The sequence below is a fragment of the Phascolarctos cinereus genome, unplaced genomic scaffold, assembly GCF_003287225.1.
Source record: "Phascolarctos cinereus isolate Bilbo 61053 unplaced genomic scaffold, phaCin_HiC Scaffold_1;HRSCAF=81, whole genome shotgun sequence".
Classification (NCBI taxonomy): domain Eukaryota; kingdom Metazoa; phylum Chordata; class Mammalia; order Diprotodontia; family Phascolarctidae; genus Phascolarctos; species Phascolarctos cinereus.
In genome coordinates this window covers 270,538,943-270,683,121 of record NW_027555514.1, presented here as the reverse complement: position 1 = coordinate 270,683,121, position 144,179 = coordinate 270,538,943, and the positions used below count along the sequence as shown (strand labels likewise).

Here is a 144,179-nt window from a genome sequence, read left to right as displayed (position 1 = left end):
ACAGGAGTTTGATTCGTCGTGCCTTGATTAATCACCCTTAACATGACGTGAAAGGGCAAAGGGAATAATACCCAGAGCCAGGCAGTTTGTCTGCTTAGCAAAGGGCTAATCTCATGGGGATTTTGCATCTTCTTGTAGGAACTGGGAGAGGAAGAATGGGCAATATTTATCAGCTGTTTCATGGGCACCACCTCCAAGGGGGCTATAAAAAGCAGTGGGCCCCAGGGCCATCTCCAGTGGTCCTGATCTATATCTTGTTGGTGCTAGTGACTTTGCACAGCCCTCCCTCACTTAAGTCTAATTCACTTGCAAATCATGACATCATCTTTCTGAGGTCATGGTCCCCTTCCAGAATGAAGCCCAGACAACAACAGCAAAAGCATTGCCACCAGCTGAGGCCTTCATTTTTTCCCCCATGGATATCCCATTCATCAAACTGAATACTCACGCCATTTATGTTTGACTCCTGCAGGGGGGCCCAACTCAAGTCCACTCAGGCATTATTTGTTGAATGAATCCCTCCTAGATTATCTTTTTTTAAAAAATTTATTTATTTTTAGTTTTCAACATTCACTTCCATAAGATTTGGAGTTTTAAATTTTCTCCCCCCTCCCAAGATGGCATACAATCCAATATAGGCTCTACCTATACATTCATGTTAAGCATATTTCCCCATTAGTCATGATGTAAAGAACAATTAGAACCAATGGGAGGAACCACGAGAATGAAGCAATAAAACAAAATAGCAAAGTAAAAGCAGAATAAATAGTATGCTTCCATCTGCATTCAGACTCCCTAGTTCTTTCTCTAGGTATGGATAGCAATTTCCATCGTGAGATTTTTGGAATTGTCTTTGCTGAGATTCTTGCATTGCCGAGAAGAGCCAAATGTATCAAAGTCAGTCATCGCACCATGTGGCTATTACCCTGTACAACGTTCTCCTGGTTCTGCTCACTTCACTCAGCATCAGACCATACAAGTCTTTCCAGGTTTTTCTGAAGTCAGCCTCTTCATCATTTCTTCTAGCACAAAAGTATTCCATTACATTCTTATACCACAACTTATTCAGCCATTCCCCAATGGATGGGCATCCCCTTAATTTCCAATTGTTTGTCACCACAAAAAGAGCTGCCATAAATAATTTTTGTACATGTGGGTCCTTTTCCCATTTGTATGATCTCTTTGGGATACAGCCCTGGAAGTGGTATTGCTGGGTCAAAGGGTATGCACATTTTTATAGCCCTTTGGGCACAGGCCCAAATTGCTCTCCAAGATGGTTGGACCAGTTCACAACTCCACCAACAATGTATTATTGTTCCAATTTTCCCACATCTTCTCCAACATTTATCATTGTCTTGTTTTGTCATGTTGGCCAATCTGATAGGTGTGATGTGGTACCTGAGAGTTGTTTGGATTTGCATTTCTCTAATTGATAGTGATTTGGAACATTTTTTCATATGACTATAGATAGCTTTAGTTTCTTCCTCTGAGAACTGCCTGTTCATATCCTTTGACCATTTATCAGTTGGGGAATGACTTGTATTTTTTTTTTTTGGCTAGTCAATGGGGTTTAGTGACTTGCCCAGGGTCACACAGCTAGTAAGTGCTGTGTGTCTGAGGCCAGATTTGAACTCAGGTCCTCCTGAATCCACGGCTGGTGCTCTATCCACTGTCCCACCTAGCTGCTCCTGGAATGACTTATATTCTTATGGATTTGACTCAGTTCTCTCTATATTTTAGAAATGAGGCCTTTATCAGAGGCACTGGTTGTAAAAATTCCCAGTTTTTTTCTTCCCTCCTAATCTTGGATGCATTGGCTTTATTTGTGCAAACACTTTTCAATTTGATGTAATCAAAATTGTTCGTTTTGCATTTCATAGTGTTCTCTGTTTCTTGTTTGGTCATAAATTCTTCCCTTCTCCACATTAAATACTTATTTAACTATTCCTTGCTCTCCTAGTTTGCTTATAGTATCCATCTTTATATCTAAATTGTGTAGCCATTTTGACTTTACCTTGGTATAGGGTGTAAGATATTGGTCTACGCCCAGTTTCTGCCATGCATTTTGCCAGTTTTCCCAGCAGCTTTTGCTAGTGATTTTTTTATCCCAGAAGCTGGAGTCTTTGGATTTGTCAAATAGTAGATTAGTACAGGCATTGACTGTTGTGTCTGGCATACCTAACCTATGCCATTGATCCACCACTCCATTTCTTAGCCAGTACCAAATAGTTTTGATGACTGTTGCTTTATAATACAATTTAAGATCTGGTACAGCTAGGCTACCTTCCCTTAGCATTTCTTTTCATTAGTTCCTTTGATATTCTGGACTTTTTGTTCTTCCAGATGAATTTTGTCATTGTTTTTTTTTAGCTCTATAAAATTATTTTTTGGTAGTTTGATTGGTATGGCACTGAATAAGTAAATTAATTTAGGTGGAATGGTCATTTTTATTGTATTAGCTCGGCCTACCTATGAGCAACTGATATTTTTCCAGTTATTTAGATCTGACTTTATTTGTGTGAAAAGTGTTTTGTAATTGTGTTCATTTAGTTCCTGGTTTTGTTTCCACAGGTAGACTCCCAAATATTTTATAGTGTCTGCAGTAATTTTAAACGGAATTTCTCTTTCTATCTCTTGCTGCTGGACTTTGTTAGTAATATATAGAAATGCCAATGATTTGTGTGGGTTTATTTTACACCCTGAAACTTTGCTAAATTTGTTTATTATTTCAAGTAATTTTTTACTTGATTCTCTAGGACTCTCTAGATATATCATCGTATCATCTGCAAAGAGCTTTGTTTCTTCTTTGCCTATTCTAATTCCTTCAATTTCTTTTTCTTCTCTAATTATTACAGCTAACATTTCTATCACAATATTGAATAACAGTGGTGATAATGGACATCCTTGTTTCACCCTCAATCTTATTGGAAATGCTTCTAGTTTATTCCCATTGCAAATAATGCTTGCTGATGGTTTTTGATAGATGATATCTGTCATTTTAAGGAAGACTCCCCTTTATTCCTATGCTCTCTAGTGTTTTTAATATGAACGGATGTTGTATTTTGCCAAATGCTTTTTCTGCATCTATTGAGATAATCATAATGATTTCTGTTAGTTTTGTTGTTGATATGGTCAACTATCCTGATAGTTTTCCTAATATTGAACCAGCCTTGCATTCCTGGTATAAATCCTCTCTGGTCATGCTGCATTATCCTCGAGATAAGTTGTAATCTCTTTGCTAATATTTTATTTACAATTTATGCATCAATATTCATTAGGGAAATTGTTCTATAATTTTCTTTCTCTATTTTTGCTCTTCCTGGTTTAGGTATCAGCACCATATTTGTATCATAAAAAGAATTTGGTAGGACCCCTTCTTCAATCATTTTCCCAAATGGTTTATATAGTATTGGAATTAGTTGTTCTTTAAATGTTTGATAGAATTCACTTGTAAATCCATCTGGCACTGGAGATTTTTTCTTAGGGAGTTCATTGATGGGCTTGTTCAATTTCTTTTTCTGAGGTGGGGTTGTTTAAGTATTTTATTTCCTCTGCTGTTAATCTGGGCAATTTATATCTTTGTAAATATTCATCCATTTCATTGATTGTCAAATTTATTGGCATACAGTTGGGCCAAATAGCTCCTAATTATTGTTTTAATTTCCTCTTCATTAGTGGTGAATTCATTCTTTTCATTTTTGATGCTGGTAATTTGATTTTCTTCTTTCTTTTTTTTAAATCAAATTAACCAAAGGTTTATCTATTTTATTGTTTTTTTTCCATAAAACTAGCTCTTAGTTTTATTTATTACTTCAATAGTTTTCTTAATTTCAATTTTATTAATCTCTTCTTTGGTTTTCAGAATTTCTAATTGGGTATTTAATTGGGAATTTTCAATTTGTTTTTTTTCTAGCCTTTTCAGTTGCATGCCCAATTCATTGATCTCTTCTTTCTCTATTTTATTCATATAAGCTTTTAAAGATATAAAACTTCCCCTAAGGACTGCTTTTGCTGTATCCCAAAATTTTAGTATGTTGTCTCATTATTGTCATTCTCTTAGATGAAGTTATTGATTGTTTCTATGATTTGTTCTTTGACCCACTCATTCTTTAGGATTAGATTATTTAGTTTTCAATTAATTTTTAGTCTATCTCTCCATGGCCCTTGATTACATGTAATTTTTGTTGCATCATGATCTGAAAAGGCTGCATTTAATATCTCTGCCTTTCTGTATTGGATTGTGAGGTTTTTTATGCCCTAGTACATAGTCAATTTTTGTGTAGATGCCATGTACCACTGAGAAAAAGGCATATTCCTTTCTATCCCCATTCAGTTTTCTCCAGAGGTCAACCATATGTAACTTTTCTAAGATTCTATTGATCTCCCTAACTTCTTTCTTGTCTGTTTTGTGGTTAGATTTATCTAGTTCATAGAGGGGGATGTTGAGGTCTCCCACTAGTATAGTTTTGCTTTCTATTTCTTTCTGTATCTCCCTTAACTTCTCCTTTAAGAATCTGGCCGCTATACCACTTGATGCATATATGTTTAGCAATGATATTACTTCATTATCTATGGTACCTTTTAGCAGGATGTAGTTTCCTTCCTTACCTCTTTTAATTAGATCTGTTTTTGTGATATCAGGATTGCTACCGCTGCTTTTTTTTTTTTACTTCAGCTGAAGCATAATATATTCTGTTCCACCCTTTTACCTTTACTCTGTGTATATCCCTCTGTATCAAATGTGTTTCCTATACACAATATATTGTAGGTTTATGGTTCTTAATCTACTGTTATCTGTTTCCACTTTATGAGAGAGTTCATCCCATTCATATTCATAGTTATGATTACTATCTGTGTCTTCCTCTCCATCCTATTCCCTTCCCTTTTCATTTATGTTTTTTTTCTCTCCTTTTTCCCTTTCCCTCCTCAGTAGAGTTTTGGTTTCAACTACTGTCTCCTTCAGTCTACCCTCCCTTCACTTAGCCCCCTCCCTTTTATTTTCCCTTTACCCTTTCTACTTCCTATAGGGTAAGTTAGATTTCTATACCTAACTGATTATGTTATTCCCTCTTTGAACCAAATGAGATGAGAGTAAGGTTCAAACAATGATCATCTCCCTCCCTTCTTTCTCTACTGTATTTGGTTTTTGTGCCTTTTCATATGATATAATTTATCCTTGTCTGCCTCCTTTCTTCTTCTCCCAGTACAATCCTTTTTCTCCACTTAAGTAGATTTTTTTTACCATCACATCAAAGTCAACTTAAACCCATGCCTTCTGTCTAACTATACCCTCTTTTAAATGTCATAATGACATTACAGTTCTTAAGAGTTACAAATGTCATCTTCCCTTGTAGGGATGTAAACAGTTTGCCCTTATTGACAATATGATATTGTTTTTTTTTTCCTTCCTGTTTACCTTTTTATACTTCTCTTGAGTCTTGTACTTGAAGGTCAAATTTTCTGTTGAGCTCTGGTCTTTTCATCAGGAAGGTTTGGAAGTCCCCTATTTTGTTGAATGTCCATCTCCTCCCTTGAAAGATTGTGCTCAGTTTTGTAGGGTAGTTGATCCTTGGTTGTAATCCACGTTCCTTTGCCTTACTGAATATTGTATTCCACACCCTCATATCTTTTAATGTAGAAGTTGCAAGGTCCTGCATAATCTTGACTGTGGTTCCATGATATGTAAGTTGTTTCTTTCTGGTTGCTTGCAGTATTTTCTCTTTGATCCGGTAGTTTTGGAATTTGGCTACTATATTCCTTGGTGTTTTCCATTTGGGATCTATTTCAGTAGGTGATAGGTGGATTCTTTCCATGACTAATTTGCACTCAGGTCCTAGGACCTCAGGATAGTTTTCTTAGATGATTTCCTGAAAGATGTTGTCCAGGCTCTTTTTTTCATCATGATTTTCAGATAGGCAATAATTTTTAAGTTGTTTCTCCTGGATCTATTTTCTAGGTCAGTTGTCTTACTAATGAAGTATTTTATGTTTTCTTGTATTTTTTTTATTCTTTTGTTTCTATTTGACTGATTCTTTCTCTCTTGTAGAGTCATTAGCTTTCATTTGCCCCATTCTAATTTTTAAGGAGTTGTTTTCTTCTATTAGATTTTGTACCTCTTTTTCCATTTGGCCCATTTTACTTTTTAAGGAGTTCTTTTCACTGAGTTTTTGTGCTTCCTTTTCCATTTGGCCAATTCTACTTTTTAAGGACTTGTTTTCTACAGTTAATTTTGTCCTTCCTTTCCAAGCTACTGACTCCCTCTTGCATACCTCTCATTTCTTTTCCTAATTTTTCTTCTACTTCTCTTATTTGACTTTTAAGATCCTTCTTGGGCTCTTCCAAGAAGGCTTTTTGGGTTTGAGACCAGTTCATATTCCCCTTTGAGATTTTGTATGTGGGTATATTAACAATATTGTCCTCTTCTAAATTTGTGCCTTGGTCTTCCCTTTCCTCAAAATAAGAATCTATGGTCATTTTCCATTTCTGCTTTTTGTTCATGGTGTTTGCCTATTTTCTGACCAACAAACTATTGAGTTCTCCTGCTGAAGTGAAGGGAGTACTTACTCGAGCTTCTTTTCCTGCTCACTGGGGCCTTGCACAGGGATGTTTTGCTGCTGGTGGGTTTTTGTCAGTCTGGAGCTTTCCTTCTGGAGTTGTGCTTCCCAGAGTTGTATTGAGGCATCGAGTGATTTCGCTGCTGAAGAACACCACCACCTGTGTTTGTTTTCCAAGATGGTGTCTACTAGTTTTCCTTCCTGTATTGAGGCTCTCAGGGGTCCTGGTGTTGGCACTTGACTGTTCCACCAACCTGGGTGTCAGGCTCTCCCCGTGGTATGCTGAGGTGGGGCTTGCCGCTGGCTTGCTAGGACGCCTCCAATCCTGTACTGCTCCCTCTCCCCCAGAAAGAGAGGGGCCTTTCCTGTTAATTCCCCAAGCTTCCTGGGGCTCAAGATTACTGTGCCATCTTTTTGCTGGCTCAGGGTTTTTCCTGGGTCGATATTTTCTGGGCTTTCAGAGTTCAATGAGGGAGAGTGAGAGCCACTTTCTTCTTATTCCACCATCTTGGCTTTCAGAAGCAGAAGTCCCTCTAGGTTGTCTTAATAGAATTTGTCTTCACTTGATGTTAGGTGTGTGTAGACTGATACTTTGTCATTCAGATCTTAGGAGCTGAGATGGATATAGGATGATAAAGGAATAGCTGGAAGGAATCTTAGAGACCATCTAGCCTAGCCTCTTCACTTTACAGATGAGGAAACTGAGGCCCAGGGAGGTTAATTACTTGCCCAAGGTCACACGATTTCAGCAGATCAAAGAATCAGAGATGTAGAGCTGGGACAAAACCTCAGAGGCCAAGTGATCCCAACCCCCTCCTTTTATAGATAAGGAAACTGAGCTTCCAGGCCAGTGGGGCCAGTCATAATTAGGGTGGGTCTGAGCTTTGCTCCAGACATGGAAATATAGGGACAGCTAGGTGGTGTAGTAGATAGAACACTGGTCAGGAAGACCTGAGTTCAAATTCAGCCTCAGACACTTGACACTTAGTAGCTGTGTGACTCTGGGCAAGTCACTTAACTCCACCTAGCAAAAAACAAACAAACAAAAACAGACATGAAACATATGGGGTATAGACAGCAATAGTAGTCTTTTTTAGAAACAACTGAATTTAGTACCTTCAAGAATAATTAAAATAGGAAGCCACTGAATGGTGAGCTTCCTCTTCCTTGCCTAAGCATCCTGGGATTTATCCATGGAGTCTTGCGTCCAGATGTTTGAGGTCTCCCCCTGAAATCTCTCCTCTATCTTCCCTTCATTTGCCCTAGACCCCAATCACCAAAGCTGCTGGTTAAAGTATGGTTGGAGGGGCAGCTAGATGGCGCAGTGAATAGAGAACCAGCCCTGGAGTCAGGAGGACCTGAGTTCAAATCTGGCCTCAGACAGTTGACACACTCACTAGCTGTGTGACCCTGGGCAAGTCACTTAACCCCAATTGCCTCACAAAAAAAAAGTTAAGAAATAAAGTATGGTTGGGAACACTTGACCCTAGTCTCTATGCCTCTCCAACTGTACAACTTCCTCACAGAACCACTCTCTCTCCCATCTTTTCTGGTTTTCCCCACCTGACTCTGCTTTTCTGTGGAGAACATGAAGGTGCACTCTTGCTCCCATCTATAGGTGAGGGAAAGTTAGTTTGGGCAAAAGGAGGAGGAAGAGGAGGAGAAGGAGAAAGAGCAGAAGGAAGAGAAGAAGGAGAAGAAAGACAAGAAAGAGGGGGAAGAATGAAGAGGAGAAAGAAGAAGGAGGAAGAAGAGAAAGGAGGAGAAGGAGGAGGACAAGGAGAAGAAGAAGAAGGATGAGGAGGAGGAGGAAGAAGAGGAGGGGAGGAGGAGGAGGAGGAGGAAGAAGAGAAGGAGGAGAAAAAGGAGGAGGAGGAGGAGGAGGAGGAGGAGAAGAAGAAGAAGAAGAAGAAGAAGAAGAAGAAGAAGAAGAAGAAAGAGGAGGAGGAAAGGAGGAGAAGATGAAGAGGAAGAGGAGGAGGGGGAAAAGGCATCATTAACATTCATGGGTGTGAGTTAGCAGGGCTAACCTGTGCTGTAAACCTGAGCTCCTCTATCTAGCCCTGGTACTAAGGAGCTCTAGAAAAATCATTAATTCTTGGGGAGAAGCATGCCAGTCAGTCAAAAAAAATAATATATGATTGATGAAGTTTGTGAATAAGAATAGAAGGATAGCAGGGGGAAATGGATAAGAAAAAATGAGACAATAACAACATTTAGGAGAAGAAAGTGACTTTAGTCATAGATTCACAGGACCTTCTAGGCCAGCTAGTCCAGTCCCCCTAATCTTATAGCTCAGGAATCTCAGGCCCAGGGAAGTTAAATAATTTGTCAAGTTCACAAAGCCAGTAAGTAGCAGAGCTGGAATTTGAACACAGGTCCTTTGAGTTTAAAGTCAGCTCTCTTTCCATTGCACTGCTATAGCACAAGGCTATATAGACTGATGTCTAGTTCTTAATAATAATAATAGCTGACATTTTTATAGCCAGGAAGGCCTGGGTTCAGATCCCTCCCCTGTCACTGGCTATGTGACCCTGGACAAGTCATACAACCTCTAAGTTCTCTAAGAGCATAAATAGAAAAGAAGATGCCACCTTGCATTGGTAGAGAGAGTTTTTCTCATCTAGAATTTCCTTATACCAAATGAAATCACAGGTTCAGTCCCTAGCCTTCGTTTATATAGCACTTTAAGGTCTACAAAGAGCTTTACATACATTATATCATTGGATCCTCACAACATCCCTATGGAGGTAAATGCTACAGGAAGAGTGGAAGGCACCTGTGTACCAGACAGAGTGCTAAGAGCTTTACAATTATTATCTCATTTGATCTTTCCAACAACCTTGTGAGGTAGGTGTATTTATTATCCCTGTTTTACTGTTGAGGAAACTGAGGCATACAGAGTTAAGCCACTTGCCCAGGGTCACAAGCTAGTAAGTGTCTGAGGCCAGATTTGAGCTCAGTCCTTCTTGAGGAGAATGAGAAACTTTCAAGGAGTGATAAGCCTCCACTAACACTCAGAGATTTCTCATTATTAGAAGCAGGATGAGCAATCCTGTAGGATGGAAAGCAGCTGGAGGAGAGCCTAGAGGGATGTTTTGTACCTTCATGATCTGAGGTTCTCTTCTAAAGTGTAGGAATCAATGGGAAGGTATTCATTTGTTCAACAGCATTTCCCTATTTTGTTAAACCCTGAAGGATTAGTAACTTCAAAGGGACATTCTGAGAAGGGGACTTGATTCCCATGGTAAGCAAGGAAACAGCCTGCACTGAACTCACCGGACTAGTTCTTACAAATGAGCCAAGTGTGAGACATAATTACAAATCATGTATTTGTTTAAATGATTGAATTACTTGGATTTAATTTTCCTCCAGAAGACTATTATTCTTGCATAAAAAGATGTACAGAGAATTCTCAGTTACAAAAAGTGTATATGTGTATGTGTATGTGCGTGTGTGTGTTTCTGTGTAGTCAATGTATTCTATATAACATAACTAGATGTGTAATATTATATATAACTGTATATAATCTGGGTATTTGTATACCCTGAACTATGTAACTACATGCATGATGGCAATGGTAGTCTTTTTAAAGAAACAACTGGGCTGGGGCAACCAGGTGGTACAGTGGATAGAGCTCTGGCCTTGGAGTCAAGAGGACTTGAGTTCAAATCCAGCCTCTGACACTTACTAGCTGTGTGACCCTGGGCAAGTCACTTAACCTTGATTACCTCACCAAACAAACAAACAACTGAGCTTAGTACCTTCAAAAACAAATAGTTAAAATAGGAAACTGTGTTATATATGCCAAATAAAGAAGGTGAAAGACAGTCAAAAAAAGATCTGAGGGATAATAATAGCCAGAATTTATATAGTGCTATATATATATAGTAATATATATATAGTAATATATTTTACAAATTATTTTACAAATATTTTCTCACTTTATCCACCAAAAAACCCTTTTACAGATGAGAAATCTGAGGCAGACAGAGGTGAAGTGACCTCTGCAGTGTCAAACAGCTGGTGAGTGTCTAAAGTGGGATTTGGACTCGGTCGGTTTTCCTCTCCATCCAGTGCTCTATCCTCTGAATCACCTAGCTGCTGGTGCCTGGTCTACCCTTGCCCCCTTATTTTCCACAATAGGAGACTGAGGCCCAGAGAGGTTATGAAAAATACTAACCTCAAAGAAGTGCCTATTTCAGAAGGTGAGAGCAAGTCTCTTAGAAGAAAACTGTGGCATTCGAGAGACATAATTTTTGTGTAGTCATTTTAGTAATAATGCCAGCATTTTAATAAAAGAGGTCAGTGGCACTCTGGAATGCCAAAGACAATCATGGCAGTTGGCTCACAGGCTTATATGCCCTTGGTAGAGGGGTGTTCCCGAGGGGGCAATTAACTCTGATTGGTTAACAATTAATGAGAGGTAAACTTTACAAAGAGAAGCAAGCTCACTCCAATGAGGGTCTGAGAGTGACATCATGTCACCCTTGGACAAACAGACTATCCCTGTACCCAGAACATCCCCAGACTTGGGCAATCTATACAAAAGGATCTATTGCCACCCAAGCTTGATTGAGTTGAATTCACCTTAGATTAGAGATTGCTGGTCAGGTTGGGTGGGGTCTGACCAAGATTGTGGAGAGTTAATTTAATGTCCAAAAGAGTGAACTTTGAAATGAGGACTATAGAAAAAAATGGGGGAACCCTGGAGCTCTCCAAATCATTGGTTACTAATAATCACTTCTTTCAAAACCTACTACCTGGCAATCATATTAAATGAGGCGTGTGGCTGTGTCATTAGTCATACCATAGAAATACTTGTCGCCTAAATCATTACAACACTGAATCTTGAATGTTACAGAGTGTGCTTTATCTCCTATCTGATTAGCAGTTGTCTTCATGTGCCAATATATACACATAAGGATGTGTCACAGTCTCTGTCACTAAGATCACACACTTATCTGTAGCCCCCATAGCAGATAAATAAATCTTTTCCTTCTATCGTTTAGAAATCTGGAGAAGGTAAGATCTACCATCTACTATTTTTTTCTCCACACCAACAACTAATTAAAGAAATTGTCGGTTAAAAGAAAAATCCCTCCTCCTATCTTCCCGTAACGCCAGGAGTTGAAGAGATAGACCCACACCCTCCTCCAGCTTCTCCCTCTCATTTAAATTTGCATCTGCCCTTCCCAATGGGTGGCCAAAGCTGCCACTTCCTGCTAGTTCGCTGGCCAAGGCTCGAAGACACAGGACTCCTGCCGTCACCAGCAATCCCAGTCAGGTACCGGGCATTCAAATCTCCAGGATCCAGCCCACTGTGGCAAGCAGAGAGTCTCTGGCAGCGTAGTGGCCTGCACCTGCCGAATCTTTTCCCACCTTACCGCACTTCCAGTGACGGGTTCAGCGTGGACAGCTCCAGGAGCGTCTCACTGGTCTCTGCCCGCCCCCGCAAAAGTTCCCCCTGGGGGCCAAGGTGGGGATACTCCCAGGAACACTTCTGGAAAGGCTCCAGTGGCCGGGCTGATTGACAGCCAGCCGCTCCCGGACTCCCGGCTCGCTCCGGTACTCTGGAAAGAAGCTTGTGCGGAGCAGTCATGAGCGCGCCGCGGGAAATCGGCACCTTCGTGGTGTGGGACTACTTGGTGTTCGCCGGGATGCTGCTCATCTCTGCTGCCATCGGTGTTTACTATGCCTTCGCCGGAGGCGGCCAGCAGACCTCCAATGATTTCCTAATGGGCGGGCGGAGGATGACCGCGGTGCCCGTTGCGCTGTCCCTCACCGCCAGCTTCATGTCCGCGGTCACAGTCCTGGGGACCCCCTCTGAGGTCTATCGCTTTGGGGCCATATACAGCATCTTTGCCATCACCTACGCCTTAGTGGTCATCCTCAGCTCCGAGGTCTTCCTCCCAGTCTTTTACAAGCTGGGCATTACCAGCACCTACGAGGTAAGGAGACACTTCCCCTGGCCACTGATGTCCCCGGTGGGTGTTTGATTTGGGTAGATTTTACTATATTGAATTTGGAGTCGTCGGGTTAAAGATTTAGAGTTGGAAGAGACCATAGGGTCATCTCGTCCAACCCTTCCCTCCCAATGGGTCCCAAAAGAGGTTAAATGACTTGTCTAGGGTCACACAAGCATTAAGTAGTAAGTCCTCTGATTCCAAATCCGGAGCTCTTTCCACGATGACATACTTCCTCCCCCTTTATGAAATCCTATCTTCTTTCCCCAAACAGTTCTTGCGAGCAGTACAAAGACACAGGGACCTGATTATTTAATCAGCCTTCTCTCAACCTTGTTGGCTCATTGGAAAGTAGAGGGGTGGAAGGCTTTCCGGTGCATTTTTGTTCATTTAGAGAGCTTTGTAAGTCTCCCTTCCTCCTGAAATTTGAACTTTTGCTAGGGAAACTATACCCCAAATCAAGGTTGGAGTGTGGGCTACAAAAATGTCCCTGGGCCAAATTAGTGAGAGGGGACAAAAAATCTGAGCTGGGAGCCAAAAGAACTGAGCTTTGGCTTAAGAATATGTTCCTGACTCGGTTTCCAGGTAAGATGGTAAAGCACTGATGCCAAACCCAATTGGCAATCAACTTTCTGTCCTTTTGTTGTCTGAGAAAAGTAAGATTAACCGCACCCTGTTTTTCTCTCCTACCTGGCTCTAAAGGCATGCTCTATAGAGATAGAAGACTGACCTTGGGGTCAGAAAAACCTGGGTTCAAGTTTCACCTCCCTGACCTTGGTCAAGTAACCTAACCTGTCAATGAAGGGCAACTCATTAACACTTACAAATGAGGGCAGCTAGGTAGCACAGTGGCCCTAGAGTCAGGAGGACCTGAGTTCAAATCCAGCCTCAGACCAGACACTTGACACTTACTAGCTTTGTGACCCTGGGCAAGTCACTTAACCCCAATTGCCTAAAAAAAAAAGACATAAATGACAGCTGACTGATCTGCATTGGTGAAGGGTGTGTTCACACTGGGAGTTCCATGTTCCATATGCTGATGAAATCATGTCTGGACACACACATACATGCATGTATGTGTGTAATAGAGATTGGGACTGAAGATATACACATGTAAACATATGGTATATATACATATATATCCACACATGTGTGTGTTCATATAAATGATAGAGACAGAAATAACCATAATATTAACATGTTCAAAATCCCGGCATTTTTCTCTCACATACTTTTTAGAATCATAGCATACACACACATACACACACATATATAAAGCAGAATGGTTTAGTAGATAGATAAATGACCTCAGGGTCACAAATATAATACAATATAACGTATGATATATAAATATAATAAACATATTTTATTTATATTTTACTTATTTATGACTTAATTGATATATATTTATATATAGATAGATCTCAATACATCTGTATATATATATATATATAGCGAGAGACTCGTGTGTGTATGTGTGTGTGTGTGTGTGTGTGTGTGTGTGTATAAACATATGAATAGAGAGAGGTAGGAGAAAGGCAGAAAGAGAGACAGATACAGACAGGGACAGGCAGAGACAGGGAGAGAGAGAGTGAGAGAGAGGAGAGGATAGAGAGTGAAAGAAAGAGAGGGGTGGGGAAGAGACAGAGAGAGATGAGTAAGGACTGGATTTGTGATTTCACTGCAATAAGAAACTGCTTCCCTCAATGCAGGTCAGTGCCTTCTCTGCATCATGTAGACTTAGATAGTCCTCTAAGGCCCCACAGCCATTCAGCCATTCCTGTATGTGTCAGAAATGAGACTTGCAGGTTTTTTTTTTACTGGCTATAGTTCTGTATCCACTACACCAGGATGTGTGTGTGTGTGTGTGTGTGTGTGTGTGTGTGTATGATCTTTGGAGCTTGAGCCTGACAATCATAGCAACAGGTGCACACAATATACAATTATAATGTACAATATATAGGGGCAGCTGGATTTACACAGTGGATAGAGCACCGGCCCTGAAGTACTTGACACTAGCTGTGTGACTCTGGGCAAGTCACTTAACCCCAATTGCCTCACCAAAAAAAAAAGAGTATAATGTACAATATACAAATATATGCTGTGATTCTGTACTGCTTTAAAGCAGCCAGAGTCCTGGAAATCCTTTATTCTGATTATTTCTGTCTGTGCCATATGCTTGCATTGGACAGTGAGTTCTGGGAGAACCAGATTGTCTCTTTTCTAAGTTTTGTCCTTCTCCCAAGGCCTGGCTCAGGGGTGCTCTGCACACTGTAGGCACTGAAGAATCTGTTGACATTGCACAGGGTTGATGCTTAATCAAGAGGGATTGAAGTTAAAAAAGGTGGGGTGGGGTGGGGGGAGATAAGAAGGTGAAGGGTTTTTGAAACAAGAGTCCAGAAAATTCAGTCTTGACTCTGTGGTAGGACAGAGATGCCTTCAGCGTTCTTCTTCACCTCCACCCTTCAGTATCTGTTAATTAATACTTTGAAACTCAACAGACAGTGTTCTATTTCATAGAGCATAACAACCAGAGATCAGCCTAGTTAGTCTAAGTGTTTGTTTCAGTTGATAGAACTGATGGGCAATTTCATAGTGAGGTTGGTTCAGTTTAAATGAGGTAAGTGAAAAGGGCTGGATTTTGAGTCAAAGGATTCGAGTTTGAATCCTGATCCTGCCATTTGTTGCTTATGTGACCTACTCACCCTTTCTGGGACTGTTTGCCTCTCTGTAAAATGGTTGGACTCTCTCGATGGTCTCTCTGAACCTTCCCTTAGTTTCCTTCATGGCTTAGCTTAGGTGCAAGTATTTTCCTGGAAACCTTTTCTGATCTTCCCAGTTGAAATGGTTTTTCTCTCCCCTGACCTTAACCCCCACCAAAATATCTCATTATTATCTTTTTATAGATTCAGAGCTGGAAGAGATCCTAGAAACCAACTTGTCCAACTCCCACATTTTACAGATGAGGAAACTGACACCAAGAAAGGTGAAATTACTTGCCCAGATAGTAAGCAATAGTGCTCAGATTCAAACTCAGGACCTCATATTCCAAATCCAGGGCTCTTTTTACTGTACCAATTATCTCATTTATATTTCAACATATTTGGTTCTATTGCCATATAGAATGTAAGCCCCTTAAAACAGGGACTATTTTTTTTTGATCTGTGTATCTCTAATACTCAGGGCAGTGCCATGAACAATTGTTTGTTCTGTGGGGAGGGGTGGGGTGAACTCTCTGATTTTATTGGTATGGGAACTGGTTTAAAAAAATAAAAAACAATTCCCTCTGTACACATCACTGTCTTACACTGTTAGACCTCTTCCTCTCCCTCTCCTCCTCTTCTCTCTCTCTTTGTCTCTCTGTCTGTCTCTCTATCTCTGTCTTTTTGTCTTTCTCTCTCTCTCTCTCTCTCTCTCTCTCTCTCTCTCTCTCTCTCTCTCTCCTCTCCTCTTCCCTCTCCCTCTTTCTTTCTCCCTTTCTCTCTTTCTATCTCTCCTTCTCCCTCCCTCCTTCTCCTCTCCTTCTCTCTCTGTCCTTCTCCCTTTCTGTGTCCATCTCTCTGTCTGTCCCTCTCTCTCCTTTTCTCTGTATCTCTCCCTCTTTCCTTTTTTTTCCCTACCCTCTCCTCCTCTCTCATGCTCCCCTTTTGCCGTCTGATGACCTTGATGGATCCTTCTCAGGACAATGCTTTTAAACGCATTAAAGAAAATACACAAGGTTAAGGAAACCAATTGTAATGCAATGTAGTTATCAAAATACTGAAGAAAACCAAACCCTACCAAGTTCATGGTCCTTGGGTTGAGAACCTTTGTCAGGGAAGCAGTTCTCAGGTGTTTTGGTCTTAGGACTCCCTTAGTCTCTTAAAAATTATTAAGGAACCCCTCTCCCTGCCATAGCTTTTGTTGTGGTGGGTTATATCTATCCATATTTGCCATATTGGAAATTTAAAATCTTAGTATTATTAGGAAAATAATTTAAATAATTTTAAAATAATTTTATTTTAATTAATAATTAATTGCTATATTAATATTGCATAATATCTTAATAATGATTAATAAATAATAAATAAATTAAACTTTTTATTAATTAAAATAATTTTAAGCCCATAGGCTCCCTGAAGGGAGCCCCGAGTTGGGGACCCCCAGGGATCTCTAACTATACTTTGAGAACCACTGTTTTAGATGGTTGTCTAGGGGAATAAGGTTAGGTGAATTGCTCAGGGTTACACTGTTTCAGAAGTAGGAACTGATCCCAAGTCTTTCTACATGAGCCTGCTCTCTATCACTGTTGCCTCCCATATTCTAAGTGCTTAATGAATGCTTGTTGGAATGAATTGAATTGAAGAGCATCATGTAAAAAAAAATCAGCTGTAGAATATGGTCAAGTATCCTAGACATAGCTGTGTGTTGGATCTTGGCTGTTTCCCCATGTACTGACAGGACTGGGGATCTTTTTGTTGTTTTATTATTTAGTTGTTTCAGTCATGTCCAATTCTTTGTGACTCCCTTTGGGATTTTTCTTGGCAAGGATACTGTAGGAGTTTGCCATTTCCTTCTTCAGCTCACTTTATAGATGAGCAAACTGAGGCAAGCAGGATTAAGTGACTCATCCAGGGTTACACAACTAGTAAGTGTCTGAGGCCAGATTTGAACTCAGAAAGAAGGGTTGTCCTGATTCCAAGCCCAGTGCTCTATCTACTAGGCCACCTAGCTGCCCGTGATACTCCAGAGTGAGGGGGTGTGATCCATTTGGTAGACAGAGCTGAGCCTAGGAAAATATAGGCAAAATGCCTGTATAGAGTGTAGCCATTCAAAGAAAGAGAAATTGGTCAAAGGCAGAGGAGAAAAGGAAATTTTAGGAGCATGTCGGTAAATAGAGACTGTGGAGGAAGCCACTAAAAACAGCCACTTAATCTCTTTTGTGTCATCAACTCCTTTGGACAGCTGATGAAGCCTATGAACAATGTTTGTTAATGAATACGATATATAAGATTACAAAAGCAAACAATTATGTTGAAATAAAGTTATCAGTTTTTAAAAGTTCACAGATCCCAGGTTAAGAACTTGTAGACTAAAGTGTTCATCTGTGACTTTCTTTTCATATAAGGTAAAAAAAATTGGGGCAGCTTGGTGGTACAGTGGATAAAGTACTGGGGTCTGGAGTCAGGGGACCTGAGTCCAAATCTGGCCTCACTCCCCAGCCACACAGAACTTCCTGTGTGACTCCGGGTAAGTCACTTAACTCTGTTTGCTTCGGTATCCTCATCTGTCAAATGACCTGGAGAAGAAAATGGCAAACCACTCCAGTATCTCTGCCAAGAAAACCCTAAGTGGGGTTGGACATGCTTGAACAACAACAAAAACTGATTGCTTAATAGGCAGTGTAAATATTCCAGGCTCAACTTTCTTGCCTTCCTTTACCTAACACTAGCTGCTAAAAATCATTTTGGTAAACATACTTAATTAGTGTTGACTAGTAGAGAAAATAGTGCAGACATCACAACCAGGGTTCAAATCCTGACTGTGATACTTAACTGGCTGTGAGACTGTGGGCAGATCACTTAACTTGTCTAAACCTCAGTTTCTTCATCTGAAAAATGGGGAAGAATAATACAGTTAGCACCAATGTCACAGGGTTGTGGGGAGGTGAAAATAATTTTTGTTTTTGTCTATATCTCTGTTTTTTCTTCTACCCAGACATCTATTATGGGCGTGGCTGTCAGGAGATGAGTCTGTTCTTTATAGGGGCACTTGGTTGTAGAGAAAGGGTCCTTCAAAGAGAATGCTTTAACAAAAGTGCTATAACAAATCCCCCAAATGGAGAGAAATCTAGAGGTAGAGGCACTTTAGGGGCATCTTTTGGGGTCTCCGCTTCTGGGAAAGAGGTCTTCTTTAACACTCTATTAGAATAATATTAGCTCATCCTCTATCTTCCTGAGGATGGGGGAATAACATAGGTGAGATAAAGGTATTTGGTCAAGCAGTATTCTAGGTAAGTCTTGCCAGTTTCATATAGACAAAAAAAAAAGCAGAAGTAACAGCTTCCCATTTAACTAAGTTTCTCTAACTTTGAGCCTTGTCCTGTTTCCATGGTCCCATACTGCAAGGTTGGACTCTGTGAGGTTAACCTGAGCCATCTATGGGAATTTCTTCCTTTATCAGTGGTCTCAGGTTACCCAGATAGTTCTGAGTCTTCCAAGGTCTTGAGGACCCTGAGAAGGGCTTATTCATTTGGTGGTGGTAATGGTGATAGTAAGTGTCCTACAAAGCCTCTGGGCTCTCCTAAAGGGTTTTGGATGATATAACCTTCTCATGTTCTTGCAGCTCTGAATCTATGATAGCTACTCTTCTAGGACAAAAAATATTGGTCGTGCCTCCTAAACTATTTTACCTTCTTTTTTATTTTTTAATAGTACTTAGAGCTTCGTTTTAATAAACACGTTCGCCTCTGTGGAACCATTCTGTTCATCATTCAAACAGTAAGTAGCTCTCCAGTGTACTTTTTATACTTTTGCAATCTGAAGTGTTTTGGCAAAATATCAATGGAAATTGAGTGTCTTGTTCATTAAGGGGCTTCTAAATGGATGTACAAGACTGAAAATGGAAAAGGAAAAAGAGTGAGTGAACTGGAAGTAGGAGAAAATGCAGAACTACATAGCAACTCTACTGATAGGCTCATATCAACATAGATTTGGAACTGGAGACCTTAGAGGCTATGGAGTTATACCCCCTCATTTTGACAGATGAGGAAACTGAGGCCTAGCGAGGAATAATAACTTCCCCAAAGCCACACAGCTGATAAATGAGAAAGGCAGGATTTGAACCTTCATTCTGCTGACCCCTGGTCCAGAACCCAGTGCCTGACACTATATGATCATAGTATTCTGGCTTTACAGTTGGAAAGGTACCTTATGGGTCTTCTTGTTCACCTCCCTTATTTTACACTTGAGGAAAGGAAACAGTTTGGGAAAGTTAAATGAACTTGAAACGAAAATGAAATGGTAAAAATGAAAAATAAAGTTGTAGAACCAGGATTTGAATCCAGATCCTCTGACCCCCAAACTCAAAATCCTTTCTTTTTTTCCTTTTTAAATAGTATTTACTTTTTTCCAATTACATGTAGACAATTTTTAACATTCATTTAAAAATTTTTTTGTATTCCAGATTTTCTCCCTCCCTTCCTTACATTCTCCCCTCCCTAAGATGGTAAGCAATTTGATATAGGTTATATATGTATAATCATGTAAAATATATTTCCATATTAGTCACCCAACATCCTTTCTGCTAAACTTTCACTTCAAAAATATTATTTTAGGTACCATAAATTTATGCTTATTATTTCCATTTTAGAGATGAGGACACTGGATTTTAGAGCAGGGATATGACTTGATGAAGGTCATGCAGATACTATGAAGCTGAGGTGGGCTTCAGACTCAGCTTTTGACTCTCAGTGCACTTCTGTGTTCATTGGGATGATCAGGTAAGAATCAAGTGTCAGGAAGATGAATTCAAAAAAGAACAACAACAGATCATTGTACAGAGGTTCATCTTTTTTGCCTGACATCTTGAGGAAAGGAGATTGAGAAAGTCATGTATGCATCAAACGTGCCTTTCCAAAAAAAATTATTAGGTCTTTAATAATAATAAGAAATACCAAATGCTTACTCAACTGAAAACTAGCCTTTAAATTGGGAGGCCATAAAAATCACACATTGGTGAGCTAGTCTTCAAAGACATGTGTTTCCTAAAAAGAACTATCCGGGTACACATGAATGTACCAGGGAAGTTGGCTCAATCTGGAGTTGGAAGCTTGGGAAAGTAGGTCACTGTGAAGCCAGGCTGCTAATTGTTGCCTCAGGTGTTTGGGGTTACTGATGTGGCAAAGGGCTGACACAGAGAGCCTCCCTGACTCATCAGGTTCAGCACTTCATCGTGGATGAGGATTTTGGCAAAGCTTAGTCAGTCTTTGAGGAGTGAACCAATCGGGAAAGGTAGAAGGCTTTTCTTCTTCATTTTGACCATTGAAACCCATGTAGACCTTTGCCATGGTGATTTGAATGATGTCTTGGCCAAACTTATATCTCAATTCTCCAGGAGGTAAAAGAGGAATATAGAGGGAGAAAAAGGGAGCTTGGTCATGCGACCTGGCTTGAACTGCTGAGTGAGGTCTGCAGCTAATATATACAGTTAATGATCCCCACTTGCTCTGCCAATTCAGTCCTTCCTTAGAGAATGCTCAGAGAAGTAATTGATTAGGAATGAAGGGCTCTCATTTCCTCCAAAGAAAATTCCTGGACATGCTTATAACTTTTTCCGTCATACACACACACACACACACACACACACACACACGGTAGCAGACATGGAGATGCAATCTTGTTTTAAAGAATGGTGCAAAGAAATGATGAGCAGGTGGATTTCAGAAAAACCAGGAAAGACTTCCATGAACTGATACTGAGTAAAGCGAGTAGAACCAGGAGAACATTGTACGCAGCAACAGCAATGTTACACCATGATCAACTATCATATACTTAGCTCTTCTCAGCAATACAATGATCCAAGACAATTCCAAAAATTCATGATGGAAAATGCTGACCACATCCAGAGAAAGAACTTTGGAGTCTGAATGCAGATTGAAGCATACTATTTTGCTTTTTTTTGCTTTTTTCTTTCATGTGGTTTTTCTTTTTTTTTTCTGATTCTTCTTTCACAACATGACTAATGTGGAAATATGTTTAACATGATTGTGCATGCATAACCTATATCAGATTGCTTGCTGTCTTGGGGAGGGGAGAGGGAAGGGTAGGGAGGGAGAAAAATTTGGAACTCAAAATTTTACAAAAATGAATGTTGAAAACTATTTTACATGTAATTGGAAAAAAAATACTATTGGGGAAAAAAAAAGAATGGTGCAAGGGCAGCTAGGTGGCACAGTGGATAGAGCACTGGCTCTGGAGTCAGGAGGACCTGAGTTCAAATGCAGCCTCAGACACTCACTAGCTGTGTGACTCTGGGCAAGTCACTTAACCCCCATTGCCTCAAAAAAACCCAAAAAACAAAAAAACAAATGCTTGAATTTAGCTCTCCTGGCCTCTATGTGCCCCGAATGTTCTCTTCTCTAAGCTGGCCCTTTGATCATCCATGAATGGCATCTCCAGTACCCTCCCAATTCTCATTGTCTCCCTGGGGCTAGACTCTAGTTTTTCAATATCTTTGCTGAAATGTGATGCCCAGGATTCAAAACAGAGTGAGTGTGAGTGTGGTCCCTCCCCAGAGATTCCTGAACTGTTCAACAAACATTTATTGAATCCCTAATTGTGTGTAACACACTGTGTTAAATGCAAGGAACAATACAAGCTGGTCCCTCCCCTAGTAAAGCTTATAGTCTAGTAAGAGTTGAAAGATACATACATAAATGTGTACATAAATAGCAAAAGGTGTAGTGTTAAGAGTTGACAGCAGTTCACTAGAACTAATCGAAATATATACCCATGTATGGGGTCCATTATCTACTGTAAACATAAATATGAGTTAACATGTAAAAAGTGCTTTGTAAACTTTAAAGCATTATGTAGATGCTAGGCATTATTATTATTATTAACTACAAGTTCTAAACACAATAGAAGGGAATGTCCAGAGAATAGGAAAGTAACTGATAACCAGTGATATATAAGATTGAGGGTGCAGCAAGGTCCCTCCCAATGGGTCCTGACCCAGTTGGAGGGACCAGGTAAGGGAAATTCAGAAGGAAATTCTCATGGAACTGATGGGGGAAGATGAGACCACCCAGGAGGAGCTGGTAAAAAAAATTTGGGTAAAAAAGAGTTTGTAGTGCTCATTCATTTATCAGTTATTGATGGCCATACATAGAATTTTATTTGTAGAGTTGATTAAACATATAGTCACCAAAGCATGAAAATTAATTATTTGGTCCATACAGTGAACCCATTTGTTCTGGAGATGAAACCAGGTGTGCTAGAGGACACAATAGAGAGTGGACAGCTTCCCTCCATGCATAAAATAGAGTTAAATAATAGAGAGTTACCAGTGAACTTGAACAATACCTGGACTTTAATAATAAAATTCATATGCTATTAAACTGTATTATTTCAGTTTTCATACTCTGTCTTTCCTTTTCTAGATTCTGTATACTGGAATTGTTATTTATGCTCCGGCTCTTGCTTTGAATCAAGGTAAATTTTTGAATAGTCACCAGTGCTACTTGTGCTTGCATTTGGAGGAGAACACTTATCTCTTGGGGGATGAGTAGGAGGATCAGTTGATGTAGCACTGTGATGGAGATGAGTTTCTGGTGACCTTCATGGCATCGTAGGATCCTAGCATAAGATCAAAGGCTCTTAGATCCCATAGGTACTAAAATACACCTTAGAAGTCAGATAAATCAACCTCTTATTTTACAGTTAAGGAAACTGAGGCCCAGAGAAGTTAAGTAAATTACCCAAGGTCTCAGAGATAGTAAGTGGCTCAGTTAAGATTTGAACTCAATTCCTTTGACACCCTTCCCCCCAATTCAGTGCTTTCTTTCCAGTTCAGAGTTACCTCCTATTAATTTCATGAGAGAGGTGTGGGAAATGTTCCTTCTCTTACAGAGGAATAAAGTAACTCTCTTTATGTGGGAACAAAACTTCACAGAATCTGAGAATCTTTGAGCTCAAAGAGACATAAATTCCATAGGAAATTACAGATCTCCATTTCATAACACTTTAAAAAAAAGTATATGTTTGCTTTTTTTTTTAAGCAAAAAGACTAAGAAGAGTGTTGTACACATTACTTTTAAAACTCTCCTGGCTGTCTATATGTCCTGCTCAATTCCCTTCTGTTTTCTTCTATGTACTTTATTTATTCATTTATATTTATTTTTTCAATTAACAAGCTTTTTCTTTTTTGCTTTAAAAATATTACAGTGACCCAACTTTAGATTATCTATCTATCTATCTACCATGGACTCAATCCACTTTGGCACAGGAGTGTCATTTTGACCTGCTTCATTTCTAACCTGGGCTCACTGAAACCTCCTTAGGCCACCTGGTATTCTCTCCCATTTCATCATATTGTTGCTGAACTAGTTTCAACACCTTATTGGCTTAGCCCACTAAAATTTAGAATTCTCAAACTCAAGAGATCTGCTAGTCTCAGTCTCCCTGGTAACAGGGTACCTTGGGATTACAGTTGAGTGTGTGCCATCACACTCAGCCTAGGGTAATTTCTTTGGGAAAGAAAAGAATCATGGCAGTGTCAAACCTTTGACAGAACTGAGACTGGAAGAGATGACATCTTTTGTAATCTCATCAAAGATCTTAGTCTGAAGGAAAATGAGATAGTGGACTTTGTTTGGAAGACCAGCATGGAATTCAGCATTGTACTCCTAGCTCCTTAATGGGACAGTCTATGATCTCTGTGCTTATCTTAATGATAGATATTTATAACCTGGTGCTGATAACAAATGTTTGGAATCATGATACCCATGGAACTTGAACTTTCCTGATTTTTACAATAGATATAATAAAACTAATCATCAGATACTTGGGATGTACTTTGGAATCACCATAAGAATGTGTCTCTGGGGGCAGCTAGGTGACACAGTGGATACAGCACCGTTCCTGAAGTCAGGAGGACCTGAGTTCAAATCCAACTTCAGACCAAACACTTGACACTTACTAGCTGTGTGACACTGGGCAAGTCACTTAACCCTGTTTGCCTCAGTTTCCTCATCTGTCAAATGAGTGAAGAAGGAAATGGCAAACTACTCCAATATCTTTGCCAAGAAAACCCAGATGGGTCACAGAGAGTCAAACATGATTGAAACAACAACAAAATGGGGATAATAATTCTTATAGTACTTATCTCACTGGGGTTTTATGGATTAAACAAGATGTTGTATGCGAAGTGCTTTATAGCCCTTGTAATGATGTTACAATGTCAGTTATTGTTATTATTATTACTCTTCCTCTCACCATATTTCTCCGTGATACATTTGTCTAATTATTTAACTTTGACCTTTTAGCAGCTAGGTGGGTAGAGGGCTAGCTCTCTAGACTCTGGAAGACCAGATTCTACCTTATCTACTTTCTAGCCCTATCCTTTCTAAACATCCAGCAGTAAAGACCCTTCTTTTACCTGACACTCCACCATTGGCACTGACCTCTTTGCTTATGGGAAATAGCAATATGTGTTTCATTCATTCAATTCTTTCAGGCTTATTCCTATATATCCTTGAGATTCAATGTGGTGTAAGAGATAGAATGCTTGAACTGGAGTTGGGAAGAACTGGGTTCAGATGTCACCTGAGATGCTCTGTAGCTGCCTGACCATGGGCAGATCCATTCATCTCTTGGGCCATGTCACTTGACCTCAGTTTCCTTCTCTGAGTCTAAAGCCCCATTGCACTCTAAAGCTCAACTTGGGGTTTATGTCTCCTTACTGTCCATCCATTGGAATCATAAAACTATAGGATAGCAGAACAAGAAGGAACTTTGGAGCACCTCTTCCACAAGATAAAGTAATAAAACAATATTGTTTTGGACCAGAAGGTATCAGAGAAGTAATTAGAAGATGATATCTGTTTAACCCAATCTGTCTCACAGGTAGAATCAGAGAATTTGGTGTTATGTGAGACCTTAGAAGTATGGTATATTAGAAAGATCATGGGATTTGGTGTGGGAGGATCTGAGTTTAAATTCTGGCTATTCTGCTACCTACCTGTGTGACCCTGAGTAAATCACATAGAGCTTCATTTTCCTTCTCTATAGAATGTGGGGCATGGACCCAGGTGATCTCTCAGGTTCAGTCCAGTTCTAAATTCTTTGATCTGGGAGATCATCTATTCCAAACCTCTCATCTTTCAAGAAAGGAAACTGAGGCTCAGAGAAATGTACTCATCTGCTCAAGATCATATAGCATTTGGACTTAGGTCCCCAGACTCCAAATCTAGTACTCACTACCCTGTGGCTATATTTGTTTCACGACACTTTCTGAAGTTTGAAATGTAACTTTCAAGTGGCTGTGGCACCATACCATTTCATGAAGATGCTTTTGTTTTTTCTGTTTTTACAGTCACTGGATTCGATCTGTGGGGCGCGGTCATTGCCACTGGGGTGGTCTGCACTTTCTACTGTACTATGGTATGCTCACTCATCCCCTATTTCTACAGGGACACCTCTTGTTGGCTTTGCACAATTTAAATTTCCAGTAGCCAGGCACTGTTCCTTTTACAACAGAAAATTGATTGCCCAAATTTCTTTAATTATACCGGAAGGATGGTCAAGTTGGAATTATTTAGGGGAAAAAAAACCAAAATGTTTATTATTTGTTCCTCAGCTTCACTTGATTCTTTGGCAGCAGTAGAGGGGGCAGGGTGGAGGGGAGTAGGGCTAGGAGGTGGAATAGGGAAGAATACTTTGAGGAAGAAATCTTGATATGGTGCTATGCTCTGACCTGGTGGGGCAGTGTGGTGGGAATAATGCTGGATTTCAAGTCAGGAAATCTGGGTTCAAATCCTAGCTTTGTCATTTGCTTGCTATATAACCTTGAGCAAACCACTTATAATAATATAAGTGTGTCTCAGTTTCCTCACTTGTAAAACAAGAGGATGGACTGAATGACTTCTAAAAGCTTTTTCAGGTCTAAATCTAGAATCTTGTCGTCAGAATGGTGATAGTCCAAATGAACTTACCCCCTATCTATGATCTTGTCATCAGAATGATAATACTCCAAATGTACTTTTTCCCAATGAAGGGTGGTCTCAAAGCTGTTGTCTGGACAGATGTTTTCCAAGTTGGCATCATGGTGGCAGGATTTGTGTCTGTGATCATACAGGCTACTGTGGTTCAAGGTGGGATCAACAATATTCTAAATGATTCCTATTATGGAGGAAGATTGAACTTCTGGGAGTAAGTTTCTATTTCTCCTTTGTGCTATATGTTATTTGTCAATTAGTCAATAAGCAGAATAAATTTTCAGTAGAAACACAGTAGCCTTTAAAATAGTAGTACAGATGGCATGCAAGTAGAAGATGGTAAATAAGCATTTCAGGTTGATACAGCACACTTTGGGGTTGATCTTTCATCATTGTACTAAAAAGATTCCTGCTCTTAGAATCAGGAGAGACCAGAGTTCAAATCCCACTTCTGTCATTCATTAGCTGTGAGACTATGGGCAAGTCACTTAACCTCTCTGATACCCAGTTTCCTTATTCTGTAATAAGAGCATGATATCAATAGTTGGTGACTAAAAGATGCAGCTTGGCATAATGGTTAGAAGACTGACCTTGGCGGCAGGAAGACATGGGGTCAAGTCTTTCTTCTGACCTATACATACTAGCTGTGTGATTCCTGTCAGGTCATTCAGACTTGATGTTTCCCACATGACTCTTAGAAAATGACAAATGCTGGAGATGGTTTGGTTGGTTTTTTTTTGGGGGGGGAATGAGAAATAGAGAAGGGAATAAGCATTTATATAGCACCTACTATTTGCCAGTCATGGTGTAAGGACTTTACAATTATTATCTCATTAGATCCTTACAATAGCCTTATGTGGTAGGTGCCTATTATTATCCCCATTTTGTTGTTCTTGAGTCATTTCAGTACTGTCCAACTTTCTGTGACCCCCAAGCCAGTGCTCTATTTATTGTATAGGTTCCCAAAGTGGGCAATATGGTCCCCTGGGGGCACTGAAATGATCTAGGGGATTGGTAGTGGCCTCAGGTGCAACTGGGGCTTGTTGAATAAAAATAAGGAGGTGGTAGAAGCATAAGGCAAGAAGAGGAGAAAACTTGAAAAACCATTCATACATTTCATCTGTTGTGTAACAAGAGTTAAGGCCATAGTGATTACAAATAAACACACAAAATGGAAGTTATAATCCATCAGTGGTCTTAACAAGCTGACAGGTCTTAACAAGCAAGTGTTGGCAGGTGAGCCAGTCACACATCCTCTGCAAGTCCAGCATGCATTGGCAGGAATATGTATGTGTAATGACTTGTTTACAGTACAATACCGTGTGGTTACATGATACAATATTGCATCATCAGAATTTCAATGTAAGAAGAAAACCACAAATTTACAATAAATTATTCAATTTAAGATGCATCATTCTTAAAAAGAATTTTAGATTTTTTTGAAATGACACAAATTAAAAAAACAAAACATTAAAGGGTTAAAGAAAGTTGATTTCCAGGGGGCTGCTGAGTAAATTTTTTTTTAAGAGGGCAGTAGATCAAATAAGTTTGGGAACCTCTGAATTCTGTTGTATCACCTAGCTGCCCCGGGGGGCCAAACCTCATAGAGAGTAAATGAGTTGTCCACGTTCACAGACCTGATATGTGTCAGACGTAAGATCCGAACCCAGACCTCTCCTGATTTCAGTTCCATTACTCTTTCAACTGTCACAGAAGAAACACTATTAATACAGTATTCTGTGTTTTAGGCACAAATCTGCCAGAAAGAATTTTATTTAATTTAACATTATTATTCAAACATTTCAGGGGAGGGGTGGGGAGAGAAAGACTGAGACAAAGAGACAGACACAGAAAGACGATGTCCAAACTGGGGTGCTTTACCATCACCCCCTTTCCCATGACTTGGACATGTCCTTTTACCCCAATGTAACTTGAGGTAACATTTATAACAGTCTTGAAAAGGGGGAAAATAATAATATATTAAAATATAATTTGAGACAACATTCCAGAACAATAGTCAGTACTAGATTCTTTTCATGACTATTTTCCTTAAGGATTACAAGCGTGTCTTCCTAGAAATCAATATCCCAGTCCTTTCTGAATGGAGAGAGGTATCATAGCCCACTTGTTTTAGGGTGTGGGGAGCAAAAGGCTCTTAACCAGACAAGAGGTGCTCTTTGTTCAAAATTTATTTTCTATCTGTAATCTGTTTCCTTAGGAAGGCCTTTTGCCTTCAATTTCGAATACATCTTTCTTGGGATGGGGGAAGGGGGGAAGAAAGTCTGGAAAGGGCTGTTAGGCCAAAGAAATATTTTTTCTTAATAATTTCATATGAACCAAAAAAGGGGCTTTTAAAGGTATTTCCATGCTTCCACTATTTTTTTTTCTCAGTGAGGCAATCAGGGTTAAGTGACTTGCTCAGGGTCACACAGCTAATTAAGTGTCGTGTGTCTGAGGCCCAATTTGAACTCAGGTTCTCCTGACTTCAGAGCCGCTGCACCATCCGCTGCACCACCTAGCTGCCCCTATTTGTTCATTTTAGATCTCAGTTTTGTATGTGCTAAGCAGTAGCAAAATATATGGCTCTAGTTGGTTCAAAAGGTGGTATTACTTGTGCTTTCAATTAATATAGCTAATTTAGAAAAAGAGCCAGGCAATCAGAGCTATTATACATGTTAGAACAGTGTGCCTTGGGGTACAGAAAGGAATGCATATTGGAGTCTCCAGCCAGCCTTTTACTCTCTAACAGTAGCCAGAAGGATATGCTAATTAGCAATCCTAAATGGGATCCAGGTGGTCCAATATGAAAGCCATTGCAACTTTATCCTGCTGGTCAATTGGCCTGGTAGTTAGAACAGATATTCTGAAATCTATATACTGATTCTTTCATTATAACTGTAACTCCCATCTGGAGAACATCCTTATTATTTATACAATTCAACAAATCGTATCGAGTATTGTGACTATAACTCATCTCAACTTTTGGAGCACCCTGCAACTGGATGGTTGGAAAGGCTGCAAAGTTCACTAATACCTTGTTTTATACCAGACATTTAACGTTATTCCAGAAGCACATACTTTGACTAGGCTTTCGTGAGGGGTTGCACGCCCATTTGTCAGGATGGACTACTCAGTCCTACATTAATGCTTCCATGCATCCTTGAGTCACGACCTAGATTTACTTCTTGGAGTCATTGGTGTGGAAGGAGCATCATGAAAGAGTACATTCTCAATCTGGGAACCTCCAGTAATAATTCCATGGCCAAGATCAGAAGGAATTCCTGCTTCTTTGAACTCAGAAGCCAACATTGATGGATGAGTTCATCAGGTATGGCCCACTGCTTATCATTCAAGAATGCTGAACCTCAGATCATTGCTTTGTCTACATTGGAGTGTACTCTATAGAGCCTGCTAGACAATTCCATTCGCGGATGAGGAGAATAGCATGCTCATGGAGTTCTCCAGTTTAGTAATGATGTGGAGCCCTCCCAAACCCATCAGGAGCTGATTTAACAGGTTTCTACGATAAGCAAGGCACTGGGCTTTTATAATTGCACTAGCTAGCATACGCTCCAGTTGAAATGGCATTGTTTTTATCACGGAAATATCCAATTAAATATGGCTCACCTCCCCTAGACAATTAGGACACTCAGGTGGTAGACAGGTCTAGTTAAGCATCTTAGAGCAACAAGAATATTGGGAAACTATAGGGTGTTAAGGAGAGAGTAATTTTAAAATCTCTAGCACAACATTTACAACATTTACCTAATAGCCTACTTTCAGATTCTGTGATAAGAGAGCAATACCATCCTATCTCAGATCGGCAGTACCGGGAACTATGGCTGTAATCCATTACTTTATAAAATGTAGTGACAGTAGAAAGAACAGTATGACCCTCAATGATAACAATTTATACGTCATTCATTACAGACATTGTATATGCCAGGATACACAATTAATACCTCATATAAGTGAACAGATTTCTGGCCATTTAGATTTGTTGTTGTCTTTGTGACCCCATTTGGGCATTTCTTGGCAAAGATATTGGAGGGGTTTGCCATTTCCTTCTCCGATCATTTTTCAGATAAGGAAACTGAGGCAAACAGGGTTGAGTGACTTGTTTATGGTCATGCAGCTAGTAAGTGTCTGAGGTCAGATTTGGACTCCGGTCTTCCTGACTCCAGGCCCAATGTTCTATCCATTGAACCACCTACTTGCCCAACAGAAGAGTTCATTGTCCAATTTAATTTAATTTAATTAATTTATTTATTTTTGGTGAGGCAAACAGGGTTGAGTGACTTGCTTAGGGTCATGCAGCTAGTAAGCATCTGAGGTCAGATTTTAACTCAGGTCTTCCTGATTCCAGGCCCAATGCTCTATCCATTGGGCCACCTACTTGCCCAATAGGAGAGTTCATTGTCCAATTTTATTTTATTCGTTTATTTTTTTGGTGAGGCAGTTGGGGTTGAGTGACTTGCCTAGTGTCATGTGTCAGAGGCTGGGTTTGAACTCAGGTCCTCCCGACTCCAGGGCCAGTGCTCTATCCACTGAACCACCTAGCTGCCCCTCGTTGCACAATTTTAGTTAAACATGAAGTAACAACAACACTACGAATAGCTAACATTTATAGAGAGCTTACTCTGTGCTGGGCTCTGTGCTCAGTGCTTGACAATTATTACTCATTTGATCCTCATGATGATGGGAGACAGGTTATAATCAGTGCTATTATGACCCCCCCTTTTACACAGGAGGAAAATGAGGTAAGCAGAGGTGAAGTGACTTGCCCAGGGTCACACAGCTAGTAAATGTCTGAGGTTGCATTTGAACTCACAGTCTCCATACTTACGTCTCCACTACCTAACTGCCTAAGGGACTAGAAGGCTTTCTTTTAGATAAGATTCAACCATTTCTTGAGGGTGGGGGTGAGGGAATCCTTGTGATCACACACCTTTTTATTGTGAAGGTTTACAGATTTTAAGAACAGTCCCTTCCCAGGCCTTTATATCTCTAAAAAAACTTCACAGATGCCAAACAAGCCAGCAGACAAGCAGTGAAGAAAATACAAAACATTACTTTCAGTGAACAGAGAGCTGTGGGGTTGTGGAATTCCCAGAACTGATGGGAGTGAATTCAGCTCCAGCTCGTGGACTTGGCCACCAGAGCCATGAGGCTCTGATCCTTGTGAGGGATACAAGGCTTAGTTCCAGAGCCGGTAAGTGAATTATAATAGTTTACACCAGCATAGTTAAAGGCTTTACCTTCAACAACATGCAAGGTGACTACAGACAACGATGGTAACAAATCCTTTTTTTCCCCCCCGTAAATGACATATTTGGCCTGTCTCTTAAATGATCAGATTCTGCAAGCCTAAGGGGGGGGCAACTCTGCTCCAAAAAAACCCTTCCTATAAGGATTTAAATGGTGTTTTACCTCTCTTTAGTTTCTGTTTAATTTAGTTTGGTTTAGATCATGGAAGTCTTTTGAGGAAATGTTGCCCTGGGACCATGCTGGCTTCTACTAGACATTGGGGTCTGAGTCACAGCATCATTTCGCCATCAAAGAAAAACATACTAATATTGCACTCTGTGTTTTAGGCAGAAATCCACCAGAAATGATTTTTTAACATTAATCTAGGATCCAAGCATTTCTATTTCAGAAAGATGTCTAAACCTGTATTGCACAGCTCCTTTCTATCCCTTGTTGTTGTCCAGTGGAGTTTGACTCTTTGTGACCCCATTTGGGGTTTTCTTGGCACTGATACTGGTTTACTATTTCCTTCTCCAGCACACTTGACAGATGAGGAAACTGAGGCAAACAAGGTTAAGTGACTTGCCCGGAGTCACACAGCTAGTAAGGGTCTGAGACTGGATTTGAAGTCAGGAAGATGAGTCTTCCTGACTCCAGGCCCTGTGCTCTATCCATATGTCGCCAACTAATTGCCCCTAGATATATACCTCTACCACAAGAAATCTTGAACAAAGAAAAAGTTAAAAAGAAAAAACTGTGTTAAAAGTAGTTTGAGGTTAATATTCTAGAATGACAATCAGTCATTGGAAGCATTGGAAGAATTTTCAGGCTCCTGCCAGCTATTGCACCTAGCACTGGTTATAGACAGATATATCCACTGGAGTGTTACACACATTTGTAGGGGATGGACATGTGTGTCCAATAATCCCATGGAGTGCATGTGTGTGTGTGTGTGTGTGTGTGTGTGTGCCTTTCCTCTGGCACTACATGAATCAGAGTTTGGGTAAAATCACGTTGGTCACATATGCCTACAAAGCAGTCTTGGGTAAGACCAGGTATGGCAGGTAAAAAGAAGATACATTTTTAGAAAAAGAAAGGGGATGCTAAAACCCTTACAAAGACCTTTAGCATAGCTATTTACATCAGAGCCAAGAAAACCGTATCTTCTCTATCAGTCAGTCAGTTAGTTAATTAACATTTGCTAAACTCCTACTGCATACTTTTTAGATGGGAAAAGAAAAGGCAGTAAGTTCTTGGAACTACTCAAAGGCCTTTAAGGTTTTTTGTTGTTTTGGGGTTTTTTTTTTTGTAATTGTAAAGTGATTGGGGAAAGGAGAGTGTGGAAGTAGTCATTCAATACATTGTGTTACAAAGGAAAAGAAAGAAATGTAATTAATAACAAATAGAGCGCAAAATGGAGTCAGTTATGTTCTCCTAAAAATACTTTTGACACTATCCTTTCCTTGATTCCTCCCCGGGCAAAGGGCTCCACCCAAAAACCAGTATTTCAGTTCTTTCTGAATGAAAAAGGGTAGGTCACTGCTCATTTGCTTTGTGGTTTGAGGGAAGGAAAAGGATCTTAACAAGATAAGAGGTATTCTTCGTTCAAATTTTAATTTCCATACTTAATCCTTTTCCTTAAGGAAGGCCTTTTGTCCCTGACTAATTGGTCATCTTTCCAAGATGAGAAAGCAGGAATCTTTTAGACCATATTATTTCTTCATATTTTCAGTTGAACTAAAAAGATTTTTTATGATCTGTTTCTATAATACTGTACCGCACTGTCTTTTAAAAAGCCAAATAGCAAATATATGAATGATCAGAATCACAATATGCTTGACTTGGAGGGAACTTTAAAGATAATTTGGTACCCACGGCATCAAGTGTGGACTGACCCAGATTAAAATGTAATTGGGAAATATTTAACAAAATAAATTTTTAAAAAATTCACATATATTTAAAAGGAATAGCAAGTTGTACATAATAGGTTTCCAGTTTCATGTGTAATTATTCTTTTTATTAAACTATGTAATGGAAATGCTTGTTTTGTTCCTTAAATTAAAAATAAAATAATTAAAACATTAAAAAGAGGGATTAAAAAAACCATGAACATGATATTTTAAAAATAAAGTCAATTTGTACTCTGAAGGGATGCTCACATACAAAATAATGGCGCCACATTTGTATTGGAGTTTGACACCATTGCTTTAGCCAACACCATCATTTCATGGGGAGGAAAACTGAGGAACATTGACATTCATGAGTATCTACATAAAAACCAGGCATCCTTCCTCCCCTTATGTCTTGAATGTCAAAGAAATAACTTTTTACTTCATTGACCTCAAATGTGAAATATTTCAGCAGTGTTGTTTTGTGCGTGTGACAGGTTGACATTCTCTCTTCCTTACTCTTTTCCATTTAGCTTCAACCCAAACCCTTTGCAAAGACATACCTTTTGGACAATCATCATCGGTGGAACCTTCACGTGGACTTCCATCTATGGTATTAACCAATCCCAAGTCCAGCGGTATATTTCCTGCAAAAATAGATTCCATGCAAAAATGTAAGAAAAATTCCAGTATATTTATCAATACTCTTTAAGTGTCCTTGAGTCTTTATAAAAGACTACTTCTTTTTATATAATTATATAACAACAATGATGACAAGAGGCAGCTTGGTGTAGGGCAGTGGTTCCACATATATATATATATAAATAAATATATGCATGTATGTATGCATGCATGTATGTATATGTATGTGTATATATGTACATATACATGCACATCTGTATACACGCACATATATTACGTTCTGAGAATCCATTTGAACAACAACAAAAAAAATGTTGTGAACCTCTGGGTTAACTTAATATTCTACTCATATTCTTTTAGATTTATTTATTAAGTGCTTACAATAATTACACTGGTAAATTTTGTACCCAAATCTCCCAATTAAAATTCAGTTTATATGATTATAATTATAAAATATTTTATTCCACGTCTAAATATGAAAACTGATGTAATGGCTACATGACCCCCAAAATTATTGTTAGCATGAGCATGATCAATCACTGCAGAAATAAATCTATAATGTCCCAAACATGTGCATGCTTATTGTCACAGAGGAGAAACATATTTGTAAAATAATTGAGCAACTTCTGACTGCTTAAGGCACTATTAAGTAATTTTTAGGGCAGCTAGGTGGCACAGTGATTAGAGTACCAGGCCTGGAGTCAGGAAGGCATCTTCCTGACTTCAAGTTTGGCCTTTGACACTAGCTGTGTGACCCTGGGTAAGTCACTTAACCCTGTTTGCCTTAGTTTCCTCATTTATAAAATGGACTGGAGAAAGAAATGGCATACCATTCTAGTATCTCTGCTGAGAAAACCCCAAATGGTGTTATAAAGATTGGAACATGACTGAAACGACCAAACAATAAAAATAATGTTTAGCTCAAACCCATTGGGCCTTAGTGTGAATTAATGTACAATACTCCCCCACGATTTTATCAATTGATTTTATAATGTTTATAATTTATATGTAAGTAAATATTTATATTTTATAATGTTTATAAAACTTAACTGTTCTAAATTGAGCCAGCCTTACAGTGAAAGTAGGGGGTTCTTTACATGGGGTGATTTGAAGAAATGGCACACTAAGACAAAAAAGTCTTCCTTGCTAGCCTGTCCCAGTGCCTAAAGTTCCCATCATTAGAAATATAGTCTTCAGGTTTGAAGAAGTATTTCATGAGTTCTTCATTAAAAGGCAGATATCCCTAGGAGAGGCAACAGATTAAAGCACTGTTATCCATTAACAGTTTAGTATGAATGAGTTTGAGAGGTAGTCCAGCTTAGTGGTTAGAGAGCTGCCCTAGGGGTCAACACCTGCTTCCAGTCCTGCCTCTGATCCACACTAGCTGTGTGACCCTTCGATGCCTCAGACAAGTCTGTAAGACTATAAATTGAAGAATCAGTGCCTATCAGCTTTAGATTGGGGGGGAATATCCTCAATGGGAAATCCCTGCATCAAAAACATCTTAGTTCTAGACCCCCAACTTATCAAAGTAGGGCTGACCAGTCATCTAGCAAAGCCACGAGGAAATGGGATGAATGGTCTGAAAAGGGAAAGGTCTGGAACTGGGGGCCCTGTTATACTAATCACTAAACCCAGCCCAGTCATCCTTGTAGCCTAAGCCCTATGGAGTAAGGTATGGCCATGGTTTCTACCCACCTTGTCCTCCATTTTGGATGGTGGGAGGCTCCTAGAAGGACTTCCTTCTGGAATTGCATACATCCTGTAGCAAACACATTCTCCGGCTATCCTGTCAGTATAGTCCCCTTTCTTCCTACTTCTTAGTGGAGAGACTTCACCATCAGGATAAGCCCTCTACCCCATCACAGATTTTGCCATTTAGCATTTTGTTTTGCATCTGGCTCTTTGTGACCCAATTTGAGGTTTTCTTGGCAAAGATACTGGAATGGTTTGCCATTTCCTTCTCCAGCTCATTTTACAGATGAGGAAACTGAGGCAGATAGGGTCACACAGCTAGGAAGTGTCTAAGGCCAGATTTGAATTCAGGAAGATGTCTTTCTGACGCCAGGCCCAGCACTTTAGCCACTGTGCCACCTAGCTGTCCCCACCATTGAGCATACTTCCCCGTATTCTCTAGGATGTCAGTGGCAGTATTTTGTTTCTTGCCCACTCAATGAGTCTGCTAATATCATAAAAGTATCAGAAACACTCCCTACTTACATCATCATCTTTCCCCTACTCCAAGTCAATGAAATCTTTGATTTTATTTCAATTAGCATGCATTTATTTTCTCTCCCACCTAACTCTCCCCTCCCCCTTTAAAACAAACAAACAAACAAACAAAAAGCCTTCTAACAGGTTTGCATAGCCAAACAAGAGAAATTCCCATGCTGGCCATGTCCAAAAATGCAGGTTTCATTCTACGCTGAGTCCACCTTTCTGTCAGGAGGCGAATAGCATTCTGTATCATTGGTAAGAGTGTTAAGTGTCTTTTCCAAAGTCACACAAGTAGTAACAATAATAATGATGATAACAATAAAAGCTAACATTTATATAACGTTAAGGTTTGCAAAGTGTTTTACAAATATTCTCACTTGTTCTTCATAACAATTCTGGGACATAGGTGCTATCATCACCCTCATTTTACAGATGAGGAAATTAAGTCAGACAGAGTTTAAATGATTTACCCAGGGTTAAGTTTCTGAGTCTGAATTTGAATTCAGGTCTTCTTGACTCCAGGCTTAGGGCTCCATCCTCTGCACCATCTAGCTGTAATTTTAGTTTCTAAAATCCTTTGAGTATAAATGATTGATTTATTAATCGTTTGTTCATTCCACTTAGGTCCCTTTATGTAAATCTCATAGGACTCTGGGCAATTCTTACCTGCGCAGTGTTATGTGGGCTCTCCCTTTATTCGAGGTACCGTGACTGTGATCCTTGGACAGCAAAGAAGGTGTCAGCCCCAGACCAGGTTCAGTACTATAGTTTTCCTATGACTGCCTTAGAAGAAAAACTAACCAAGAGAATTATAAAACGATCTCATTGTATTTTATTTTTACAAATGAACAAAACAAATACCAAATAAAACGAGCATTTCTGTATGTGCAGTAGAACAGAAAAAAAAGGAGTGTGTGAGCCTGCCAATCTTTCTTATGTTCAGCCTACTTTTTCTGATCTGCTAGTCGGATGAAAAGAACCCCAGATCCAAAATTAAGATGTAGAAATGTGAAGAAAAAATTTAAGAGCACAGGATCCTCAGTAGAAGTAGTTTTGTTTGGGTAACAACTAAAATAGAACTCAGAAATGAGTTCGAAAGGTCAGATTGAGTGAGTATTAAAACTGGCGAAAGAATTCTCATTTCTGTTTAGTTGCTCATGGACGTCTTTTGAAAAGAAGTGGTCCTGGAACCATGCATCAGAAACTGAATTACCATTTAAAGAAATCACAAAGCCCCAGGAGAGTATTTGTGGCTTTTTCTGAGAACAAATTCCTGAACACTGTCTATCTTCTGACCAGTTTCATAATGATAATAAAACAGGTTCAGCCCAGCAACATTTGCTGAATTCTAATTTTAAATATACTAGTAAATGGGGCAGCTAGGTGGCGCAGTGGATAGAGCACTGGCCCTGAAGTCAGGAGGACCTGAGTTCAAATCTGGCCTCAGACCAAACACTTGACACTAAATAGCTGTGTGACCCTGGGCAAGTCACTTAACCCCAATTGCCTAAAAGCAAATAAAATAAATAAATAAATACATAAAATAAATATACTAGTAAATATAGTGTGTTAGTTCTACATATTGTCATAAAATGCACTCTTTGGAAAATTTCATTTATGACATCTTTGAAATCCTTTGGCAATTAAATTTTCCAGTAGAAAAGGACATCTGCTTTAATTAATGAACATTTAGCAAAATATCCCTTGTTTTAAAACTAAGCTCTAATGAAAATAGAAAAACTTTCATTTCATTGATGCTAGTAGAGTTTATGTCAAGGAACCAGGTTAGTGTGTGTGTGTGTCCGCATACGTACATGCATACATATATGCATTATAGATATGCATGTATGTATTTTCAACCAAACTGGTTCCTTGACATAAACCCTACCAATGTCAAATAATAGAAAAACTTTCATATACATATATGCACATGTATATGTGTGTGTGTGTATGTATACCTACACACGTATTTATTTTTAATCAGCTGTCTACCTGACAGTGATATCTCATTGATTCAACTTATAGACCCAGATCTTTTTCATTAAGGAAATTAAAAGAATAATTTTCACTCATATAATGCTTTAAAGTTTACAAAGGACTTTCCTTACAACAATGCTATGATGCTGGTAGTAAAAGTATTATGTATATCATGCTCATTATTATATTATAATATATCATGTAATATATTCATAATAGTACTATATTACATAATAATGTAAAATAATATATCACATTATATAATAACATTATCTCTAAGTTATATAATACTATTATTATAACACATTATACCAAGTATTATAATATATTATATATAATACAATATAGGTAATATAAATTATACCCATTGTACAAATGAGGAAACTGAAGGTCTCATAGGTTAATTGACAAGACTTTGGTGCCACAGCTACTAAATGCCAGAATTTGAACCCAGGTCTCCTGACTCCAATTCCAGGTCTAATCATTATATTATGTTATAATTATAAAAACTACTATTATAAAAATGATATTTTATGAAAAAAATTGATTTCATATTTTGGGATTTTGATCAAATTATGCCATCAAATATGCTCCAATTTTCAGTAGAACCTTTGCTTAGAATTCTGTTTGAAGACTGTACTGAAGAGCTTGGAGAAAATTGTGGTTTTCAGAAATGTCGTGTTCTTTCAACGTCAATATAGAATTTGCAATTGAGAGACAAGTCATTTCCCCAAGAGTCTAGTGCAAGCCGATTTTAAGGTGTATTCCTTCATACTTGACTAAGAATCAGCTCAAATGAGATGAATGAGTGGGTCAAAGCTTCCTAGGGAGGTGTCTGTGGTCTTTCATGTTACTATTGCAGAAACAACATTTTGAATGTTGGTTACAAGTCAGAGAATCCTCATAACAATAATGAGGATTTTCTGAAAGGTGAGAAAACCATTTGGGGGAAGGCTGCTTAATCTTTTTATTCCCTAATCTATGTCTTCAAAGGGCCCCGGGTTCCAATGTCCTGGAAATTCTATAACTGCCTAGTTTTCCCTCCACCTTTATGAGAAAGTTCCAAATGACCAAAAAGGAAGCTGATTTCAGGGACTTGTTTGAGAAAGCAAGTGCCAGGGTCTGTCTTGGGTTTCATGGTCATTCGGACCTGTGGTTTAGAACACCTGATTCAGACGTAGGCATTCTGAAAAGAACAGGGGAGGGTTTTGTTACTGAATTTGTGGCATAATCACCCTGCCCCAGACCTGGTTGTCCTCCATGCTTAAGACTTCAGGCAGCTTACAGCATAGTCTGACACTTTCGATTTGTCCAGGAGCACATTCACACATAGATACTCAAGGAAAACTAACTCCCCTAAATTACTGTGCTGTGAAAACATAGCAGCTGGTTCTCTTGCTGTTTCTCTGGCCAGACAATCAGCTTAGCAGCCACAGTTTGAGGGCCAGTTTTGGAACACTAGCCCAGAGGCTATGTATCCTTGTTGGTTTTTGTTGCTGTTGTTTCTTTCTTTCTTTTTTTTTTTTTGGCTAGGCAACGGGGTTAAGTGACTTGCCCAGGGTCACACAGCTAGTAAGTGTCAAGTGGCTGAGGCTGGATTTGAGCTCAGGTCCTCCTGATTCCAGGGCCAGTGCTCTATCTACTGTGCCACCTAGCTGCCCCTGTATCTCTGTTTTTATCTGTTACCTGTAGATCGCCACACAGTGGGAGAGAGGCCAACAGCTTATTAAATCTATTGATAATATTTGTTGCTTTTCTATCCCAGAAGCTCAAATGCTCTGCCTACCTTTGATATGCTAATACTCATCCAATACTGTACACATCTACACATACATCTTTAGTATAATCCAGGAGTTTATAACTTGGGATCCATGGACTTATTGGGAATCTGTAAATAGATTTTGAGAGGGTGGTCTGTGAATTTGGATAAAAAATCTTTATTTTTAAAATAATTTTATTTATTCTTCAATTTTTAAAATTAATTAAAATTTAATTATTTTAATTTACTTTATTAAAATTGTATTCATTCATTCTTTTCTTTATATATTTTCCTTATTTTTTAAAATTTATTTTCCTTCCTTAACCTCTAACTGAAATTTAGCATTTCCTTCAATTGTTGATATTTTTTTAAAAAATAAAACACTTTATTCTGACAAGGGGTCCATAGTTGTCATCAGATTGCTATAGGGGTCTATGACATACATACAAAAGTATGCAATATAATTTAGAAATATTTACTTTTAAAAAGGTAAAAAAAATGTTTTGGTATCAAGTTTAACAGTTATCTGAAACATGCATTTGGTTGAAATAGCTCATTCTCTGACAGTGATGACAATGATTGAAAAATTGACCTATCTCCTTCATCAGTGATTAGAATGGTATATATCTGATTATAAGGAGCACACTAGTAAATCTTGGACTTTTTCAGCTCATGCCCTATCTGGTGCTGGACATTTTACAAGATTATCCAGGACTGCCCGGACTCTTTGTGGCATGTGCTTACAGTGGAACATTGAGGTATGGACTTTATGTAATTAATGAAGGACTTTCATATTTCATGAGCTAAAGTTGAATTCCGGCTGTTTTACTGTTTGAAATTTATGTATGTGTTCTATGCAATACTTCAAGAAACTATTTCATCAATATGTATACCAATTGAGGTCAGGAACCCTCTACTCTTTAGTAGATTGCTCTGGACCAAATCAACACCTTCAGGATACTTGCTGGTGGGTGATTTTCAGACAATAGTCCCTTGCTGAGCCCACACTAGAAGCTTTTCTAACCTTTTAAAATTAGTGTTTATATCCCTAGAGAGACCAGGATCACCTCCATGCCACAATGTGGCATCTCACTATAACTTTATCCAACGTAATAACTATCTGATAGTTGTGGTTATTTCATACCCCCTCTCCCTCTGAGACTATTAGCTGTTTGAGAGGTCCATGTTTAATGACTTGTTATGTGAATACATTGCCGTATAATTTCTAAGACTTTAATAATAACTACTCAATGCTAGTAAAATCTCTTTTCCAGAGATTTCACCATGTTCAAAAAAAATAGGTGCCTATTTCATTTGTTGAAAATACATGGAAAGGCATTGTAGCATAGTAGATAGGGTGCTAGGAGTCAGGAAGACCTGAGTTCAAATTCTGCCTCTGATACTTCTTTGCTGTATAAACTTGGGCTAGTTACAACTTCTCTGATCCCAAGGCAACTCTCAGACCGTAAAATATAGAAGCATTGAAATCTGTGTTCCAAGAGGATCCTTCTCTCCCCAGATCAAAAACTATGGATATATTGTTAGACCATTATGACTAGAAAATGGATAAGGACATGCAGAAGGTCTAAGCTCCTATTTCCCTATTTAATTGAATGTATGTGTCCCAACTGTTATGCACAACTAGTTCACTTGGCTGTAGAGCCTGCCTAGGGCCTAGGATTTCCCAATCACCTGATGAATCAAGACCAGCTTGATTTTCTATCTCGAATGCGCATTGATGAGGCGGGAGGCAGGATGGAAGCAACTCCGTTTATTTTTAGCAAAGCACTTACTTACATAGTGAAATAACAGGAACTCTTTCTCAAGTTGCAATGATGTATAGCCCATGCTGTGCTCAAGGACAGTGCATGCACGTCCTGTGCACTTATCTGACTGCAATCCCAGAATAGACTGCTAATGACCATATAATAACTAGGGGAGTTAAAGATTGTTAAAAGATCCATACAATGGAGCACTGAACCAGGAGACCTTTGCTCAGAGATCAGCACCCGAGAGGGGCCTCTGCCTGTCAGTAAGACCTCATGAACAGCCTGTGGCCGTCTACATCTTTACAGATCCCCGACAACTTCCCCTTTTTGTTTTTGACGGAGACAGAGCATATAAAGCTCAGTCCCAAAGTCCTTTATCTGATTAGCTATGCACCTGAGCAAACACGGTCCAAAACACAGCATGGCCAGCAAAATAAAACATAATGGCAATAAGGAAGACAATAGAGATATAAACCAATGTCCAAGGTCATTAAAAGGATTACGGAGTTTATCTATCCAATCAAGTATATGTTGGGCAGTTTTATCTGGCATCAAATCCTTATCAGCCGCCCTTGCAACATCTTTAGCAATTTCGTATAAGTCATCAATATCCACTGCAATAGTAGAATTTCCAAACAGCCCATTTAGATGTCTACGTATTCTTTGCCAATCCCTTTTGGGATTTATTGTATTTAACATTGGTAAGGCAAATGAATTCATACATATAATCACATTTTAAATGTGTTCTATATTCTAAAATATCCAATTCATCGCCTATTTCGATAATGGTTTCCTTCATTCCCTCAAGTATATGGTAAAATTCATCATCTATCCTTTTTTGTGTTTGAAAACCTTTAGATACATTGCGAGCTAATTGATTGATAAAATCAGCTTGAACCATTTCATTTCTTGCGATAGATATAGATTGAGATAAAGATATAGAAGCAGTTATGATAGCTATAAGTGAAACAATTCCTAATACTACACATGAAATACATCTCTTTTTCCTAGCAACTACTAATTGATTACTTTGGTCTATTATTCCAAATATATGATCAGAACGTGACTCATACCAATCTTTGCTTTTCATAGGCACCAAGGCAAACTTTTGTTGTGTAATAACAAAAATAATTTGGTCTCTAATCTTGGTTCCTATACATTCAGACACCCTGCAATTAATACAAGTGACATTATATTCCCCTGAATCCACGGCCGTTATATTAACATTCTGTGCTCTTCCCCACATAAATGCATGATTACCAGTCAAACAAGCTCGCATTCTCATATTATCATGGACGGTCCCTTGCAAATTCGTGATGTTTATGGGGCCTAAGGCTGCCCATGCCTTCCACAACTGATTTTCAACCCCTCTGTCATGAAGGGAAACCCACTGAGGAAATGGAAACCTGCCAAAAGCACAAGTATGATTGTTTTTCTCCCTAGTATAATTGTGCCAGGATTGTAATGTAAAATTCTTTTGTAACACAACACAATGACGTTCTGAAGTATGATAAGATAACCAAGGAGGATACCCTAAGCTCTTGCTAATCAGTGTCACATGATAGCATGGCTTTGAATTACTTGGACGTCTGATATGTATGTCATTAACACACTGTGACCCCAAGATGCCCATGTAAGTAACCTTATAAAATTGAGAAAAGACAACAATATAAGGAGGGGGTGCCGTGTTATTAAACACATACCCATCAAAATGGGTGGTGACATTAAATAATTGTAAACACGTGGAGTTTTTGGTGTCATTGCCTTTTGTAACACAAATAGGCGGCACCAAAGCCACACCAGTACAGTTCATTTTTACAGTGTGTTGAGACCAGTTCTTAGGTGGTATGAAATGAAATTCCTTGCTAAAACCGGTGGAGGCATTTCCTTGCAGAATGACCTCAGGTATTGTCTCTCCCCATGTAACTAGTCTGGGCCATGGTTTTGTCACAAAGGCCCATCGTGTTGTATATCCTGTCTCTGCTGCTGCTGTATTCTGCATCCCTAATGACGATAACGACAAGAGGCACAGCTCGGTTAAAAGTTCTTGTAGTGCCTTCTTCTTATTCTTTCGGCTCCTTCAATTTCCTGGCCGGCCTGTGTTTTCTTTTCTGCTTGCCTTGTCCCTTCTGAATGGGTAATGCGGACATCCTTTCTTCTGACCCAGAGTTCTCCATCACCTGTGAAAATAAGAACAAACCCTTGCCCCCAGGTTAGCACTTGCCCTGGACCCTGCCAGACACCGTCAATGTCTCTCCACATAACTTTCATATTATGTTTAGGAGAAAGGAATCTGTTTGATTTAGTGGTGTCACTAGTACTGTTGTCATTTCCTGCCAGATATTTCATTGCAGGGGAGAGGTTACAACTATCGAATTTTAAATAATTTATAGTGTAGAGTGCAGTGTTCAATTGATGCCAAGGGGATCCCTTAGCTCCCCCTTTTTGTTTTTGGAGCACCATTTTCAAGGTACGATTGGCACATTCAACTATGGCCTGACCACGAGGATTATAGGGAAGGCCAGTAGTGTGACTAATAGAGAACTCAGTACAAAACTTTTTAAAACCCTGCAAAATATATGCAGGACCATTATCAGTCTTTAAGCATTGAGGTGGGCCAGTGAAGGAAAAACAATGAAGCAAATGATTAACAACATTGCCAACAGCCTCACCTGCTTGAGCAGCATCAAAAATAAAGCCTGAATATGTATCAATGGAAACATGAACATATTTTTGTCTTCCAAAAGGAGAATAATGAGTAACATCCATTTGCCATAAGGTGTTAGGTGTAAGTCCCTTGGGGTTATGGACATCAACATGGAAAGGGGGTTGAAAAGGCACACAAGTAGCACAGCGCTTAACAATTTCACGTGCTTGTGATTTTGTTATGCCATATAAAGTTCTTAAAGACCTAGCAGATAAATGTAATTTATTATGACTATTCCTTGCTATTTCCACATTCATTGTTAAAGACCTATCAACAATATCATTACCTTCAAAAATTGGTCCTGGGGCAAGAGTGTGGGAACGAACATGCAAAACATAAAATTTTTCTGTCCTATTCTGTATCATAAGTTGTATATCATTAAGCAGCTGACATATATTGTTACCAGTATTTTTTATTACAGCAGTCTCTAGATGTTTTAGAATTCCTTCAACATATTTACTATCTGTGCTAATATTCATTGGCTCCTCATATTTTTGAAATGCACAATAGACAGCATATAATTCATTCTGTTGTGTGGATATAAAGGGTGTTTCAATCACATGTAACTCCTTTCTTTTAGGGCACCAGATAGAGGCCTTATTCATCTTTGTGGCATTAGTAAAGACATTAATCCCGTGTACATTTCACCTGCTGTAAGTGTGGTTGTATCCAAGGCCAATTCTCAAAGATTGCATGATATTTAAAGGGTTTTCCATACACAAGTTTCAAATTGATATTCACTTGCCAGTTAGGCATTGTTTGTATTGCTTTTCAATCATTTGTTGAGAAAATGGAAGGTGTATGACTTCCGGATGTGTGCCACATAATGTTAAACACCTGTTGTCAATTTTATGTATTAAGTCCCCTATCAAGGCCATATAATTACTTAAAGTATTTTTGGCTGAGATGGTAAATATACCATTCTAAAAGCCTTTGTTTCTGATGTATCACTGCTGTTGGAGAATTTGGAGTGTTAAATATAGAAGCCTCCACACTTTCATGCCTATCAATCCTGTTTGTGTGTGCTCCAACTACTTGTTCCTGAATATACAAATGTTGTTTGCCTCAGGGGTCAGTATTCGGGTGAATCTAATTGAGGATCACCTCTAAGGCAATCATATAAAGGTATCAATTCATATTTGGAATGCCTATCTGTGACCGAAGCCACTGTATATCTCCTATAAGTTTCTGAAAATCATTAAGTGTTTTCAACTTTTGTAGGTCTATTTTTGGAGGATGTAAACTATTTTTTCTTGAAGTATCTGGTGGCCTAAATATTGATAGGGGGGATGTTTTTGAATTTTTTTCTGGGGCTATTTGAATCCCATGACTTTGCAACAAATTTTGTATTTTTAACAAGATTTCTTCCAACACTTCAGGATTGGGATGAACACATAAAATGTCATCCATGTAATGTGTCATTTTTAGCTTTTTGTAATGGAATAGTAAAAAAGCAATCTTTTAAATCAATGACTATCAAAGGCTAGGAAGTCATAAAGTATCGTTAATTTTCCTGACTTCTTTGCAATAATAAAAATAGGTGAATTTTAAGGAACCCAAACAAATTCATTGGATTTCACTTTGTATTTTGTCAGTTTTATGGATAGAAAAAGCACAAACAGTGGGCAGGAGAAAATAACAGCTCTCAGTAAATGTAAAATATTGCGCCCACAAATTAAGGGGAAATGAATTGAGTTTTAGCTATCTGTTATCAAAATAATTGATTAGTGGTGATTTATTAGGCAAGCTAAAATTAATTAATATCCATAAAAAGTCATGTGAAAATTATTAAAAATTATCAAGGAATCTTGATTAATTTGTAACATTTTGGTGGTATACCTGCAGACTGCAGAACAATACACCCAAAGTAAACAAAGGGTGACACCCTCTGTACCCTTTCAGGGTAATTATAAATCTATGAGACTGAAAGGCCTGTTGACTGAAAAGCTTGTTAAAACTTGGGCATTAATAAGGAAAGTTTGGTGGTAGTAGGACAACTGCAAAGTTAATCATCCATACAATAAATTATTTTTGTCTGGGAACATTTCTGACCAACAAGTTTAATAGTGTGATGAACAAAATTTCGGCACATGGTAAGAAACATTCCTCCTTAAAGGATCATAATAGGGAAAATGGGAAATACTGATTTAATGAGATGACCATATCCAAATTCAAACTCAAAACAAAGTTAATTATAGTTCTAAGAGTCTTTTACCTCAAGCAGTAAGTTTCACTGATTATGGCTTAAAGCCAGATACAGTTAATTATTTTCATAGAAGTGCAATAATCAATAAAGATTTACTAGGACCCACATATATAAGAAATTTTACTTAACATCCTTTCTTTCCCACATTTAAACTTGTCTTGGTGAAAAAGCCAATTATTAGAAATTATTTTATAAAGTTGCAATTTCTCAGTCTTAGCTTTAAAACAGTAACTTCAATAACTTAGTTAACAAGTTTGGTCATTTTCATGAGTGATAGTTAAATTATTTTAGCTCTAAGCTGTTCTTTTAATCATAGGTAAAGATAGAAATACCTGATTTTCTAAATGATAGTTATAAAACATCATAGAACAAGGTTAACCGGACTTGATAAAATAATTTAGCTGGATTTACACAGTTATCTCACTACCTTTCAGTTTCTTTTAGTTCACGTTTTAATAACATCAAAATTATTAAAAATTACTTGACATAACACATCAAAGTGTACCAATTTGTAATGAGACTAGATTTTTAAAATTTGAAACATGCATATTACTAATGTGAATGAACTAAATTATCTTTAGATTGTATTCTAATACTTAAAAACTTTTCTTTTTGATTTGAAGAGGAAAACTGTCCTTATCTCCTCCTTCTTTCTCCCCCACCCCAACCTGGCCAGGGTTGGAATTTGAGAGAAAGGAAGAGAATATTTTTCAACATAATCTTTCAATCTTACACCCAAAGCTTTGGCCAGAGCTTTAGAATGCAAAAAAGAAAGATAATTTTTTCTCCAAAAGTTTCCAAATCTTTTACTCTCAAATCATCTATTCCTGCTCTTCATACAGATTATATTATTCTTTCCACCCATACTTTTCTTATTCCTGTATGTTTAAACTTTCTTGCCTTTTATCAAATTATGTAACCTAAATAATGAAGTGCTTTTTCTCCCATTCTCTCCCCCATCCACCCGCTCCCAGGAAATGCGCTGGTATTAGGGAGGGGGAAGGGGAGAAAGTCACTAACAGCATTTCAGAATCCAGGTGCAGCCCTTGGCTGCCTGGCAGTATAAGATTAAACAAATCACAGACATTAGTCACAGACCATCATTCACACAGACACAGACAAACATAGAAAAAAAATGACGCGGAGAATCCAAAGGCGAGAAACTTGTCAGAAATTCCCTATGCAAATGAAATAATACTATTCTTATTTTATTTTATCTTTTCTTTTCATGGTATTCTAAAACCAGGCAAAATCTTAAGGTTTTGGTTTTTACAAAAGGAAACTTTTTCACTTTGTAGTGCTCCACAATGTCTACAATATGGTGCTGTGACTACATGTTTCTTTTCTACTTCCCCTTGGGGATTTTTGAAATTCCTCACGGCACATGGTGGGAGCTTCCTCTGTTCTCACAGCTCCTATAAGCCCATTTTTATAGGATTATAGATAGTGAAAGTGCCCAGAGGAACTGATTTTGGGCCTTTGGTGTTACAAAATTCTGTCAATTGTTCTCCCACTATTTTCCATTGTTCTAAATCTAAGTTCCCTTCTCTGGGGTGCCATGGAGATTTTATATCAACAATATCTAGAAACTCTCTTATTTTCTTAGGAGTTACTGAGCGCCCCTGTTCCTCAATCACTTTATATATTACTCTAACATTCTGTTCCTTCTCTGAGAGTTTACCTAGATTTTGCCTCATGATAAGACTTCATCTTACCTCTCCATTGTTCTGTGCCACGGGATACGATTTGGAGACCTCTCACAAGGAGGCTGCCTGGCTCCAACAGACCTCGGTGTCTTTATGTGGGTGTTGCGTCTTCTTGGTCCAGATGTTTCCCGACTGTTTTATGCAGCTGTATTACTCTCCGTATCTTCTTCACGGCAGCAGTGCAGCCCCACGTTGGGCGCCAGTTTGTTGTGCACAACTAGTTCACTTGGCTGTAGAGCCTGCCTAGGGCCTAGGATTTCCCAATCACCTGATGAATCAAGACCAGCTTGATTTTCTATCTCGAATGCGCATTGATGAGGCGGGAGGCAGGATGGAAGCAACTCCGTTTATTTTTAGCAAAGCACTTACTTATATAGTGAAATAACAGGAACTCTTTCTCAAGTTACAATGATGTATAGCCCATGCTGTGCTCAAGGACAGTGCATGCACCATCCTGTGCACTTATCTGACTGATCCCAGAATAGACTGCTAATGACCGTATAATAACTAGGGGAGTTAAAGATCATTAAAGATCCATACAATGGAGCACCGAACCAGGCGACCTTTTCTCAGAGATCAGCACCCGAGAGGGGCCTCCGCCTGTCAATGAGACCTCATGAACAGCCTGTGGCCGTCTACATCGCTACAGACCCCCAACACCCAACCAAAGATTTTGTGTTCTAACCTAGTAATCCATTGCACTGATTCATTTATTTTGGGAACTTGATCTTGAAGACTCAATCTCTTTTTTTGTTGTTAAGTCATTTCAGTGGTGTCCGACTGTGTGCAAGCCCATTTGGGTTTTCTTGGCAGATACACTGGAATGGTTTACCATTTCTTTCTCCAGCTCATTTCACAGATGAGGAAACTGAGGCAAACAGAGTGAAGGGTACATGTACATATAAATACACACGTGTGTGTGTGTATATATGTATCTGTCTGGATAGAAAGAAATAATTATTTCCTTCAGCTTTATCAAATCATATCTTTCTGAATTTTGGCTCTTTTTTGGGGGGGGTGAGGCAATTGGGGTTAAGTAACTTACCTAGGGTCACACAGCTGTTGTCACGTGTCTGAGGCTGGATTTGAACTCAGGCCCTCCTGACTCTGAGGCTGGTGTGCTATCTACTGCACCACCTAGCTGCCCCTCTTCCTGAATTTCAAAGGTGGCCTAGTGCAGTAGAATTCCTGGATTTGAAATCGAAAGATTGGATTCAAGAAATCCCAGGCCTATCCCTTATTAACTGGGTCAAGTCATTTCCTTTACCTGGGCCTCAGTTATCTTCTTTGTTAATTGAGGGGTTTTGACCTCCTGTTTAAAATGAGATCCTGTGGCCTTCCAGAAGGCAGGTGGGTGACATTAATAGAGTTATGGGAGAATATAAGCTTCTTGAAGGCAGGCGTGGGCTTTCATTTTTATTTCTGTATCCACAGCACCTAGAACAGGGCTTGGCATATAGCAAGCGCCTAATGAACGTTTGTTGATTGGATAGTTAATTGAGCTGAGTTCAGCTGAGTGTGGAAACACATGGAATCAGATAGTGTGGAAACTCACTGGCTCTGGAGTCAGAGGTCTTGAGTTCAAATGCTTTTGAAACTCACTAGCTGCATGACTTTGGGCAAGTCATTTAACTTCCTTGAATTTCAGTGTCCTCATCTGCAAATGAGATGGTTTTTCATAGTTAGTTGCTTTCTGGGGTTCCTTCCAGCCCTAGAATGAGGATCCTATGAATCCACCTAAATATTGATGGTTATTACCAATTTTTTTTCCAATTTCTTCTCTCTGGTTATTAAATATTCATAATGTTCATTAAAATGCAGCAAAGTAAACCAAAATTAAATGTTTTTCTTTGTCTCCCCAGCACAGTGTCTTCCAGCATCAATGCTTTAGCTGCAGTAACAATTGAAGACCTCATCAAACCTCACTTCCGATCACTCTCAGAAAAGACTCTGTCTTGGCTTTCAAAAGGAACAAGTGAGTGTCGAATATTTTCACTTTTTCAGTGACATCGAAGGGCTAGATATTTACAAAATCAAAGTCTTTATCGCCAGAGATCTGGCTTGGTTTATGCTGGACAAACATTTTTGTGCTAACATGAGATTCTAGAGTTAGGACTGAAAGCCTAATTTATATTAGATCTAGATTCAGAAGGGATCTTAGACCATCAGAGAATTATGGAATCTTGGAGCTGGAAGAAACCTCATTTTCTGCCTCATCCAACCTGTATCTTAACTAGCATTCCCTCTATATCACAGCCATCAAGCAGTCATCCTATTTTTGCTTGAAGATATCCAATGCTGGCAGTGGGAAATGGGAGAAGAGGACGTAATTGCTACCTCCCTAGGCAGCCATTTGACCTTTTGGCGAGTTCTAATTATAACAGGAAGTTAGGTAGCACCATAGTCCATAGCTCACCATGGCTGAAGTCAGGAAGCTCATCTTCCTGAGTTCATATCTGGCCTGAGACACTTTCTAGCTGTGTGACCCCGAGCAAGTTACTTAACCCTGTTTGCCTCAGTTTCCCCATCTGTAAAATGAGCTGGAGAAAGAAATGGCAAACCACTCTAGTATCTCTGCCAAGAAAACCCCAAATGGGGTCACGAGGAGTTGGACATGGCTGAACAATAACAACAATTCAGAATAGAAATACTCCACTGCTGGTTAACTAGGATGGAGATATATATTTTCCTCTAAACACAAATGTTTGTGGAGGATTAGACTTATAATACAATAGTTGTTAGGCTTATGATCCCCACAGTTAATTCCCGGGATTCTTTTCTTGATATAATCTAGTATTTCAACTAATCCTAAACACAACCCTGGAGTATTATTTATCAACTTTGCATATTGCTTTTCTGGTAGAAAAATACATCGCATTTTTACCTTTTACCTGCTCTGATCAGTGTGGCTATTCTTCAGCCCAGTCTGTTATCTGCTTGTATAAAAGCCTTGATGAATATATTCCATTGAGAATGTTAGCTATCAGCATCAATCTGCACTTGGCTTTCCATCTCCTCCTCTAGGTGTGCTGTATGGAGCTCTGTGCATTGGGATGGCAGCCCTGGCGTCACTCATGGGAGCCTTGTTACAGGTAAGAGTTGAATTTTGGCAGCTGTGGAAATCAATCAATGATGAGAAGTCTCCAGTGAGTTTACTTTTCACCTAAATGCTATTTCAGATTCTCTAGCTTTTGCTCACTCTGGCCACTGGAAGGCATTTTCATAGCTGAAAAATCTACTTCTGATCATTCATTGAAGTACAAGTGGTGAAGAGAGACTGAATCTTGGAATGCCTTCATGAGATGCAATTCCTGTTGGTTATCACCACCTGGTATCTCTGTGATAAACAGAAAGTGACTTTTTAGCAGCATGCCTTTCTGTATATGTGTGTGTGTATATGTGTATGTGTGTGTGTATATGTATGTGTGTGTGTATATCTCATCTATTTCTCACACCACATTCCTTGTCAAATTTGGGTCTTATTGTATGTGTGTGTGTGTATGTGTGTGTGTGTGTGTGTGTGTGTGTATATGTCTACATATGGATATACATATATATGGATATATATGGATATACATACATGGCATCTCTCCATCTTTCTCTTTCTCTCTCTCCTTTTCTCCTCATCTATCTCTCTCTCTCCATCCCTCCCTGTCTCTCTCTCTCTTTCTCTCTGCATTCCTTGTCAAATGTGGATCTTACTGTTTTCTTTTCTGAACCTCTGACACTTAATGCTCCTTGCCTCTTTTCTTACCACCGTATTCCCTATGCTGTGACCCTCTCATACGGCAACCATCATTCTTGGATTCTACCCATATATTTTAGATACACTAGTTCCCTTTCTAATGAAAGTCCACTGGTCTATATCATGGAAACTTGGAAGCCATTCCAGTTCAACCCACACAACAATTCTCTCTATAACCTAGCTGACAAATAGTCATTTAGCCTCTTCTTGAAGACTTTTGATGTCTGTAACTTCGCTACCATTTCATTTTGGGGTGGTCCAACTAAAAAGAAATTTTTCCTTACATTGATTCTAAGTCTGCCTTATATTCCATGGCTTCCATTCTTCATCCAATTATACCTTCTTATGACCTCTAAAGCCTATTCTAAGTATTTAAGATCATAGACTTAGAACTGGAAAGGACCTTCAAAATGACCTAGTCCAATACCTTCATTCTACAAATGAGGATACTGAGACTCCGAGACGTTATGAGACTTGCCCCAGCTCATACAGGGAAGAAGTGGCAAAGTGGGGGATTTAAACCCATGTTGTGACAGCCCAAATAGAGCCACAGAATTTTGGGGCTGGGAAGTGTCTTGTGGATCATCTAGCCCCCTCCTCTTATTTTATTAAACTGAGGAACAGAAAGGTTAAATTTCTAGCCCAAAATCACACCACTAAATCAGTGGCTTCTAGTCTCATGTCCCTTTTACTAAAATAGGCTGTGAAGTCCACACCCCTAATTTTTTTTTCTATGTATGAGTATGCGTCAGTCATCACCGAGGTGCAACCTAACTCTGGCAGTGAGTGATGTCAGTGAACTGATTTCTTTCCATCTGCCTTTCTACATTTTCTCATCCAATATCAGAGTTTTCCTCTCCTGCCATCTATGTATCAACCTCTCTTGTCCTGTTCTACTTTGATGTCCTTCTAGTGACTCCACTAAAGATTTGACTTTCTGACTCATTCACAGCACTCCAGCAAACCTCTCTTCTATTTTGGGAAAGCCAGCATGTGTGATTGGCTCCTGTTAGTGACCCATATTCCATTGTTTCCTATCCAAATGGAGAAGCTGACTTTTCCTTAGGAATGTACTTTTCATGGCTAATTTGTGACATTTTATCCTCTTGTTAGGCAGCACTCAGTATCTTTGGCATGATTGGTGGACCACTTTTGGGCTTGTTTTCTCTGGGGATCTTGGTCCCCTTTGCAAACTCAATTGTAAGTATAAAACATGACTATGAAGACAATATCCTTCCCCAAAGTGAATGAATGAATGAATGAAAAAGCATTTATTAAGCACTTACTGTGTGCCAAGTATGATGCTAAGCACTGAGGATAGAAATATAGAGTCCCTGCCCTCAAGGAGATTATACTCTAATAGGGGAAGACAGTATATATCACTTAGTGGTGCCAGGATCAGGAGATTTAGTGTGGGAAGTCACCAGGATGGTGGGTTGATGTAGGAGTCAGTCCGTTGACTTACTCTTTCCAGAAGTAATGGTACTATAAATTCTGTGCCCAGAACACGGTGGGCAAGGAAGGTAGTGGATGAGACACTAGGAGGCAGGCTGATGGTAAGACAGCCTAGGGGGCAGTGGGACGCCACGTAGAGATATAGAATCATATAAATCTGGAGCTAGAAGGGACTTCAGAGACCATGTAGTCCAATCCCTTTATTTTTCAGATGGGAAACTGAGGCCCAGAGACTTTAAGTGACTTGCCCAAGGTTCCACATAGTAAATATCAGAGGCAAGATTTGAACCCAGACCCTCTGACTCCAGAGCCAGTTCTATTACTCTGTACCAAGCTGCTTCCTTAAGATGTCTGTTCTCTGATGCCAGCTCATAGATGTCGTTCAGTAGTGTCCAACTGTTTGTGACCCCATTTGGGGTTTTCTTGACAAAGATACTGGAGTGGTTTGCCATTTCCTCCTCCAGCTCATTTTACAGATGAGGAAACTGAGGCAGACAGGGTTAAGTGACTTGCCCAGAGTCACACAACTAGTAAGTGTCAGAGGCCAGATTTGAACTCAGGAAGATGAGTCTTCCTGACTCCAGGCCTGGTGCTCTATGCACTATGGCACCATCCAGCTGCCCCCATAAGGTGACTAGGTCAGTGGTAATGAGAAGGGAGAAGAGGTGAAGATAGGAGAAGAGGTGAAGATAGGACACCTTCCAAATGAGAAATGGACAACTTAGTGACTCAATATAGGAATGGGCAGGAAAGATCACAGGATCATAAATCTGGATGTGGAAAGGACCTTAGAGAAGATCTAACCTGGTTTCCTCATTTAACAGATGAGGAAACTGAGGCTGATCTAGCTTAAGTGACTTTCCCAAATTCAGGACCCAGAACAAGACGTATATTTGTTGTACTTGGACAATGTGGGAATTTGTTTTCTTTACTATGTATATTTGTTACAAAGGTTTTCTTTTTCTTTTCTTTTTAGTTTGGGGGTGAGAGGAATGGAAGGGAGAAAAATTAGATTTTGACTTGAAAAAAATAATTTTAAGACTTTTTTTAATCCACAGAAAGGTGACTTTCCCAAGATTATACAGATAGTAACAGTTAGGATTTAAGCAATTCTGAATCCTAATCCTGGGCTATTTTCACTTCTCCATCACTACGTAATAAAGATTTGCAAACTATATACTGTATGTGCCAGAGTGCTTGGCATATAGTAGGAACTGAAATAGATGTTTGTTTACTGCTTTCTATGTGCCAGGAACGCTGACCTGTGAAAAGTTTGCTTCAATATTCCACCCATTCCTTCTTCCTTCCAAAGAAAACTGTTGTTTTCCTCTCAAACGCACTTCTATTTTACAGGGGGCATTTTTAGGGCTCACTACTGGATTTGTTATTTCCCTTTGGGTTGGAATCGGAGCTCAGCTTTATCCCCCTCTTCCAGAGAGGACTTTACCCTTGACCCTTGTTACTGATGGTTGTAACATAACCAACTTAGACTCCCAGGGGAACTGGACGATGACTACCACAGAAATGCCATTTTCTACTAGTGCTCTTCAAATTCACAATGTTGAAAGGTAATTGAAATAAGTTGTATAATATTATTTTTTTTAAACTAAGTAAGAGACAAGTAGAAGACATAAAACTCCTAAGACTGTCACCAATTTGCCTTGGGGATCACTGATGTATGAATATTTGGATTGGTCATATCATATACCTCCATGGATCTTGAGCTTAGTAATACAGATCCCAATCCCAATCCATGCCTGCTAATCCTATTGGACTCTCCCCCACCGTGTCTTCCCATAAGGGGAAGCCAATGTTGCGTGGTGGTGCCTTTCCTCTGGTTCTCTTAACACTTTATGGATACCAATGGAGCATACTGACTGCCCATTGCTTCTGATATGAAACTTATAGATCAATCTTATAATGAAGCTTTTCCCCTCTTCTTTCTAGAACTCCCCTAATGGATAACTGGTATTCCTTATCATACCTGTATTTCAGCACAATTGGAACCCTGGTCACTCTACTTGTGGGAATAATTGTTAGCCTCCTAACAGGTACCTGTTTCTACATCGCTATTCTTCTGAGATAACCTTTACATGGCAATTTACAGTCATTTTTATTACTGATTCTATTTTACAATTCTGGTAATAGAATACATGAATTGTTTCCTCCAATTTATAAATGGCAACTTTGAATGATTTAGTCCAACATAAGCATTTATTAAGTTCTCACTAGTAGGGGGTACTGCACTTAGGTACTAGGGATAGAAAGATAAAAATGAATTTTTCTTATTATGTTTTACCATCAATCCACTTTCTTAGGCAGCCATTTCCTTTTCTTCTTGGACATTTTCTTAAGAGAACAGGTTTAAGACAAAGAGAAAGAAGAAAGAGGATTTTAGTAGAGGATGTTGTTTCTTGGGGAGTTTGATTAAGGACTGATAAAATGTCTCTTCTGGTAAATCTGGAAAAGAGAAGTTTTAGACTGGAGAAAATTTTATTTTTGAATTTTCTCAGTTTACCTAAAAGTGGAAGTTTGGAATATGCTTCTATAACTGGCTGTTTTTTTTTCCAGGAGGAAGAAAACAGAGTACAGATGACAGATTCCTACTAACAAAGGCAGACTTTTTATCCAACTTTGACTTTTTAAAGAAGGTATGTTTTTTTTTCCTAAATAAGATCATTCCTATCATTTTATAACAAGAAAGGATTGCCTTCCTCTCTTCCTTCACTCCTCCCCTCCCCAGACATAGTGAAGAAAAGAGACAATTAATAATCCTCTAATGATACTTCCACCAAAGTCTCACTCCAGTGGGGGTGGAGGTGACCCTGGGAGGTCAAAGCCTCTGCCAATAGAAGGTAGCTCTGGCAGATTCTATCAAGTAGGACCCCTAGTACCTAGGGACCCTGCCAGCTAATTTTATAAAGGTTTAGCACTAAAAGTTTGGTCATTAGGAGTGATTTTTTCCCCCCACTCATGGTAACTTATGAAATCATATGCTAAAAGTTGAAGGAAGAAGTATTGTGTCATGGTGGAAAGTTAGCCAGGAAGACCTGGATTTAAATTCTGCCTCTGATGCTACCGGCTGTGTGATTTTGAGCCAGATACTTAGCTTCTCAGTGCCCAGGCAACTCCCCAAAGCTTGGGTTGCAGAGTGGTTATAGGTCTACAATGAGAGTTGTTCCCCATACGAATGAAATTATGAAATCACAAATGCAGATTCTCTCTCTCTGTCTCTCTGTCTTTCTTTCTCTCTGTTTCCGTGTCTGTCTCTTCCCATATACAGTATATCACAAAAGTCTAAGTGCAGTTTTAAGCTTGTTAAAGTTAATTAAAGCTTAACATTGCACTATGACTTTTGGGACACCTGGTAGATTTATGTATGTGTGTGTCTGTCATATAAGGTAATATAACACAATATAATATAACATATATGGTATAGATATGTGTACCTGTCTCTGTGTGTATAAATGTGTGTGTACATATACATGCACACATATATTTAAATCATCGGGTTTTGCAATGTTAGTGTTCTTGTATAAATTGTCCTCCCGGTTATGTTCACTTCATTTTGCGATCAGTCTACACGAGTCTTCTTGGGTTTCTCTGAAATATCTCTTTCTTCATTTCTTAGAGTACAATAGCATTCTGTTACATTCATGTACCATAATCTGTTGAGCCATTCCCTAATTGATGGGTTTCTGATTTTGACAACACAAAAAGAGTTGCTATAAATATTTCTGTACATACAGGACCTTTTCCTCCAAAAGTGATTTTTATCAGTGCATATTGCCACTTATAAACCCTTCTCCAACATAAATACACTCATATATATGGACAAATACAAATATGTGAATATATAAACACACAGTGTATGTATGTATATACTTATACATATGCACATGTGTGTGCATACATATGTTTGAGGAGGGGTTATATGTAGAGGAATTATCCATTGATAAAAATCTTTTTTGAACTTGTGAAGTTTAATGATATGTGTTTGTTCTGTATTACTCCCTCATTCGAATAGGAAGCCAATAATAATAGTAACTAGAATTTATGTAGCCTTCTAAGGTTTACAAAGTACTTTAAAAATATCTCATTTTATTTATTTTTATAATTTATCTCATTTTATTTATTGGAAAAACAACTACCCTGAGAGATGTGTATATTATTACCCCCATTTTATAGATGAAGAAACTGAGGCAGAAAAGAGTTAAATTCTTGCCCAGGGTCACACAGCTAGGAAGTGTCTGAGGCTAGATATGAACTCAAATCTTCCCAACTCCAGGGCTAGCATTCAATCCACTGTGTTACCTAAGAATTTAAAAAGAAATTTTTTAAAAGCATCAATAATTTGCAATTGTGTGTGTACATGGCCCATCCTACCGTCATTCCTTAATTAAAATTCAGTTTTCTTGCTTCATGATGGCAGGGAGTTGATACTGGGGCCTCGAAGGCTCTGCTAATGGAACCCAAGGTCTAGCAGGCTCTTCCCTAGTTCAAAAGGCTTTGAGCTGGGCAGCTGAGAGATTCATCACCAAAAGGCTGACCACTAGGGGGAGATGTTGGTCAGCTACAACAACTCTTGGAGATACCTAGTAAGACAGGGTGTGATTCCAACTCAGTGGAGGGAGAACCTTGGAAGATGAAGCTACCCATCTTCAAAGTATTGATGTAACCAGTTAACTTTTCTTTCTAGGAGAAACTAATTTTAAACCACCAACCTTATGCAACAGAAGATGGCGGCACTTTTAACCCTGCCTTCAACCACATTGAAATGAACTTCACGGAAGGCGAAGGAAAGACCCACGGGGCACATTTCTGAAGCAGCTCTTATACAATATGAACTTGAATGCCTTGACATTTTATATATTTTTTTCTAAGATGATTGCATTGAATTTAGATTTTATTTTAGAATACTCTGTATTTTTGTACACTCTGCTGGCTGGTCACCGAACCTCTTAGCACTTCAGGTTATGCTCTAAGACTATAAGGGGCAGAGAAGGTGATGACTGGCAATGGAAAATGGAGTTTCCACACTTGAGAGTTCCTCATGCCAATGAAATCATATGACTTGTCCCCATTCCTATCCCTATATGTTTTCTGTTGACCTTCCTGTTTTTCCGGATCCATTTTGACTTCTAACTTGGCTGCATTTCTGGGTTCTGATCAAGTCTCATCCTAGCATTGATTCTTCCTGTTGGATGGAAGATGGAAGACTCTGCTTTCCTTGGTCCTGGTGCTGACAACTCCCCCTCCCCACAATCTGCTGTGAAAAACAAACTAACAAAACCATATACTGTACCTTTTATTCTGGGTTTCACATCCCAAGAAAATGTCTGTAATTCAAAGTGGATCGCCTAGAAATCAGATCATTCCATCACATCTGTAATCCATAGTGGATCACCTAGAAATCAGATCATTCCATCACATCTACAATCCAAAACAGATGACCTAGAAATCAGATCATAGTATTACACTATAGTCCGTAGTGGATCATCTAGAAATCAGATCATTCCATCACATCCACCGCAAAGCCTAATTTAAAGTCACTAAAATGAAGACCAACGTTTCAATGACTAGAAAATGTTTTTTTCTTTTCTTGCCTAATTATTCATTCAGTTTAATAATTTAATCGCTGCACAAAAATTGAAATTTTTCTTGAATGATGTCCTTCAGCTCCTTAGATACAAAAAGCTCGAAGTTAATGCATTATTTATTTTATCTTCTTTCCAGTCTAACTATCTGGTATCAGGATTTCATTGTAAATTGTCAATTTACATTACATTTACATTGTAAATTCTTCTTCTCTCCGGCCCTCCCCGCCCCCCCCAGCCCCAAACCTACAGCATATTCTATTTGAGAAATGTGTAGGTGACCACCTTTTTTTCATTGTTGTAACTAAATATTTGAAAGACGGCTTGGCTTTGTCTCAAATGCACATAGAGCTGCTTATTGACTTAGAAAACAACAGATTTTATTATCTGTGTTGTATTTTTATTTATTTTTTTTAAACATTTCCCAATTACGTCTTTAATCTGGCTGGCAGAACTTGGCGGTTATGTCCTTGACTCTCTGCCGCCGCCAGGCGTGGGATACGCCTGGCTTAGTGAATAGAGAGCTAGCCTGGGAGTAAGGAAGGCTTGGGTTCAAGCCTTGCCTTTCTGAGAAATCCTGACTTTGTGAGCCTTGGGTTAGTAAGTCACTGAAGCGCTCAGTGCCTTGGGCAACTAGCTAAGCCTATGAATTGCAGAATAGGTTCCAACCTACCTTGATAAAGAGAATTGTATCACCTGGAGTTCTACCAAGGAAATTTCAGGAAGAGTTAAGAAAAAAAAAGAGAAATATTTCGATGTCTTTTAAAAGTTTTAAAATAAGAAAGGAATTTCCCAGTTGCTTCTTGTCCCTGATATTTGAGTAATAGTATATTGTAATATTATGTTGAAATGTTTCCAGCTCAAAATTTTTTAGAAAGAAAAAGGGTTATTTTCAGCCAAGAATATGTATATTCACACATTCATTGAATATGCATTTATCAAGTGCCTACTATGAACCTGGCTCTGTTCTAGGTACTAGGAGTGCAAAGAAAAGAAACAAAGCTGTCTCTACTCTCAAGGAGTTACAGTCTATTGGGACCCATACCATAAACGTACATGCCTATTTTTGCATCTGACTGTTTTAAACTATTTAATATGCATATGTTTCAGATACTTATGGAATTCTAGTACTGATGCTTTAAAAAGGCATCTTGGTGTTTTGGGCAAAGTGCTAGTTTTCAAATCAGAAGTCATGGGTTCAAATTCTAGTTCTACTTGTTTCTAACTGTGTGAACCTGGGAAGGTCACTTACTCAGAGCTACCAGTTTCCTCATCTGTAAAATGGGGAAAATAATACAACACTACCCACCTCACAGGGCTGCTGTGAGGAGAATGCTTTCTTTGAAAAACCTTAGAGTGCTGGAGAAATGTGAGCTACTATTATTTGTAAGGAAAAAATGTTATTAATCTTTCTTATAATTTTATAAATGAGCAGGATGTTGACTTTTTTATTTTTGTATCTAGTTTAATTGAAATCACCTTGATATTTATTTTACAATTCTGTATGTTATATGAATATTCATGTCAGGTATGTAAATATGGTACTGTCTTGGAAATGGAAATCAACCATCTTACTATTGACCCCCCATATTTGGACAGAGGGTTCAAGTGACCATGTCACATGGGAAGCTAAGGCCATAATTCTGACCTATCCATTTCTAGAAAAGGGAAACATTCCATTAACCACATTAGGAGGATCAATGAATTATATTATATTCTTGGAAGTGGACTTGAGATAAAGGCAGACACTAAGAAACTGAATAATGCATGTGATAAAATCCTGGAGAATTTTCCTTCCTTTTTAATTTTGGTGTATTTAAGGCAAAGCTGAAGTGATGGCCATAATCTATGCTATCCATTGGAATCAGTAGGCTGACGTCATCTGTCTTGACTCATCCTGAAAACACAAAAGGCTTTATTTAGCTGAGGGCAACCTAAGCATGATTCAAAAGATTAACTAGTGATAGCTAGTGTTTTTTTAGTGAGTCAAGGTTTGCAAAGCATTTTACATGCCAACTCATTTGATTCTCAATTTATCTGATTCTCCAATATCCCTGAAGTGAGTGCTATTATGATCTCCATTTTACAGATCAGTAAACTGAGACACAAATGATCAACCCAGGGTCACACGACTAATAAATGTCTAAGGCAGGATTTGAACTCAGGTCTTCCTGGCTCCAAGTCCCACATAAATATTTATGCTGCTTGCTGCAGTGGAGAAACCATGGAAAAAGTTCAAGTGGGCTTTGGATAGATACTGGACCTGAAGTCAGAAAGACTGGGTTTCAACCCATCTGCAACACTTGCTTAGCCTCTAGGAATCTTAGTTTCCTCACCTGAGAAGTGGGCATGTAGTCAAAGAGGTGCTCAGAAGAGTGTAAGCAAGGGGAAGAGAAGAACCATTGGTAATCTATGTAGCAGGCTGTGCATATCCTCTTAGGCATACCTATGCCTGAATATCTCCCTTACAGGTATACAAGATGATGTGTATAAATATACATATATAGTCAGCTACATTCTGTATGACCTTGGTGATGTCACTTAGCTGCTAATGAAAGAACATGCTTTATACTTGTCTACCTCTTAAGATTAATGTGAGCCACGTTTGTTATATGATGACCCGGGGCATTTCTACTGCTGGAGAACTGTTACCATCATGACAGTCTAATACTGACATCAGCATTTGCTTCTTAAGTTATTAACTGGGTGCCTTTACATGTGTTAGATTCTATCCTACTATCTGTTGTGAAAAAAATGTGCTCCTTTGTGTTATAACAAAAATTATTGCATTGTTTCTGCTTACTTGTCTTCCTTGATTAAACTTTCTGGAGATCCTCTATAATTGTGTTGGGGGTTTTTTTTGGGGGGGAGATAAATATCAACTGAGTTTCATTTATTTTATTTCATATTCTTTACAGAAGGATGCCTCACCTCCTGTATCAAGAAACTTTCCCAAATAGTATAAATATTTTGTTTAGGCATATAAAGAAAGACACCCCTATTATTTTTGGTTACTGATTGATATTTGATAATGTCAATTCACCAGTAGGCATGCAGATTATTAAAAGTCTTCAAGCATCTTTGCTAGTTATGATTTCTAAAGTGATTTAGTAATGTTCTTCGGGGTTTTTTAAATATTACTCTTCACAATAACTCCCCTTCTCAAAAACTAGAATCTTTACCCCCTTCCCCCAAAGGAAAACAGTTATGTAAAATGAACAACAATCATACCTATATTCATACCTCCCCCTTACCCCCAACTCTCTACTGATAAGACGGAAACATGTTTCAGCCTCTAGAACCAAGTGTAATTCTCATTCTGGGTTACTCTTAGAACTTGTACTCACATTTATTAGATTGGGTCTCCAGAGGATGGCTGCTACTTCCAAGTTCACATGTACCGTGTACATTTGTACTCCTAAAACTATGTAGCCTGTGAGCCCCTACTGATGGGCTTCCTATTATTAACAGTCTGCCTGCTAAAAGAATTAGCTCAAAGCAGTGGCAATTACTAAGATATCATACTAAGAAGAGTAGCTACAAATGACTTCCCCCGTAAAGCAAGGACAGATTCTCTCACAAATATACAGAGTGCCCATGGGTAGAGTGAGCACAAACTTAAGGGGACGAGGGTGGTAAGGTATGCTCACAGAGAACATATGTAGCTAAGGCAATTTGTGTCTATGGTACTAGAGGCTATAATGCCCTTTTTCTCCTCCTGGAGTTTTTTGGTTAGGCAGTTGGGATTAAGTAATTTGCCCAGAGTCACACAGCTAGTAAGCATATGTGTCTAAGGCCGGATTTGAATTCAGGTCCTCCTGATTCCCGGACCGGTGCTCTATCCACTGCACCATCTAGCTGCTCCACTCCCACTGTTGTTAAAGTGTTCCCCTCAGTATCAATGCTGGGTGGGTTCTTCAGCTGGGTTCCCATGTTCTACTCCTCTATACAGGAGGTTATACTCCTTGAAGCTCATTGGGTTGAAATTGTAATTGTCTAAGTCACTCCTTGGGTGTATCTAGCTAATGAAAAGTTGATGAAATATTCACTAATTCTTTGGGAAATTTGATTAGTTCATCTAAGCTAGTAAGGGCCAGTGCCAGCCCTAGGATCATTAGTCAATATAATCATTATGCAACTCTGCCTTACTTCAATTCACACACAAGTCATGTGGCATCACCCCATGATGTCATTGGTCCTCTTTGGAAATGAAAAACAAACAATGCGACAATGCAATCATCTGTAGTAATTTCCAAATAAAATAATATTTTATTTTGAAGCAATAGTGATGAGGTCTAGAGGTTAGGGGTCCTGGAATCCCAAAATCACGACAGTCGGGTCCTGCCCAAAAGGATTTGACCCAAGTCTTCTTTCAGCCAAAAATAAGGTTTATTGAAGATTTGCCATATTAGCTAGACTCTTAAGGAATCTGAGGTATCTGTGGGCTATTGGCTAGATTGTGAAAATCTGTACATCTTAATGGAGACAGGATGGAACTTATATACAGAAAGCCTGTGGGAGGGATCTAGGAGTGGCCAAGTAGTTTGGGATGATGGGAGGAGGGCCTAAAAAGATATGGATGGAAGTGGCCAGTAAACTGGGGTGAACAGAACTCCTGGGACCTGGACAATGGAGCCTAGTTAGGATTAAGTGTGGGAAATGACCAGGGGTCATAGGGAGGTAAGACAATGGGTGAAGCCACAATGAAAGGCCAGTTGATGAGATTATAGCCTCAAGGGAATGCCAGAGATTTGACCAAGTGGAAAATCGAGGATTTTTCCTTTCTGGGGCCCAGATCCCATCCCCATCAATAGCACTTTTCATTCAGGTGTAGAGCCCTCAAATGGAAAATCAAAGGAACATAACAGAAAGGAACAGTGTCATAGGGATGAAGGCAGCCCTTTTCACATTGGAATGAAGATCCTATCCTTCCACAGCTTCAGTACTATTGTCTAGGATTTTCATGCTGGTTCCCACCACCCTGACCTGAGCCTCAAAGCATCCCAGCCCAAGCAGACTTGTTGAGACCATTTTTCATTAAACAGCAGTGCAAAGAAATCGATCAAACTTAGAAAAAAGAAGCCTGCGAAGAGAGGAGATGGAGGAAGGTAAGAAGAAAATAGGAAAGGAAGAGGGAGGTAGTAGGGAGAGTGGCCAGGACACTACTCTCAATTGACAGATTCTGTGAAGACCTAGACTATTTGTTTTACATTGAGTTGAGCACATGATTTTCCATTTCTGGGTTAATCATGCCTTTGGCCACTCCTGGACAGCACATTGGTCAAGTAAAGAGTTCATATGATTGTGAGTGCCAACTTTTCCTATGTGTTCCTCAACAATGCCCTGTTTGATAGTTCAGAAAACTAACTTCAATTCTAAATTCCAACTCTAGAGAATGTATTTCCCTGTAAAATCAGCACAAGTCTTTATAGTTTGATTTCTTTTTGACTAGGTCTAAGAATCCATCAATGTAGGAGACTACTGGTGAAGAACCTCTTGTTTCCCCTACAGTTCAAAGCCTTATCACTTTTGGCCTGGACTCTTGCAACAGTTTCCTAATTGGTTGGCCTGCCTTAAGGAATTCCTTTCTCCAGTCCAATTTCTACACAGCTGCCAAAGTGATTTTCAGAAAGTACAAATATGACTATTTTATTCTCTCACTCAATAAACTAGTGGCTCCCAATTTCTTACAGGAACAAATGCAAAATCTTCAGTCTTCGGGGTGGCTAGGTGGTGCAATGGATAGAGCACCCACCTTGATGTCAAGAGGACCTGAGTTCAAATCCGGCCTCAGACCAAACACTTGACACTTACTAGCTTTGTGACCCTGGGCAAGTCACTTAACCCCAATTGCCTAAAAAAAAAAAGTCTTCTTTCTGGCATTTGAAGTGGTTCCACAACTTGATCCATTTTTACCTTTCCAGTCTTATTTTGGTTTCTCATGCACAAATTCAAATTCCAGCCTCAGTTCCTCCAACAACTAAATGGTGCCAGCATCTAATATAATCCAATGTGAGCCAAGACCAATTCTCTTAGAAAGACTTCCATGGACAACTTAATAGAAGTGAAGGACCTTGTTAAACCATTACAAATTTTCTTTTTTGGAGCAGAGCTGCCTAGTTTTGCTGACTCTTCATTTAGCTTCCTGGAATCTAACTGTTTGAGAAGAAGGTCAAGTTCACCAGACACAATAAGAGGTATTTGTGCACATCTCTGTCCATGTCTGTGTTTGTAACCACCTTTTATATCAAAAATGATAAGCTTTAAATTATGCCAGTATGTCTCTTCTTTAAACTTACCAACGCTTAGCACAGTACATAGAGCACGGTAGGCATTTAATAAATGCTTGTTGATTTGACTTAGCTTTGACAACTATATCAACTACCCAGTCTAGGACCAAGCCAATTTTAGCCACACTGGATCACTTGAGATCCTGCAAGAGAGGAGAAGGAGCATGTTTCTTGTCTGAGACCAGTAGTTTAATTGCTCTTAGTTCATCTCGGAATTCGATGAATCTCATTGGTCTTTGTCCAGGGACTTCCAACTGGCTACAAGTGAAGTTTGGTGTTTCTTCACTTTGCATTGGTGCTGAATTTAGCACATAGAGTTTTGTTCCGTGTTTAAAGACATAAGAGCCTAAGAGGAGGAGCTGACTGCAAGGTCAATGAGACTTCCAGTGTTATACCGAGAAATGAGCGAGTTGACCACCCAAGCTAATTTTAAATTGTGGACTTTATTAGCGCGTGGCTGCCAGGGATATTCACATCCAAATCAAGCAGCCCCCATCAGGGGTTGAGCTAGGGTTTATATAGGGAGTATACAGGACAGGGAGGGGGATGGATCTTTGAAGTCTGGCTGGTCAAGGACACCTTTCTCCCTCTGTGTAGATATGATAATGCTCTGCAAACTTTCCTGAGCAGCCAGATAAGGGTCTTGCTAAGGAATTTGGAGTTTTCCAGAGATATGATCTGAGGGCTAGGACCTGAGCAGTCAGATAAGGATCTTGCTGAGGCCCATGCATGAATACTGCTAGGCACAGCGTCCTTGGGCTGGGGAGTGGTTGTTAGAGATAGTGTTTCTGAGACTAGGGAGGCATTTTGGGGCAAAAGTACAAGCACAAGCACCCGAGCACCCCATCATTACAGGTCAGGGATCACACAAACCAGACCAGGTGTCCTGGTTTCTGGTATAAACATAATTATCTAAAGCCATTGTATTGCAAGTTTTCTTATCCATTTGCTTTGGAGGTATGGGCTGTGCTTAAGCCATGCAGGAGTACATTTCACTATTGTTTAGATTTAGGAGGAAAGAGGTCTGGGGCAAGATTAAGCAGCAACTTCTGCTTTCCATGGCCTAAAGGGCCCTACTACCTAAATGGTAAAATAATGTTCTGCATTACACCAGAAATGGAAAACAAGTTAGGTGATATCTCTTTACTTAGAAAAAGGAATGTGACCAAGTTCCCCATAATAAGAGTGGAGCTGGAATTAAGCTCCTGTGGTCAACAAACTTTACAGACTGTGGGAGGGATTACCAGTAAACAAATATTTATTTTTATCTTTTCTTGTGAGTCAACGTTGGTATATGGTTGGTAAAACAATGCTTAACCCTTACCAGAACTGAAGACAATTTGAAAGTTTTTCTCTCCAGTGACTCCCAAAGTGAAGAAAGCAAGGATGCGTGAAAGCAAGTAAAAAAGCAAGCAAGCAAGCAAGAAAGAGGAAGGAAGCAAGGAAGAACTTTAAATCCGTTTTGTAACTTTCAGAGTACTTCACCCTGAAGGTATTTGCCTTAACTTTTCTCAGCTCTTCAAGCTGGTGGGAAGACTTACTTTAAAGGGCCTTGAGGGAAGGAGTTGCTTGGGGTGGGGAGAGGCAAATACCTTTTAAGAAGATAATATTTCCTTTTAAGTGAAGAGTTTTGTTTGTCTGACCTGAATGATCTGGCCGAATTTGCTGGCCCTGCAAAGCAACCAAGAAGAAATAAGGGCAGACTATCAGACCTTTAAGGTCTTAAGTAAGAAACCAAATTGGGAATGGTTTAAGAGAAACTGGCAACAAACTTCCAAGTTTCACCTTCGTCATCCAGTAGCCAAGCTGTACAATGGGTTTGAGATGCAGAAGAAAACGATGCTAATTTGTAAAAAGACACATTTGGAGGAGAAAAAAGGAAACTGAAGCTGAAAATGCAATCTGAAACACGATCTGGAAGGAGAGAAATGCCTGAGGGATTGTGCTGGTGCCAGCTGAACAGGCTCATGAGTTAATTGTTCAATTTTCTATATACTCATTTACATCATGGAAACTGGAAAAGGCTACAAATCAGGACTTGACTTACTGTTTTGCTGGTTGTTACACTAGAGATGGAGATAATGTTAATAATATAGAGGTACATCCCCCCCCCCCTCCGAAAGCCAGTTGTTAAACATTTACCAGCACATTCCAGAGTTAAAGGAGAGTGAAATAAAACTGAGCAATCTTTGATATCTCGCTTTTAAAGCCTGTGCAGAAGGATTTTTCCAAAGTAAAATCCTCTTATCAATGACCAGGAAATTTAGAAAAAGGAAATCCTGGCTGATTCAGAGCCAAGATTTGTAGTCTTAAGCCCTCTGGAGGAATAGTTATTTATTTTACTTCTTCCTCAGCTTCAGTGATCCAGCCTAGAAACCTAGCTAGCTGAAGCTAATTTGTTCCTTAAGAAATTCTTCCTTACTTTGCTCCAATGTTGGTGTATTGTGCATGAGCAGAGGCATGGTGTGGGGATGTTGGGATTAATTGGTGGTATTGCTATGGTCTAGAATTTTTATTTAATAGCCCAATAATATTAAGAGTACTTGCTTTGTCTACCAGGCACATAATGTTAGAGATCAAAACCAAAGACAAAGAGAGACAAAAAATCGTTGGGTGTTTTCCTTTTGTTAACAAGCAAGATGATTTTATTCCAGTGATTAAATGCTACAGTAATGAATGTGTTCTTGATATAGAATGATGCTGATGACGACGATGTGTTTTTAGGATGAGTTGCAGTTTACACTACTGCCAAAGCAGACTCCAAAGCAGTCACACCTGCTGAAGCTTTTGTAACCAAATCGATGTTAACCATTCTGAAAGCAGTATCTTCAATATTGAGTTTTGTGTATCCCGCAGCAGCCTTTGCTTCTCCAGAGTTTGAGGCAAAAGAACAGGATAATTATGCTAGTAATCTCTTCCCTGACCAAAGAAGAGAATGTGCCACTTCCAGCTGGGACTGTGCCTTTACAAAAGTCTGTCATTTCTAGGGCAAAGCAATTGTACATTCATTCATGATGAGTGGTTTTCTGGAAGGAACCGTGAAAAATTTAATAGGGAGTGTGTGATCTATTGTAACCGAAATTTTAAAATGGCCAGCTACCCGTGTGGTCACATCTAGCTTCAGTGGCTACAAGTGTCTATTTTTAGTTAAGCATTAAAAAACGTTTTCTGTTGAAATCATTGTTTTTACATTGCCTAAATTTCCCCCATAATTCTTCTCCTCTTCCTCCTCCTAGAGAGCTATCCCACATAACAAAGGATTTTTTATAAGCAAAAGAAGAAAAAAAATTAGCACAACTAATCAATATATCCAAAACATTTGGAAATCTATGCAAATGTAGCACTCTGTGGAATTGTCTTCTCATATTTCTTCTTTGAGGTCAATGCTTACTCTTTGTAATTTTGCCAAATTTACTTTTGATTATTTTGTAGTTGTTCTTGCCATTTCCGTTGATGTAGTCATTGTGTATATCATTTTCTTAGTTCTGTTTAACTCACTTTGCATATTTCATGTAAATATTCCCATGCTTCTCTGCATACATTACATTTGCCCTTTCTTAAAGAACAGTAAACATTCCCTGACCATAAATGTATTCCTGAAGATGTCATTTATTAAGTGTGCATGGATGGTAGACAAAACACTTGTAAAGGTTGATGTACAAATTGATACCACTGATGATCACACTGGTCTTTACTTTGATATCACTAGCTGCATTTTGTAAGGTAATCCAGAGAGAACTGGTTCCTGGTACTAATAAACTGAGTGGGATAGCTATCTTACTACAACCTAAAATTGAGAAAGAATCCAGCCTCCCCACACCTTACTTCCTACCAGGTAATCTTTGATCCAGTGATACCGACCTTGCTGTTCTCTGTGTTAGAAATAGGCTTGACACCAAAAATTTAGTATCAAGAAAATTTATTATAAAGAAAGTCCAGAGGATTTAGACGTTTCTGGCCAGAAGCGGGCTCCACCCCTCTTCAGGGGTGGGCCCTGAGTGCAAGGGCAAGCATGCTTTTATGCAGTTGGATTCAGTGCGAAACCTCCCAGGCTGGGATTGGTCCATCCCTTCCCAGGTTACACTTTTCCTTACATGTTTCCCCTTGATATGCTCAAGTATGTTCCCCCTCCCTTGGTCATACATCCCATGACTCGTTAATGAGGCTCTAATTTTATGCAGGGTGTGTCAGATAATAGTAATGAAGTTCATTAAGCAGGCACACTAGCACTTTTCAGGTGTCCTTAGGTTGACCCCAACTGGTCTGAGCTGGCTTGACCCTTATCTTGATTTTGGGGTCTTCTTGGAACAATCCACTTACTTCCTATTGGTCAAGCCCAGCCCACCTACAGTGTAGCACTTCCTGGGACCTTTGTTCTTTAAATCTCTGCATTATTCTCTTTCTCTGTGGAAATTTAACCTTTACCTGACTCTCACACGTGAACAAGACACTCCATCTCCAGACTCTGGGCATTTTCTCTGGCTGTCTCCCATAACTGGAGTGCTCTCCCTCCTCAACTACACCTATTGACTTCCCCGGATTACTGTAAATCCCAACTAAAATCCCATCTTCCATAGGAAGCCTCTTAATTCTCACACTTTGCCTCTGTTAATAGATTTTTATCAATAAATTGATAATTTATTCTGTATATATTTTCTTTGTTGTCTTCCACATCAGACTGTCAGCTCCTTGAGGACAGGGACTGTCTTTTGTCTCTTTTTGTGTACCCAGCACCTGGCACAGTGCCAGATACATAGTATAGGTGCTTAATAAATGTCTGTTGTTTGATAGGTAATGGCTGGCAATGCTATCTTAAGGATTATTAAAATGACTTTTTCTTTAACAACTTGTGGATTCACAAAATCCTTATTGGTTTTCCATATCCATTCCCCATAGGAATGCATCCTGGTGAAAAAATAAAAAATGAAAAGACAATGAGTTGTTAGGTATTGAGGTTATTTCATTCTTTACTTTTTCTATTTATTACATTTACATCCTAGCCATAGGAAAAAATGATCCATATACAACTGTGGTTTTTTTTTCTTCTAAGTTATTTATTTTGTTTATTTTTGTTGTTGGGGTTTTTTTTTTTTGTTTTTGGTGAGGCAATTGGGGTTAAGTGGCTTGTCCAGGATCACATAGCTAGTGTTATGTGCCTGAGGCTGGATTTGAACTCAGGTCCTCCTGACTCCAGGGCCAGTGCTCTATCCACTTTGACACCTAGCTGCCCCCTAAGTTATTTCTGTAAAGCAATGTGCTATCTTGGATATGCCAGCGCTAGACTTTGGTGTCAGAAAGCCCTCAGTTCAAATCCAATCTCAGACATTTACTAGTTGAGTAACATTGGACAAGTCACTTAACTTTCTGTGCCTCAGTTTCCTCATTTGTAAAACAGGGATAATAATAGCACCTAGTGCAGTGGGTTGTTGTGAGGATCAAATGAAACTCCCCTTCTCCCTCTTTTCCTCCTCCCCTTCTTCTCTCTCTCCTTCTGCTTTCTCTCCTCCTTTTTGTTGTTGTTCTCCTCCTCCTCCTCTATACATATATACACATACAAACATCACTTTGAAAACCTATTATTGGCTCTGGAGTTAAGATCTGGGTTCAAAACTTACCTCTAATACTATTTCTGTCACCTTGGACACATGATTTTACCTCCCTATACCTTGGATTCCCTTACTTATAAAACGAAAGGGTCAAACTAGACCGCCTCTCAGGTTCCTTTCAACTCCAAATCTACCTTCCTGGGTCTCAGTTTCCTCATTTGTAAAGTGAGGGTGTTGCAGTACAGTCTCTGAGGCGCCGTCTTTCTCTAGAGTGAGGCAGCTAAGTGGTGCAGTGGATGGAGTATTGTAGCTGGAGTTAGGAAGACCAGAGTTTAAATCCTGATTTTGAACTGTCACACTTATTACTTGTGTGACTCTAGGAAAGTCACTTAACCTCTCCAAGCCTCAGTTTTCTTATCTGTAAAATAAGGATAATAATAGTACCTACCTCCCAGCATTGTGTGATAATCAAATGAGATATTTGTAAAGCACTTTGCAAACCTTAATGTGCTATTTAAATTTTAGTTATTGTTATTCTGCTAAAACTCTATGATTGTCTGTAAAATGGGATGATAATACCCAAAGTGCTCACCTATCCCACAAGGCTGTTTCCAGAGTGGAATGAGATGATGCATATAAAAGATTTTGTGATTTTAAATGAACAATATGAATGAATGAAAGAACATTTATTAAGAGCTTGCAAAGTGCAGCATTGTGGAAAGCAAAGACAGGCCAGCAAGACAGTACAAAAGCCAGTTACCTTATTCTCTTGGGGAATATTCCCCAACTGGGGAATTCCAAGTCATAGGGTATGATTATTACAGGGCTTGATCTTGATTCCTAGGCCAGATTGCCTTCCAGAAAGAATGCTCCTGACAGCACTGCCAGGAGCCAGGAATGAGTGGAATTGTTTTTCTTCAAACCCTATCAGTGTTGGGTTTATCTTTATCGTCTCTGTCCCCTTCTTCCTACTCCCTAACCCCAGGTTAAAGTTCGTGAAGTGGTGCCTCATAATTGTCCTAAATTACCTTCCTGTGATTGGAAAAGTTCTGTCCTGGAAAAACGGTGTTTTTTCCAGCCTGTTGCACAAGAGCCCTCTGAAATTCCCTCTACTTTCTGTTTCCTAAGTTTGTCTGACGGGGATATTCCCAAGTCGCTGTTCCAGAGACACCCAGTAGGATCTCAGTCATAATGCCCAGAATTTAAAGTTTGTCAGATAGGATTTAACCTCACTCAAGACTGGATGAGTTTCCGACAAGTTGTGTGTAACCTGATTTCTTGGTCAATTTAATTGTATTTGAGATGCACATTATTCAAGGGTAAATTGAGGCTAAGCAGCACCCCTGAACTGGGGATTATAGCCATGATTTGGGAGAGCTAAGTGGGGTTTATCTTCCTATAAAGCAGGGAATTACAGAGATAAGATTTGGACCCACCTTCCCTGGGCTCTCCCTCTCTTTTACATTTGCATGGTCCTTCCCTATTGGGGTGGCCAAAACTTTGTGCTGGGTCAGGGTTCAAATACGCTCGACTCCTTACCCTGGCCACCAAGCTGACTTTGGCCATTCAAGTCTCAGGCTGCTCCCATCTCCCACCTCCGTCAACTTGCAAAGCAAGCAAATCAGAGAAGGCCGCCTCAGCTGAGCTAGAGATCCTAGCAATTTAGCACAGACCCCGGTCTCCTCCCCGCTCCGCGCTCTTACAGGTTTCTCCCCTTCCAGGCGTCTTTCAGAGAGGATCGCTCCCCTCCATGATTCAGCAGGAGCCTCAGCAACACTCATCCCAACCCCCAAGCAGAGCCCGCGCTATCCAACATCTGCCCTCGGGGCTTGGGGCAGTCCCAAGCGCGGCGCTCCTGGAGCCTGAGATAACTTGGAGTGACCGGTCTGGCAGAGACAGTCCGACGGGAGGTCAGGACTCCAGCCCTGCCTGGCACGGACAGCCACAGTCCCCGGAGCAAAGCAGCGCCCTAAGCAGGCAGCTCCCCTCGACGGTGTTTGGGGAGAAGAAAGTTTGCGCAGTGCAGCCATGGGCGCACAGCAGCTAACCAGGACCTTCGTGGTGTGGGACTACTTGGTGTTCGCGGGAATGCTGTCCATCTCCGCAGCCATAGGCGTTTATTATGCCTTCTGCCGTGGCGGCCAGACCCAGAAGGACTTTCTGATGGGCGGCCGGAAGATGACGGCGCTCCCCGTGGCACTGTCCCTCACTTCCAGTTTCATGTCCGCCATCACAATCTTGGGTATCCCCTCCGAGATCTATCGCTTCGGGGCCATATTCTCCATGTATGGGTTCTCCTATATCATCATGGTCGTCATCACCTCGGAAGTCTTCCTTCCAGTCTTCTACAAACTGGGAATTACCAGCACCTACGAGGTAAGGAGGTATCACTGCCCGCCGCCTTTCGGGGTTTAAGGAAAGTGGGGAAGAAATTTTATCAAACTGAATTTTTAGATTTAGAGCAGGAAGTGGTATTAGAGGGTATCCCTCTAACAGAGACCCAGAGTCCAACTCTCTTCAAGGCACACGCGAGGAAACTGCTCTAGAAAAGGTTAAGTGACTTGACTAGGTCACCCAAAGGCAGAGTCCAGGTCCAAGCATAAGGCCTAAGATTCCAAATCTAGAGCGCTTTGCTTTGCGCATTCCTGCTGGCTTCTCTCTAGGTAAACAAACAAGTAATTGTTGGATTCTTCTGCAGAATGTTAAGTTCCTTTTGGAGGGGGTAAGTGACTTGCCTGGAGTCACACAGCTAGTACGTGTGGGAGGTTGGATTTGAATGCAGGTCCTACTGACTTCCATGACGGTGCTCTAGCCACTGTCCCATCTAGCTGCCCTGTTCAGTTCCTTTAAAGGCAGAAACTGTTTTCATTCTTATCTTTGTCCTCCCAGCATCTTGTATAAAACCTTGCACAGAGTAGAAGCTTAACATTAAATACTTGTTGGAATTCTTTGAATTGAATAGTAGTATTTTTTTTTAAAATGAGCTGGAGAATTTTGATCATTCCCCAAGTGGTTGCTATGTTGTAGCCCGAGTCTTTTCTACAAGTTTAGACAGGTTTGCCTGAGCATCTAAGAGAATGTTCCAGCAGAGTGAAGGATGGGCCTCTTGGTAGACACTGTTGATGCCTGGGGGAATGTGAGGCAACTATCTGACTGCGGAGCCAGAAGAAGGACTGGTCGATCAAAAGAATCCTGGCTCTGCCACTAGTGTGTGACCTTGGATGAGTCACTGAATTTCTCTGAGCCTCAGTTTCCAAATTTTAAAATGACAAGGTTAGACTCGACCTCTGGGGTCCCTTCCAGCTCCAGATCTGTAATAATGTGGGTAGGGTGGGTCATATATACTAACCATTCTACCCTCATTTTGATCTTTGAAAGTATCTAGAGCTTCGTTTTAACAAACGCATCCGCCTCTGTGGAACCGCTCTGTTTATCCTTCAAACGGTAAGTGGTTCTCCAGTGTGTCCCGACCCCACCCGCTTTTGTTGTCTAAAACGTTTTGGCAGTGTTTCTAGTAACTGGCCGCTTTGTTTATCAAGAATGTGTAAGTGAAAAATGGAGGAATTAAAAGGAGAGAGCTGGAAGCAGGAAGAGGATGAACCAGTTTTCGCCATTGCAGAGTCCTGAGGGTAGAGATCCTGGGAGCTTAGCTTCCTGAAATGACAGGATGACTTAGAATAAATTGAATTTCTCATCTGCACAAGCTGCACAATTTACTTGCTTTGGGCAATAGCTATTAATTTTTAATTTTCTAAATTAAACATGATGACTCCACAAATGTAATTCAGATGACAAAGGTATTCATTGAAAACTCAGTAAAGGGGTGGCTAGGTGGTGCAGTGGATAGAGCACTGGACCTGGAGTCAGGAGGACCTGAGTTCAAATCCAGAATCAGACACATAACACTCACCAGCTGTGTGACTCTGGCCAAGTCACTTAACCCCAATTGCCTCACAAAAAAAAACAGAAAGAAAGAAAGAAAAAAAAAAGAAAATGCTCAGTAAAGGCACGGCTAGGTGGCAAAGTGGATAAAGCACCGACCCTGGAGTCAGGAGGACTTAGTTCAAATCCAGCCTCAGATCCATGACACTTCCTAGCTGTGTGACTCTGGGCAGGTCACCTATCCCCTACTGCCTCAAACCCCCCCCCCCAAAATGCTCAGTAAGTACTAATAACTCCTACCTCCCTAGAGCTTACAAAGGATTTTCCTCCTAACTACCCTATGAAGACACATAGGCTATAACTATACAAAGGATGGTAAATATAGGGAGGCTGTGAGTGTACAGGGGATCTGGTCTTCTGAATGGGGGACTCCAATTGTGGGAACAGGCCCTATCCCCTGATTCAGTTGGCAATTGTGGCTTCAAAAATAAGCCTTAAGCATCACAATATGATTATAGATTTTGAGCTAGAAGGAACATTTGAGACCATCTAGCTCATCATTTTACAGATTGGGAAACTGAGACTCAGAAAGGCTAAGCAACTTGCCCAAGGCCATACCAGTAGTAAATTAATGTGTTAGAATCTGAACTCAGGTCCTTTGACTTCAAGGAGTTGCCTGAGGTATGAGAATGTTTATTTTTAAAAATTTGTTTTAATATTAATTTTCATAAGTTTTGAGTTCCAAATTCTCTCCCTGTTTCCAGTCCCTTCCACACCCATTGAGGAGATAAGCAATATATCAATTATATATGTGAAATCATGCAAAATATATTTTCACACTAGGCATGGAGATGTTAAGTAGCTAGCTCCCACGGCTACTGTCAGAGTCATAATTTGAACTCACATCTTCCTGACTCTTTTGTACTGCAGAAAAATTATAGAATCCTAAATTTTAGAGCTGCAAATGACTTTAAAGGTCAGTTAGTCCAACCTTTTTTTTTAAGGCGATTGGGGTTAAATGACTTGCCCAGGGTCACACAGCTAGTAAGTATCAAGTGTTTGGTCTGAGGCCAGATTTGAGCTCAGATCCTCCTGACTTCAGGGCTGGTGCTCTATCCACTGTGCCACCTAGCTGCCCCCCAACCTTTTCACTATACACTTAATGAAACAGTTTCAAAGAGACTTAATAATGTGCCCAAAGTTAGGATTTGAACTCAGGACCACACTCTCTAAACCCAGTACTCTTCTATGTGACACTGTGCTGCTTCCCAAGTTGTCTCTCACTTTAAAGAATTAGTCTTATCACTGTCATTGTCCCCATTGACCCCTTTATTGTTACCCCCATTTTACAGATGAGGAAGCTGATGCTCAGAGAGTTAGTGACCAGAATTGGGTTTTGAACCTCAGGTCTCCAGAGCAGTGCTCTGAGCTCTGTTGGAATGAGAGGGTGAGAACTGAGTGTCAAAAAGGAAAGACATAGAAGAAGGGACTAAGTGTTTATTAAGTGCCAGGCACTGTGCTGTCTCATTTTTATTGTCACAATAACTTTGGAAGGTAGGTACTATTATTATCCTCATTTTACAGTTGAGGAAACTGAGGCAGACAACGGTTAAGTGACTTGCCCAAGGTCACACACCTAGTAAGTCTCTGAGGTTGGATTTGAACTTAGGTCTTCCTGACTCCAGTCTCAGTGCTCTATCCACCATGATACCTAGATGCTTTAAGAATTTTTAAAAAATCTTTATGATTTACTCTAATAACTGCAAATTATGTTGACCTAAAGAGAAACATGAAGATTCTCCAGAAATATGTATAAGAAGTCCTACAAAATCAAAAAAAATAAAAAGAGAAGAGCATTGGAACACAGCGTTCTAGAGCTGGAAGAACTTTAGGTGGCCATCTAGTCCAATGAGACGTCTCCTTTACAATATCCTCCCTTATCTGGTCTCCGCAAGTGAAGACCTCCAGTGATTGAAGACCTCCAGTGATTGAAGACCTCCAGTGACTGAAGACCTCCAGTGATTGAAGACCTCCAGTGACTGAGGGTGGAAAAGGTCTTATTAATGTCATTGCTCAGTCATGTGACCCCATTTAGGATTTTCTTGGCAAAGATACTGGAGCAGTTTGCCATTTTCTTCTCCAGCTCATTTTACAGAGCTGTTTATAGGCAAACAAGGTTGCCTGGGGTCACACAGTAAATGTCTGATTTGAACTCCAGTCCTCCCAACTCCAGGCCCAGCGCTCTATCCACTGCACCACCTAGCTGCCCTCATCTGTAAAATGGGGATGATAATTGCCTATACTTTAAAGGCTTATAGTGAGAATTAAATGGGATAGATAGGTATGGCATTTTGCAAACCTTAAAGTTCTTTTTAAATGTTACCTATTATTATTATTAAATATAAAATCCATCAAACACACAGATGAATTATTGGGTTTATGCAGGGACCCCAGTTGTACTGGAAATAGAACCAGATATGCCAGAGAACATGAAGGATTGGGAAGAGATGGAACTCTTCGCTCCCCATCCAAAATATAGTGCAATAGTAGGAAGAGAGAGACTGGGGGATTTGAATGCTAAGTGGATTGTCATTAAAAAGTTCTTTTGTATTTGATAATTTTATGTTCACATTTCATGCCCTCATTTTTCTTTTCTAGGTTCTGTACATGGGAGTTGTCATTTATGCTCCGGCACTTGCTATGAATCAAGGTAAATCTTTGCACTGTAAACAGTGTTATTCGTGGTCATTTTTGGATAAGTCCAATTATCTCTTGGGGTTGGGGGGATGGGCTAATATAGCACCGTGATGGAAGCGAGCTTTTGGTGACCTTCATGGGTTTATAGGATCCCAGAAAAAAGATCAAAATCTCATAGATGTGGTACTAGAAAGAACCTTTATTGTTGTTCAGTCATGGCCAACCCTTCATGACCACACTTGGGGTTTTCTCGGCAAAGATACTGGAGTGGCTTGCCATTTCCTTCTCCAGCTTATTTTATAGATGAAGGAGCAGAGGCAAACAGGGTTAAGTGACTTGCCCATGGTCACCCAACTAGTTAGTGTCTGAGGTTGGATTTGAACTCAGGAAGATGAGTCTTCCTGACTCCAGGCCTGACACTATGGCACCACCCAGCTGCCCCTGGAGTGAGAATATTGTAGAGAAATTCCTGGAGGAGAGTCTGGAGTACTGCCTGCATAGGACAAAAAGGATGAATGGCTTGAGTTTTCTCTTCCTTAAAATGGGGGCACTGGGAGAAACCAGCCAACTGGAAGGAGGGGCCAGAGGGGGAGAGGGTACTTCCAAAGGTTACATTCAGGGATGAAGATTGAACTTTCAGAGGGAAGAGATAATTCAGGGTACAACAAAATGACTGGTCCTGGGGGTAAAATGTCCTTTGAGATTACAGGGTCATAGAATGATAGATTTATACTTCATCTAATCTCCCCATTTTAAAGATGAGTAAATTGAGGCTCAAAGAGGCTATACTGGCCCTAGATCCTAAGATAATACATTTGAAGCTGGAAGAGACATCAAAGGTCATCTAGTACACAACCCCACTCCCATTTTGCAGAAGAATCTAAAAGATCATATATTTAAGAATCTCATGAAAATAAATTCTGAAATAAAACAAGCTAGTGGACTTCATATTTGAAACACTACCATTCTGCTCTTTGCTGAATAATAAAACAAAGCCTTTGTCTCTGGGCTGATCTCAGTAATAGATACAGTGATGTTCATCACTTGGCATTGATAGAACATGTTGGAATCACTGCTAGAAATGACCTTGAAATTTCCTGATTTTTATAATAGACATAATAATACTATTCATTAGATGTTTCAGAAGTACTTTGGATTCACTAAGAATGGAATTTTGTGTATCTAAAAATGCCATTCTATATAGAATGCTTGGAATACTCTGTAACATTGTTAGGAAGTGACAATAGTGACTTAATTTCACTTTTCATGAATCTCTAGTCATTAGAAGTAATGGTTTAATTTAGGTTTAATTTTAGTTTAAATCTAATTCTAAGAGCACTAACTTTGATTTGTTAAGATATGTGGTCTCTTTTCTCATTATTACCCAACTCACTGAATTAGGGGGCTAAGAGGGTTTGGTGGGAGATTATGAAAGGTGAATTTTGGCTACAGAAAAACACTTTTATACCTTGTGACTTAGGAAGGCTAAGAGTCTAGTTCCTTTCTTTTTTCTTTCTTTTTTTTTTCAGTCAAAGACAAGGTTTATTAGAACATTCATCATATTGGGCAGACTCTTAAGGAGTCTGAACATAAGTAAGCAGTTGCTAGATTATAAGAATCTGATCAGTGGCTAGATTTTAAGAATATCAGCATCTTAATGGAGACAAGATGGACCTTACATACAGAAAGACTATGGGAGGGATCTAGGTGTGGCCAAGTAGTCTTGGAGGTAATAGAACCCCTGGGGTGGCCAGGGGAGAATGGAGCCTAGATGGGATTAAGGGTGGGAAGTGGCCTGGGGCCACAGGGAGGTTCAGAATTATAGCCTCAGGAGAATGCCAGAGATTTGGCCATGTGGGAAAGTCCAGGGTCTTTCCTTTTTGGGGTCTAGATCCCATCCTCATCATTCCCCCCTCAAACAAATGGGACCCAAATTCTTTTGGGGTAAGGGGCAAAGTCTCGTCTTCTGAAACTGCTTCCTGCTGGCAAAGGGCATAGAGCTTTCCCTGTCTCGAAGTCCCAAAGAGGAGATTGACTGGAACTGAGCACGGGCTGCATCCAAGGAACAATAGACATTGGCTGGTACCTGCTGTTTGCTACCAACTGTAGGTGAATGGCCTATAGTCTGGAAGACACAAATCTGACAGAAAAGACTGCAGGTTTCAAATGACAGGATAAAACATCCTTAGCTCTGTTTGGAAAACTCAGTTTTCCAACCACACAACCATCAAAGCCATCTCATAGCCAGACTCAGGAATAGCCAGATGGGTAACATTCCTTTTCACAGGAACATAATGGGGAAATGGAGCCAGGAGGATCCCGTCTTAGACTGAGGCTAAAATTGTCCTCTCAGCTTTTCCCAATGCTGACTTCCCACCAGTATCACTTTCTCTGAGTAGCTTATAGCATTTCTCTCAGATGGTGGATTATTGATTATCGATGGATTATGACCCATCAGGCAACTCAAAATAAAATCCTGTGAGCTTTTACCTCACACAGCAAGTTTTACTAATCACAGGTTAGGAAAAACTTTTCCAGGATTTGCATCTCAAAATTAAATTTGTCCTGGTGTAAAAAGCTAATCATTAGAGATTTCTATTACTTGCAAATTCTCAGCAAGCCATACATAACCCAAACAAGCTTTTCAGCTAGTTTACACATTAAAACAATAATCAACAATAGGCAAACTATTTTAGTGGTAACCAAATTATGAAAAGTTGCTTGACATAACTGATACAGAAAGTTCACCAATTTTAAACTTTTCTAAAACAAACCCATTACCAATCAGGTGACTTCAGTTTTGTCAAATGCGTTTCTAAGTTACTTTGCACAGAGAGTCAACGTCTCATCATTAACAGTTAAAACTAAAATTTTAAGAAGAGCATGCTTACCCAAGTTCAGAGGCCAGCTTCTCTACCTTAAGCAGGATATGCTGAACCTGGGTGATGCTTCCAGGCAAAAGTTGCCCCAGAGCCCAAGCCCATTGCCAGTGGTGCCCACGCTGTCAGCTGCTGCCCCTCATGCCTCCTTCCTTTCCCAGGTGGGGGAGGGCAAAATCAAAGGTGGAGGGGTAAAGGTTGAAATGCTCTTTGGTGGGGACTTGGGGGATGATACATTTTTAGAAACTATTTTTAATACTTTATTTAAATACGTTCCAAGGGAGTGGAAGCTTTCTAGTAGCATTTTATTCCACAAGAAAGGTGATAAGAATCTGCCCTCTGATTGGAGGTAACAACATAGTCAAGATTTCTGCCTCGATTCTATCAAAAGGACTAGGGGATTGGAGTACTAGGGATGGATGCATGAGTGGTTGCCAGAAGGGCTTGATGTCAAATGATGGCTTCACTGAACATAATCTCCTTCTGTAGTCTTAGATGATTCCAGACATAAAAAAGAGAATGTGTGGGATGATATGATTGGTAAAGGAGGCAGAAAGCTTAGAGCCCATTTATCCCAACTCCATCATCATACAGAGGAGGTAACTGAATTATTATTTTAGATAAGAGACTTTTAGAGAATTAGGACAAAGTCTGTCTCATGCTCAGGATCATCGGATTTCAGGATGGGATTTTAGAGATGGCACATTGCAAAAAGCATGGGAGTCAAAGAAACTGGGTTCAAATCCCAACTCTGATAAATATTTCCAACTATCTGACCTTGTGGGCAAGTCACTTTACCTTTCCGAGTCTCAGTTTTCTCTTCTGTAAAATTCAGGTCTTGGATAAGATGATCTCTCAGGTCCTTTCAAGTTGTCAATGTTATAATCTTGAAGGTCTTCTAATCGAACCCCTTCATTTTACAAAGGAGAGAAGAGCGTCCCAAAGAAATTACAGTTGACTTGGCCATACTCCCAGAGGCCCCAGGCAGTGGAACCATGATTTGAATCCAAGCCATCTGAATCCAAATTAAAAGCTCTTTCCACTGAAGCTGCATTTGTTTTGTGAAGAAGTCAGGAATGTCATTTTTGAGGAGTTGGAACGTACAGATTTCATGGGGATGCATTTATTCTTGCTTTTTTTCTGCAGCCACAGGTCTCAATTTGTGGGGCACAATCATTACCACAGGAGTAATCTGTACCTTCTACAGCTCAATGGTATGACCATCACCCATTTCCACAGGGCCTCGCTGATTACTTAAACAGTTATTCCTTCCACATCACGACTTTCCCTATTGCAGTTTCGATATATTGTGGGTTGGCATAAGAAATTAATTGGGAATTTGGGGGGAATTTTGCAGAACCCACAGACAACAGGTGACGGCCAGCAGGTAACACACAAAAAGTTTAAAACTCAGAAATGCATAAAATATATATGTAGTATTGTATAATATCAACATATTTTATCTTTTAAACCATAATAATTCAGACTTCGTCTCTGGTACAAAGAGAGGGCCAAAAAATTTTATGTAAATTTCCTGATCATGGGGGCGCTGCTCCCCTAACCCCCATAATGTGGAAGGGATAACTGTACTCTCACTAACTTGGTAACATTTGAAGGTGTCCTGGGCAAGTACCATGTTTTGTACTTCTCTAACTAAACCTGGAAGGTGTCCATAGGGAAATATTGTAGTGGAAAACAGCTTATCTTCCTTCCTCAGGTTGGTTCTTCTGTTTACTTTGGGTGATGCCTAGTGGGAAGAGAGCATTCCCATTCTTTTCGATGGGAAAAGGAATCCTGGATATAAGTACTTACAAGTTTCTATACACAGACTTGAGAGAATGCTGGATTTTTTCCCTAGTAAGAATTAGAGTTATATGGGATTCCCCCTCACTCTGGACTCAGAGGACATGGGTAAAAATCTTTGCTCGGCTACTTACCACCTGTATGACCTTAGGAAGGCTGTATAACTTCCCTGGGCCTCAGTTTCATCATTTCTAGAATGAGTGACTTCAGAATTTTCCTTTCAGCTCAGATCTATGCTCCTGTGATGAGAATGTTAATATGTGATGTAAATCAACAATATTATTAATATAACAGATTTGAACTCAGGTCTTCCTGACTCCAGGAAGGAAACAATATTGTTATTATGTTGTATAAAATTAGATAATATGCTATATTATACAGAATACATATATTAGGGCATATTTATATGATGTTATTACAATATAAGACAATATGCTACAAATTACATGTAATCCTATATGATACATAGCATAACATAATACAGCATACTATTATGTATGCTATAATACATCATATATAATATTTACACATTGCACATATTATAATAATATTATATGTATAATATTAGATATAACACATGTGGCATATAATCAAAGATATTTATAAGTAGATAGGACATTACATTGTGTGATATAATGTCACATAGACATGTATATGTGATATCACATATATCTATAAACACATTTGTGTGTTACATGTGTTATATGTAATATTGGACTGTATTATACATATAATATGCTATGTGATATAACACAAAATATTATTCTTTCCCCCAAAGGGTGGATTCAAAGCTGTTGTCTGGATACATGTTTTCCAAGTTGGAATCAAGATGGCTGGATTTTTTTCTGTGATCATACAGGGTACTGTGGTTCAAGGTGGAATCAGCAATATCCTAAATGATTCCTATCATGGAGGAAGATTGAACTTCTGGGAGTAAGTTTCCATTTGTCCACTGGGAATGCATACGTGTTTCTGTGTATTTTCAGGATAAATCTTCAATAAAGATGCAGTAGAATTTGTAAACAACAGCAAGGATGGGATAGTAGAATTTACTCCGCCATCTTGGCTCCATCCCCCCCCCCGGATAGTAGAATTTAAACACAGAGTCAAGGATGGCATGCAATCCAACAGTAAGCCCTTATGAAGCATCTATTGTGCCAAGTCTTGGGCTTTGCACAGGGGAAACAAAGATATGAAATGACTAAAAGAGGTTGCCCTTAAATAAGGAGTTTATATTCTAATGGGGGAGGCATTCTCTATAAAAGTAGAAAATGACAAATAAGCTTCTAGGAATTAGATGACATACTTTGGACCACATATTTCAGTGTGGAATAGTGTAGGGGAAAGAAAGTCACCCTTGGAATCAGGACAGACTTAAGTTCAAAAACCATTTCTGACATTTGTTTGCTGTGTGACCATGGGCTAGTCACTTGACTTCTTTCATCCTTAATTTTCCCAAAGATGAGGATGACACCATTAGTATCTTGCAAGAGGCAACAAAATGTAGCAATTATGGGGTTGGCCTTGGAGGTATGAACATCTGGGTTCAAATTCTGCCTCTGACCCATGCTAGCTGTGTGACCCTGGGGAAATAATTTAACTTCCCCATGGCCCAGGCAACTCCCTAAGATTATGATTTACAGATGAGTTGCCAGTCAGTATCAGTGGAGAGTATTTCAATGTTGGGACTTCCTTACACTGAAGAAATCACAAGTCTCAACTAGAAGTATGTATCTCAGAATAATTATGAGAATCAAGTGAGATTATGTGTTGGTAACATTTATAGACCTGAAATATAAGAGAAATGTGTTTGACATAGCTGTTCTTGAAGATACCCTTTCTGAAAGCCCCGCTTTGCTGCTTGTTTACTCCTCTGGTTTGAGAATGGTAGCTTAATTTCCCTGGGCCTTAGAGTCCTGACTGTAAAATAAGGGAGGTGGAAAGGATTACTTCTAAGGATCTTTCCAACCTTTAAATCTCTGATCTATGAAAACTTTTGTGTATAATTAATTTTTTCCCTAGCTGATTCTCTGAAAAGTCACTTTTTATTTCTTTGGGTAATTAGACAATACTATATAGTGGAAAAAAAACCTAACCAGCATATCAACCAAATCTGACATTATATGTAATGTTCCACATCTACAGTCTCTTGCTTCTGCAAAGAAGGGAGGAAGATGAATCTGTCTTCTTAGGGCACAAGCATGGTCAACATGATGCATTCACTTTTTGTTGTTTTGGTTGGGGAGTCAATTGGAGTTAAATGACTTGCCCAGAGTCACACAGATAGTAAGTCTCTGAGGACAGATTTGAACTCAGGTCTTCCTCACTCTAGGGCTGGTGCTCTACCCACTGTGCCATCTAGCTGCCTCTAAAACATTTACTTTTTGCTCAACATGTTTTCTTTCTTTCTTTCTTTCTTTCTTTCTTTCTTTCTTTCTTTCTTTCTTTCTTTCTTTCTTTCTTTCTTTCTTTCTTTCTTTCTCTCTCTCTCCTTCCTTCCTTCCTTTCTTCCTTCCTTCCTTCTTTCCATTATTTATTTTTAACATCATTAAAAAATTTTTTTCTGAGTTTCAAATTCTTTCCCTCCCTCCAGCTCCTCCCCCACCCATTGAGAAGGCAAGCTATTTGATACTGATTATACATGTGAAGTTATACAAAACATTTTTATACTAGCCATGTTCCAAAAAAAGCAAGAAAAATAAAGAAAGTGAAAAAAGTATTTAGCATTTTTTTAAAAAATGATCTCTTTCTTCAAAGAGATAGAAGAACCCACAAAATTCATTTTGGGTCTGATTGTCACCAACAAGGCAGAACTAAATCCAGAGGCAGGAGAGAATGATGGAACAGTTGGGGAGAAAGTGACCAGATTACCTTTGAATTTGTCATAAAGGTACAAGAAGGCTGGACTTACATAGTCTGACATATATTTTAGGTTCTGGGGGAGTAGAGTTCAGAAGCTTCAGGGGAATTTAGCACAGGAGGGATAGGATATCCTAAGGGGAAATTCTTTTTTTTGGCTAGGTGACGGGGTTAGGTGACTTGCCCAGGGTCACACAGCTAGTGAGCATTATGTGTCTTAGGCCGGATTTGAACTCAGGTCCTCCTGACTCCAGGGCCAGTGCTCTATGCACTGTGCCACCTAGCTGCCCCCCACAAGTGGAAATTCTGAAGACCTAAAGAGAAACCCAAAGAAATTCTGATGTATAGTAAATGTATAGTAAAATCCTTCTTAGAGTCGACGAGCAAATACATAAATGATTAGAATTACAGCATGTTGGAACTGGAGGTATCTTGAGACATTATCTAGCAAGAGGATCATAGTACGATCCCATCATTTGACAGATAAGGAAACTGAGGCCCAGAGAGTTAGTAACTTGTCCCACATCCCACAGGAAGTAAATGGTGGAACCAGGATTCAAATTCAGGTTTCAATGCTCTTTACACTGTCACCCATAGCCTCTTCTAGGCCAAACCCCTTATTTTATAGAGAGGGAAACAGAGGGTAATTGACAGTTATGACTATTCAGCGATAAACACCGGGGTCCTTACCCTTGTGTCTCTTAATTTCAATGGGAAAACTTTTTATTTCATTGACTTTAATGTGAACTCTTTGGGCAGTGTTCATTTCTTTCTGACAGTCTACTTGGTTCCTCTATTTGCTGTTCAGCTTCAATCCCAATCCTCTTCAAAGATACACCTTCTGGACCATCATCATTGGTGGGTCCATCACATGGCTCACCGTCTTTGGCATCAGTCCAGCTCAAGTGCAGAGGTACAATGCCTGCAAAAGCCGTTTCCATGCGAAAATGTAAGAGCTATGTAGTATTGTTTATGTATCAACACTCTTAAATGTCCTTTGTTTTTTATGAAAGACATTTTAGAGAATAATTTTTATTTAATCCTTTCAGTATAATATGATATATATGTGATGTATATTTTATAGAATACACATATTTTGTATAATCCTTTAATATAGTAATTTATACAATAATATATTAATAACAGTAATTTATACCTTCAAGGGTACTCATCTGTATAATAATTTATACTGCAATTTATACTTTATATTGATGAGAGACAGGATGGTCTAGTGCTTAGAGAAAATTGTTTGTGTCTTGCTTCTGACCTATACTGGCTGTAAGACAACTTCTAACATATACTGGGTAGATCATCCCAGGGATGGGGAACCCGTGGCCTTCTATGTCTTTGGGTGCAGCCTTTCAACAGAGTTCAAGTTTTACGGAGCAAATCCTTTTATTATGGGGATTTCTTCTGCAAAGTTTGGATTCAGTCAAAGGGCCACACTTGAGGACCTAGAGGGCTACATGTGACCTCAAGGCTGTATGTAGCTCTCAAGTCCTTAAGCAACTCTTTGTCTCAGGAAGGCAAAGACATAGTTACAGGTACAGTCCATGTTTTACAAATGAAGAACTGAGGCTGAGAAAGGTTGAGGGATTTGCCCAGGGTCACCCAGGTAGTAAGTGTCAGAGATGGGGTACAAGCACAGTTCTCCCAACAAGTCAATCAAGTGTCTTGCCACTGGACCTAGATAGCTCCAGAGGAGAGAGTGAGGCTGGTGACTTTGCACAGCCCTGCCTCACTTAAATACAGTTCACTTGCAGGTCACGACATCACCTTCCTGATGTCATGGTCATCTTTGAGAATGAAGGACAAAGAACACATCACCATGAGCTGGAACAGCTAGGTGGCATGGATAGAGCCCCAGCCAGGCCTGGAGTTACATAGACTCATTTTCCTGAGTTCAACCCTGACCTTAGACACTTATGAGCTGGGTGACCCTGGGCAGGTCACTTAACTCTTAGTTTGCCTCAGTTTCCTCATCTGTAAAATGAACTGGAGAAGGAAAAGGCCAACTGCTTCAGTATCTTTGCCAAGAAAACCCCAAATAGGGTCACCAGGAGTCAGACATGACTGAAATGACTCAACAACGAAATCATGACCCAGGTACCATACTAGGTGATGTCATGACGAACATAAAAAATGACAGTCCCCATTCTCAAGGAGTTTTGAAATAACATGCACCTATATGAGTGCTTTCCAAATAAATACAATATAACACTAAGGTAGTTAATTTAATGTAGTTTGGGAGGGGGGTCACCAGCTTTCTGAAGGGATCAGGAAAGGTAGTACTTGGTTTACATGTTGCAGGAAAAGATTCGAAGAGGCATGAATCTTCCTGACTCTAGCCCAGCATTCTATGCACTATGGCACAGGTCACTTAACTCTTAGTTTGCATCTGAGAAGAGCAGTGAGTGCATTCGGAACATGGAAGCCAACCAGTGAGATAAGAGATGGAGCAGTGTGTGTGAGAAAGAGAGATATGGCCAGTTTGTCTGGAGAGTAGAGTTAGGGAAGGGAAGGGGTAAATGAGTCTGGAAAGATGGAAAAGGGACCAGCTTGGAAAGGGCTTTAAAAACCAAACATAGGAATTTATATGCTAGCCTAACTGCATGAAATTATTGAGTAGGTGATAGCTGATCTTAACTTAAAACTTCAGGTCAGATCTGCCTTTAAGCGACATCGCTTTGGCAGCTGTGTGGAGGATGGACTGGAGTGGGAAGACCCTTGAGTCAGGAAGGCCAATTAGGAAGCTGTTGAAGTAGTTTAGAGGAGAGGTAAAGGCCCATGTGAATGGAGAGCAGGCGTGAGATGGAGAGGTGTTGTGGAGGTAGAAATGGCAAGATCTGGCAACTCATGGGATATAAAGGTTGAGGGAGAATGAGGAGTTGAGGGTGATGCTAGGGTTAGGAAATGGAAATATAAGAGAGGGGTGGGTTTCTTTTCTGTACAGCACTTGAGAGGATCATTGGAAAGAGTATTGAATTTGTCATCAGAGGACCTGGGATTCAAATCCAACCTCTGTCACTTGCAACCTCTGTGACCCTGGGCAAATTGGCTAACCTCTCTGGGCCTCAGTTTACTCATCTGTAAAATAAGAGAATTAGAAAAGATGGTCTCTCAGATCCCTTCCAGCTCTGGGGCTATGAAGCCATAATTGACTTTGCTCCCAAAAAATAATGGTAAAATATTTCAAAAGCAGTTAAAATAATTCTGGCTTTTGAACCCTGTATTCTGAGAGAGAAAATGTAGGGATTTATATGTATGCCTTCACTTAAAAAAAAATCCCAAACCACTTGTTGAGTGTCTGTCAGGCTAGGAATTGGGGATACAGGGTAATATCAAGATGGTCTCTGTCTCCAAGGAGCTAGGAGCGTGGTCAACGAGGATGATGTCCTCCATGCTAAACACTGAGGTTACAAATGCAAGCAAAAAAAAAAAAAGATGGACCCTACAGTCAAGGAATTTACGTTCTAATGAGGCAGCTAGGTGGTGCCATAGTACATAGAGTGCTGGGCTAGAGTCAGGAAGACTCATCTTTTTGTGTTAAAGTCCAGCCTCAGACACTTACTAGCTGTGTGACTCTGGGCAAGTTACTTACCCCTGTTTGCCTCAGTGTCCTCATCTGTAATATGAGCTGGAGAAGGAAATGGCAACCAGTATCTTTGCCAAGAAAACCCCAATGGGGTCACAGAAAATTGGACACAACTGGAAATGACTAAACAAGGGGGAAGATAATACTCACTCCACAGCTCCTCCACACTGCAATCCAGTGAAACTGGATTAATCCACTGAATTAATCTGGTGAAACTGGATTAATCCACTGAATTAATCTGGTGAAACTGGATTATATATCATTATATAAAAGGTATGAAAAGCAGGTGGGTGGGTAGTTTCTCATAAGGGGAATGGCAATAAAGGAAGAATCAGGAAAATGAAATTTAAATGCCTGAAAAGCCAAATCATACTAAAAGGGGTAATTAATAATCCAGCAGAACATTACAAGTGATATTGTGAGTATACCCATCAATGCCAAATGGGCAGTAAAAATGGAAGATGCCCTATTAGTTTAGAGGAAGGCTAGAATGCTAGGACTTGCTCTTTGAAGGCTTTTTGGAGGTGGACGGACTGAAGTTAAGTCCTAAAGCAAGCTTAGAACTTGCCTTAGGAAAGAAGAGAGGAAGATCTGACCCCACAGGACATGGGGAGAAAAAAAACAAACAAGGAAAACCTATGTCTGAGAGAGTGTTAGCAGAAGGTTTTATGTGGAGCAAATGTTTGAATAGAAGGAAATGAGACTGGTTGAGGCCAATTCATGGAGTGCTTTGAATGGCAGGCTAAACTTGGAATTTATACTGCAGGCACAGGGCAAGGCCACAGAAGACCTCCAAGCTATCTATCCACCAATAGACAGAAAATTGATGGATTCATGAATCCACACATCCTATTAGCAGTACTTTTGACAAATAGTATATTTTTCCAAGTCTAGCCTTGATTCTAGTCCAAAGGTTTTCTGTTCTTTCTTTTCTTTTCCATGACATGTTGTAAAATGTACCCTGATAAAATGGAGAATTTCTGAAGGAGGGCAACCATGATGGTGAAGTTCATGTTATTTGGGAGGGTTGACTAAAGGAACTAGGAGCTATTCAGCCTAGATTAGGGGAAACTGGCCAGGGGGTGGGTGTGAGGGGAGAGACACTATCTTTAGGTACTTGAAAGTCTGTCACATAGAACAGGCATCAGATTTGTTTTCTTTGTCCCCAGAGGGCAGAATTAAAAGCAGAGCAGAGAAGTTACAAAGCCGCACAGTTAAAAAAATTTCCTGATAGAATTATCTCAAAGGCTAGATGAAAGTTTGTTGCATGTGTTGTAGTGGGCTTTCCTCATCAAGTAGGGCTTGTAGTAAATGGCCACTTGAGATCCTTTCAGCTGTTGCAACATGCTTAGTCTACCATGCATCTTGCCCTTTGGGTAACCCACAATTCTGTTTCTTCAAGAAAATTCTGGTGTTCCATGATTTACACCCATACCATGTCATCAGAACGTTACTGTGATTTAAAAGACGGGGTGTTTTTGTGACAAGAAATAAGTAATTTAGGATCGTTCAAAGAACTACACTATTTCTGAAGTACAGTCTTGCTTGTTCTTTTGGGAGGAAGAGGAGTGCAGTTCTCTGGAGTCAGACAACCTGGGTTCAAATGCTAGCAGTTCTCTTGCAGCATGACCTAACAGTACGTGACCTCTTCTTTTGTTTTTGTGTCTTAATTACATTTTTTTTCCAATTAACAAGCATTTATTTTCTGTCCCTCCCACTGTTCACCCATTAAAAAGAAAGAAGTATCCTTTGCAACAGATAAGCATAAACGAGTAAAATAAATTTCCCCATTGGCCATGTCCAAAAATGTAGATCTAATTTTGCATGTTGAATCCATCATTTTTCAGGAGGAGAGTAGCATTCTTCATTATCAGTCATCTGGAAATACATATGGTTAGTTGTGGTACTGATCAGAGTTCTCCTGGTTCTGCTCACTTCTCTCTGTCTCGGTTCATGTAGGTCTTCTCTGAAATTAACCCTTTGTCTTTAAGTTTAGAGAGCAAAACGGTCAAACTCATCTGTTTTCCTTCATTAGTTGCTGTTATAAAGAGAAATGGTTACACCCGAGTAAACCAAACAATTTTCTTTTTGCCAACTAAAAGATAATATTTATTTACCTAATGAAGTATGGAAGCAAAGTGGCAATGCCTATTTTTTACTGCCAGGTGATGTTTCTTTAAAGCCTTAGCATATTAATGATGGCATTTATTGTTTGTTTGTGTAGGTCCCTTTACATAAATCTTATAGGATGCTGGGGAATTCTTGCCTGTACAACGTTGTGTGGTCTTGTCCTTTATTCAAGATACCATGAATGTGATCCTTGGACATCAAAGAAAGTGTCAGCACCAGACCAAGTTCAGTACTGCAACTATTTTGTGAATACATTAGCCATAGATTATGAAATAATATTGTTGGTTCAGAGTGCTCCTACATGGTCAGTGAACAATAGGTAGGCACACTAGAAACTCTACTAAAAGCTTGCGCAAATTTATATGTATATGTCCACATTTTTTTACATCCAGGATTCATCATTCAGCTGTACATATACATACATACATACATACATACATGCGTGCATACATACACATACATACATACATACATACATACATACATCAAAATCAAACCATTCAATAACTCCAAACAACACATCAACCATATCTGATGACTGCCAAATGTGATATAGTCCATTCCAACTGTTCCTCCGTTTTGTACCTGAAGGGAGGTAAGGTTCATTTTAAAAAATTATTTTTTGGGACCAAGGCTGGTGTTTCTTATAATGAAAAGGACATTTATTCTAATTAATTATTTGATCATTTAGTACCTTCAGTGAAACATCCCTGCCTTTGAAGGTGTAGCAATAGCAAAGTTGTTATATTATTGGATTTTGGTACACTTCATTTAGAGGAAAAAAGATTGGAATTTGGCGTATTTCCACCATTTATTTAGCTGAGAGTGATGCCTCATTTACCCTGGAGACTAAGCTGTTATTAATAAGAATATGGAAAAATAGCTCCTATTTAGAGAAGACTTTAAGGTTTACAAAGAATTTTCATTATACCCTGTGAGGCAGGCAGTATAAATATTATTGTAACCATTTTATAGATGATCAAATGGATACTCACAGAAAATGAATGATTTGCCTATGGTACCATGGCAAGTGTCAGAGCCCAGATTCGAACTCATTTCTCCTGAATCCAAGTTCCATAATCTTTCTTCTATAACTATTTGTTATAGACCATTATTACAGAAAGAATTTAGTATGATGTTAAAGATGATTCGGTGTTTAATGGATCTTGTATTTAAGTTCTGTTCAAAGTAAAATGTCAAAAAGGACTTGGAGGAAATTGTTTGGTTATCATACCTGTAGAAGCTTCATCTTTTCCTGGTGAAAAGAATTTATAGGGGCAGCTTGGTGGTGCAGTGGATAGAGCTCTGGCCTTGGAGTTAGGAGGACCCAAGTTCAAATCCGGTCTCAGACACTAGATACTACCTATTAGCTGTGTGACCCTGGGTGAGTCACTTAACCCTGATTGCCAAAGTAAAAAAAAAAAATATATATATATATATATATAATATAAACTTTGGAGAAACCCATCTCTGATCTATTGTTAAATTTGTTAATGTTTTGAACAAACAATATTCGTCAATATTGTTAAAATTATCAAAATGTATGGATAATGTTCCTTCACATTCCATTATTGATCAGTTCCATTGAGGTTGACCCTGACAAGAGAGGTGCTGTGGTCCATTGGGTTACTGTTGTATAAATCACCTTTAGAAGGTTATTCACAAATAAGAGGATGAGGAAATAACCAAGATTTTTCTGGAAGATGAGAAAAACTCTGGGGAAGGCTGTTTCTTCTTATTCAACAACCAACATCACCGAAGGGCGATCACATCACATTGCCCTGAAGATATGTTCTGTAAGAAGTGATGAGCATAAAGGGCAGCTAGGTGGCACAGTGGATAGAGCGCCAGCCTTGGAATCAGGAAGACCTGAGTTCAAATTTGGCCTCAGATACATAACTCTCACTAGCTGTGTGACCCTGGGCAATTAACCCCAATTGTCCTCACCAAAAAAAAAAAAAAACAAAACCAAAACCAGAAATGATGAGCATGATGAATAGAGGGAAGCAGGGGAAAAACTTAAATATTCTTATACAAAGTGAAGTAAGCAGAGCCAGAAAAATGATGTATACAATGACTATAATCATTTAAGTTGAAAAATCAACAACTGCAAAATATTCAAAACTGAATATGCAAAATTACAAAGATAAGGTTGGCCATAAAAAAGAGATATGAGAAGACAATGCTCCTCTCCACCTCCTACCCCATTCCTTTCTAGAGGTCAGAGGTCTAGTGGTGTGGAACTTTGCAAATAAAGTAATATCATTTTGATGTGTTGATATCTTTCACTCAATTTCCCCCTTTCTACTTTTTCTTTTTACAAAAATTCATTTTTACAAGGGATGGTAGCTCCTTGGTGAGGGGAGTGGAGGGAAGAAGTACTCAGAATAAAATCTAGGTGATATAAAAACAAAAGAAAGCAATACAGTCTAAAAAGCAAAAGAGAAATATTTACTTTTTAAAAAGGCAGAGTTTTGTTACTGAGTTACTTACCTTAAACATTCATCCATTTGGCATAGCTCATTCTCTGGCAATGCTGGATAAATGAGATATTGATTTCCTTCGTCGGTGATTATAGATGTAAACTTTGGACTTTTTCAGCTCATGCCCTATTTAGCACTGGACATTCTGCAAGATTTTCCGGGACTCCCAGGACTCTTTGTGGCATGTATATATAGTGCAACACTGAGGTATGAACTTTACATAATTAATGAAATATGATTTTGGAGTGCTTTGTGAAAACCTTCATATTTCATGAGCTGAGGCTGAATTCTAGCAATAGGAATGATAAGCTTGCAACCTAGGCATATATTCTATTCAATACACCCTGGGAACTGTGATTTCATCATAGGGTATACCGATACCTTCATGGGCATAAATATATTCTCTGTATCTTTATAAATGGTCTTCACCAGTTGCTCCAAACAAGAAGCTTCTCCTTGAGGTCATGTATGGTTGATCAGCCTCTTTGTACTTATCCTGGCTGGTTATCAAACCATAGTCCTTTGTTGGGACCACACTGGAAGCCTATCCAGCTTGATCACTCCTCCCAGAGCTAACATTTTGCTCTTAGAGTTCTAGAGAGCTCAGAGTCACCTCAATGTTATAATGAGGGACCCAAGTGTTGTTTCATTATCTGTATTAACCATATCAGGGAGGTAGATTATCTTATCCCCCATCCCCACCCTCGGGATCACTATTCAAGGGAAGGTTTTGTGTTTAATGAAACTCATTCCCATACAGTTTGTTTCCATATTCCCAGTGAGGTTTCAATAGTAATAATAATTCAATGTCAACAGTTTTCCCTTTTCCCTAAAGATTTCACTATTTGTCAAAAACAGATGCCTGAGTTATTTGTCTTAAATACAAGTATGGGGAAGCAGTGTGGAATAGTAGATAGAATGCAGAAGTCAGAAAGCTCTCGGTCCAAATTCTGCCTTTGATGCTTCCTAGCTTTGCGATACAAGGCACGTTGTTTAACATCTCTGGGTTTCAGTCAATGCTCTGAGATAGGTATTCTTTGGTAAAAAGGGGTGGTTACATTACATGGCTTCTGAGGTCCCTTCCAGCCCTAGGGTCTGAGATTCTAGAAATAGAATCGAATACTGAGGGTCAATAGCAATTTAAAAAAAATTTCTTTCCAGTTTCTGTCTTCAAGATGTTTATTAAATGGAATAAAGCAAAAAACAAACAAAAAGAGCTTTTCCTTGTCTTCTGTAGCACTGTGTCGGCCAGTGTCAATGCCTTAGCTGCAGTCACGATCTCGGACCTCATCAAACCTCACTTCCCATCACTCTCGGAAAAGACTCTGTCTCAGCTTTGTAAAGTGACAAGTAAGTGACTGCGGAATAGCTTCACTTTTCCATTTTTACATCACAGGGGATATTTGCAGTATCAGGCACTTTCTGTCCTTGGAGATCTGACCCAGTTTAAGAGGGAAAAGTGTTTTTAGATTTAGAACTAGAGGGAGTTTCATTTTCTGTTCAGTTCATTCTGTATCTGAACTGGTGTTTCTTCTCCATCATATTCATCAAGCGGTTATCTTGGAGACTTCTGAAGGGAAGGAGGAAGGAAGAAAGGAAGGAAGGAGGAGGGAGGAAAAGAAGGAAGGGAGGGACAGAATGATGGAAGCAAAGAGGAAAGAAAAGAAGGGTAAAGGGAGGAAAAAGAGGGGAAGAAGGAAAGGAGGAGTGAGAGAAGGAAGGAATAGAAGAAGAGAAGGAAGGAATAGAAGAAGAGAAGGAAACCCGCATTTATTAAGTGTTTTATTATGTGCATTATATGGACAGATAGGTGGCATAGTGCATAGAATGCCAGGCCTAGAGTCAGGAAGACTCATCTCCATGAGTTCAAATCCAGCCTCAGACACTTACTAGCTGTGTGACCCTGGGCAAGTCACTTTACCCTGTTTGCCTCAGTTTCTTCATCTGTAACGTGAGCTGGAGAAGAAAATGGCTAACCACTCCAGTATCACAGCCAAGAAAACCCCAAACGGGGTCATGGAGAGTTGGACATAACTGAAAACAACTGAACAAGAACAACATGTGCATGACTATATCCTAATGCAGCCCATTTCACATTCAGATAATTCTAATAATTAAAGAGTCCTTCCTGCCCCCTTTAGTCACAGTTGATTCTTCTTCTTTGCAACTCTCAGTTGCTCCTGATTTTGCCCTCTGGAGACAAAAATCCCTCTTCCACGTAACAGACCCTTAAATACCTCAATAGAACCATTAGTCACTCCCTAAGTCTTCTCTTCTCTAGCTTAAATGATGATAGCTAATACGTAGATTTTTAAAGCTTCCCAATTACAGATATTATATTGCTCAATCCTCACCACAACCATGTGGGTTAGGTGCTATTATTATTCCCATTTTTATGGAAGAAGAAACAGAGTGAGACTTGGTTAAGTGACCTGGAAAGGACCACATGTCTAGTAAGTATCAGAGGGGAGATTTGAATTTGAGTTTTCTTGACTGTAGGCTCTTCTTTCACTATTCAGTCTATCTACCTACTTGCTATTCAGTCTATCAGATATGATTCACTGTGCCGTCTATCTACCTAAACATCCTTAGTTATCTGGTCCATCTGCCTGATTTTACAAATGATGAAACTGAGTTTCAGAGAGGTTAAGGAAATTACACACAGTCACACAGTAAGTAGCACAGACAAGATTCAAACTCATGTCTTCTGAGTTCATATACAATGGAACAGAGACTGGAAGTAGAGACATCAGTTCAGAAGCTTACATTACAGCAGGCAAGAGGTAATGAGGCCTGAACTAGGGTGTTGGGGCTGTGTGAGTGGAGAGAAGAGGATGGATGTGAGGGACATTGTAGAGATTTAATCAACAGGCCTTGGATGTTAGTTGAATTGGGAATATGAGTAGTGTGACTATATAAAAAGAGGCAAAGCCAACTTTGAGGTTTTAAATCTGGATGATGCAAGAGGATGGTGGTTTCTTCCACAGAAATAAGGAACTTTGTGAGGGTGATTACTTGGAATCCCACAATGGTATGATTTCATCATCTATCAAATGAGGGAGAACCAAGCCAAGAGTTGCGCAGAGCTATGGAAGAAAATGTCTTACTTTTGAGGAAGTGGCATGGAGTAGTGGATAGCCTGGTGCCTGGAACCTAGTAGGCACTTAATAAATGCTTGCTGATTTGACTAGCAATCACAACACCTGTTGTGCCAGCCACAACCAATCAATCAACAAACATTTATTAAGTGCCTACCGTGTGCCAGGCATTGTGCTTGGCAATGGTAATGTAAACATGGAAGTGAGACATTTCTGGCCCCCAGTCTGCTAGGATGATCCCAACCTCATCACCTTTTGAAATAGCCTCCTAATTGTCCTCTAGACTTCACATGGAGGGTCCAAAAGTGATGTATGCTTGGGGCCTCCACTTACTATTGCTATAGCTTTCTGGTTGGTCTGCTTGCTTCAAGCCTCTCCCACCCCCGTCCATGCTCCACATAGCTACCAATGAGATTTTCCTAAAATCTAGGTCTGATCACATCAGCCCCCTACTCAGTAATCTCCTAGGGCTTTCTGTTACTTCTAGGTTCAAATATAAACTCTTTGGCTTGGCATTTCTGTCTCTTCACAGCTGTCTCCATTTCTATCTTTATGATCATCTTACACATTATTCCCGTTGATGTACCCTACGTCGTCTTATCTATTCTGATCTACTTGCTATTTCTTGTACAGGGTGGTTTCTCATGCTTGGAGTGTTTTTCCTTCTCTCCTCTATCTCATGGAATACATGGCTTCCTTCAAGACTCAGTTTCAACATCTTCTGTAGGCAGCCTTTCCTAGTCCATTTACCTACTGGTGTCCTCTCTTCTAAAGTTACCTCTATAAAGTTATCTTTATGCACATTTTTCATCTATTGAATAAAAGATTCTTAAGGCCAGAGAATGTTTTTGTTTCATCATTGTATCCTTAGCACCTAGCAGAATGCCTGACACATACTAAGCACTTAATAAATGCTTATTTATTGATTGATTTTGACTAATCTTCAAGCACAATCCAGGGGTCTTACTCATCAATTTTGCATATACTTGTCAGGAAAAAACATCATATTTTTTCACTTTTTACCTACTTTGATGTATAAGATCATCCTTCGGGCCAGTACAATTTTCTACAGTTTTGAAATCTTTGATGAACTCATTCCATTGAAAGTATTATCTGCATCAAAATGATCTTGACTTGATGTCTGTTCCCCCAGGTATGCTGTATGGAGCCCTGTGCATTGGAATGGCAGCTTTGGCATCACTTATGGGAGCTTTGTTACAGGTAACAGTTTTGTAGAGCATTCAGAGGTCATCTTGATTGTATATCATGTACTCTAGGTTATGTTCTTTGGGGTTCTGTTGGAATGGCCCTCACTGAATCCTGCCATGCTATTGCTCAAGATATTGTCCTAAAGATCTCTTTCCTTTCTTAGTCAAACTCCTAGGAAAAGCTGTTTACACTAGCTATCTCTGCCTCCTCTCTTTGATTTCTCAAGTCTTTGTAGTATGGCTTCTGAGCTCATTACTTGATCAAAGCTACTTTCCGCAGTTGCCAATGATCTGTTTGTTAGCTGATGAAATCTGATGGTTTTTTCTCAATTCTCATCTTTCTTGACCTCTCTGCTGCATATGGCACTGCTGACCATACTCTTTTCTGTGGACTTTCATCATACTGGTCTCTCATATATCTCCTTCTACCTGTCTGACCACTCCTTTTCAGTCTCCTTTGCTGGTTCAACATCCCGATCATTTGTCCTAACTGTGAATATTTCCCAAGGCTTTGTCCAGTGACTCCACTGTATCTCTTTGACATGTTTTCAGACTTAGATTTTCTCTCTAGCTCAGTCCTAGTACTCCATCAAACCCTTTTCCATTTTAGAAAATCCAACAGATATTGTCATTCTGTTACTGATCTCTAATCCGTTCTTTCCAATCTAAATTGGAAAACTAGCTACTTCTTGAAAATGTGCCTCTCACAGCTAATCAATGATATTATATTCTCCTCATAGGTGGTGCTCAGTATCTTTGGCATCATTGGTGGACCCCTTTTGGGTTTGTTTTCTTTGGGCATCCTGGTCCCCTTTGCCAACTCAATGGTGAGTATAAAATATGAATGTGAATACTGTGTCTTCCTCAAAAGTGCAGTGGAAATTAGCAATTTTTCCCAAAGGTAAAAGTATAACCTCTTTTCCAAAGAGCCCTCTTCCTCACACTCCTAGCCCCACTGCCTTTTTTTCTCAAGTTCTAAAGCACTTGACACATTGCTGTTTGCATGAAATAGTTACATATCTCCCTAGGAGGAAATCTGATCTTTTGGGACCTGAATAGTTCAGTGACTTGTCTACGATCATACAGATGCTAAGTAACAGTGAGGATTTCAGCACCTTCGACTCATGCTTTTTGCATTATAGCACACCTAGGTGTAAAACACTGTAATTATGCTGCATTTTCTTCTATGTGTATGTTCTGTCTCTCTCTGGTAGAATATGAGCTCCTTAAGAGGAAGGGCTATCTTATTTTTATCTTTCTATACTCATTGCCTTGCATGGCACCTGGTACATTTTACATGAATAAATAAATAAATGTTGATTGATAAATATGTGGCAGATACTATGCTAGGTTCTAGAGATACACAGCCCCAAATGATAACCATCTCAGACCTCTCAGTTATATTCAGTTATACCTCGAGATAACTCTAAGGATTTGAGCCTTGGATGACTGGTCAAATACTATGGTTGACCGTACCAAACTGGTCTCTAACCTGCAGATGGCCAGAGCTAAATAGAGTAGAACCAACAAGAGACAGGAGAGTCAGGAATCAAATAGAAGGTTAATTTGCTTGTGAGGGAAATGGCTTACATGTGGAGTCTTCCTTTTTTTTTTTAAGGCAATTGGGGTTAAGTGACTTGCCCAGGGTCACACAGTTAGTAAGTGTCAAGTGTTTGGTCTGAGGCCGGATTTGAACTCAGGTCCTCCTGACTTGAGGGCCGGTGCTCTTTCCACTGCGCCACCTAGCTTCCCTGGGAGTCCCCCTTCCTAAGAAAGGAGGGAAGCTAGATATATGTGCTGGGGGCCCCCGTAGAGGGGGACCCACTTTAGTGTGGGCAAACCTCAACACTTATACCAATGGCTGTGCAGTAAGCTGTAGCTCTGACAGTGAGGGGCTAACAGTAACAGTGAGACAAGTTTGATTCATAGCACGGCTTCATGACCAGAATATGGGTACTTATCTAGTGCTTGTCTGAGATCAGAGAACTCCTGGTGCTGGTGTAAAACAATTCTGGGATTTTACTGTGGCTGACATCATCCAGAGGGTGAGCACAGAGGACTATTGTTATGCCAAGCTCTGGGCACAGCTTGCTTTACTGGGCCTTAGCTCTGGAGAACAAGGTGTCTCCTAATAGTATCCTGACGCTACCATTGATAGAGATAAAGAACCCCTAAGGAGAAGCTGGTTAGGGAGAGAAGGTGATGTTATCTGGTTTTGAGCATAGCGGATATAGCCTTGAATCAAGACAAGAATTTCAGAGTTGGAAGCAACCTCACAGGCTACTTACTGGACCCAACCATGCCTGAACACAACTTCTCCTGACCACATTTCCAGTAAATGGACAAGCCTTTGCCTGTAGACCCCTAGTGAGGATAAGCCCATTACCTCTCCAGGCAGATCATTCCACTTTTGGATAGCTCATTTGGGAAGAAAGTAGCCTCAATATCCCTTCTGTTCCTTTTTTCCCTTCCAAAAGGGGTCGGGGATAGGGAAGAGAAAAAAAGGGGGAAAAAAGAAATTTATGTGATCATTTTGTTGTATATTTGAAAGGAATGACAAGTTGTGCATAGTAGATTTGCCGATTCATGCACAATCATCTTTTTTATTGTACTATATTATGGGAATGCTTGTTTTATTCCATAAATTTAAAGAAAAAAAAACAAAGAAAACTATTGTTTTCCTCTCAAAAGCACTTCTGTTTTGCAGGGGGCATTGGTAGGGCTCACTACAGGATTTGCCATTTCCCTTTGGGTTGGAATTGGAGCTCAGCTTTATCCTCCCCTTCCAGAGAGAAATTTACCATTGAGCCTCATTACAGATGGTTGTAATGTAACCAGCTTCCACCACCAGAGGAACTGGAACGCAACTACAGGAACACCATTTTCTCCAAATGCTTTTCAAGTTCATAGTGCTGAAAGGTATTGAAATAAATTTTACAATGTCACTTAAAAAAAAAAGCAACTAAGTGAGAGACAGGTAGAACCCAGAAGACTCCTTCAGGCTATCATCACTTTGCCTTGGAGATCATTGATGCATACTTTGGAATGATGTTACTGTTTTCCTTGACTATAAGTATTTTTTTTAAGGGTTTTGCTTTTGCTTTTTAATGGGAGGAGGAGATAAGAGAATCTGTGGTGAACACTCTATAAAAATGCAAATCTTAATCCATCAATACACATCCTGTTTGCCCCTCATCCATGTCTTTCCATAAGTCCAACTCACAACTGAGGAATCAACTCTTTTTAGCTTAGGTTTTAAAATTTTGAATTTTAAATAGATTTTCTCTCCTTTCTGCCTTGCTTACTGGAAAAAGAAAAATAATATTAAAAAACTCTTGCAATCATTAAATATATACATATACATACACAGCTATATAATAGAGAGAGAAAGAGAGACAGACAGATGGAGAGACAGAGAGTCAGGTCTGCCTGACTCCAAGTCCAATGCTCTATCCACCGGGCCACCTATGACAAATGATGTCATTATAATTAAAAATAATTCTGTCTTCTAAAAGAAGCCTTTCCTGATCTCTCTAAATGTTGTTGCCTTCCTTTTAAGATTATCTCCAATTTATCCTAGCTGAATCTTGTTCATGCACAGAGGATTGCATGCTGACTCCCTCATTAGACTGTGAACTCCTTCAAAGCATGGACTGTTTTTTGGTTTGTCTTTGTTTGCATCTCCAGAACTTAGCATAGTGCTTGGTACTACAGTAGGTATTTATTAAACACACGCACATGTGTATATATGATATAGCCAAGCAAAATAAGTTCTCTCATTGGCCACATCCAAATATGTATGTCTTGTTCTGGATATTGAGTCCATTACTTCTCTGTCAGGAGGTAGACAACATGGTCCATCCTGAGTCCTCTGGAATCGCAGTTTGTCGCATTTTGATCAGAGCTCTTAAATCTTGTGAATTTGTTTTTCCTTTTAAGGCTGTTGTATATGCTGCTCTTCTCATTCTGCTCATTTCATTATGAATCTGTTAATACTAGTCTTCTCAGGTTTCTCTGATGCCATATTTTTCATTATTTCTTATAGCACAATGGTATTACATTATATTCACTAGCTATAATTTGTTCTGCCAGTCCTTAATTGATGAGCACAGAGGAGTCAACACAGTGGAGTCTCTCTTTTGTGCTTTTAATGTTTTAAGGAACATGATGGCTGTCTATTGTTTTTTTATTGAGATCTGTAGATTAGTCTTCTAATGAAGCTTTCCCCCCACTTCTTTCTAGAACTCCCCTAATGGATAATTGGTATTCCTTATCATTCCTGTACTTCAGCACCGTTGGAATGTTGGTCACTCTACTTGTGGGAATAATTGTTAGCCTCCTGACAGGTACCTGTTTCTACATCACTATTCTTTTGAGATAACTTTTACATGGCAATTTATGGTCACTTGTATCAAATACTCTTTATTGTGGTTCTGGTAATATAATGCATGAATTTTTTCTTTATAAATAAGGAACCTGAGAAATTAATTTCAACAATAAGCATTTATTAAACACCCACTGTGTTTGGGGCAACTAGGTAATACAGTGCACAGGGTGCTGACCCTGGAGTCAGGAAGACCCAAGTTCAAATCCGGCCTTAGATATTTACTAGCTGCATGACCCTGGGCAAATCACTTCACTTTGTTTGCCTCAGTTTCCTCATCTGTAAAATGAGCTGGAGAAGGAAATGGCAATCCACTCCAGTATCTCTGCCAAGAAAACCCCAGGAGGGGTCACCAGGGGTCAGGCATAGCTAATTGACTAAACAACAAATGTTCGGGGCACTATGCTAAGTGCTGGGAATACAGAGGCAAAAATGAAAACGGTCTCTACCCTTCAGAAGATTACATTTTAAGATGACGTATTAAACAATGTATACTTAGATAAATTCAAAATATGTGCAAAAATAAACACAAAGTAATCTCCCTATTTCTGCATTGCTGTTCTTTTGAGATGCCATTTACATAATAATATATAGTCACTTGTACCTGTTATTCTTTACAACAGTTCTGTTAATGGAACATTAAGTGCTCCTTCCAGTTTCTAAATGGAGTACCTGAGAAAGTCGGTTCAGCAGCATAGGCAAAAGTGAAGAGTCCTTGCCCTCAAGAAGCTTACATCCTGCTTGAGGGAAGCAACATTTACACAGTTAAGTAAACACAGAATAAATAAATATATATGTGTATCTATATCTATACACACACGTATATGTATACATATTTATGTGTGTATACATACATATATATCTCATAACATAATTTTAAGGGAATGACAGCATTAGGAAAATCCTAATTAAGTAATTTCAATTAAGCAAGCATTTATTAAGTACTCATTTGGGACCAGTACCAGGTTTTGGAGAAAAACAAAGGCCCCGTCCTTAAGGAGCTTGCATTCTACTGCCCCAGAGGGGAAAGGTAAAGGGTTCTGTTCGAGACATGTTGAGTTTGAAATGCCCACAGGACGTCCACTTGGAGATTTCCAAAAGGCAGTTGGTGATGTGGTACTAGAGCTCAGGAGAGAGGTCATTTGGAAATCATTTGTATGGTGGTGAGAACTGAACCCATGAGCGTTGATAAGTTCACTAAGCATTTATAGTTCCCTTCAATGCTCAGGTCAACTTCCACTTCTTTTACCAGTACAATGTAAGCTCAAAAGGGCAGGGATAATCTTATTTTTGTCTTCATGTTTACTTTGTTGGCATATAGAAAGATTGTTGATTTTACTTTTTCCAGACTGTCACCTTGTAATTTTGTAATAGAGAAATCATAGCTCATGTTTTCACCAAGTAGGTTACTTAAGACCTCAGTGTGGCTCCCTCTTGCCCAATGTAATATTACGTTATATAAAATTCAAGCTTTTTGAACCTAACCTTCAAAAGCTTTAACCAATATTTGCTTCTAACCTTGGTTCTAGTATAGAGGAAGATGAATGAATTCTAATACCTGCATAGATGAAGAGGGAAAAAAGGAATAAAAATTATTAGTCTGTTCTATGGAGTATTTTTAGGATTGTTTTATCTTCATAAACCTCAGAATGTTTAGACTGGAGAAGACTTTGGAAGCCAATGAAGGCTGTATTCCAATATTTAAAGGACTACCAGGTAGAAAAGGTATCAGCAATTGGGCAGAACTGGGCCCAATTGGTAGGAAGTACAGGGAGATTAATTTTAACCTTCCTGTCATATAACTAAGAACTTTCTAACAGTTAGAGCTGTTTATTTACCTCATGAGGTAAGGAGCTCCCTGTCACAGGAGGTATTCAAACAGCAGGTGGATGATCGCTTCAGTTAAGAGTGTAAGATAATAGATTTAGATCTAGGAGGGACCTTAGATGACATCAAGTCTAATCCCTTCATTTTACAAAGGGGGAAACTGAGGCAAGGAAAGGTGAAGTGATTTGCCCAGAGGTACACTGCTAATATGTGTCTGAGGTGGGATTCAAGGTCAGGTCTTCCTGGCTCCAAATCCAGCACTTTATCCACTGTGCCACTTATGACAAATGTTGCCATCATAATAAAAATCATCCCACTTTCTGCAAGAAGCCTTTTATGCCTTCCCTTTAAGGTTATGTCTAATCATTCTGGCTGCATCTCATTCGTACCTAGATGACCGGATGCTAACCTCCTCTTTAGAATGTGAATTTATTCAAAGCATGGACAGGGTTTTTTTCTGTTTGTTTTCTGGTTTGCCTTTCCTCGCATCTCCAGAATTTAGCACAGTGCTTAGCACATAGTAGGTGTTAATTAAATATTTGACTTGCTGGGAAGGCAAAGGTGAAATCACACAGCCCCTACCTTCAAGAATCACAGATGCAAATGACTGTAATGTAATTTAAAAGTTGATAACTATAGGAGAGAGGTCCAAAATGTTAGGAAAATGCAAGAAGGGAAAAAGGATTTGCTGGCAATATTGCTTCAGACCTGGGTTGGATTAGATCCTTGGCATCAAATCCAAATAGAAATGAGAGCCAGTAAATCATACATGTAATATGATCTCTGTTTTATTGTATTTATGTTTATTTTTTATTTTAATCTGGTTTGGGCTGCACTCAGGAATGTTGTGGGCTTCATTCAGCCCACTGGCTGTGTGTTTGACACAGGTAAATAAAACTTAAGAATTTACCTTTGGATTAGGAATTCTAAAGAATTGTTTCACGGAGTAATGGCTAGCACAATTATTTTTCCAAAATTACAAACAACGTCTGTTTTTCAGGAGGAAGGAAACAGAGCATTGATGACAGATTCCTGCTAACCAAAGAAGACTTTTTATCTAACTTTGATTTTTTCAAGAAGGTATGTTGCTTTTCATCTTTCTTAGAATGGGAGTAGATTGTACTTTTCCCTGGAGATGTGGTGGGAAGAAAAAGAGTCAATTAATGATTGTGTAATGGAGGTATTCTTCATCTTGCTTATGTCCTGGACCCCTTTGTCAGTCAGTTTGGTGAAATGTGTGGACCCCTTCTCAGAATCAAGTATGATAAAAGACATAGGATTACAAAAGAAATTTATTGTTACCAAAATATCCAGAAATCCAAAAATATGTTCATGCACCCGAGGATAAAAATCCCTGCTCTAATGATATGTTCACCAGTCTCACTTTGGTGGAGAATGTAGGTTATAGAACCTTCTCTCGCTCCTCACAAGGCTGTCAAACATATGAGAGTCTGTGGTGATGTGGACATTTATTCTCACAGATGTAAGTCAGTACAATCAACAAGCATTTATTAAGTGCTTACTATGTGCCAGGCAGGGCAGCTAGATGAGAGAGTGTTGGCCCTGGAGTCAGGAAGACCCGAGTTCAAATGTGACCTCAGATATTTGCTAGCCATATGACCCCGGGCAAGTCACTTACCCCTGTTTGCCTCAGTTTCCTCATCTATAAAATGAGCTGGAGAAGGAAATGGCAAGCCACTCTAGTGTCTTTGCCAAGAAGATCTCAAATAGGGTCCTGAAGAGTCAGACACAACTAAAAAACAAATGAACAACAAAAATGTGCCAGGTACTGCGATTAACTCCGAGCATACAAAGAAAGAGAAAAGATGGTCCCTGCTCTCAAGGAGCTCACATGCTAGTATAGAAGCCAACATTCAAACAACTATGTATGTATATTATACATTAAATATAATATAAGTATATGTTTATGTGGATATATACTGCACTGTTGGGCTTGGAAGCAGGAAGACTTGAGTTCAAATTCAACCTCAAACACTTACTGACTGTGTGACCCTTAGCAAGTCCCTTAACTGTGTGCCTCAGTTTCCTCACATGTAAAATGAACTAATAACGGCACCTCCCTCCCAAGATTGTTGTAAGGATCAGATGAGATAATAATTATAAAGCACTCAGCTTAGTGCCTGGCACATAGTAGGCATTATATCAATATTAGCTATTATTATTATTATATACATATGTATGTATAGCACTACATACTTTAAGGGAGGTAATCTTAAAGGAAAAGAGTAATTAAGTACCTCTTGGACCACTTTAGCATCCATGGTCCTTTGGCATCTTTCTAGGATGATTGCTTCCAGGAACTCAGTTCTGGAAGGAATTCTTTAATGCTGAGCAGGAATCTGTCCACAGCCTATATCTCACTTGAGGAGCCAGGTACAGATGGGATACTCTTCTTTTTATCTTTGGACAGTTCATTAAAATAAGATCTTTGCAACTGTCCAGATTCTTGAAATTTTATTAGAAATTAAAAAATTTTAAATTAAGTTAAAATTTAAAAATTTATTAAAAATTAACTTTATTTTATACTGTAAGATAAAAAACTGTCCTGGTTTAGGGTGAAAGGCTACCATATGGATGGAAGCAGTGTGTTACAATGGCAAAAATAATGGCCCCTGGAGTCCTTTGACTCCAAATCCTTTGATATGGGTTCATATTCCACCTTTGATACTACCTCTGTGGCAGGATTGTTTGTGTGACCCTGGGCAAGTCACTTAATTTTGCTGGGCCTCATTTTCCTCATCTGTAAAATAAAGAGTTGGGAGTTGAAGGCTTCTGAGATCCTTTCCAGCACTAAGTCAATGATCTATGAATATCCATTGATAGCATCACTTCTGATGCAGTGAGGTTTATGATATGCATCTGCTCTGTCTTCTTTATAAAAGGAAGGCAATGTAAGGAAGTTTGTTTTTTTCTAAAGGAGAATCAAAAGTGTTTTGTTGTGTATAAATATATCTTCTCCCATCTTCTCCTCACTCCATTCCTTCATTAAACTTCATTTTTAATGCCTCATCATGGTAGGGAGTTAACTCTGGGTCCTCAAAGGCTGTACTAATGGAGGCCAATCTCTGGTGGGTCCACTAAGCTGGAATAAGCTTCAAGTATGGGTCTAGTGACAGATTCCTTTTTTTTTTATTTCATTGGAGGACTAGCCTAGGTAAATTTGGAGAAGCTCATATCAGAAACTTAATCATCAAGAGAAGATTTTTGCAGGCTACCACAATTCATGAAGACCACCTACTCAGTCAGAGCGGGGTTATGCTCTGCAGTAGGGAAGGGAGAACCGAAGCCGGTGGGGCCATCTTTCTTGGAAGTAATCACTGTAACTTTTCTTTTAGGAGAAACTAGTTTTAAACCAGACTCTTTATGTGATAGAAAATGATGGAACTAAAATGACTGACTTCAATCAAGCAATCAATCAACCAACACAAAGTGTTTAAGGGTCAACTATAGTTAGGTCCCTATTAGTGTGAATAATGAATCTGTGAAGTGGTCACATTATTTGAATCTTTATTGCAGATTTCCAATGGGCTGGAACCAATAAGCATATTTTACATATAATTATAACTTTGAATAGTGCCAAATCGAACACAGTTATCCCTTCCACATCATGGCTTTCTCCATCATGGTTTTGATGTATCACTGGTTGACATAAGAAATTAAATGGGAATTTTTGGAGAGTTTTGTGGAAGCTACAGATGACACACAAAGGTCAGCAGATGTCACAGAAAAGCTTAGAAACTCAGAAATGCATAAAATATATGTGTTGTATTGTAGAATATCAGTATGTTTTCTCTTTTAATACCATAATAATTCAGACTTCTTTGGTATGAAGGGATTATGTGGATTTTCCAGATTTCAAGGGCGCCATGCCTCTTAACCCCTGCGATATGGAAGGGATAACTGTAATGCTGCATAGGAGTCATTATTCACATTAATTGAGAGCTAGCTGCCAGACAGATTCCTCACAGACAAGTCAATTTGTGAGGATATTCAAGGTACTAGTATGCAAAGACAAATGTGAATCAGCCCTGCTCTCAAGGAAGCTCCAGCCTTCAACTACATCAAAATGAACTTTGTAGAGGATGGTGGAGAAAACCATGGGCTACACTTTTGAGAAGGCTCTTACACCAGGTAGACAAGCATCTATGTTCCAGGCACTGTGTACAGTGCTTTTTAAAGAGAAAAAGAAAACAGTGCTTGCTTTGAAGGATCTTATATTCTTTTGAAATGAAGAATATACTCACATATGGATTGTGCAATGTCTGTTATTTATGTAATTATGGAATTGATGCTTTTAAAAAGTAGTATAGGATGAAGGGGAAACTGGGTTTGAGTTTTTGACAGTTCCTAGCTGTGTAAAAATTACTCAAATGTTCTGACCCTCAGTTTCTTCATCTGTAAAATGAAGATATTATAATACCTACTTCACAGGACTGTTGTGAGAAAAGTGCTTTCTTTGTAAACCTTGAAGTGCCATAGAAATATGAGCTGTTATTTTTATTATTGAAGAAAAAATAAAACTGTCTTTCCGGTGCTTTTTTAATTTGTGGGATTACAAAATTTTATATTTTTATGTCTATTTATTTGCATCTATATTATTTATATATATTACCTATTTTATATTATTTATATCATAATATATATTATAATAATTGGTACCATTTTGGAAATAGAAATTAACCATCCATTTCCATTTGACAAATAAATTGCTGCTGGGACCAGGTGGGCTGAGGTGCTGAATCCTGTCCAAAGAGACCCATCTGCCCTAGAGATACTCATGCTTTTGGACTGAATTAAAGTCCTGAGGGAGCCTAGCCTCTAATAAGAGAGGTTAGACTTCCCTTTCTTATAGTGTTTGGCTAATTATACCTCTACCCTCATGGAGAAAAATGACTTTGGGTTTTGATTAATGTCTATGTTATCTCCAAAGATACAAAGAAAGATACTCAATGTACTTAGATAGATAGATAGACAGACAGACAGAAAGATAGATAGATATAGCATAAATGTTAAGTAAATAGGGGCAGCTAGGTGGCACAGTAGATAGCGCACCAGCCCTGAATTCAGGAGGACCTGAGTTCAAATTCGACCTCAGATACATAACACTTACTAGCTTTGTGACCCTGGGCAAGTCACTTAACCCCATTGCCTAGCCAAAAAAAAAAGTTAAGTAAGTAAATACAAATAGTCTAAAATAAACTTACTGAGCCTTATGGGAAAATTCAAAATGGGGAAGAGAAAAGAATTAGAATCCAAGGGGATTCCTTACTGTATAATTCTAATATAGCTGTGGAATGGCCAAGCGGATTGTGGCATACAAATGTAAGTTTATATTATTGCTCCATAAGATATGATGAAAAAGATAATTCAAGAGCATTCTGGGTCATACGAACTAGAATGAAGTGAACCAAACCAAGAGAACAATTTACATAAATATAAGAACATTGATTTTTTTCAATTTGATATTATTTTCAGTTCCAAATTATCTCCTTTCCTCTGTCCCTCTTTTATCCATTGAAGAAGTAAGAAAACATCCAGAGAGAGAACTATGGAATCTGAATGCAGATCAAAACACATTATTTTCACTTTTTTTTGTTTTTTCTTTCTCACGGTTTTCTCTTTTGTTCTGATTCTTCTTTCACAACATAACTAATGTGGAGATATGTTTAAAATGATTGCATATGTACAGCCTATATCAGATTGCTTACTGTCTTGGGGAGGGAGGGAGAAAAATTTATAACTCAAAATTTTACGAAAATGAATGTTAAAAACTTATCTTCACATGTAGTTGGGGGAAAAAATACTATTAAGGAAAAAAAAGAAGCAAGAAAAACAAAACTCACTACGAGGATATACACACTTGTGCAAAACAAATTTCCACATTAGCCATGAAGGATAATAACATGGTAAAGAAAAACACCTTTGAAGAACTTGAGAACTCTGATCTAAACAATGACCAACTCTAACCCTATAGGATGTGTGATAAGGCATGTTATCAACTCTTGACAGAGACGTGATAGACATGAAGTGCAGAGTTATGTATTTGTGGACGTGGCCACTGTGGATTCATTTTGCTATACTATGTTTATGTTTTGAGGGTTATGGGAGTTGGGGGGAGGAGTCAGAAGGTATGGTAGTTAGCAATAGTAATGCCAAAAAAAAGGGACATTTTAATACTTTAAAAAATTCTACAGGAGGAATCACAAACAAGAAGGACAGCTTTGAAAGTAACATAGAAATTGTTATATGTATTGGAAAAAGAAAGCAATGTGAAGTGTAAATTCACAGTTTCATACAGAATCCTCTTTTTGTGTGTAATGCTTTTATTTTGTTGTTTAGGTTCAAAATAAAATAATAAAATTTAAAAGGAAAAGCAGAAACATCTATTACTTAGTTGCCAGTTATTATCAGTACTTAGCTTCACTCTACAAGGTTGTCTTAAAAAAAGTTTTTGTTATCTCAATATTTTTTGTGTCTTTGGGGGAACTTGCAGCTTAAACAGATTCTTTGACAAGGTAAAAAGAATTATACCAAAGAGCAAATAATCACTCTCAAATTGACTTTATGAATCTGGGTTTTCATATTTCCGAACTGATTCAAGTAAAACGTGCCTACATTTCTTCTGTGACGTGAGCAGGCTTAAGGGTGGTTTTTGTTCAATGTGGTAGCAAAGTATTGTGATGTGCTCTTTTTTTTTTTTTTGCTTTTAGGCAATTGGGGTTAAGTGACTTGCCCAGGGTCACACAGCTAGTAAGTGTCAAGTGTTTGGTCTGAGGCCAGATTTGAACTCAGGTCCTCCTGACTTCAGGGCCAGTGCTCTATCCACTGCGCCACCTAGCTGCCCCGTGTGACGTGCTCTTTAACAAGAGTCTCCTGCATAGTAGTAGGGCATGTAACCCAACAATAAACACTTGGTTAAGTGATTATTAAATACCAGGTACAAAGAAAAAATATATACAAAGACAAAAATAAAATATTCCCTTTCAGAGTGTTTATGGTCTTGAAGAAAAATCCTTGTACATTATAAGTATTTCCAAAATACGGGCAGAAGGAGAGGAATTGCCTTTCTGATTTCAATAGTATATTCAGGTGAATTTGTGGATAAGAAGATTCTACTGTTGTGTGTTGGCACCTTCTCTAGTGTTAATAATTACCTAGAGCACCAAGAGATTAAGCAATTTGTACTGGCATTGCAATGCCTGCTTGCATCAAAGATGGTACTCAACCTTAAGTCCCTGTGACTTTGAGGCTAGCTTTATCCATTTGCCTCTTGTATGCAAAATATATACAAAGTTAATACAAGGTAATTTGTAGGGAAAGGCACTAGTAGCTGGAGGGGTCAGAAAAAACCTCATGTAGGAGGGAGCAACTGAGCTGAGTTTTGAAGGAAACTCAATCTTAGGTGAGGAGGAAATAGATTCTAGTCACGGGGCACAGCCAATGCAGAGGTACAAAGATGGAAGATGAAATGTGGATTTTCATCAGATTATCCCTGGTGTAAGAAAGTACTCAACCTAATCTTCCTAACAGAAATGATTGAGTCTCTCATTATCACAGAGGACAGCCACTATTTCATATAAGAAGAAAGTCAATTATATGCAAATGTTTAATATGATTGTACATGTATGCCCTATATCAAATTGCTTGCAGTCTTGGGTGGGGGGGAAGGGAGGGAGAAAAACATTTGGAACTAAAATCTTATAAAAGTGAATGTTGGAAAACAAACAAACAAATAAATGAAAACTGAAAAGAAAGAAAGAAAGTCAAGAGAAGAAAGACCCACAGAGCATTCAAACTAGAATGAAATCAAAGCTCAGACATTATGCTTCATGTGACTGACTTCAAATTTCTGGGAAATACTTACTCACCTGTCAATCCTCAAACAAGGAAACCAGAGTGTAAATAAACACAACGCAATAGAAATAATGAAAAAAGCTTTAGAACATTGCATCCCCCTCTCACTCTGCTCTCTTTAGAATTAAATGCTATGTGTGACTAGTTTAATATATATATATATATATATATATATATATATATATATATATATATATATATATATTTTTTTTTTTTTCCCTCAAGGAGACATTTTTTCCTTTCCCTAGAAAACCAGTGATTTTCCAGTCTTCAACCACACAGAAATAAATGTCATTTTTACTAAAGAAGAATTGTGCCCTTAATGATGAAAATCGTGTCTTTTTATAGAGTTACCAAAATGTTGGGTGAGTCGAGGCTTACCACAATCTCCAAAGAAATGAGGTTGTGAATTCCCTAAAGGATAATGGGAAGGCACGTGGTGGGAGTGAGCAGGCATTGATGTATTACCAAGGAAAGATGTCAGGGAATTGGTTAAAGGAAGACATCTGTGGAAAAAGTGAGGGGAAAAAAATCATAAATGAAAAAGTGGAAGTGAGAAAAAATAAAAGGAGGGGGAGAATTAACTGTGGAGAACTCTTGAGGTCTTCTGGTATTCCCCAAATGATGTAAACATAGGTTCTCTAGGCAGGTTGGATAGTTTTTTCACGAAGGATTTGAGGATATGAACAAATGTCCCTCTGGATGGGCAGGCATGTTTGGATCTGCAACACTGGAGGGAGTACCCACGTTATGAGATTATAGATCCATCAATGTATCAAAATAACCCAAAATCTGCCACTGTTAAGTAGGCACCAGAGGAAATCTACCTTGTCCAGAGAAAAGACATTGGAGGAGGTGGAAGGCTCACCGACAGTTTCAGACATGAGGGCTCTTGGGTATACACTACTGAATACTCACAAGCATATCATCCCACTTTCCACCTCAAGCCCTTCCCATTCTATCCTTAACTCATACTACACAGCTGTGTCTGACATCTTCAAACTCTAATGAAATCATTTCCATCACAACATAGTTAATTTCCAGGGCAGAAATCCACATCTTGGTTTCTGATGTCAATGTTAGTGAAGAGACGAAACTTAACCAGCAGAAGTAAAGACAGAAGATCCTAAAGAATTCAGTTTCAGCCACCCTGAAACACCATTTATTTCTGTATTTTCCCCACCACAACTTCCATCCCCCTCAACTTTGAAAAGAAAGGTGATTTTTCTCAGAGGTCATTTGTTCTAGCTATCTGATGTAGCACTTATCACAGTGCCTAGCACATAGTAGGTGCTTATTAAATGTTTATTTACTGACTCCCCAGAATACTAGGGAAGGGGGCATAGTATAGAGGGAAGGAGGATGGACTTAGAATCAGAAAGCATTGTCTCAAATCCCTGCTCTGACCCTGTGGGCTCTCGGGCAATTGTCTTAACCTTTCTGAGCCTCTATTTCCCCTTCTGTGAAGTGAGAGAGTAGGAGTAGATGATCTCTAATGGCTTGAAATCTATGATCTTATGTCTTCTATGGTATTGCTGACAAATGGTCATCCAGTCCTTATGCAATTCAAATATTAATGCGCATTTTACGTCATGATGGGAGGTATAGGAATGAACAAGCATTTATTAAGTGCCTACTTAATAATATGTGCCAGATTCTAAGAGTTTTAAAAATATTATCTCATTTGATCTTTACAACAACCTTGGGAGGTAGATACTATTATTATCTCCATTTTACAGTTGTGGAAACTGCAGACTTTAAGTGACTTGTCTGGGGTTACACATCCAGAAAATTTCTGAGACCAAATTTGAACTCAAGTCTTCCTGATTCCAGTGCTCTATCCAATGCACCACCTCACTACTAGAGTATTCCTAGTTACAATTTTTTTTTTGCAGATCTCCCCATATTTCTGTATATTATTCACCTATGTCAATCAGTCCATCAACAAACATTTACTGAACACTTACTATTTGTCAGACAGGGCATATTTGTCCTTAGGGTCTTCATTGATCCACTTGACATTAGTTTTAAAAATCAATGCCAGCAAATGCAACCATCAGTCTCTTTCCATTGGGATTCCAGTTGATGCCCTGTGGGCAGGGAAAAATGCATGTCATTTGTAGTCACACAGTAGAAATCAGACCAAGCTAAAAGCTTCTGTTAAGAATTTACCATTCCCGGGGCAGCTAGGTGGCACAGTGGATAGAGCACCGGCCCTGAAGTTAGGAGTACCTGAGTTCCAGTCCGGCCTCAGACCAACCATTTGATACTACTAGCTGTATGACCCTGGGCAAGTCACTTAACCCCAATAGCCTAAAAAAAAAAAGAATTTACCATTCCCTAGACACCCGAAAAATGTACATGAGTATGGAAAATACAAAGAGAAAAGTGAATTAGTCCCTACCCTGAAGGAGTTTATATTTGAATAGGGGAAACATACATATAGAAATGTAGACATAATATTTACAAAATGAAAACAAGCTAGTTTTGGGAGGGAGTGAACTGGAAGCTGGGGGTGGGGAAGGGAAATCAGATAAGACTTTATGAAAAAGATGGAGATTCAACAGAGTATCGAAGAAATCAAAGATTCCAAGAGATGGAGGTGAGGAAGAAGTGGATTCATCCCCAGCCTGGGCACAGAGTAGATGCTTAGCCATTTTTTGTAAATTTTAAATTTTATTTTAAATTTAATAGAAAATGAGAAGAGAAAAAAAAGTGCCATGTACAGAGCAGAACATGAGAGAAGATTCAATATAAAACACTAAATTCCTTTTCAAGAAAACCTATATAGTAAATAGTACACATTGTTTTCAAAGTTGCCCAGCTTTGCTGCCTTGTAGGTTTTCTTTTGTTCTCTGCCTTGCACTTTTTACTTTATTTTCCACCTCCTTCCTTCCCCCCGCACTCTTAGTCATTATTTGTTGAACGTATTCATCATAATTTGTCTTAATAGGATTTGACTTCAATCGGTATTAGATGAGTTTCTGACAAGTATGTAAACCAATCCTTTGTAAATTAAGCAATATTTGAACTACTCTAACCCTAACCCAATTACACACGTTGTCTATTTTGTAATTTGGATCTAAGGTAGGCCTGGCAGGTGGGGCCTTAATAAGGCAGGTTGACTGGGGTTTATTTTCCATAATGTAGGTAGTTGCATAAGTAGAACATAGTTTTGGACCTACCTTCTTTTCCTCTCATTTAAATGTGCATTCCTACTTCCTTAATTGAGTGGCTAAAACTTTCATTTCCTTCTGGTTAGCCAGGGAAAGTTCAAGGAAGTAGGTCTTCCTACAGTGGCCACCAGCCCAACACCCAGAATTCAAGCCTCCAGGGTCCATAAATCCCACTTCTGTTCGTTGACATACTGCAAGCTGGCAAGTGGAGAGCCTACACTCAGTGGAGCCTAGACAGCCCACCCAATAACGCAGAGCAAACTGTTCGTCTCAACCCCAGTTTCTCTCTAACTCTGTGCTCACACACACCTCTCTCTCTCTCTTACCCTATCAGACAGACACCGTTCTGGGTGGACAGCTCCCTTCCTGATTCAGAAGGAACCTCAGCGTATCTCATCACCCGCCCAGCCCTACCCTCATAGAGCAGAGGCACCGTGCTTCAGCGGCCTGGACACCTGAAGTATCTGGGCTAACAGAGACCGACAGACCGGCCAGCCCTGGACGCCAGCCCTGCCTGGCGTTGACAGCCTCAATCCCCGGAGCAAAGCAGCCACCACCACGTGGGCTCTACGTATTTGCGGAAAAGAAAGTTTTCGCAGCGCAGCCATGAGCACCCATAGGGACACTGGGACCTTCGGAGTGTGGGACTATTTGGTGTTTGCCGGGATGCTGTTTATCTCCGCAGCCATCGGCGTTTACTACGCCTTCTCCAGAGGCGGCCAGCAGACCCCGAAGGACTTCATGATGGGCGGTCGGAAGATGACGGCAATACCGGTAGCGCTGTCCCTCACCGCCAGCTTCATTTCAGCCATCGCCGTCCTGGGTTCGCCCTCTGAGGTCTATCGCTTCGGGTCCATATTAAGCATGTATGCCATCAGCAACGTCTTAGTGGTCCTCATCACTGCCGAGGTTTTCCTCCCAGTCTTTTACAGGTTGGAAATTACCAGCACCTACGAGGTAAGGCACATCTCAGCACATCGCGCTTCCTTTTTGGGCTTACTGAAAGTGTAGAAGAAAGCTTATCGTCTGCCCAACATCATTCTTTTAAGCTAGAGCTTTCTCATTGTGCTTATTGAGAGGAGTTGAACTATAAGACCTCTAACACCCGTTCAGCTCTAAATCTAAAAACTCACTCCTCTTTTCACAGATGGGGAAAAGGGGAAGGCAGGAAACTGATGTAGGGACAGCTTCACAGGGAGGGCATAGATTGATTGTTCAGACAGGCACTAGTGCTTCATTGTCTTGTAGAAACCAAACTGAGGAAGTTTAGGTCAAAGCCCACCTCCCTTCACTCCCAGGCCAGCTCACTGCTCCTTCTCACTAAATTGGGATAGTAATTTTATTTGCACAGTCCACTCTAACTCTGATTTGGAGAATAGTGTCTCTGGAGCAAAGGTTGTAATTTCAGGGGGTAGTATGGCTCTCTGGATAGCCAGGGAGTCAGGAAGATGAGGGTTCAAGCTTTGCCTCTGACTGTGAGCTCTTCTGTTAGACTGTGAGCTACTTGAGAAGTGGAGCCTATTTTTTGCTTTATCTTTGTATCAGCAGATTTTAGCACAAAGTCTGGCTTGTTGTAGGCCTTAATAAATGCTTATTGACTGACTAAAATATTAGCTGTGTGACCCCGAGCAAGTAACTTAATATCTCAACACCCCCAAGCAGCTCTCTAAGATGTTAAGTTACCGAGTTTTGAACTTCATCAGTGAAAGGAGTTTCCACGCTTCTGTCTCCCTCCTTTGATGAAATCACAGGTCTGGACATACACACACACATGCCCCAAATCTAGAAAGTACATTAGAAAAAGATGCCAAGTTTTTGCATTTTTGTCTCTGCTATATTCCTTTGCTGCAAGCGCTGTTCTAGTGCCTAGAACGGTGCTCTGCAGCATAGATTTTTTTTTAACTGAACAGGACCTCAGAAGCTTAAGAATTAAGCACTTAAGAGTTTACTGGCCTCTAGCACACAAGTGATGCTTAATTACTTATTTGTTGGATTGGGGAGAAAAAAGGAAAAGGGCATTTGAAAGTCATTTCAGGAAGCTCATACTTTCTTAACTATGGGGTAAGACACAGTTTGATGCCTTAGGGAGCACCATCTACCAATTAATCGAGTATTTATTAAGAATTTCCTTTGTGCAAGGTGCTGTGCTAGGGATATAAAGAAAAAAATGAAAACAGCTCCTCTAAGGCTCTCCCCACACCTTCCTCATCTCTTTAAAAAATTTTTAAAAATTTTCTCATGTAATATAATATCACCCTCTTTGTCTAAATCATGTACGCATTTGGAGCTTGTCTTGGTATACAGTGTGAGATGCTGCTCTCCCTAGTTTCTGCCAGATTGCTTTCCAGTTTTCTCAACAGTTTTTGTCATGTCGTGAGTTCTTGCCCCAGTAGCTGGGATCAAACATTAGACTACTGTGCCCATTTGTACCTTCCTCACCTCTTAATGGAGGACTTAATTGGAACTCAACAGAGTGTGTTCTGTTTCATACCACACTGCAGTACAGGCGTCAGCAACTCTCAGTTACTTGAAGTGTTTGCTTTAGATGAGAGAAGTGATAGACAGTGTGAGTTCAGGTACCTCAGTGTGGTTCACTGGAAAGATTCCTGAATTTGAAGCCAGTGAAACCAGGTTCAGTTTTTGGCTCTGCCATTTAGCACCTATGTGACCTTGGGCAAGATACCTAACTACAGACCTCAGTTTTCTCCCTTATAAAAGGAATGAGTTGGATTAAACCATCTCTATGGGTCCTCCCAGCTCCAAACCTATGTTATCATAATCCCAGCTGGTGTTTAGGGGCAGGGCACAAAGAGCTAGGAAAGTTAAAGTAGAAAACGCCTCCTCCGCCTCCTGTTGGACAAGGCATAGTAAGAAAGCATCATGATGTCATGAAAAATGAATTGCATTTGGAGTCAGAAAACTTGAGTTCAAATTAAACTTTTCAGAAGCTTAGTTATTATATGGGCATGGCTAAGTCACTTCCTTTCTTTGGGCTTTTTAGTGTTCTTATCTGCTAAATGGAAGGGTTGAGGCAATGTAATAGGTACATGTGGGATCAGGCTGGAAGGGATCTCAGAAGCCATCCCTTGTAGCCTTAATCCTGTTAGCCTAGGACACACATATAAGGTGATGTATTTCCAGTTACCTTGTCATAATGGCCAGGACCACATTTAGGGACTGTATGGTTCTTTACATAGATGGAGGGTAAGTTGGGATTTCTCTGAAATTAGTCCTTCCCTTGGGATGGTTACTCTTTCCAAATGAGAAAACTTTTATTGGTAGGTGGGAGGATGTGTAGAGCAACAGTTGGCACTAGAGATTGAGTAGTTGCATTCCTGACCACTCACTGCAGCAGTTATCTCAAACCTTTCCATCCCTCTTCAAGTCTCCCATGGCTCCCCCTTCTTCCACTCTCTCTCATCTGAGCACCTTACATCACATTTTACTGAAAAAAAAATGAGGTCATTTGTGAAAAACTGTCTCTTCCTCCTCCCTCCTTATCTCACATCACTTAGTTATCTTCTGTCACCATCTCCTCCCCTTCACTCTTACCTCACATGAAGAGGTGGCCCTTCTCCTTATAAGGTAAATCTGTGATACTGGGATAGTGTGAAACTATTGATCATGCATACTAACCATTTTATCTTTTAAATTATTTTTTAAGTATTTAGAGCTTCGTTTCAATAAACACATTCGCCTCTGTGGAACAATACTCTTCATCTTTCAAACGGTTAGTAATTCTCCAGCATCCCTTTTATTTTTCTAAAATAATATAATGTGTTTTGGGAAACACAGAACTTTGGGTTTTTGTTTGTTTGTTTACTGTTCATATTATCTGGGCATCTGTTTTTTTGTTCTATTTTGGTTTTTTGCAAGGCAATTGGGGTTGAGTGACTTGCCCAGGGTCACACAGCTAGTGAGTGTCAAGTGTCTGGTCTGGGCATCTGTTTTAAGGAGCTGCTAAGTGGATTTATTGAATGTTTAAATGAAAAATGAAAAGAAGGAGAAGAACTGGAAATAGGAGCTTCTTAATGCAGAGCACTGACCATGGAGATCCTTAAACAACCTTCAGAAGATATTCTTGTTTTCTAAACCAAGAGAATAATTAGAACCAAGAAGTTCCAATGAAAACCTAATTCAAAGGATAAAACTATTTTCATTGAAGAGCCTCTGGAGTTACTAGTAACTCCCAGACCCATGGGGACTTGAAGTTTGCAAGCCCTTTCCTTACAAGATTATGTGGGTAGCTGGACTGGAATACCTGTGTACTATTTGGGGGGTGAACATGGAGGGGGGACCTCCATGCTGTGGGAACCATCCACCACCACATATCCAGTTCCAAAGTTTTCCACAAGGAAAAATCCAGAACCACAGAAACATGTGCAGGGGAAGCTGACTCAAAAGTGTGGGGATGTAGGTCTCTGTGAAGTCAAGAATGTTAATTATCACCTGAGGCACTGTAGTAAATACAAAGAAGAATGAGGCATAGAAATTACTTCTGTGAAACTCACAACTTAGTAAGGGAGATAAGACACACATATAAATAATTAAAATAGCACTCCAAAAGAAAATATAACACTCAGAATTGGGAGAGTTTTGTTCCAATCTCATAAAATTTATATCTGTGTATGTTGGCTATCCACTATCTTAAACATAAATTTAAATATTTACTGCAATGCATTTCCAAATATGACAGAAGAGAACAGAAAGAAGGTAGAAAAGTGATACATAAGATCACCAAGAAGAGAGGAGGAATGCAGCAGGGCCTCACCAAACAGACTTTGGGGTCTAAAATAAGAAAAATCCCTCAAGTGTTGAGGGAGCCAAAAGGGGAAAGAAGAGGCCAGCCAGGAGGAAAACATACAATATATTTATATAGCACTTTGGAAACCTTAAAGCAGTTTATAAATGCTAGCTATCATCATTATTATTATTATAATTATAATTAGAAGGGATTATGGTATAATTTGTTGATCAATTGCCATTGATGAGTGAATGAAAAAAAGTATTTATTATGTTCTAGGCACTATGCTAAGTGCTGGTCTATTCTACTGCTGGACAGCTCCAGTTGACTGAAGTTTCACCTTGGGCAAAGTCGGCCCCTCTGAAACTGCTTGCTATGAGCTAGCAAAATGGTCCCTGCCTTCAGGAAATTTATATTCCACTAAGGGAAGACAATCTATATATGGGACTGGAAGTGGAAGGGCAGGGGAATGTGGAGGTTACGCTCCAGTTATCATTGGTTGAAAATGGCTGGGAAGTACCATGACTGGCAAGATAAGATGAAAGCTTGCCAATCAGAGGCCAGGGTACTGGGGTGGAATTCTAAGTTCTTTCAGGAGAAAGATGAGGTGAGAGTGTGGCTTGGAGATGACTGTGTCTATAAATTTATCTTCGGTTTTGATTAAACATCAAATCAACAAAACATACAAATTGGTTAGTGGGTCTCAAAGAGTGAACCCACTTGTTCCAGAGAGATGAAACCCAATGACCTAGAACAGGGATAGGGGTTTACATGAGAGACTCTTCTATGCCCAAAATATAAATGCAATCATAGGAATAGGGAGGATGATAAATTTGAATACTAAGAAGGCTATAATTTTTAAAAAAAGTTCTTATGTATTTAAGAATTTCACGTCCGTATTTCATACTCTGGCTTTGTTTTTCTAGATTCTGTATACTGGGGTTGTTATTTATGCTCCAGCTCTGGCTTTGAATCAAGGTAAATGTTTGCACATTTAGCAGTGATACATGTGGTTAATATTGAATAGGCTTCTCCAATCAGAGGGAGGGAGGAGACCCACGCACGGGCAGGGAGTATTGAGGAAGTGTGATTTTCAAAGTTGATGTGATTGTGCCAGAAGATGTGTTTCTAGAGATAATGGTGAACTCTAGGGGAGTGGCCAGGTGTGAAAGGATGGGGTGGCTCCCTGGGCCTCCTCCTCAAATGAAGGATGTGGGAGGAGCTTTGTCAGATCACACAAAGGCTAGTTGCAGAGCGAGGATATGAAACCAGGTCCTCTCTCTCCAATCCAGCCCTGTTTCAACCACAGATGTTTGTTTTGTGAAATCTTACTGACAAAAAAACTTGCTGAAATTTGGGATGCGGTTCTTGAGAGTCAGTTGAAATGTACACATTTCATGGGCATTAAATTTCCCCCCTTTTTTTCTTCAGTCACAGGATTCAACCTATGGGCTGCAATCATTGTCACGGGAGTGGTCTGCACTTTCTACTGCACAATGGTATGCCAACTATTTATTTCCATTGAGACATGCCTCATGAAGTCTACATAATTGAAAATTCTAGGACTCAGGCACTGTACCTCTTACTGTCAGGAAACGGGTTGCCCATACTTCTTTAATTATGCATGGATGGTAGGGAGTGTTCAGAGGAAAAAAGTTTACATTGCCTCATCACATTTGATGATATTTTGTTGTGGTGGTGGTGGTGGGGTGAGAATACTCAGGTTAATGTGGAAGGAGTTAGGGTCCTGAGACAGTGCTATGCATTGATCTAATAGGGTGGTGTGTTACAATGGGGGATCCCCTGAGAGGCAGAGTGCAGATGGCAGAGGAAAGGTAGGGACTCATCTGAGCTCTCCCAAATTCTCCTTTAAATACCTTTAAAATATCTCAAAACAAATTCTGGAGTGACAGAATTCGCAAAAGGATAGGGTGAAACCATTTTTCTGCCCAAGACAACTTAGCAGATCAGCAGGAAAGGTCTATTGTGTCTGGGTGAGAGTGGAATGCAGTCTAGTGCAGGCTTTACCAGCACAGACTGAGACCCAAGCAAATCAGTAAGTGAAACCCCTGTCCCCATTTCCCCACTGGATAAGGAGCCAAAAGACTGGACTTCACACTTTGGCTATGCCCCTTGGACAAGTTATTTAACCTCCCTGGCCTGTTTCCTCATTTGTAAAATTAAGGTATTGAATTAGGTAACTTCTAAGGTCCCTTCCAGTTCCTATGAGCCAATGGTCACACTGGTAATATTTTAAATATGTTTTCCTCAACAAAGGGTGGTTTCAAAGCTGTCATCTGGACAGATGTTTTCCAAATTGGAATCATGGTGGCAGGACTTTTGTCTGTGATCATACAGGCTGCTGAGATTCAAGGTGGGATCAACAAAATTCTAAATGATTCTTATCACGGAGGAAGATTAAACTTCTGGGAGTAAGTTTTCATTTGTCCTCTGTGTGTGTGTGTATGTTTATATGTGTGTGTTATTAGGATAAAGTTTCAGTGGGAACAGCAGTATTTGAAAATTTAATTAATTTTCTGTTACTCTTATTTAGTTAGTGTTATTATTTTTGAATAATACATTTAAAATTTCAATTTTAACATGAAGAGGCACCTGCCATTATGCACTGTGAGCACCCCAGTTTCTGGATGACACTTTCTCAGATCAGGAGATCAGTAGAGGAACTCCATTCCAAGTCATGTTAGTTACTTTAATTTATCTCCATTAGGCTTTAGTTAATTCATCTTCTTTAGACTTTTCCTGTGAGATCGCACACAAGATGTTGTGTATACACCAAAACCTCGAGTTTGGGATAATCTTAAGGCTAGGGTTACAACTGTAACCTTTTCAGTCCCTAAGAGTAGCCAAAGAAAGTTTTACAAAGTTTAAAAATCAACTAAAGTGGTGGTTATATTGAAAAATCAACACAAGATGGTACATGAGATGGTGGTGATATTGAATTTTAGTAAGAAATATTAGTATTTTAACATTTTAAATAATTAACCTCACTTTTTTTTTTAAGTTTGTAGCATTTATATTCCTGAAGTTATTAAATCTTAAAACCACCTTAGAACTTTTGGCACACCCTATCTTATCTTGTTTGATCCTCACTACAACCCTCTCCATTTTATAGTTGAGGAAACTGAGGCAGACAGAGAATAAGTGACTTGCCTAGAGTCACAAAGTTAGTAAGTATCTGAAGTTGGATTTCAGCATAGGTCTTCCTAACTCCAGATCCAGCATTCTCTTGTGCCAGCTAGCTGCCTAGGAACAGGACCTCATGTTTCTTTCTCTTTTTTTTCAGAGCCTTATGTTTCAGACTTCCAAAGGATGACTTTTCATTTTACTGGGCTTGAACGTGAAAGGTTTCCACAGTGTTATACTCTGTGCAATAGTCTGACATTTTGTCTTCTTTTTTTCTTTTCATTTAGCTTCAATCCAAACCCTTTGCAAAGGTATACCTTCTGGACAATCATCATTGGGGGAACTTTCACATCAACCAGTATCTATGGCATTAATCAATCCCAGGTTCAGAGGTACATCGCCTGTAAAAGCAGGTTCCAAGCAAAAATGTAAGAGTGACTCTAGTCTCAATGGTGTTTAAATGTCCTTCAGTTTTTTTTTTATAAAGGTTTAACCCTTTATATAATGGTAAATAGGACAGCTAGGTGGCAAAGTGGGTAGGGTGCGAGGCTTGGAGTCAGGAAGATTCATCTTCCTGAGTTCAAATCTGTCCTCAGACACTTACTAGCTGTGTGACCTTGGTCAAGTCACTTAACCCAGTTTGCTTCAGTTTCCTCATCTGTAAAATGAGCTGGGGAAGGAAATTACAAACCACTCTAGTATCTTACCAAGAAAACCCCAAATGAGGTCACAAAGAGTCGGAAAACAACTGAAGTGGTAAATAACACAACAACGTAATAGCATAATAACAACATAATGGTAAGTGATGATGCTGATGGTGATGATGGTGGTGATGGTGATGATGATGGTGGTGGTGATGATGGTGATGATGATGATGATTGTATGCTATAATAATGGGAGGCAGCATGGGTAAGGTGGATAAAGTGTTGAATGAAGTCAGACCTGAATTTAGAGCTTTACTCTCGTATATGCCAGCTATGAGATCATGGGCACGTCTCACTTCACTGCTCAGTGCTCTATTCATTTTTATTCATTTAATCAACATTTACAGACAAATTGTTCATCTCTATCACTGACATTTTACTCAATGATAAAATCACAGGTCTGGATAAACGATAAGCTGATTTTTATAAAGCATTTTAATTTTAGCAAAGTGCTTTACATATATGATCTCACTTGAGGTTCAGAACAACATTAGTAGGTGCTATAGACATCATCCCTGTTTTACAAATGAAAGAAATGCGACTGAGAAAGTTTAAATGAAGTGCTCGGGGTTACACAGCTGATAAAGGTTAGAGGTGAAATTTGAATGCAGGCCTTTGTGATGTCAAGTCTTTAGGGAGACAGTGTACTGCACTGGTCAGAGCCCTGGATTTAGATTCAGATCTTAACTGTCACTATCTATGTTGGACAACTTAGCTCTCTGGACTTGTTTCCTCATCTGCAACAGATGACCACTCAGATTCCTTTTAATTCTAAAGGAGGAGGAAGGGAAAGACCTCACTATCTTCAGCTGGAGTGCCAGATTTGGAGTTAAGGAAGATATGAGTTCAAATCCTCCCTCAGACATTTAGTATTTCTTTATGGAAGCTAACAGCTTTCTTGGACTGACGTGTTTCCTTGTTTTCTAACATTGATGGCTTGGGGAGGATGAATCATTTTGCTCAAAAGGATCCATCTGGGGATTATAATTGATTGCCATGGTAACATAACAATCTGTTATGTGCAGGTGGCTCTACTTTAATGACACCGTGGTCTATTACAGTAAGGGCAAGTGAATGTGAGGGTGCTAGGTGCAGGTGTGTAGATCTGAATAGGAGAGCACCATAAATACCTGCACCTATTTCCTTGTAAAATGGAAGTGAATGCCCTACCCATCTTACACTGTGTGTTCAGGATTCCGAAATATGCTTACTTAAATAGGTGAAAAAAATTAGAGGAGATAATTGTTTGGAACTATGAATAAAAATGCAATCTTTGGAATAACCAAATATTTTATTAACCTGATTGTTTCATCGTGATGTGGCATGACCACACTCTTTGTAATCTGCCATATTGGCCAGACTCTTAAGGAATCTGAGTATCTGTGAGCTCAGATTTTTTTTAAAAATTATATTTTTAATTACATGTAATAACAATTTTTAACATTCATTTTAAAAAATTTTAGTTCCCAGATTCTCTCTCTCCCCTTCTTCCTCTTTGAGAAGGCAAGTTGATATAGATTATGTATGTGCCATCATGCAAGACATATTTCCATATTAGCCATGTTGCAAAAGAAAACACAGACTGAAAAACAAAACAAAACAAAACCCACAGACAAGAAAAATAAAATAAAAAATATGTTTCAATCTGCATTCAGATTTCATCAATTCTTTCTCTGCAGGTAGATAGCATTTTTTTTTTTATCATGAGTCCTTTGGAATTGTCTCGGATCATTATATTGCTAAGAACAGCTATGTCATTCATAGTTAATCACTGTGCAATGTTGCTGTTACTGTGTACAATGTTCTCCTGGTTTGACTCACTTCACTTTGTATCAGCTCATATAAGTCTTCTTGTGTTTTTCTGAAACCCTCCTGCTTGTCATTTCTTATAGCACGATAGTATTCTATCATATGCCACAACTTGTTCAGCCATTGCTCAATTTATGGATATCCTCTCTACTTCCAATTCTTTGCCACCACAAAAAAAGAATGGCTGTAATTTCTTTTGTACAAATAGGTCCTTCTTCTTTTTTAAAAAATCTCTTTGGGGCTCTGATTCTTATAATCTAGCCACTGTTCAAATTCTTACAATCTAGCCAACAGCTCACAGATGCTCAGATTCCTTAAGAGTCTGGCCAATATGGCAGATCTTTAATAAATCTTGTCTTCAGCTGGGAAAAAAAATCTGTTTGGGATACAGACTTAGTGGTGGTATTGCTGGATCAGAGGATATGCATAGTTTTGTAGTCCTATGGGCATAGTTCCAAATTGCTCTCCAGACAGGTTGGATCAGTTCTACCGTTGGATTTCTAAAGAAAGCAGCTGGTGGAGAGTGAAAAAAGAAAGAATTTGAATCCAGGTTGTCAGGCCCCAAGTTAATTGGCTTTACTCCTATGCCATAATGCAACCTACATTTCTGATGTCAGAAAGATTGTTAAATCAGAGCAAAAACTCATTTTTGGCCCAACTAAATGATAATGTGTATTTACTTAATGTAATGTGGAACCAAAAATGCTCTGCTTCCCCCTCCATGTGATGCTTCTTTTTGCATTAAAATGATGGAATTGTATTTTTTGTTTTAGGTCTCTTTATATAAATCTTATAGGACAATGGATAATTCTTGCCTGTACTGTGTTTTGTGGGCTTGCCATTTATTCAAGGTACCATGACTGTGATCCTTGGACTTCAAAGAAAATATCAGCACCAGACCAGGTTCAGTATTGTTGCTCTTTTGTGAATGCACTAGCCAAATTACTCAAGCATATTGTGAAATGACCATGCTTATTCATAAAAATCCTACCTATTAAGCAAAAAAATATGTGTTAAGAGCTGCTTTAAAAGATTTAGCAAATTTGTACGTTCCAAGTTATAGCTGAATAAGTAATCCTAGGTCCAAAATTAAAATCAAAGACAAATTTTAAGAGCGAGTATTAATAATAACATATCTGATTGATAATAGACTAGTCATGTTTTGGAAATTAGCTTAATTACAAATATAACTACTGGTGGTAAGCACTGTGGAAATCACACAGCAGCAGAGCAGTACTGAAGCTTTTCAGCCAACCAACAAACAAAAATAAAGTTTTGGCAGAGAGCTAAACAATTATCTGAAATATTTATTTATATGAAATAACTCATTCTCTGACAATGCTTAGATAACTGAGAAATTGATCTATCTCCAGCAGTTAAAAAAAAAGCTGAACAAACATATTTTCTGACAATAAGGAACAACCTTAGTAAATCTGGGACTCTTTCAGCTCATGCCCTATTTGGTGATGGACATTATGCGAGATTATCCCGGACTCCCAGGACTATTTGTGGCATGTGTATATGGTGGAACATTAAGGTACGAACTTTATGTAATTCCTGGAGTGTGATTTTTGGAGTGCTTTGTAATGACCTTCATATTTTCATGAGTTAAGTTGAATTTTAAATATAAGAATGGCGAACATGCAACTCATGTGTGTATTCTATTGAATACTTCAAAGAACTGTGATTTCATCAGTGTCTATAGGATAAATGAATTAATGTTTTTTAAAGTGCTTAGCACAATGCCTGGCACATGGTAGGAACTACATAAATGCTAGTTACTATTGTTATTATCATCATCATCATTTTATGTAGTATGTTTCCATATTCCCTTTGAGGTTTCAACAATAATGACTAAATGTCAACAGTTTTTACTTCAAAAGGTTTCACTATTTACCAAAAATAGGTGGCTTAATAAATTTTCTAATAATACATATAGCATACATATGTATATATACACTTATATACATACACATACGCATATATAAACATACATATGTGTATGTGTATATATATAATACAAAGATATATATGAAGAAGCAGCATGACATTGTGGATTACATTGGTCTTTGAGTCAAGAACATCTAGATTCAAATGTTGCCTCTTATACTTCCTAACTGTGTTACCATGGACAAGTCACAACCTCTTTCTCTCTCTCTCTCTCTTTTTTTTTTTGGCAATTGGGGTTAAGTGACTTACAGCTAGTAAGTGTCAAGTGTTTGGTCTGAGGCTGGATTTGAACTCAGGTTCTCCTGACTTCAGGGCCGGTGCTCTATCCACTGTACCACCCAGCTGCCCCTTCACAACCTCTTTCTACCTCAGGCAATGCTCTAGAACTTTAAGATATAGAAGTGTTGCTTGTATTGGTGGAAGGAATTCCTTCCTATTCCAATGAAATCCCAAGTTACTGATGCATCTATGTATAGGTGTGGCTATCAAATGGGAAGGAAAGGGGAGGGAGCAAGCAAACAATTTTGTACAAACTAAATACAGGAGAAATAGGAAATACTTAAGACAAGAAAGGTACTAGAATTAAGAGAGATTGGGAAAGGCTTCCTCTAGAAGACTGGGTTTTAGTTGGGTCTTGAAGGAATCCAGGGAAACCAGGAGACAGAGTTGAGGAATGAGAGCTTCCAGGCATGAGAGACAGCCAGAGAGAAGGCCCAAAGCAGGTAGATGGAACGTTTTGTTTATGGAACAGGCAGGAGGCAAGTGTTGCTGGATCAAAGAGTATATGGTGAGGAGTAAGGTATGGGAAGACTGATAAGAGGCTAGGTAATAAAAGGTTTTGAATGTCAAACAGGAAATTTTATATTTGATCCTAGAAGTGATAGGGAATCTATGGAGTTTATCGAATGGGGGGGGCAACGTGGTCAGACCTTCAAGGTTCAATTCCCGCATTAGAAATATGCTAGCTATCCTAGTCTGTGCATATTACTTAACCTCTCTTTGGCCTAATCAATGCTCTTGGAGCACAAGTTGCTGAATAGTAATCTATCTGCATTCATAGTGTGCATGCTAGAAGCTCCCTACACCAATAAAATCATAGATTGCCCTTTTTTCCACCTTTACTCCTCAAATAAAATTATAGCATATTTTTAAGAAAGATGGACTATACTAGTTCTTTCATTACAAAGGTGAAAAAAAATCAAGCCTTTTTGCTTTCATCATGGTTATTTGTGTCTTTTTGGGAGAAGAGAGATAGTGTGGTGTAGAGGAAAGAGAACTGACTTGAAATCAAAGGACCTGGGTTTTAAAAATCCCAGGTTTGCCACTTGTTACATGTGTGACCTTGGTCAAGTCAACTCCTTTCTGTCTGTAAAATGGTGGAGAGGGTTGGATTGGATGATCTCTAAAGTCCCTGAAATTCTAAATTTATGATCTTGTAGCCTTCCAGGAGTACAGAGGCAGCATTAGCAATGCTATGTAGAACATAATATAGAAAGTAGAATGCAAACTCTGAGGCCAAGGACTGTTTTCCAATTCTGTCTTTGCATCACTAACGTACCTAACTAATATGGTGCCTAGCCTGTGGAAAGAACTCAGTGAATGCTTGTGGAACTGGATTAAATCCAATCAGGTACTGAAGTACTGTGGGAAAAACACCAGCATACTGTAGTAAGGAGGTCTGGGTTCAAATCCTTGTCCTGCAATTTACTTCCCATAGGACCTTGGACAAGTATTTTGCTTTTTCTAGATCTTTGTTTCCTTATCTGTAAAATGAGAAGGTTGGATTGAATGATCTCTTCCAACTCTAGATCTATGATTTTATTTGTGGAATCAGAGCCTCTGTGTGTCTTATACTGCTTGGCATTATTGTTTTCCTGTCAAAGAAGTTGGAGAAAGAAATAGAAACCACTCTAGTATCTTTGCCAAGAAAACCCCAAATGGAGTCATGAAGAGTTGGACGTGACTGAAATGACTCAACAAGTGTAAATAGACTAGATATTATTATACTGAAGGACTATGGGAGGATGCTTTACTTTTGTCTGTAGGCAGAAAAACAAAGCACATATGCCCTTTGTACTCTTACCACAGCCTGTTAACGTATGGTCCTTTGGCAGGATATTCTAATTTCTACTTGGTCATGGTGCCCCATGAACTAAACTGTGTATGTTTCTGTTTTTCTCCCAATTTTGTATGTCTCCATTGTTGTATCTACTTTATACTACCTTCGTTTGATTTTGTATTTCTCCAAAGATGATAAAAATGTTTGTCTTTGCCCAAATCTGGAAGATTTTGGGAATGATACCCATTAGCAAGTCTATGGCCTATTTCTCACCTTATGGCCACAAGATGTAGGAAATGTCTTGGGCAAAAAAGAAAAATGCAGAGAATTGAAGAAATTCATCAACATATGAACTGAATTACATGCCAATGGTTATTACCAATTTTTGTTTTCCAAGTTCTTCTTCTTTATTGTGTATTTATTTATTTATTTGGTCTTCATAATGGGCACCTAGGTCACCCAGTGGAGAGAGTGCCAGGCCTGGAATCAAGAAGACCTGAGTTCAAATGCAGACTCAACCACTTACTAAATGTGTGACCCTGAGCAAGTCACTTAACCCTGTTTGCCTCAAGTTTCCACATTGGTAAAATGAGTTGGAAAAGAAAATGGCAAACCACTTTGGTATCTTTACCAAGAAAACACCAAAAGGGATCATGAAGAGTTTGATATGACTAAAAATGAGTAAATAACAATAACAACAAAATCTTCTTAAAATGCTTTAAAGTAATAAAGTTTTCACTTCTCTCCTTCAGTACAGTGTCCTCCAGCATCAATGCTTTAGCTTTAGTAACTATTGAAGACCTCATCAACCTCACTTTCAGTCACTCTCAGAAAAGACTCTATCTTGGCTTTTGAAAGGAACAAGTAAGTGACCACTGAATTTTTATGGTTTTGTGTATGATATCTTTTTATATCCGTCCTCAAAAATATGGATGGATGTTTATCATATGAAAAAATCTTTATTCCTATGTGGCTGGCTCAATTTAGGATGGTCAACTATTTTTGCAATAACGTGCGATCATAGATTTAGAAGTGAAAGTTTATGCAGATGTCACAGGACCATAGCCTATCGGAGTGGACGAGACCCTTATTGGACAGAAGTCCTACTCCTACCTCTACTCTCTATAGCTTACCTACTAAGTGGTAATCCAGACTTTACTTGAAGACCTTAAATGAGAGGGGACCTATAACCCCTCCAGCCCCCTCCTCAATAGCTCTAATTATTAGAGAGTCAAGCCTCTATTTGCATTTTTTTTAGAATTCCTATTTATTTTTCCTAGTTTTGCCCTCTGTAGTCAGAGTAATTCTAATCCCTCTTCCAGGTTACAAACTCTCAAATAATTGAGTAGAGCCTTCATGGACCCCCTAAGTCTTCTGTTCCTGTGTTAAACATCTCCAGTCATTTGGTCCAACTGCCTCCCCACCTTTTTTTTTTTTAACAAGTGAGGAAACTGAGAATCAGAGAGACTAAAGGAACTATGCAATCATCATGGCAAAGGTTTTAGCTCATGCCTTTTTCTTTTGTGAGGCAATTGGGGGTAAGTGACTTGCCCAGGGTCACACAGCTAGTGAGTGTTATAGTGTCTGAGGCCAGATTTGAACTCAGGTCCCCCTGACTTCAGGGCCGGTACGCTATCCACCGTACCACCTAGCTGCCCCCCGAGCTCATGTCTTCCAAGTCAACCTAGAACTTTTTCCACTATCCCATGCTGAATTACAGCTAAATCAGAGGGAACAGGTGACATCTGAGCTGGCTTTAAAGGATGGTAAGCATTCTGAAAGCAGAAATGAGGAGCAAGTGATGTGTATGGAGAACAGACCTACAAATGTACAGAGGCTAGAAGTGGAATTTTCAGGTTAGGAAGTAGCCATGTTGGTTTCCTTGACAGTGTAGCCACTCCATCTCCCAGGTCCGGACTTTTTCTCTGGCTGTCCCTCATGCCTAGAATATTCTCCCTTGTCAACTCACCTACTGACTTCCCAATCCCATCTTCTGCAGGAAGCCTTTTCCCACCCTTATTAATTCTAGCACCTTCTCTCTCTCAAGCTCATTTGTATGTTGTCTCCCCCTTTATGTTGGAAGCTCCTTGAGGGCAGGGACTGTCTTTTGCCTCTTTTTGTATCCCTAGTGCTTAGCACAGTGCCTGGCACATAGTGGGCACTTAATAAATGTTTATTGATTGATTGATTGCTAAGGATAGATTAGGTATTATACAGAGAGTATGTAAAAGTGAGGAATGTGAAATAAAGCTTGAAAGATAGTTTGAAGTCAGATCATAGAATGTCTTTAATGCCAGGCTAAGGGGTTTTTCTTTTATACCGGAGGCAATAGGGACCCAATGAAACTTTTTGAGCAGGGTAGTAAACACAGTGAAGGCAATGTCTTTGTATGTTGGGACTTCTTTGGGCAGCAAAGGATGGATTGGATAGGGGAGAGACTGAAAGCAGAAATCCCAGTGTCTTGGGCCAGGTACTTGCTGATCCCAAGTGCAAGTTCCCAATCTGGAGAGATTCAATCAGTGAGGCAGATAATTTAATTTTTTTTTTTTGCTAAATATAAACATGAAGTAAGAGTATAGAAATGAATATTCAGCAAGAATGTAGAGGTATAACTCTCCAGGTTCCTGCCTATGAGGATATACTCAGATCAGTGACAACAATCTGCATGGAGATAAAACATTCATCAAACAAATCTGAAGTTATTCTCCCTCTTGATACTGGTTTATATGTTCCCCCTAAAAGAATTTAACCTATCCCCATTCTGGGTCTTCATAATTAAGTGCTATGCATGTATTTAAAAATTGCCATACAACCATACTAGACCCTTAGGATCTGAGACCTGCGCAAAACAAATAAATCTCACAACATTCCACCCCTTGGTCTCAGTCCTATCACTGCCACACCAGGACTAAAATCACATATTATGCTTAATAGCAAATAACTCAAATATCTGTTCTAAATGTTACCATAAAATATTCACTACTCTTGACAAAGGAGAAAAAAGCAATAGTGCAAACCACAATCACTGTTGTTGCCAAATCACAAATAGCTCAGAAAGTCACAATGGAGCCAAAGGCCAGTTGATGATAGAAACCAAACAAGTAAAACTGGCTACCAGAACTAGAAAGACTTGAAAGTAACTTCTGTGCTAAGACACCTGCAATAAATTATATCTGGATACAGAAGCTAAAAGTTTATAATCCTTTGCATGAGACTTATCCTTTGGCTCCCTTTCCCTCAGTCTATTAAAATTACACATATCTCAGTTCCCTTTCCATCTCAGGGATATCTATTCCTAGGGAACTGAAACCACACCATCTGGTCCACTGTATAATACTCCTCCTAATTTCTCTAGTGGTTCTATTTCCAATTTCCTCAACTTTTAACCATAAGCTAAGCATAAGAATTAACTGGATAATAGGACTTCACCATCCCTCAGGGACTCACCAGAGACAGAACTGAGCTCAGCAGGGAATTATCAGGGACTACTAAGCACACAGTAGGTAGAACCATCTGCAAGACAAATACCAAAACATTTAGGAGAGTCTAAATTCTCATAGGATAGTATCCAGATGGCAAGCCCTAAGAATTGCAGGGGGAAAGGCTCACTGAGAATATTACCCTTAGGTAGGTTAATGCTCTTTTCGTGAAAGGTGTTGGTGACTGTGGGCCTACACTTAGCATATTCTAATTAAATTCCTATTAAAGTTTATTTCTGAGAAATGCGATGAGTTAAGATAATCCTGAGATAAAATCTCAGAAAAAGAAAAACAACTATGTGATAAGTACAAATAGAACCCTCTAAAAAGGAATGGATTGACCACAAGGACTCTAACTAGATAGAAGAATGAAAGAAGAGCTGAAATAAGACTGAATGAAATTAGAACACTTGGAAAGAGAATACACAACATAGAAAAGAAGGTAGAAAACTTTACCAAATAGTGAATTCTTGGAAAAATAGAATGGATCAAAGAATTAATATATTAAAAAAAATTTATTAAGTGCTTACTACATGCAAAGCATAAGGGGACACAAACAGAACAGTAAATCAGTCTCTGCTCTCAAGGAGCTTACATTCTAGTCTGAGAGACAATACATATGGAAGCATTCAGCTATAAGTCAGATGGTTCCATAGTCCTTAGGGTTCAGAAGCCTTTAGAATGGATATTTGAATGGTCCTTAGGGTCCAAAATCCTTTAGAATCCACTTAGAATGGATCTTTGAATTATTTGCTATTAAGCATAATATGTGGTTTTAGTCCTGGTGTGGCCATGATAGGACTGAGACCAAGGGTGGAATGTTGTAAGCTTTATTACCTGCAGCAAAGCAGGTAATGCCTCTTCTTTAATGCCATTCCACTTGATAAATTCATATCAGCTTCTGATGCTGAACCTTTGAACAGCATCGAGGACTTTGGTGACAAGAATTTCTTTTTTAGGTCTCCAGTAGCTGTGGCTGTAGTTCCTAGATGAGCAGGTTGAATCTCTGTGATGGTTGCTTCTATGGATGATGGCTGTAGGCATTGAGCTAGAAGCATTGTTATTTCTCTAGGCTCTCGGATTCAGGTTTCTGGTCTGTCTCTAGTAGAGTACAAAGAGAGCCAGTGGTCAAGCAGGTAGGGGTGTTTTGGCTTCTCTGGAACACATTGCCTCCTGTGTCCCCTTCAGGGTGCCTTGTTGCTTCAGCTAAGCTGACTTGACTGCTCTGTATGTGGAAGTTGGTTGGAAGTTGGGAGAGATGGCTGACTCCTCCACAAGAATTGCTTTTTAGGATGATGGCTGTGAGGGTTCATGTGGAAGCAGGACCAGTGGTCTGAGGGTTATTGCCACTCCCAAGGATCAATAATTCAATGAGACAATAAGAAATACCAGAGCAAAGCAAAAGACCAGAACAGAAGAAAATGTTAAGATATCTACTACTAAAAACAATTGATATAGAAAATAGGGTATGTAGAGATAGTTGCTTTAATTTATTTCTGCACCAAATTCTTTGAGTATGTGTTGGGAGGGGTGTATATACAACACTTTTTTTCTAGTTCAAATAAGAGTGAGATTTGTAGGATTCCTGCTTCTACTACCCACATTTTTATGTTTGTATAGTTCTTTTCAGAAATACATCAATTTGAGAGATAATAAGATCCATTCAATTTTGAGTCATTCTTTCTCTACTATATTCTTCTGAGAGAGGTAGGGAGAGGGATACATGAGATACTAAGATCATGTAAGAAACAGAATGTCAATAAAGACATAAAAAATTTAAAAAAAAAGAAAGTGGACTTGTGATCTCATTGATAATGATGACTCCTTGAAAGGATACAGATTATTTTATTTTATTCTTTTTAAAGGCAATTGGGGTTAAGTGACTTGCCCAGGGTCACACAGTTAGTAAGTGTCAAGTGTTTGGTCTGAGGCTGTATTTGAACTCAGGTTCTCCTGACTTCAGGGCCGGTGCTCTATCCACTGTGCCACCTAGCTGCCCAAGGATACAGATTATAACTGATTCATATTTGCTCCCCTAAACCCTTAGTCAGAAAATTTAGATTTTAATATTTTAAATATTTAATCCAATCATAGCAATGCCAATGTTAGAGAGTTTCCACATGGTAAGTCTCTATAAAAATAAAATCACAAATCTAATCCTTTCTCTCCTTCTTCCCTGACATCTAGTTAAACAAAGTAGTTTTGAATAAAAGTACTCTGTTACTGGTAAACTTAAAAAAAAAAGTGACATTAAGTTTCCCTTAAGTACAAATGTTTGTGAAGGATTAGACTAATAATAGTCCATAGGCTTAGGATCTCCACAGTTAATTCCAGGGATTCTTTACTCAATATAATCTAGTGTTTCAACTAATCCTTAAGCACAGCACAAGGGTTTTATTTATCATCTTTGCACATTGCTTTTCCTATAGGAAACACACACCCCATTTTTAACCCCTTTGCTTGCTTTGATCTCTCTGGCCATCCTTGGACCCAGTCTGATCATCACCTTGTTTGGAAGCTGTGATGAATGTATTACACTGGGAATATTCATTAGGTACGTTAGGCTCTAAGCCTGACTTTCAATCTGTTCCCCCAGGTGTGTTGTTTGGAGCTCTGTGCATGGGAATGGCGCCCTGGCATCGCTTATTGGGTTTTTGTTACAGGTAAGAATAGACCTGCAGTTCTGTAGTAGGCTCAGTGGTGAGCAGTCACCCTTGCGTTCCTTTTTTTTTTAACCTTAATTATCGATTAACAAGCATTTATTAAGGGTCCTGTATGTGTGAGGCACTGTGCCAGGTGCTGAGAATACTAATACAATATATATAATAGCATAATAAAATTATGCATACAAACAAATTAATATACAATATAAATATATACTGTGGCTATTAAAATGTTCGATATAGTTTCTGGGTAATTTAATCATTTTATTAATAAGGCCACCATGTTTATTAATAAAAAGATGGTTATATGACCATCTGTCTTAGACCAAAGACATCTCATTGTTGTGGGCTCACAGTTCATATGCCTTTCAAAAAGTAGTTGTTCCTGAAGGGTACCACTCAACTCTGATTGGTTAACACAATGTGGGGGGTGGGCTATATTAAAATGAGAGTCTTGGGATACCCGAATTTTGGTCAAAGAGACATCAATTTCCATATTACCTGTCTCGACAAAAGGTAGAATCAGCACTTCCCCAGACCTGTCTGAGCAAACACAGTGAGCAGGAATACACACATTAACTCAAACTGAGAATTTCTTTTATTGTCTGATTAGATCTTGGCCTGAGTAAATCTTTAAGAGAGATTTCTCACACTGGTTGCTTTCTGGATGGGGAAGTAGAAAAGGGGGAAAACCCTGGTTCTGATTCACTAATTAGTTATTAAATACAATAGAGAAACATTCGTTTCTCACAATACATTATATTTATGTGTGTGTATATATAAATGTATGTATGTATGTGTGTCAGTTGTTTAGAAACATTTACCAACACACCTGTATTCACTGACCTCCATAAAATCCTTTGTTTCCATTTTAAGAAAGCCAGACTATTAGTATATCTCTACCCTTGTTTCCTCTCCATATTGGAGACGTAACTAATTGTTTTGAAAGTGGGGATCTTACAACTAATTTGTGACTTTTTTATTCTGTCCTTAGGCAGCTATCAGTATCTTTGGTATCATTGGTGGGCCCCTTTTGGGTTTGTTTTCTCTGGGCATATTGACTCCCTTTGTCAACTCAATGGTAAGTATAAAGGATAAAAGTGAACATAAGATCTTTCCCTAAAGTACAGTGTTAATTAGCAATTTTTCTCACTGGTAAAAATGTAACCCATGATAGTTCATGTTGGTGGCTTTTCTTGGAGTTTAGAAATTCTTTTGTTGACCCAACTGGGATCATAGAATAACAAAAAAGTCCTTTAACCTCACATCTGTAAAATGGAGCTAATCCATCATTTACTTGTGCTGCAATTCCCTTGTCTGTAAAATGGGGATAATAATAGTACCTATATCCCAGAGTTGTTGTGAGGCTAAAATGAGGTAACATTTATAAGGCACTTTGCAAACTTTAAAGCATTATATAAATGCTCAGTTATTATTATTATTATTAACATTAATACTACTGTTTTTTTCTTAACTATTCTATAGGTTAGTTGTGAGAAACAAATGAGATAATATATAACAAAATTTCCTATCCAAACTTACCAAGGAATGGTGATCAAGTCTTTATTTGCAGACCTCTAGCATGGGGGAACCCACTATTCCCCAAGGCAGACCATTCCATTTCGGAATAGCTATTTTGTGAGAAAGGTTCTTTTTTTTGTGATCAATATCCTACCCATTTCTTTTCCTTTCCAAAAAGAACTATTTCTGATGTGAGACATACAAATTTAGAGACATCTCCACTCCAAATATCATTATGGACAGTTAGTGTCTGATTCGTGGTAGAACCTTGCAAGATCACACAGTCGGACACATTGTACCTTGACCCCAACGTAGTGATATCATTTTGGTCCTTTTTGAGAATGAAGGACAACAGCCAACTAATTTCCTGACTCTCAAAAGCACTTCTGTTTTGCAGGGAGCATTCGTAGGTGTCACTGCTGGATTTGTCATTTCCCTTTGGATTGGAATTGGAGCTCAGCTCTATCCCCCCCTTCCGGAGAGGACTTTACCCTTGAGACTCATTACCGATGGCTGTAACATGACTGACTTCCACCACCAGGGGAACTGGACCACAACCACAGAAATGCCATTTTCTACAAGTACTTTGCAGGTTCATAGTGCCGAAAGGTATTGAAATAGGTTTTAAAATGTTGTTTAAAAAAAAACCCAACAACTACACAAGGTACAGGAAGAAGAGAGAAGACTTCTGGGAAGCTCACAGGATTTTGAATTAGAGTCTTAGGTTTAAATCTCTGCTCTGCCATTCACTAGCTGTGTGATGTTGGATAAATCACTTAAGGTCTCTAGGTTTCACCCGTAAAATGAGAGGATCAGACTCAGTAATGTCTAAGGGCACCATCTACATTTAAATCTACAGTCTTGTAACATATGCTTTAGACTGATGATGCTTAAATACCTTAATGGATTTGGCATACTATCTATGTTGGAATGTTCTAGAACAATGCAGATCCCTGCCTTCTTGTCCTGCTAACTTTTGTCTCTGTTGACCAATCAGTTTCACACTGGGGCATGCACCTAAAAGGGCAGATAGAGTTCTTCCTCTCAGTCTCTTAAGATTTCATGGATTCCATGGGAGTACTTGGACTGTCCATTGCTTGTACCTCACTCTTGCCATGAGAGTCACAAACAAATAACAAAGCTCCTTTTTTCCCTTCTAGAACTCCCCTAATGGATAATTGGTATTCCTTATCATATATGCACTTCAGTACCATTGGGACTTTGGTCACTCTATTTGTGGGAATCATCATTAGTCTCCTAACAGGTACCTGTGTCTAATTACTGTTCATTTGAGGTAACATTTACGCAGCAATTTATAGTCATTTGTTTTAATTATTTTTACTACAGTTTTGTTGGTAGAACATATGAATTATTCCCTCCAATGAGATAAATATTTATTTAGTGCTTACTATGTGCCAGATACTATGCCGAGCAACAGGTGTACAAATACAAGCAAGCATGACAGTCCCTGCCCTAAAATATAAGAAGCTGACATTTCAGTGGCATGAATTGAATAAAACATTAATAAAACTAGGAGCTATTTAAAAAGGAAAACAAAATATATAAAGCCCTAGGTAATTTGATTTTTTTAAAAAACAGGAAAACCAAATTATCAGTATCAAAAATAAAAAAAAAGAAATGAAGGTTATTCTGAGAAACTTTTGACAACTATATACCAAAAAAAAAACCAACCCCAAAACTCTGAGACAAGTTAAGTGAAATGAATGTGTACTTAAAAAATGAAAAAGTACTCAGATTAATAGAATAAGAAATAGAGAATGTGAGCAATCCACTATAAGAAAAACAAATTGAATAAGCCATAAATGAATTCCCAAAGGGGGGAAAACCATGGGACCAGATGGATTTACAAGTAAATGCTAACCAACATTAAAAGAACAATTAATTTCAATATTGAACCGTTTGTAAGGAAAAGAGATCTATTAAATTCCTTCTATAATGCAACTATAGTCTTGATATCTAAACCAGGGAGAGTCAAAACAGAGAAAGACAACAAAAGACCAATCCCTAATGATACTGATGCAAAATTTTCAAATAAAATATTAATAAAATATTAGCAAAGGAGCTACACTGACATATCACAGAAATCACACATCATGACTAGGTTGGGTTTATACCCAGAATGCTGGGCTGGTTCAATATGAGGAAAACTATTAATATAATTGGCAACATTTTAATGGGATGAGACAACACAGAAAAAGGAAGTAGAAAGGTGGGGTAGGGAAGAGTGGGGTACCTAAGAAGGGGCAAGACTGCTGTGGAGGAGTAGGAAAACAAATGTCAGGGACAGGATTTGAACTCAGGTCCTCCTGATTCCAGGGCTGGTGCTCCATCTACTGGGCCACCTACCTGTCCCATAAATGCTTTTTCATTCAAGTCATTTCTTACTCTATTCACTCCTCTATATTGTCAATCAGACAAGCACGCTACTAATGTTTCCTGCTAGACTACATATTTACAGGATGAAAACAGGGCATTCCAATGAGAGCTGATGTTTGCTACTAGCTGTGGCAGAGTAGAATACTCTTTTTGATTCATTTGCAGAATGTCACCAAATATAAGGATACAAATTAGCTTTCATAGTACTTGAATTTGGGTTTCTGTTGGCTGGTTGCCTGTAATGCCTTTTTTGTAACAGTCTAAGTAATATTCTTTCTTTTCCCATTTTCGCAACAGTAAAAAGAACCATGCTATAACATTTGATCTAAATATAGTCTCCATAGCAATGTCTATGGAGTCTCCTTTTCATACCCCAATATAGGAAACAGATCTTAAAGGAGTAGCCTTCAGATTTATGGAGGTGAGAACTTTCTTCTTCCTGGCTTTAAAAATTCCAGTTGAGGAGTGGAATCCTGAAGCATTGCTTCTCTGTAATGCCAGTAGAATTAATCAGAATATAAACAAACCACCAGAACCTAAGGTTTCACCTTTAAGTTTTGGGGCTTCCAGATTATCAATGTGTAATTTTAGAATGAATAGAGAAAATTTAGCTTGTGTTTTCATTGACTAGGTAACTCCAGAGAAGGTAGTTGGGGCTATTTTGGGTTGTCCAATGGAAAACAGATCAGCTTTATCTGCTTGGTCTCAGAGGGAAGAAAATGGGGAAGGAGACCTTGGGCTTCATATAAGTAAGAACTTTCTGAAAAGTAAAATCACTCAAACATGGGTTGCTTTATGAGGTTCCCTGAAATGGAAGGTGTTCAACTTCCAGCTTTGATGAACATTTCAGTGCAATTTAAGGAATACTAGAACATGAGGATGTACAGAAAGATGGACACAGAAGGTAAATATGACAGCCCAAACTTCGAGAAACTGATGACCTATAGTAATAGGCAAAATAAGACATGTACACAAATAAATGGAATACAATTTAGAAGATGGTAACTATAAATAAGGGAGAGGTCCAAAGCGTCAGAAGAAATCTGAGGAGGGAGAAATGATTTGCTGGGAATATCATAGAGAGGAGTCATACTTCATGTAAAGGTTGGATTAGGTGACTTCCGAGGTCTTTTCCAACTCTGTGGTTCTGTGATGCCAGCTGGTCTTGTCTGTTTTACCAACTTAAGTTTTTTCTTATTCTGTCCTAAATCTTTTTGAGCCTTGGTGTCTCTGAGACCCTTGTAAAAAACCTGAAGTAAAACATCATGTCGAATTTTGTTGATCTCTTAAAAGGACTTTAACACAGTTTAAAGTAACCAGTAAAAAAAAGAGTTTAAAAAGTTAAAAAAAAAAAAGAGGGACCAGTTACAAAGTATTCCTGCTGGGCAAATTATGCTGAGAGACGTGGTATTTCTAACTTTTGCAAGGGAAAATAATCTGGAAGCATGCACCTCAAAACAAAATATTCACAAGGACTTCAGACAGTTCCAACTATCTCATGAGCTTAGGGAAATAAAGTCATTAAGTTACCCTAGATCTTTAGACAACACCGACTGTTGTGAAGTGCCTATGCTCTCTCTAGTATTTAGAAAGGCATGCTGTGTGTCCTTTAAAACCTACAAAACCACTGGACTTCATTAAGAGTTACAGATTTCCTTTCGGATTAGAAATTCAAAATTGACTTTGTTTCACAGACTAACTGCAATTATGTTTTCTAAAATGCAATGTCTATGTTTTTTTCAGGAGGAAGAAAACAGAGTTTGGATGACAGATTCCTACTGACCAAAGAAGATTTTTTATCCAACTTTGACTTTTTCAGGAGGGTATGTTGCCTTTAATTTTTGTTACATAGATACCTGTGTTTGGTAATCATGTCCTAGCTTTTTTTCCCCCCTTGGAAATATGAGGAAAAGAAACAATTAATGATTTTCTGATATCTCCACCAAAGTTTCATTCCAATGAAGTGAAGGTGACTCTCAGAGGTTAAAGACAATGCCAACGGAATGGGAGCTCAGGCAGATTCTATTAATAATGGAAGACTTGGTGCCTAGAGTCCAAGGACCAGTTTAGCCAAGTTTATTTCATCATTAGAAAGCTGGCTATCAGATGATGATTTTTTCAATTATATCAACTTATGAAATCATATATTAAGGGTATGGAAACACATGGCATATCATAGTGAAGAGAACCACCTTTGGAGACAGGAACACATGGGCTTATGATGTACGCTGGGAGCGTGAGCCTAGGGAAGTCTTTTACCCTCTCAGTGGCCCAGGCAGGTCTCTAAAACTACTGTTGCAGAGCGGCTGAAGATCTGAGTTAGTAGAGGGAGTTTCTTCAATAAGAATTCCCTACACCAATAAAATCACAAGTGTGGACCTCCCTCCCCAATAAATTAAGGGGTGGCCAAATTATACCTAGAGGGAATATCTCTTCATGAAATAACTTGTGACATTTAATGATTCATGTCTGTTCTGCAGTATTCCCTTGTTAGAATAGGAAATTCATTTAAGGAACTTTTCAAAGAAGTAGAGCATCTAATGTGGAAATAGTATGATTGTATGTGTATAACCTATATCAGATTGCCTGCCATCTTGGGGAGGGGCGAGGGGAGGAAGGGAGAAAAAAGTTTGGAACTCAAAATCTTACAAAAGTGAAGGTTTGGGACAGCTAGGTGGCGCAGTGGAGAGAGCACCAGCCCTGGAGTCAGGAAGACCTGAGTTCAAATCTAGCCTCAGACACTTGACACTAGTTGTGTGACTCTAGGCAAGTCACTTAACCCCAATCGCCTCATCAAAAAAAAAGTGAATGTTGACAACTTTCTTTACATGTAATTGGAAAAAAATTAAAAATATTATAAAAAAGGAAGTAGAACATCATAATTTTAAATTGTGTATATACACAGCTTCCCTTCCTCTTCCTCCTGCCATTCATCCCTTAGTACCTTATCATGCTAGGGAGGGAATCCAGAATTCTCAGACCATAACAATGGTGTACAAACTCTGTCCCTTTAAGACTTTGAATTAATTAACTAATTAAAATGAGTGAATTTAAATTCTTAGTTTGAGAATTTAATTACTTTGCAAAAAAGCAACTTTTTTTCCCAAATTGTGTCAAAATTGAATAGTTGCTTAGTTAGTTCCCTTCCCTGCAAATAACTATCTGATTTCACAGTTTAAATTGTCCTTCTGGAGTGGCTTTGAGTATGGTTTGCTGTCAGGTGTTTGTTTCTGTCATCCAAGGCCAGCCTTGCTAAATTCAAAGACATGCTTCACCAGAAGGGTGGAGGTGATTTTTTGTGGTCACAGCCGTTCACAAAGACCACATATTAAAGTGCATAAAGGCGGAGATGTGCCAGAGACAGTTCTTTCTGGTTTAAATTTTCAATGTTAAGAATTGGCACCTGGGAAATTCACAGGCACTGTAAATTGGGGCTTTATTTATTGTTGATTGTCCTAAGAAAGTGCTGCAGAAATCAAAACAATTCTGAGGCACCACATCACACCTATCAGATTGGCCAACATGACAAAACAGGAAAATGGTGAATGTTGGAGAAGATGTGGGAAAATTAGAACATTAATGCATTATTGGTGGAGTGGCGAACTGATCCAACCATTCCGGAGAACAATCTGGAACTATGCTCAAAGGGCTATAAAAATGTGCATACCCTTTGACCCAGCAATAGCACTTCAAGGGCTGTATCCCAAAGAGAACATAAAAATGGGAGAAGGACCCACATGTACACAAATATTTATAGCATCCCTCTTTGTGGTGTCAAAGAATTGGAAATTGAGGGGATGCCCGTCAATTGGGGAATGGCTGAACAAGTTGTGGTATATGAATATAATGGTTCTAATTCTTCTTTATAACACGACTAATGTGAAAATATGTTTAATAGGAATGTTATATGTAGAGCCTATATCAGATTGCACACCATCTTGGGAAGGGAGGAGGTGATGGAAGGGGAGAAAATTTGGAACTCAAAAGCTTATGGAAGTGAATGTTGAAAACTAAAAATAAATTAATTTGTAAAAAGTGTTGCAGAAAGTGTTAATAATACAGATTAAACTTAAAAGCTTGCATTAAAAATTTTTTTTTTGGAGAGCAGGTTGTTAAACATTTACTAGCACACCACTCCATAGGGAAGTTGCAATCTGCACTAGAGGAGGGAATACCTACACAGATGAAAACCAATAATCCTTGCAATTTTGATGTAATCATTTAACTTTCTTTTAGGAGAAACTAATCTTAAACCCTCAGCCTCACACAAAGGAAGATGGTGGAATTGATAACCCTACCTTCAGCTACACTGAAATGTACTCCACTGCTGAGAGCAGAAAAATCAGTGGGCCTTGTTGATGTAGGATGAACTGGAGTGGTTTTGTTTTTAAAAAATACTTTCCAAAATTATTGAATTGAATTTAGATTTTGCTTTAAAATACATCTGGTTTGTCTGCCTGTTTTTGTTTTTGTTTTTCCTTTGGCTTGCTTTGACTTTTAATTGAGCTGTGTTTTTGAGATTTTGATAAAGCCTTGCCTTATAACTGCCTCTGTTGTATTATTGATCTTTCCAGAACAACCTCCTTTGGTCCTAATGCCGACCTCCCCCCACCAGTTCTCCCATGATAACAAAAGGGCCATGTCACCAATAGTTTGGGATTTGCTAAATCAGAGCATACTTATCATCCAAAGTGTATCGCCTTCCAGAGGTCAGATCATTCCACTACATCTAACCAGACTGAAGCCCTTGAAAGTCTAATTTACAGTTATTTAAATTGGAAAGTTTTCTAATGCTCTAAACCAGTGGCCTCAAATTCAAATCTAAATTCAAATAGAAAAAGGGGC

General features: G+C 39.1%; 3 protein-coding genes across 3 annotated transcripts; all 3 read left to right on the top strand.

Annotated features, from left to right (window-relative positions):
* Positions 1–11,815: 11,815 nt before the first annotated feature.
* LOC110205634 (sodium-coupled monocarboxylate transporter 1-like) lies at positions 11,816–61,968 on the top strand. The gene is made up of 15 exons (XM_020982331.2): positions 11,816–12,505; positions 18,934–18,999; positions 22,662–22,713; positions 25,595–25,662; positions 26,276–26,430; positions 33,886–34,026; positions 36,836–36,965; positions 40,617–40,705; positions 50,198–50,310; positions 51,360–51,427; positions 53,194–53,280; positions 54,889–55,103; positions 55,483–55,586; positions 56,107–56,186; positions 58,235–61,968. The coding sequence occupies exons 1-15, from the start codon at positions 12,155–12,157 to the stop codon at positions 58,358–58,360; spliced, it is 1,845 nt and encodes a 614-aa protein (XP_020837990.1). The 5' UTR covers positions 11,816–12,154; the 3' UTR covers positions 58,361–61,968.
* Positions 61,969–72,132: 10,164 nt separating this feature from the next.
* LOC110205633 (sodium-coupled monocarboxylate transporter 1-like) lies at positions 72,133–108,377 on the top strand. Its single transcript, XM_078146781.1, has 16 exons — positions 72,133–73,344; positions 74,347–74,412; positions 77,509–77,560; positions 81,573–81,640; positions 83,008–83,162; positions 85,897–86,037; positions 90,908–91,037; positions 93,415–93,503; positions 94,534–94,646; positions 97,548–97,615; positions 98,343–98,429; positions 100,310–100,521; positions 101,845–101,948; positions 104,814–104,893; positions 107,170–107,241; positions 107,874–108,377. The coding sequence occupies exons 1-16, from the start codon at positions 72,997–72,999 to the stop codon at positions 107,946–107,948; spliced, it is 1,860 nt and encodes a 619-aa protein (XP_078002907.1). The 5' UTR covers positions 72,133–72,996; the 3' UTR covers positions 107,949–108,377.
* A 6,824-nt stretch (positions 108,378–115,201) lies between these two features.
* On the top strand, positions 115,202–143,878 carry LOC110205630 (sodium-coupled monocarboxylate transporter 1-like). The gene is given in 17 exon segments (XM_020982324.1): positions 115,202–115,821; positions 118,529–118,594; positions 120,535–120,586; positions 121,040–121,107; positions 121,886–122,040; positions 123,040–123,180; positions 126,039–126,168; positions 126,714–126,802; positions 130,027–130,079; positions 130,082–130,138; positions 135,350–135,379; positions 135,382–135,416; positions 136,411–136,497; positions 137,335–137,546; positions 138,098–138,201; positions 141,078–141,157; positions 143,571–143,878. Coding segments are annotated over 17 exon segments (1,833 nt in total). The 5' UTR covers positions 115,202–115,470; the 3' UTR covers positions 143,694–143,878.
* The last annotated feature ends 301 nt before the right edge of the window (positions 143,879–144,179 follow it).

Bases quoted from the DNA above. Each gene is read 5' to 3' on its own strand.
- LOC110205634 (XM_020982331.2), top strand. From the start codon at position 12,155: ATGAGCGCGCCGCGGGAAATCGGCACCTTCGTGGTGTGGGACTACTTG. The intron at 19,000-22,661 runs GTAAGTAGCTCT...TTCCTTTTCTAG, and splicing joins TTCTGTTCATCATTCAAACA to ATTCTGTATACTGGAATTGT. The intron at 34,027-36,835 runs GTAAGAAAAATT...CATTCCACTTAG, and splicing joins AATAGATTCCATGCAAAAAT to GTCCCTTTATGTAAATCTCA.
- LOC110205633 (XM_078146781.1), top strand. From the start codon at position 72,997: ATGGGCGCACAGCAGCTAACCAGGACCTTCGTGGTGTGGGACTACTTG. The intron at 91,038-93,414 runs GTTCAGTACTGC...GGACTTTTTCAG, and splicing joins AAGTGTCAGCACCAGACCAA to CTCATGCCCTATTTAGCACT. The intron at 101,949-104,813 runs GTACCTGTTTCT...TCTGTTTTTCAG, and splicing joins AATTGTTAGCCTCCTGACAG to GAGGAAGGAAACAGAGCATT.